At 39.7% G+C, this 128,750-nt stretch overlaps 12 protein-coding genes, 1 long non-coding RNA gene and 2 pseudogenes across 26 annotated transcripts; 6 read left to right on the top strand and 9 right to left on the bottom strand.

The window, feature by feature from the left end:
* Nucleotides 1-15,785: 15,785 nt before the first annotated feature.
* On the bottom strand, nucleotides 15,786-18,704 carry LOC133733311 (putative disease resistance protein RGA4). Its single transcript, XM_062160956.1, has one exon. The coding sequence runs from the start codon at nucleotides 18,702-18,704 to the stop codon at nucleotides 15,786-15,788; it is 2,919 nt and encodes a 972-aa protein (XP_062016940.1).
* Nucleotides 18,705-21,484: 2,780 nt separating this feature from the next.
* LOC133733305 (uncharacterized) lies at nucleotides 21,485-27,297 on the bottom strand (annotated as a pseudogene).
* Nucleotides 27,298-29,734: 2,437 nt separating this feature from the next.
* Nucleotides 29,735-32,173, top strand: LOC133726228 (pentatricopeptide repeat-containing protein At3g29290-like). Of its 2 annotated transcripts, none has more exons than XM_062153735.1 (2): nucleotides 29,735-31,516; nucleotides 31,798-32,173. In XM_062153735.1, the coding sequence occupies exons 1-2, from the start codon at nucleotides 29,978-29,980 to the stop codon at nucleotides 32,023-32,025; spliced, it is 1,767 nt and encodes a 588-aa protein (XP_062009719.1). In that variant the 5' UTR covers nucleotides 29,735-29,977; the 3' UTR covers nucleotides 32,026-32,173. The 2 variants fall into 2 exon arrangements, with proteins under 2 accessions (XP_062009719.1, XP_062009720.1); XM_062153736.1 differs by having other exon boundaries at nucleotides 31,732-31,847.
* Nucleotides 32,174-32,312: 139 nt separating this feature from the next.
* Nucleotides 32,313-32,983, bottom strand: LOC133726229 (biogenesis of lysosome-related organelles complex 1 subunit 2-like). Its single transcript, XM_062153737.1, has 2 exons — nucleotides 32,829-32,983; nucleotides 32,313-32,739 (listed from the first exon to the last, which is right to left on the bottom strand). Exons 1-2 carry the CDS (start codon nucleotides 32,907-32,909, stop codon nucleotides 32,470-32,472), a joined length of 351 nt encoding a protein of 116 aa, XP_062009721.1. The 5' UTR covers nucleotides 32,910-32,983; the 3' UTR covers nucleotides 32,313-32,469.
* Nucleotides 32,984-34,232: 1,249 nt separating this feature from the next.
* On the top strand, nucleotides 34,233-38,919 carry LOC133745194 (uncharacterized). 3 transcript variants are annotated; one of them, XM_062173225.1, is made up of 5 exons: nucleotides 34,233-34,484; nucleotides 35,421-35,512; nucleotides 36,103-36,265; nucleotides 36,800-36,963; nucleotides 37,062-38,919. In XM_062173225.1, the coding sequence occupies exons 4-5, from the start codon at nucleotides 36,954-36,956 to the stop codon at nucleotides 38,393-38,395; spliced, it is 1,344 nt and encodes a 447-aa protein (XP_062029209.1). In that variant the 5' UTR covers nucleotides 34,233-34,484; nucleotides 35,421-35,512; nucleotides 36,103-36,265; nucleotides 36,800-36,953; the 3' UTR covers nucleotides 38,396-38,919. The 3 variants fall into 3 exon arrangements, with proteins under 3 accessions (XP_062029209.1, XP_062029216.1, XP_062029201.1); XM_062173232.1 differs by having other exon boundaries at nucleotides 34,926-35,512; nucleotides 37,065-38,919; XM_062173217.1 differs by having other exon boundaries at nucleotides 34,926-35,512.
* Nucleotides 38,920-41,778: 2,859 nt separating this feature from the next.
* Nucleotides 41,779-44,410, bottom strand: LOC133745181 (amino acid transporter AVT6A-like). Of its 2 annotated transcripts, none has more exons than XM_062173199.1 (6): nucleotides 43,870-44,410; nucleotides 43,592-43,747; nucleotides 43,280-43,483; nucleotides 42,618-43,083; nucleotides 42,377-42,517; nucleotides 41,779-42,195 (listed from the first exon to the last, which is right to left on the bottom strand). In XM_062173199.1, the coding sequence occupies exons 1-5, from the start codon at nucleotides 44,267-44,269 to the stop codon at nucleotides 42,400-42,402; spliced, it is 1,344 nt and encodes a 447-aa protein (XP_062029183.1). In that variant the 5' UTR covers nucleotides 44,270-44,410; the 3' UTR covers nucleotides 41,779-42,195; nucleotides 42,377-42,399. The 2 variants fall into 2 exon arrangements, with proteins under 2 accessions (XP_062029183.1, XP_062029190.1); XM_062173206.1 differs by having other exon boundaries at nucleotides 41,779-42,083.
* Nucleotides 44,411-45,514: 1,104 nt separating this feature from the next.
* LOC133726227 (WPP domain-interacting tail-anchored protein 1) lies at nucleotides 45,515-49,845 on the bottom strand. Of its 2 annotated transcripts, XM_062153734.1 has the most exons (5): nucleotides 49,761-49,845; nucleotides 48,736-49,331; nucleotides 47,357-48,423; nucleotides 46,267-46,455; nucleotides 45,515-45,898 (listed from the first exon to the last, which is right to left on the bottom strand). In XM_062153734.1, exons 2-5 carry the CDS (start codon nucleotides 49,295-49,297, stop codon nucleotides 45,725-45,727), a joined length of 1,992 nt encoding a protein of 663 aa, XP_062009718.1. In that variant the 5' UTR covers nucleotides 49,298-49,331; nucleotides 49,761-49,845; the 3' UTR covers nucleotides 45,515-45,724. The 2 variants fall into 2 exon arrangements, with proteins under 2 accessions (XP_062009718.1, XP_062009717.1); XM_062153733.1 differs by lacking the exon at nucleotides 49,761-49,845 and having other exon boundaries at nucleotides 48,736-49,745.
* A 3,446-nt stretch (nucleotides 49,846-53,291) lies between these two features.
* LOC133726226 (amino acid transporter AVT6A-like) lies at nucleotides 53,292-56,756 on the top strand. Its single transcript, XM_062153732.1, has 5 exons — nucleotides 53,292-54,301; nucleotides 54,456-54,608; nucleotides 54,876-55,079; nucleotides 55,479-55,944; nucleotides 56,309-56,756. Exons 1-5 carry the CDS (start codon nucleotides 53,878-53,880, stop codon nucleotides 56,451-56,453), a joined length of 1,392 nt encoding a protein of 463 aa, XP_062009716.1. The 5' UTR covers nucleotides 53,292-53,877; the 3' UTR covers nucleotides 56,454-56,756.
* A 467-nt stretch (nucleotides 56,757-57,223) lies between these two features.
* LOC133726225 (cell polarity protein mor2) lies at nucleotides 57,224-71,317 on the bottom strand. Its single transcript, XM_062153731.1, has 17 exons — nucleotides 71,027-71,317; nucleotides 70,528-70,646; nucleotides 70,280-70,325; nucleotides 70,062-70,134; nucleotides 69,913-69,970; nucleotides 69,583-69,678; nucleotides 69,124-69,241; nucleotides 68,787-69,053; nucleotides 65,938-66,039; nucleotides 65,437-65,794; nucleotides 65,232-65,345; nucleotides 63,950-64,581; nucleotides 63,632-63,828; nucleotides 62,996-63,218; nucleotides 62,095-62,214; nucleotides 61,134-61,907; nucleotides 57,224-60,617 (listed from the first exon to the last, which is right to left on the bottom strand). The coding sequence occupies exons 1-17, from the start codon at nucleotides 71,120-71,122 to the stop codon at nucleotides 57,549-57,551; spliced, it is 6,462 nt and encodes a 2,153-aa protein (XP_062009715.1). The 5' UTR covers nucleotides 71,123-71,317; the 3' UTR covers nucleotides 57,224-57,548.
* Nucleotides 71,318-89,130: 17,813 nt separating this feature from the next.
* On the top strand, nucleotides 89,131-90,232 carry LOC133733296 (disease resistance protein RGA2-like). Its single transcript, XM_062160944.1, has one exon. It carries the CDS (start codon nucleotides 89,552-89,554, stop codon nucleotides 90,230-90,232), a length of 681 nt encoding a protein of 226 aa, XP_062016928.1. The 5' UTR covers nucleotides 89,131-89,551.
* A 573-nt stretch (nucleotides 90,233-90,805) lies between these two features.
* Nucleotides 90,806-101,565, top strand: LOC133745174 (uncharacterized; annotated as a pseudogene).
* Nucleotides 101,566-101,859: 294 nt separating this feature from the next.
* On the bottom strand, nucleotides 101,860-105,751 carry LOC133726224 (uncharacterized). Of its 9 annotated transcripts, none has more exons than XR_009854716.1 (8): nucleotides 105,403-105,750; nucleotides 104,278-104,724; nucleotides 104,001-104,158; nucleotides 103,789-103,928; nucleotides 103,434-103,584; nucleotides 102,755-103,030; nucleotides 102,225-102,659; nucleotides 101,860-102,138 (listed from the first exon to the last, which is right to left on the bottom strand). It is a non-coding gene; the product is annotated as an uncharacterized LOC133726224 (long non-coding RNA). The 9 variants fall into 9 exon arrangements; XR_009854717.1 differs by having other exon boundaries at nucleotides 104,278-104,650; nucleotides 105,403-105,749; XR_009854720.1 differs by having other exon boundaries at nucleotides 102,225-102,458; nucleotides 102,569-102,659; nucleotides 104,278-105,748.
* A 763-nt stretch (nucleotides 105,752-106,514) lies between these two features.
* Nucleotides 106,515-107,750, bottom strand: LOC133733287 (putative FBD-associated F-box protein At5g22720). Its single transcript, XM_062160934.1, has one exon. The coding sequence runs from the start codon at nucleotides 107,748-107,750 to the stop codon at nucleotides 106,515-106,517; it is 1,236 nt and encodes a 411-aa protein (XP_062016918.1).
* A 416-nt stretch (nucleotides 107,751-108,166) lies between these two features.
* On the bottom strand, nucleotides 108,167-110,984 carry LOC133726223 (pentatricopeptide repeat-containing protein At3g02330, mitochondrial). The gene has a single exon (XM_062153730.1). The coding sequence runs from the start codon at nucleotides 110,919-110,921 to the stop codon at nucleotides 108,264-108,266; it is 2,658 nt and encodes an 885-aa protein (XP_062009714.1). The 5' UTR covers nucleotides 110,922-110,984; the 3' UTR covers nucleotides 108,167-108,263.
* Nucleotides 110,985-125,936: 14,952 nt separating this feature from the next.
* Nucleotides 125,937-127,211, top strand: LOC133733269 (uncharacterized). The gene has a single exon (XM_062160916.1). The coding sequence runs from the start codon at nucleotides 125,937-125,939 to the stop codon at nucleotides 127,209-127,211; it is 1,275 nt and encodes a 424-aa protein (XP_062016900.1).
* The last annotated feature ends 1,539 nt before the right edge of the window (nucleotides 127,212-128,750 follow it).

Genomic DNA, 128,750 nt, shown 5'->3' with positions numbered 1-128,750 from the left:
CTAAACTACTTTGTAGTGATGAAGATTGTGCTCCCCATCACCCCATCACTGATCACAAACGTTGTGATTGTTGTTGCAGGCTTCGGTTTGTACAGTTGGTGTCTTGATAGCCGTAATACTCATTGTATAATATGTGATATTGTTCGTGGGCAAGGTTTCGTGGTTAACGGTATCTAGATACTTGCGGTGAGGTGAAGCTCGGATTGGAGTTGGATGAAGGTGGTGGTTGGGTAGAGGATTGGTGGCCATCGTCAGTTTCGGTGGTTCCTGCAAGGACGCAAACTCGAAATGGGCCTGGACTTGGTGGTACTTGGGCCTGGGCGTTTGCCATGGGCTTGACCGCTTGGGTTTTTTTGTTTTTACTTATTTTGATTTTTTTTTTATGAATGGTTTTGTGATAATTTATTTTAATAAGCTACACTTTGTTATCTCAAATTTGTCCATGACATAAAATTAAAATGACTAAAAAAAAAAGGAAAAATTATGAAATGAAGCTCTCTAAGTGGACATTGAACGATTGTAGAAATAATTTTTTCCAGATTTAGTATATAAGTCAAAGCTAGAGCTTATGCGAGATGGTCATGAACAAGGTCCAGATAGATTGGAAACTTGTGTTTTATTGTTAGTTACATTGAAGTTATTATGGTTGATTGAGTGGATCGATTTTGAAATGAAGCCGAAAGCCATTAATACTTTTACTATGAGTCAACGGTTTGTAAAAGCAAACTACCCTAAGGAGAGAGGCACCATGCGAGGAGCTGAGGACAAACATTCAGGAATATTTACAGCGGTTGGTAGACCCCCTACCCACGAGAGTGTGGGAGCTGAAATATCGAAAAAAGTGAATTACCAAGGATCGATTATGAGCATATTTGTTTTATATTCTTTTTAGGGTATCGAGTTGACCGGGTAGATCGAGACCCAACCAAAGGCGGAAATCGCTGAAATTTTTACCACTACCATATATTCGCATGCGGACACCATCCAACGGTGGAATTTTAAAAATTCCATTTCGTCCCCCATTTTGCTCATGGAGGATGACAACCCTAATAAACAAGTTATACTACATTACTAGGCATATATGGATTCTGTGCGATCCAAAAATTCCGAAATAGAAATAAATCAATCCAAAAATTTCCATATGTTTATACAACAGTGGGAGGTATTGTGTTAAAAAATTAGGCCGATCCGCCTTGAATAAAGCACCCAACGGAACGGTCAACGCTTTGCACAAGCAAACTCCCCTAAGGGGAGCGGCACCATGCGAGGACAAACGTCCCGGAATTTTTACATCCATAAGTATACCCCCTACCCACGAGGGTGGGAGCTGAAAGATTGAAAAAATTGGATTGCCAAGGACCGGTTACGAGCATATTTGTTGTATGTTCTATTTAGGGTATCGAGTTGACCGGGTAGATCGAGACCCGACCGAAGGCGGAAATTGCTGAAATTTCTACCACTACCATATATTTGCATGCGGACACCATCTAACGGTGAATTTTAAAAATTCCATTTCGTCCCCCATTTTGGTCATGGAGGGTGACAACCCTAATAAACAAGTCGTACTACATTACTAGGCATATATGGATTATGTGCGATCCAAAAATTCCAAAATAGAAATAGATCAATCCAAAAATTTCCATATGTTTATACAATAGTGGGAGTTATTGTGTCAAAAAAATAGGCCGATCCACCATAAATAAAGCACCCAACGGAGCGGCCAACGCTTTGCACAAGCAAACTCCCCTAAGGGGAGCGGCACCATGCGAGGACAAACGTCCCGGAATTTTTACATCCATAAGTATACCCCCTACCCACAAGAGGGTGGGAGCTGAAAGATCGAAAAAATTGAATTGCCAAGGACCGGTTACGAGCATATTTGTTTTATGTTCTATTTAGGGTATCGAGTTGACCGGGTAGATCGAGACCCAACCGAAGGCGGAAATTGCTGAAATTTCTCCCACTACCATATATTCGCATGTGGACACCATCCAACGGTGAAATTTTAAGAATTCCATTTCGTCCCCCATTTTGCTCATGGAGGGTAACAACCCTAATAAACAAAGTTATACTACATTACTAGGTATATATGGAATATGTGCGATCCAAAAATTATGAAATAGAAATTGATCAATCCGAAAATACCCACATGTTTATACAACAGTGGTAGGTATTGTGTCAAAAAATTAGGCCGATACGCCGTGAATAAGACACCCAACGGAGCGGTCAACGCTTTGTACAAGCAAACTTTCCTAAGGGGAGCGGCACCATGCAAGGACAAACATCCCGGAATTTTTACATCCGTAAGTAGACCTCCTACCCACGAGAGGGTGGGAGCTGAAAGATCGAAAAAAATTGAATTGCCAAGGACCGGTTACGAGCATATTTGTGTTATGTTCTATTTAAGGTATCGAGTTGACCGGGTAGATAGAGACCCAACCGAAGGCGGAAATTGCTGAAATTTCTACCACTACCATTCATTAGTATGCGGACAACATCCAACGGTGCATTTTTAAAAATTCCATTTTCCCTCCCCCCACCCCCCCCATTTTGCTCATGGAGGGTTTTAGTTTTGAATAACCCTAATAAACAAGTTATACATAAATTGCTGAAAAGGATTTAGATGTACCATGCCTTTATTTTTAGTTTTGTTGATTTATATCGTTAGTAATAAATTGATATGACATGAATAAATTGTCTAATTTCTATTTGACTGTGGACGCAAACCGTGCATTATTTAACAGTAATTAATGAATTAAAAAATGATATTAATTTCTCCAAAAAAAAAAAAACGGCAGCGTTTTTCAATTTTCAATTTTCATTTTTTCCCTCCACCGGACGAATTTTACCTCTATGTCCACTAGTATTTATAGAAACTAACCCTAGAAACTCTTAACACAATCTCTCTTTCGGCCGCGCACCTAATTCTCTCCTCTCTCCTTTCCACTTCTCTCTGCCATCATTAGAGACCGCCATTTCCGCCACCAATTCACAACACCGCCACCGTCACCGCCAATCGATTCTGGACCCAATTCCGATCAAAACCCAAGAAGATCACTGCCATCCATCGCCGGCAGCCTAATCACGCGACCATCAAAGTCGCGACGGCGCTGCTCCCTAGCTCTCATCAAGTTCCATCGCCGGTATCCTAGACCCTGGGTTTCTACAGTCTTCCTTCTCCAAAATCGAATCGAGCTCCAGTACCTCCAAGAATGGAGTTAGTGCCTCTCCTTTTATCAAAACCAAGGGCCCGACTTCTGATTTCAACCAGAGCCGCAGCGGACGCCGCCGGATTATCCTCTTCGTTCTGGTAACCCATTCTCCCAAGCCTCTCATTCGTTAATAGGAGTTTCAATTTCACTCTAAAAGCATTCCAAGCCTTTGAGTTGTGAATGTGTTTCTGTTGGGATATTGAGATTAATTAAATCTGTAATTTTGTGGTGGAGATGAATATATGGAATTGATGTATGAAAGCATTAGATTGATTGAATTTGGGATGTCTATGAATTTTATTAATACGGAATTGAAATGCTTCTGCAATTTGTTTCGGGTTTACGGTAGTTGAACTAAAATTTGCAGTCTTTCTTTATGTTTAAGTATCTGCAAAGGGAACTGACAGAAAAGAAGATGGGTATTCCTAATCCAGAAGCGATCAAGCAGTTTCAATTGCCAAGTGATAGCTGCATTTAGGTACATTTTCTTCATTGCTTATGGTCAGCTTCTGTTTATAAACATTTATTGGAAGCTATTTTTGTGTATCTGTGTGTTCATTTGTGCAGCCAGAAGTTGCTCTATTTGGAATTATGTCTTTGCTTGCTTGCTTTTAGTGATAGCTGATACATTTTCTTCAATTTTTTTAGGGTTATTATCACAAATGGTACCTGAACTTATCCTCTATTTTATCGATGGTACCTGAACTTCAATTTTGATCACAACCAGTACCTGAACTTTTCAATTTCATTTTAAATGGTACCTAAGGCCACCTTCGGTCACTATTCTGGCCAAAAAAGCCAAATCTAAGAAAACAAAAAACAAAAAAACAAGTTCAAGACAAGTCTATTACCAAAAAATCATCACTATATATAATCGCAACGCTCGAAATCATCAAAAATCATCACTATGATCGCCTCCCATGCCGTTTTTAGTCGGAATAGTGACCGGAGGTGGCTCTAGGTACCATTTAAAATGAAATCAAAAAGTTCGGGTACTGGTTGTGATCAAAATTGAAGTTCAGGTACCATCGATAAGATTGAGGTATAGTTTTTTTTGATCAAGAAGAGACTTCATTAATAATGAACTGGTTACAATGAGTTTGGGCAACATCTCTAACACAGAAATGGCCACTGGAATTCACACTAGAAATCCATATTGACTGACTGACTCAACTACAAACTAAAACTTACACAACAACTAAAAGGCAGAGACAACTTGCGCAGGAGCAGTGAATGCCAAACTCACAACTTCGTCAACACTAACTCGCCACCCAGAGTCCTCCTGACCTGCCTTTGATCGACCAAGTCTACACTCGTTGTGACTTCGAACCCGACCAAAGTGAAATGCTGGACCATCAGACCTGAGACTAAACTAAACCCAACTCCATTGCTACCTTAATGTCAACACCAGCAATCCACAAATGCTCCAAATCGCCATCACCTCCGACCCGAAACCAGAAAGGAACGACCCCCTAGAAGGCCAAGGATGATTGTCTATACTCAGACATTTTTTTGAGGTATAGTTCAGGTACCATTTGTGATAATAACCCATTTTTTTTCCTTTATGGTTTATTTGCAGTAAAAGACGGGTAAGAGGCAGAGAAGATGGCTACTGATGTCAATTTATATTATGCAGGAACCAATTGATGCTTGAAACTTGCTTCATCCTCTCTGACTTCTACAAGAAGAATAGAAGCCAATGTCAGAGAGGATGAAGGTTCATGTGTTAGCTAGATTCATAGTGAAGGAACCAATTGATGCTTGAAACTTGCCTCAATATGGGACAGTCGACTGCTTTTTGGTAGCTGAATGTAGAGAAGCACAATCTAGTATCAGAGCAACATTATCTCAGCATTTTTGCTGCAAAAACATGCTGGCAATCCATTTTAATCATATGCTTAGACATTTGTGAAAAGAAAATTTAGCAATTTTCCTGTGGTTAAAAAACAGCTATCATTCTCTTAAAATCTACTACATGAACAAAAAGGTAACTATTCATTAATCATTGGAAGGGCTACAAACTTACAAATATTAGCATCGATATTTATCAATCTCACAAGCCATTCCGACCCAAATTTCAATACAAAATATATCAATACATTCCTTCACTATGAATCTAGCTAACACATGAACCTTCTTCAACAACACTTTCAGATCCCTTTGGGGACCTCTGATACTGTTACCCCACTCTTTGCCAACACATCTCGTTAGAGACTACCAAGCTACCAGTACCATCAATCTCCACTTCAAGACACAGAATTCCAACTTCAAATACCTACTTTCCAAGCCATCAAACTCCATTGTCAAAGGAGAAAAAATCCTTATATCTGGCGTTGCGAAAGCACCCATTAAATTCCCCCATCTCATTTCTAAAACTGCCCCATCTCATTTCTTAAAACTGTCCCATCTGTGGATCTCTTGTGATTATAGAACCAGAACAAACTGATCATAGGCTGCAATAGGTGCATTGACTGAATTTTAAAGTCATTCCCGTCATGGTTTTCACAATGTGCAGACACATCACCTAAAAAAAAAGAAAGGCACATCATTGTTTATATATTTGCAATACTAACAGCTATTTGCATTATGATTATGACCAAAATCGTTGAATTGGGAATGCAAGACCTTGCAATTGAAGTAAAACTATCAGTGCAAATCTCTATTGAATGAGGCAAGTAACGAGAGGTGGTTCATCGCAACGCAGAGTAAATTATTAAACCCCGAGTTTGCCAAGCTACCTTTCTTGCATGCCATCAGTGCAAACATTGAATTAAAGACAAGTTTACATGATAATGTTTCCTACATTGAATTTATCTGCATTTAATTGCCAAGCATTCACTGTAAGTTTCAGCAAACAGATGCTATTTTATGTGTCAGAAAGACATCCATTGAATAAAAGAGAGAGGTATTCCGTGCAATACCATGCACTAGACAAGAAATGACCACCTTATGTGCTGCTCATTAGTGAACAGTCTCTACTCTCAACTCTAACCACATTGGTGCAGTAAATCACTCATGTTTTTATTTTTGAAATTAATGAGAGAAAACAACCCAGAATTTGTCTGTAACTCTTCAATAAAAGGGACAAGCTTTCACTGAGATTTCTTTCATTTCAATTCACTCAACTATGGCAAGAGCCAAAAATTCCTAATTTACTTCACAGAAAAGATGGACTATAAAGAAAATCACCAAATAGCTACAACTAACAAAACACTCTCCCAGCAAAAAAAAACTAGGAGAGCTATTTTAATATGTAAAGAAGAGCAGTTTCTGTAATCAATTCCCTCATTGTTCAATTGCAATTGAAAAGAAGTCAAAAGCCTTGAAAAATTTGAAGATAGATTAATTAACCCATATACCAAAGCTTTCATTCAACCAATATATAAAGACTTTTGCATCATTGATCGTTACCTTCACCAACGAACTGGCCGTTACCAACAAGACGAACCCTTCAATCGGCTTCACTATTATGTCGTAGTCGTCCGGATCCAACATCTAGCCCAATAAACCAAGATCCGACACTGACATCATCATGGACATAGGTACGGAGAATATCTCTGCAGAACAACTCACAGAATTCAAGTTAGTGCTCTGCATAGTGATAAATGAAGGAACCAGTTTATCGAAAAGAATTCAGACCAAAAATAGTTTAGCGGATAGAAGACACAACTATTTATTCAAACAAATTTGGCCAGACCTTGAGAAATGTCATACATCTCACATGAAGCATGGCGAAAATATCTGTTGGATGCAGAAACATAATTTCAGTATACCATCTTTGATGTCAGCTGCATATAGACTTTTATGCGTATGCAAAACCCCATATACAACACTATCGCTTAAATCCCACATAATCAAGCTTGCTGAAATTGCAGTTCTTCAGAAAAATCTAACCATCTTTAATCTTAATCATGAATATACTTAGCAACTACATATCCATGCACATATGCATATACACCATCAACAACATGTACACTGTCACTAAAACCCCGTATCAAACTCACATTATAGATGAACAGTGATATGTTGGTCTTCTGCTCGTTCAAGTTGATCGTCAGGCTCTACTGCCCAAAATATTTTTAGAGACATAATCAACATTCTAAACATGCTTGCTGCCTACTTGTTCCACCCAACAAGTTTCACAGTACCCTATCCTTAAAGACAACAGTCCCACTTCGGATTAGAGGACCCTTATCATAATCTCCAACAAGATGAGCAATGTGCTATATATCCAGTGGTTCAGACATGGAACCCTTAATGTAAAAAGTACCTCAATCTGTTATGATTCCCGCAATGGATTTTTGCTCTCCAGGTTTCACGACCACCAAGGCTCCAACATTGTGCTGGGTCATCTGCAAAGGAAACGATCAATTCAGTATGACCAATGACATAAATACACCATGCCACAGCTCATCAAATCATTGCAATAGTTTGAATTTTCACAAAGACCACACATAAGGTTAATTACAGAAGATTAACAAATTAGTACTACCAAACTACAAGTTTTAACAATACTATGAAATTTCCACCCTACCAAGACCCCAATTCAACAAGCCCAAAGACTCAATTTTTGATTCGGTAGTTTAGTCAAATATGTGGGAAGTGGGAACACAGGAATGACCACACCTGATCCGCAATTTCTTTCCAATTTCCATTCATACAGCAAGCATGATGAGATGAGAGTGTGATTATAATTATTTTTGGTTAAGCCTATACTTCTATTATAGACTCTACCACACCAAATTCTACTCAATCTCAAGCTCTCATCTCTCTCAGACCCGAGTCTCCAGACTCTCTCTCTCTTTCTCAGACGTCTCTTATCTCTCTCTTTCTCATTTTGATAAACCCAGAAAATGTATTTCTCAATTCAACCATCATTCCCTAATCACCTTCACCAATCCATCAACTATTTCTTTATGGTTTAACGAGGACTTTCATCACCATTAATTCACAAACCCAACCATAATCTTCCTCAATCTTTAGTCTTCCACTCTTCCGTCGGTTCTGCAACCGTCAAAGCAGAGAAGAAAAAGAAGAGAGACGGCGCAGATCTCGACCAAATGCATCTGGGTTCGATCATTTTTTTTCTTTTTTCTTTTTACAGCTTCAAATACCGAAACCGATCCCGTCCCATACCGAAACCGACCGGTTCGGGCCCAATCGGTTTCAACTCTGAAAAATGAAAATTGCCTATCCCGACCCGTCCCGTACCGAAAAGAAAATTCTGGATCGGACTCGGTTTCAGCTCAATCCCGGACCGTCCCGGCCCGTGCCCAGCCCTAGTTTTTCTCATAAAACACACAAAAAAGATAGACAAAGATAGTGAAGCAATTTACCCAGAAACCAAGGCCACCTCAGAGGAGGGTCAGGAGCTTCTTAGGTCAAGTACCTAAACCGCTCCGGCATAGTACTCTCCCATCTACTCTGCTCCTTAGCTTTATTAACGCCATCCTCTTTTGCATTCACAAAACCCTTAACTTCCTTTCAACGATCCTTAACTTCCTTTCAAACAAAAACCCAATTGCTTTCCCGGAAAACCCACGAATTGGTTTGTGTTCAAAGAATGGATTTTGGTCAAAGAGCGGAAAAGGAATGGTTTGGTTTTGAAGTCGAGTGGTGAGAGGAGAGAAAGAACAGAAGTGATTTTGGGTCTGAGAAAAGTGGGGGTTTGAACAAAGAGCGGGAAAGGATGGGATAATGTTGTGGTTGCTGATGCGCCACCGAGGAGGCTGTAAAACGTGTTTTACCCTAACGGCACCGTTAACTGCGAAATGACCTTCAGCCCCACTTTCACTTATTCAGTGGCTCTCCTCGCGCCACGTCGCCCCTCACAATGGCTGTCAGTTACATCAAGTCCTATTACAAAAAATATTCCTAATAGTGGATTAGCCCCCAACTTGTTTGGCCAGCCACCAACTTGTCCGCCATCATTGTCGGGCCGCCATTGTTGGCCTCCAGCACTACTCACGTCAACACTCCCTAGTCCAACAGAATCCTGCAGCTCCTATTAAAATAAATACATTTGTCAAGCTTCATAAACTAAACTTTTAGGGAAAATTTCACGAACAGTACACCAAGTAAAGACCACTAATAATTCTTATACATAAAGTTCCAAACCAAACATTTCGGTACATGAAATCTGAAACTCGACCCACTATCAGTGCACGACGTCAATTTTTGACACCAAAATGTCCATTATGCCCTCAGTTTTTTTTTTTCTTTTTTAATAATTTTTTTTCTTTCGTTTTTATCTCTTTCTTCTTCCTTCTTCCGGCTCCACAAAACCCACCTCTGTTTTCATGTGAGAAGAAGCCGGAAGAAGGAAGAAGAAAGAGATAAAAACGAAGGAAAAAAAAAAGAACAGAAAAAAAAATTATTAAAAAAAAAAGAACTGAGGGCATAATGGACATTTTGGTGTCAAAAATTAACATCGTGTACTGATAGTGGGTCGAGTTTCAGATTTCGTGTACCGAAATGTTTGGTTTGGAACTTTATGTATAAGAATTATTAGTGGTCTTTACTTGGTGTACTGTTTGCGAAATTTACCCAAACTTTTAACATGAATTATTTTAACTAAAATATATATGCACCAATATATTTCCAATTCTAGGCAATGTAATTCGATCAAAGAACAAGACTATGTTCGGGTGTAGCTTAACAGAACAAAGTCCTTTGGATCTGGATCATATATTTACCTTCAAGTATCCTTCAACCATTGAGGTGGCAGGATTTGAACGGGCCATTTGCACAAACACCAAATACCAGGCTCTCGGCCTGCTTAAAAGCTTATTGTTAAACCACTGTTAAGATACAGATTGCAGAAAAAGTTTCCAAACCGCAATTACTAGTCAAACCACTGTCAGCATCCACACAAAAGCTTCAGCCTAAGACAGGAAAACCCATGCCATGGAAATTAGACATCAACCTAGTAAAATTAGATTCTTTGACACCTAGAAGCTGCGTAAATGAAGCCATTAAAGTATACATAGGAGTACTTAATATGCTGATAAAATTACCTAGTTTAGGTGAGAGGCACTTCAATCAATCAATGAAATGGATACAAAATTCATGTATGGCGTACAACAGCCTGGTAGTCCATCCTGCATAGAATGTGTTCATCAAATCACCTTCATTTCTCCACCAGGAGTTAAATCTTATGACAACAAATTACTAACAAATGTCTGTAAGCACTGTATTGCAGTAAGAGCAACTCCAACAGCTTCCCCATATTTTAATTTTTCTCTATTTTAGGGAAAACTGAGCCTCTTTTGCTCCAACAGATTCCCTATAACTATCTCTATTTTAGGGATAGTGAGGAAAGAGAAAACCAAATTCCCTAAATTTACAACAATCTCTAAAATTTTAGGGAAGAATTGTGGAGATTTTAGAGATTGCTGTAAAATAGGGAATCTGTTGGAGTTGGAGAAGAAAAAGAGGCTAAAGCTTTGACTTTTGTTTCTCTATAATACAGAAGTTATAGTAAAGCTGTTGGGGTTGCTCTAAGTTGACAAAAATAGTTAAACAATGGTATTGTTATTGTAAATATATCTCAATCATATGAATACAAAAATGTAAATACATCCTTTTAGAGGGTAGAAACTAGATAAAAATAGTAGGAAATAGACATGAATATAAAGAAGAAAACTTTGAGATTTGATAATGGAGAGAAAAGGCAGAGGAGATCAGGAAGTAACAGTTAAAGGAACAAATTGAGGTATCTAGTTAGCTTACGTAGTTACGTACCTACATAGCGAGTGTCATCAGCTTGACTACTCCTATGACTATCTTAGTCCTAGAAGCTTCAATGCTGTCCTTAAGTGTAACTTCATTTCCGATTGCAGGTATGATACAAGGAAGGAAAATTTTGTAAGAAAAAGGTTACCAAAGCCTAAAAATAAGCAGAACAACATCAGATACAACAATTACAAACAACTCACCACTCCAACAGAATCATGCAGCTCCAACACATTCATGGGGACAAAAAATTCTTCAAGGAGATGCTAAGCCTGTAGAATCGTGCAGCTCCAACTTACTAAACCACCGTTACCTTGAACTGATGTTGCATCTTCAAATCCCTTCTCCTAGTAAAATACACTTACCAAGCTTCAACATCAAACTTCAAATGGAATCTGTAAGTTGAATTAATATATAGGCATTGAAAACCACAAACTAAGAAGATACAATGACTAAGTTCTTGTACAATTAGCATTGCAGCTCACAATGTACAAGTTTTGGAAATATGAATCTTCATCATTAGCCATGGCAGGGATAGCTTCTCAAGTTCCAATCAGTTTCAGTTCCAAAAGAGACTTCAGTATATATGACAAGAAATTCCATGTAATGGAAACTAGATGTCAAACCTTGTAAAATTTTTAGAATTGGACAACAGGAAAGGGCAATTGCAAGCACTTGTACAATAGATAATATAGGATTGTTCAAATAAAAAGAAAAATAAACTTCTTATATAGGACTACTTAGGATTTTAATATTAGATTACCTAGCTTAGGTAAGAGTTACTTTAATCAGTTGAAATGCTCCTGCATACAATGTGTTCATCAAAATGTCGAGGAAGAGTTGGTGATTTTTTAGTTATTCAGTAAGCGACGCATTTCAGTAAAACAGAACACTATATATATCATCGTAGTCTTATGATGTACAAAGTATATATGTGAAACCCAAGTATGTTATCCCGAATGTTTATAAATCCTTGTATCCATGAGTAGTAAAATAATGTAAATGACCATTAAGAAAGACATGAATATAACATACAAAAGCTTTAAGATTTGATCTGATGAAGAGAGAAAGCAGGATAAGGATCAGTAACCATAACACCCTAGGTCTCCAGCAATCAGTGGCAGCTTCAAACACATGTTAACATAGAACTTAAAGCAGCAGGACCAATGGGTATATTTGCAATATTAGGGACACAGTTCTAAGAAAAGGGGCCAGACTATATGCAGGTGTAGCTTAACACAATGGTTCTAGACTATTATGGTATTACGGTATTACCTTTGACGATGGTGAGGTGGAACGGTTTGAGATCCACTCAATCTTTCGGTTTGAGTACAGCTACTGAAACACCATTTCTCCGAGCTCCATGTCTATTGTTAGGATACAGATTGTGCATAAAGCTTGCAAATCCCATGTACCTATTATATTCCATTCAGCATCCCCGTCCATTCCACAAAAACCCTCAGCCTAAGACAAGAAAACCCATGCCATGAAAATTAATTATCAAACGTAGTAAAATAATAAGATCATTGACAACTAGAAAGTGCTTAAATTCGAAGTATGCATGATATTGGAATATTTAACTAGTCATAAACTGAAAGTATGATTTGGGGACTATGGTTTTAAACTGAAACTAAGACATAAACTGACACTAAGATCCATCAATCAAAATCAAGTACGCAGCAGCATTAAAATTCTTAACAAGTCTTTCCAGCAGAGCTGTTATTCTTTTCAAGTAAAGATTACGACAAAGGCATGGAGAAGGAGTGGCCTAAACACAAGATCACAAAACATAATTAGGCTATTTTTTTTCTTTTTTCTTTGAAAGACACCAGATCTTATGAATACTCACAAATTACCAGATGATTACAATAATATAATACCTTATCATGTACCTACAAAATAAGATACAATATTTTGTAAACTGGCAACCAGTGCACCAAATAAAGATGATTTTCTTTCTTTCATAGTTAACAGCCATATAGATAGACCTAGCTAGAGGAATAACAACCAATTGCTTTTGAGGTTTTACAAGGAAACAACTCCCTAGTCCAACAGAATCCTGCAGCTCCAACTAAAATATATTTGTCAAGCTTCATACACTAAACTTTTAACATGAATTGTTAACTAAAATATATATGCACCAATATATTTCCAATTTGAGGCAATGTAATTCGATCAAAGAACCAGACTATGTTCGGGTGTAGCTTAACAGAACAGAGTACTTTGGATCTGGACCATATATTTACCTTCAAGTATCCTTCAACCATTGAGGTGGCAGGATTTGAACGGGCCATTTCACAAACACCAAATACCAGGCTCCCGGCCTGTTTAAAAGCTTATTGTTAAACCACTGTTAAGATACAGATTGCAGAAAAAGTTTCCAAACCCCAATTACTAGTCAAACCACGGACTATAAGCATTGGATTGTAGTGAGAAGACATAACGACTAATTAACAGTATTTTTATTGAAGATAATGTAAAGTAATATGAATACCTAGCCTGAATGTAAATATATCCTTTTACTGAGCAGAAAGAGACAACAATGGTAGGAAAGAGACATGATTCGGGGACTACGGTTTTAAACTGAAACTAAGACATAAACAGAAACTAATTAAGAGACATTAATCAAAATCAAGTACACATCGGCATTAAAATTCTTAACAAGTCTTTCCAGAAGTGCTGTTATTCTTTTCAAGTACAGATTACGACAACGACATGGAGAAGGAGTGGCCTAAAAACAAAATTACAAAACATAATTAGGCTTTGTTTTTTTCTTTTTGAAAGACACCAGATCTTATGAATAATCACTAATTACCAGAGGATTACAATAAATATGATATCTTATGAATACCTACAAAATAAGATACAAAATTTTGTAAACTGGCAACCAGTGCACCAAATAAAGATGATTTCCTTTCTTTCATAGTTAATAGGCATACAGATAGGCCTAGCTAGAGGAATGAGAAGCAACCACTACAAGTAGTCTAGTGGTTCTTGCCTAGTTGAGTATGCTCCCCAACCTAGGTTCGAACCCCGAAGCTGTCACAGTGGTCAGACACTATGCTGCAATGCATAGTTGGAGCATTTCACATGCGCCGAAGGGGTTTATCTTAGGTGAATAACAACCAATTGCTTTTGAGGTTTTGCAAGGAAACAAATCCCTAGTCCAACAGAATCCTGTAGCTCCTACTAAAATACATTTGTACGTCAAAGCTTCATACACTACACTTTTAACATGAATTGTAACTAAAATATATACGCCCAAATATATTTCCAATTCTAGGCAATATAATTTGATCAAAGCACTTCCTCAAAAAAAAAAAAAAAAAAAAAAATTGATCAAAGCACCAGACAATGTTCGGGTGTAGCTTAACAGAACAGAGTCCTTTGGATCTGGACCATATATTTACCTTCAAGTATCCTTCAACGATTGAGGTGGCAGGATTTGAACGGTCCATTTGCACAAACACCAATTACCAGGGTCCTGACCTGGGTTTATCTTAGGTGAATAACAACCAATTGCTTTTGAGGTTTTGCAAGGAAACAAATCCCTAGTCCAACAGAATCCTGTAGCTCCTACTAAAATACATTTGTACGTCAAAGCTTCATACACTACACTTTTAACATGAATTGTAACTAAAATATATACGCCCAAATATATTTCCAATTCTAGGCAATATAATTTGATCAAAGCACTTCCTCAAAAAAAAAAAAAAAAAAAAAAAATTGATCAAAGCACCAGACAATGTTCGGGTGTAGCTTAACAGAACAGAGTCCTTTGGATCTGGACCATATATTTACCTTCAAGTATCCTTCAACGATTGAGGTGGCAGGATTTGAACGGTCCATTTGCACAAACACCAATTACCAGGGTCCTGACCTGCTGCTTATTGTAAGATACAGATTGCAGAAAAAGCTTTCAAACCCCAATTACTAGTCAAATCCCTGTCAGCATCCATTCCACAAAAGCTTCAGCCTAAGACAGGAAAACCCATGCCATGGAAATTAGACATCAACCTAGTAAAATTAGATTCTTTGACAACTAGAAGCTGCGTAAATTAAGCATGTAAAGTATACTTGGGATTACATAATATGCTGATAAAGTTACCTAGTTTAGGTGAGAGACACTTGAATCAATCAATGAAATCGATACCAAAATTCCTGTATGGTGTACAACGGCCTGAAAATCCCTCCTGCATAGAATGTGTTCATCAAATCATATTCATCATCTCCACCAGGAGTTAAAATCTTATGACAGTTCAACAATTACCAACCAATGTCTGTAAGCACTGTATTGCAGTAGGTGGACATTAAACAATGGTATTCTTATTGTAAATATATCCCAATAATATGAATACACTAATGTAAATATATCCTTTTAGAGAGTAGAAACTAGAAAGATATAAGAATAGTAGGAAATAAACATGAATATAAAGAAGAAAAGCTTTGAGATTCGATCTAACGGAGAGAAAAAGCAGAGGAGATCAGGAATCAGTAACAGTTAAAGAAACAAAAGCAGAGGGTATCTAGTGAGCATAAGTACCTACATAGAGAGAGAGAGCTTCATCAGCTTGCCAACTCCAATGACTTGTCTTAATCCTAGCTAGAAGCTTCAATGTGGTCCTCAAGGGTAACTTAATTAGTGCGATAAGTAACTTCATTTCCGGTTGAAGGTATGATAGATAGAAGGAAGGAAACTTTTGTAAGAAAAAGGCTACCAAAGTCTAAAAGAAGCAGAACAATATCACAAGGAAGGAAACAACTCACCACACCAACAGAATCATGAAGCTCCAACACATTAACCATGGGGACAAAAAAAAATTCAAGGAGATGCTAAGCCTACAGAATCGTGCAGGCCCCAGTTGTTGCAACGTTGACGTTTGGGATGTGAGAAATGTTGTGCCACTCCTTCCCCACGCCAATTTTGTAGTCTCGTTCGAGAATTGGACAACCCTCGATCTCCAGAGTACGCAGTGTTGTTATCTTGTAGAGGAAATCTGGCAGTGCTTTGAGCTTTGGACACCACTCCCGAATTCGCAAGGAAGAAAGGCGAGGCATTATTGTAATTTCAGAAGAAGAAGAATCCTCCTTTGTTATTCCTTCCCACTCTTCCCACTTGGTCATACCGAAGAAAGAAAGTAGTTTCAATTTAGGGAATAGAATTCCTGAGACTTGTTCTTCTTCTATTCCCAGAAATTCAACTCCCACCTTTTTCACATTCGACATCCTCCTTATCTCCAGAATTTCAAGCGATGGCAATTTTCCAAGAGGAGGCAAAAGCTCACAATATTTCCATTCATAGAGAACAAGTTTTCTCAAACCGTGTAAAGACTTGATCCAATAGAGAGACTCGGTGGTGCCATGGCAATGGCTAATGGATAAAGATTCCAAATTTTGATGTGGTTGCAATGCTTTAACTATTTCTGAATCACCTTTTCTCTGCTCTAAAGCTCCGTATTCACTCTTGAAAGCTACTACCAAATGAGAGAGGTGCTCCTTCTTCCTCAACTGTGCTTTCTCAATCTCACTCGCATCATGTTTCGCATTTTCCCCCAACCTTTCTATCTCAAGGCTCCCCTGAAGCTGGTCCATGATTCCGAGATCTCCTAATTTCAATGCTTCATTATCACCATGACGTTGTACATTAAAATAGTCTAGTGCTTGCAGACATTTCAAACTCCCAATCCCTTTGGGTAAGTACCTCAACTCATCACAACCCCCAACATATAGATGTTTTAAGTTGATCAACTTTCCCATTGCCTTGGGTAGTTTCTCAAGACTCCGGCACTCTATAAGAACCAGAGTCTGTAGATTGTATAAATCACACACCGCATCCGGTAATTCTGTTAAAAAACAATTCTGAGATAAATCCATATATCTCAAATGAATCAATGCACCCACTTCTTTTGGAAGTTCAATGAGGAAATAATTACCACTCAAATTCAATGTCCTAAGGTTTTTCATTTGCAAAATTGAACCGGGACTTATGGTTGTACAGCTTGAATCAAGGAGTGTGAGGCTACGCACATTTACGCATGTGTCACATGAAGTAGGAAATGAAAGTGGACCAAAGGGTTCATTGGGTACATTTGTTAAGGTCAAATGACGAACCTTATTACTCGGTAGCTCCACTATTTGAGCATCACTCTCACCTGCTTCTATAATAATGCATTCTTTTTTGGTAAGAAACTGCACAAAGTCATGCACAATATCATGCATTTTGCATCCAACAATATTTCCCATCTCATCTATGTCAAAATTTTGAAAGAAAGACCGCATTGCTAGACTCTCAAAATAATTTTGACCTTTTCTTCTCTTTTCTTTATTTTCCTTTAAATTAAGATAATCTTGAGACATCCAAAGCTCAATCAAATTATCTTTTTTGAGATTATAATCTTTGGGAAATATAGCACAATACAAAAGACACCTTTTGACTGCTGGAGACAAATCATAATAACTTAGAAATAGTGGTCGGAAAACTTGTTCCTCAACTTTCTCTAATTCCCATATTTTACTATTCAGAACATCTCGCCATTCCTGTGTTGTTTTCTTATACCGCACTTGACTGCCTAAAGTTTTTACAACAAGAGGCAAACCTTTACACTTTTTCACAATTTCCTCACCAATAGCTCCAAACCCATTAGACTCATCTTCTTTCCTATCCAAAAATGCGATGTTGTTGAACAATGCTAGACAATCCCTATCGCTCAACTTGTCTAAATGAATCATGCTACTGGTTGCTCCCATCATTTCAACAACCCCTTGTTTTCGAGTTGTCACTAGTATTCTACTACCTTCAGCACAATTTTGCATTATTACTGGCAGTTTCAAAATTTCCCACTTTTCTTGGTCTTCCGTCCACACATCATCTAAGACAAGAAGAAACTTCTTATCCATAACGTGTGACCTTATACATGGTAATAGAGTTTCCAACTCATTTGAACTCTTTTGGGTTTCATTTTTATCTAGACTCTCAATGATCGCTTTGGCAATCTTAATCTCATCAAAAGCGATCGAGACACAAACCCATACTTTCTTATGAAAATGAGCTGTAACATTTTCATCATTATAGGCTAATTGGGCAAGAGTTGTTTTCCCCATCCCTCCCATCCCTACAATAGGGATGACAAGGAATCGCCCCCCTTCCGGGCTACTCTCTCTCAACAACTTGCTCAACAACATCTCTTTTTCTTCTTCTCGGCCAAATATTGTAGATACATTGACCAAAGATGAAGTCTTCTGTCGTTGAATAAGCTGCTGATCATCAGGGCCACCTCTTGTGGACTGATGAAAGCCATAGATTTCTCTTTCAGCAGCAATCAACGTTAACTTCTCATTCAGTTTCTTTATCCTTCTAGCTATTTTATGACGATGAATGACCTTATTAGCTTGGCCAATACAAAAGCAAACAGAGGGCATGGAGAAACATACCTTCTTTTTTGTAACAAGAGCAATTTTTTCTTCCTTCTCTTGCTTCTCCTCCACTTGTTGTCTGAGAACTTCAGTGTTCCACTCATCTAGCACGTTGTCCATCTCGTACGACACATCTTTCAGCTTCTCCAACCAGTCTTCCACCCTAGCGTCTGTCACTTGTTTCTTCTCTGCATCCTCAAGCACAGCCTGGATAGCTTTGAGCTTGCTGCTGAAACTTTTAACGTCTTCCTCAGCATTTGAAACCAGTTTCACCACTTGATTTGTGTGTTGATATACTACTGAAGCCAATTGCTCCAGAAGCACGGAGATGAGTGCATCAGCCATTTTTGGTGTCAAGACTTTGTTATAATTCAAAGAGAAATAGAACACAGATGAATATGAGCTAAGATAAAATGGATGATAGCGTTATGACCTCTCTTCTACTCGTTTATATATAGTGCAGAAATTTCATGGATTACTCCGATTAATTTCATTTGGCTCTAAATTCTGGTTTGGATAAAGATTGGAAATAAATGAAGTAATGAATATATGCTCCATCATCTCAATTGATAAGGTATAATTTCCAAAGAGATAGAAGGAGATACCTGCCTCGATTATTACTTCAACAACTTCAGCTGAGAGAGCATTCCTCTTTAATTATACTTGAACCACAAGAGTTGAAAAGAAGCACTCTTGGATAGAAAAAGAATAATTATGCGAGAGAGAGACGGAAAGTATATATTGTTCTTTTCTTCACTCTTTCCAACTGCTTCATCACTCTTCATCAACATTGAACAACCATGTAAAACTTCTGCAACTATCCTCCTAGTCCTATTAACCCATATATATTTTTGAAAAACAAGCATATTGTTTAAGTTCGATTGGAATGAATTGAATTAAAACAACTTAACTTTGACAACAATGGTAAATTAACTAAATATATGAAATATTAGCTAGGTAGAATATTGCAACTGAAATAACTAACTAAATACAATGTGAAATTTTTCTGCATGTCTTTATGCAATGCTTCATCTGAGGACGATGTTGTTGACATCTTTTTGTTCTGTACATGGATTTTTGAATTTGTCATGTTAGATTTGCATGCCAACTTCTTCTTACTTTACAATCTTTAGGTAAAAACTTGCTCAATAGTACTGGCCAGCTATCATAGATGTGACAACTTTCTTGCTGATCCTGAAAGCTGATTACTGAAAGACACCCTCAATTTTAAATTGCAGAATTGTATCATAAAATTTAAACTAAGAGTTTGTGTTCACATTCTCCTTGAAAACATGGAACTTGATTTGAGGAAGCCTTTGTTTTTTATTTCTACTGATATATTCTTAAAATTTCAGCTAGTATTGCTTCTTTTATGCCAAAATTGCAGATCTACAGACTTTTGCTTTGGTTTGGGTAGGAAAGAAAGAGAGACGAGAATGAAAGAGCAAGCAGAGAGAGAAATAATAAAAAATTAAATGACAGAAGACTCAAACACTGTCAAATTTGACAGATTGAAACAAAACTGTCATCCACGTGGCAAATGACATTTGGGTTGGACCTGTTTTTGATATGTCATTTATATATAGCTGTTGGGCCTCCACGTGGAAAATAACCACTCCATTGGAGATGGTCTTACTTGTTTAATTGTCCACATGGTCGATCATTGATGAAAATAGTATTAAAGAAAACAGTTAAGAACACAGGCATTGTTTTACGTCTCTGGGCTCAAATCTCAAACTGAACTCTTGTGTGTCACAGATCATGGTCAAGAGGCAGATGACAGATTTCCCACCAAATTTTGTTCATTCCCTCGATGGTTCTCATATATATATATATATATATATATATATATATGTGATGACTGCAGTTGCCACTTCGTTCTTCTTGTACTACTATTCAACGATCTGTATCTTAGAATGGTTCCTGAGTACATGCTGTAATTATACTATATATGAAATATGAGTTTACTATTCACAACTGTTCATGTAACAGTAAAATGACGCTTTACCCCTGGTCTTCTACCACAATTTCGCATCTGCCATATATATATGAAAAGACGTTTTTACCCTTTAATTGTTTCTTAATTACAAGTTGCCATCTTTTGATAGTTTTGTTATTCAGTGTCTGGGCTTCGAATTGATATGGAATTTATTTGATATGCACACAGCCATGATCTCCCGTCCATAACCTCCCTTTATTTGATCCTTCTAATTTCTTTACAAGAATAAAACCCGTGGCAATGCACGGGCCAATTTTCTAGTTTTAATAAATTACAGCTATTCAATGATCTATATCTTAGAATCTTGTGAAGTATGGAAAGCCTTGCAGCTGATTGAGGAATAAGTAGATATAGACTAGGAGATTCATGTAAGAGGTTGCTTCGCCAGAGGGGTTACAACTTTCACTGCAACTTTTATGTTTATAATGCATCTTCTTCCCCTGTAAATTTGAGTGACTAAAGCTGCAATTATTCGATAAACTATTCGTTTACAGTTATCAACATACAAGTTTAGCATATCCGTGAGCAAAGCTACGGAAGTTCTCAGTCACGCCCACTGACCCTATTTGCTGACAGAAAACTCATCGGCAAAAGACTCTTATTTTTAACTCGCAAATAAAATAAACTCATTGGATAGTGCTTTTTGGTGGTTTTAAAAGAAGCACTTCCCAGTATTACAGAGAACACTTGAAATTTTTACGAAGACCTCAATGTACTTCTAACAGAACCACTTTCCATAAAAAAAAGTCGTGAGCAATCCCAGAGAAATTTTCACAACGAAAGTTGGCAAAAAGTTGGAACCAATTATATATACACCTACAGGATCATGTTTACATTGAGTTTACAAAAATAATTCAGAGCCTCTCTCTGTCTTCATCTTTCTACACGAAGTTTTACATCCTAGCCAAAAACAAAAACAATAAAGAATAACATCGGTGCCTAACAAGAAGGTTTCGTTGTGCTGCCCACCATATATCGAACTATACCTCCATATTATCATTTGATAATCGAGTCTAACAATTTAAACCTGGGTAGTAAAAATAAAACTCATTTGATATGAAGCAGCCTAACAGCACTTCCAGCTTGATCAATTACATTATAGGCCCAGGAAAAATTGCATTTAGATTTAGTAGCCATATCGATCGTTCAAGGATGTTCGCTTATCACCAGATTGTCCTGCATGAGCCATAAAGATATGTACCAGTTATTAAAAGAGATCTCTCATTTATTAAAAGAGATCTCTCATCTAAGAGAGGAAGAAAAAGGAAAAAAAAAAAAAAACAAAGTAATAACCCAGAACATGGAATCAAATTAGCCTTACCTTCAGGAGGCACCCATGTTTCAGTAGAATCACTATCAAGAAATGAAGGTCTCTCGGGACCAAGTACTCTTTCTTTGGGCTTTTTACCCTTGCTCGGTTGTTTCCCTTGTGACGTATCTTGGCTTTCAGAGGACTCATCAAGTCATCATCATCTGATGCATAATAGCCTCTGTTATGCTTTAACAACAGTGCTACAGCATCCTCTGCCACGAGTCCAGCTCCTGTGGAGGAAGATGTCGAAAGTTGATGAGAATCATCACTAGCTTCAGATTCATGAACTTGTTTTCGTTTCCTTATAATCAAACCAGGCGCAGCATTTTCAATCCCAGATTCCATGTTAACTTCATTCTCCAAAATCTTCTTTCTGTCTTTATAGTCCACAAATACTTCAGACTCGTGCTCATTCGTAGATGCTGCCTCTTGATGACCCTCCACGATCTTCTTGTCTGCTATAGCTCCAAGCCACTGGGGCTTTGCTACAGTATACACAACACTTTTTCCTTCAGTTGCATCAGTGAGAACCTCACCTGAGTCCAGCTTCTTGCTAGATGCAACAGTCACATCTGTACTCTCCTCTTTCTTTATGGAGCCACTTTCTGGATTTTCAGGCGGACAGGTTTCCTTTGGTTTAAGTGGATGTTGCTTCTTGATGGCAGCAGCAGAAGTTTCAGGATTTTCAGGAAGTACCTTTGAATCCCTTTTCTTGGTTGCTTCACCTGTTGGATCAGCAATCTTCAAAAGGACTACCCTGTCATATTCGGACTGGAGATCTGAGAGTTCCTTTTGCAATTGCTCAGTTTTATCAAGCACTAACAAGAAGAAAAATCAGCACAGCAAGTGTTAGCAGAAAGCACCAAAGCAATTATCAATTCAGATGTAATAAAGATCAAGGTTCATGAGAGCAGAATTCCACACCAAGCTTAGATGAAAGCCCAGACATGTATGCATCCAGTGCGTCTCCAGCATTGGTGTCTTCTGTAGTTTCTGATGCCAGTCTGCTTTTCTCAATTGAAAGCAGCTCTTTCTTGTTCTCCATTTCTTTTGTGATTGTATCTCTCTTATCCAGATGAGTACCAGCGGTTTCAATTGATGGGTTTTCACTAGCCTTCTTGCTAGAAGGCTTCTTTGTCCGATCATAAAATTCATCATCATCACTGAACAACGAATCATTAACAATTAACGTCAATAGGAAGTTATCAATTCTTTTTTAACAAACCATATAGCATTGACAAATTATGTATGGCATTTACATAGCTGAATTAAGAGTTAACCATGATGATTAGGAATTTAATACTACAGTTCAGAGTCTAATATGAATAGCTGATCAATTGTAGAATTTATATAGTCCAATCTTGCAAAAGTGAGTACTTGAGTGTCTCTTCCGAACCTAAAAGTGCAATACTTTTACACAGGTAATTTTCATTAATTAAGTACCTCAAAAGTTCTTCTTCTTCTTCAATTGCTCCTTTCTTCTTACTATGATGCTTCCCAACACGTGCACCTAAACTTTCCCGAATACTCTCATTCAGTGTCTCTTCCAAATTTTCAAGCTCTTCCAGAATATGTAAGAAAATTAAAAATAACGTGTTAACCAGAAGGGTCACTACCATCCTGCCTCCATATATTGGGAGTTAAGATGCAACAGATCTTCCCCATTTCTCAACTGCCAGTAAAGGTTGGCAAATAGGTTCTGGGGAAATTTTTTACCTGTTCTGTTCTTTGTTCATTTCGAGCGATCTGAGTTTGTTGCCCTTGAGTCAATCCAACTTGAGAGATGTCTTTAGCACGAATAGCATCTATCTCTTTCTTCATATGAGCAATCTATAAGCGAAACAGTGAAGACATGAGAACAATTATAATAATAAGTAAAAAACTCATCAGTGTCTGCATAAACTAGTTTTTATCATCAACATTGGAGTTCTTTAAATCTTTGTTTTCCTCATTTAAAACAATAAAAATAAAAAACACAAAAGAACTGGATGCAAGTAGAAGAAGACAAGGTGAATGTAACCAAGTGAGGCTGGGAAACATTAACCACAATATCATGAGAACAAGTAAAGAAGGGAGATAATTTCCAAAATACGAGAAGACTGAAGTGTAATATCAGGATACTGGATTTAATTATGATGCATTGTTGTTAGGTTCGCGTACTTTTTCCTTTGTTGATGCTGGTATGGTCAACCTAATAATGGATGGTAGCAACTAATTAATTAGAATCATTAAGGACCATTTTCAAACATTTAAGAGGTCCCTGTTGGATCATTATATTGCAAGTGCATCAACTGTTGTATTCCTTCATTACACAAAGATATACTCTTTTGCTAGAATTATAAAAGGTACACAACACCAGTGCGTGACTTTTCTAAAAATCAATTCAGGAACTGCTTTCTCAAATACCAAGCAATGGTACACTACACTACACTGGTGCGTGACTTTTTTAAAAATCAATTCAGGAATTGCTTTTCTCAAATACTAAGAAATATAAACATGTTAATATAAATATATGAACTATACCTAAAGAGTTTATCCAATTAGCAAAAAAGGATCCAACGTACAAGAAAGATAATAAAAAACCAGAATTACCTTTTCCATTCTTTTAGTTATTTTATCACGGGTTTTTATCTGCTTTTCCGTAAGCTGTCCTTTGTATGTTTGCCAAGTTACTTCCTCACCATCATCCTTAATCCAAAACCACATCTCAGTAGAATAATCTTCTTTCAATTCAACAAAAGAAAAGAAAGAAAAAGGCCGTACTTAAAGAAAAATATAGCAGAATATAAAAGGCAGTTTGAGAAGAATTCTATTGAGCAATGCTAAATTGACACGTACCTCGGCTTCTTCTATAATGGCATCCTCTCCCATACCCCAAGAGATGCCATCAGCAAGAGAAGCTTCAAGTCTTGCTCGTTGAAGTGATGCCTGCAGATCTAAAATATCTTCACGCATCTTGTACTCTCTTAAAACTTTCAAGTCTTTTTCCTACATAGATATAACCAAACGATAAGCAGTCATCCTTTGACACATCGGTACAGAAAGCAAGTGAGGCCGGCTAAGATTCCATTTGAAGAAATGGAGTGCCGTCATTGATAACCATAATTCAGCTCATTTCTTTAATGTCACTTTCATTACATATTTTAAAATCAAGAACTTAATGTATATGTACATATATTTATGCGTCTATGCTATGCTTTGAACCTTCATGTAGATACTATTATCGTGATGGGTGATTCGAAGACTTTGATAAGTGCAAAATCCAGAATTTACCTCACTAACATATTGTTGAAGGAGTAACCGTAGTGCCATCACTTAGATAAGAAAGCAGTGGAGGTTCTTGGGAAACTCATCTCATAAATGCAAATATGTCCCGTCCTTCAATATTTGAAGTGCTTAGGTTATTTTTATTGAAAAAATATTTGCCTCTCATTATTCTTCACAAATTCAATATAAAAATCAAATGAACAGATGCCTTCTTATTTGAATTTCACTAAGAACACACACAAAGTCGAACAATAAGTAGTAAATTGAAATCTTACTGGTGGCATCAACTCAGACGGTCCTTGGAAAATTTATAGACGAGATGAACTGCACAAGAAAATGCAAGAATAATCAGAAGGGTAATAATCTTATGATGTGCTTTTGACTAAAAAGTCATTAAGAGAAAAACTTCATGAACGTCTGACAATTATCGTTATCTTCCAATTATCATTATCTTCAATCTTCCTGAACTGCTTCTATTTTGGTTGTCACTATCCCAAATACTCATAGTATTCTAGTTGTCCTATCCAGTAAAGTGTCTTTCTCTCACATACATATAAACAATAAATAAATATGTATCCAAGTAACTAGCAGTTTAGGCCCATAAAATATATTTGGCATTTAAATATGAGCACTACGTCTTGTTAATCAAAAAGCGTAAAGGATAAAATAGCTATCTGAATCACAAGAGATCACATATATAAATTAGTCCTCGATGAGTTCCTTAACAGTTCCTATTGAAAATAGCAGTGCATATATCTCATTATATAATGTACTTCACAGGATGGTATTCTGAATTCAAGAGTCATACAACACATGGAAAAGTGAGGATCACTATAAGAAGTAAATAAGTTATAGGTAAAGCCAAGACAATGAAATAATGAGGTACTCACTGCCCAAAACGAATGACATCACCAACATGCAAGTCCACATACACCTTTTTACTGACCTGATAGGCATGATAAAAAGGTTAGTATAATAAAACTGGGGCATAAAACTATATACTCACCAATTTATTGTAACAGGAGTAGTCACAAGGTTTTTAGAAGCAGCATATAAGTGAAACTTACCCACAAACAGAGACATAGACAAACACAAATAAGAATGGAATTATGCAAAAGACACAGAGATAATTCAGTAAACGCTAAATCTTACTGATGAGAGTAACTGTTGACTTGTTAAGTACTCTTTCATGAGTCAGATAAAAGATCTTAAATATCCAAATAGATTCATTGGAAACAGTAACCACATAAAACCTAATTTTCTATGTGGAGCTGGTCATCAAGAACGGAACACCGTAAATTGAAACTTCTAGAGACCAGCAACTTCCAAGTATTTATCATTTACTACTACTAGAACATGAAGGTTGTCTACTGGATCTGAGCTAACACTGCAGAATACTTAACAACTTCAAATAAAGCATGATTGTCTTTTTTATATTCTGACAACAAAAGGGATTTTCCTTGAAAGGCAGAGGTCAATTCCTTTGTAGAGAGGGACTATACAAATACCATTCAAGATAAAATTGATCCCTGGTCCAGATAAATTTGAGACCATATCTACTATTGCATTAGAAAATGTATTGAAAGAAAGTTCATGAACTAAATTTCAAGTTTTAAGGTCTGGTTGCGAAAAGCAATTAGCTCGATAGACATACCTGGTTCTTGTTAACAGAAGTACCATGAGTACTGCCAAGGTCATAGATGTACGCATCTCCACTTCTCTTGAACTGAAGCACTGCCAAAAGAGTGAATAAGAAAATTAACAGGTATCTACTGTCGACTTAGCTCAAAGTCCTAGTACATTTATCTGAACCTTGAACATGTAAGCCCCTTTTTCATACCTGAAATTTATTCCAGTAGCAAAGAAATTCAACAATTTTCGGAGTATATAATGAAATGTAGTACTTAAAATTAGCTACAGAGGAGGAAGATGAGAAAGAAGAAGAAGCTTACACATTGAATTGGTCGACAATGGCGCCGTCCTTGAGGACCTCGAGCTGGAACTGGTGGCATGGAGCTCCGCTCCATTCAGGAATCGAATAAGGAACGGCAAAGCCTTGGGATTGGTGCTTGGATGTCTCCGGCGGCGCGGTTTCGGAGTCGGTGGTGGATGCAGAGGGTGGATTGGGGTTAGGGTTTTGGGGAGGAGGAGGAGGAGGAGGTGGACTAGGGTTTTTGGGAGGTGGAGGCCCCATCGGGGGCTTCATTTGGGTTGAAGAATGGGAGGTGGTCTCCATCGACACATTGTCTAGGGTTTCGGAGTCGGCGGGGTCTGCTGAGAGTGGAGGCGGAGGCGGAGGCGGCGGAGGACCCATGGCGGTCGTCATTGTATCGGAGAGAGCGTGAGAGAGTTGCAGAGTAGCTTATGGCGTTTTGGGTCCGAAAGAGACGCAGAGACTATTTATAGGTGTCCACCGCCAAATTTATTGGGCTGGAACTCTGGGCCGGACTAAGTATATGGCGTTTGTATTGGACTATTGGGCTGGCCGGTAATAGCCTTTGAAATATGAAAAGAAGAGAAAAATAAAAGGTAAAGGAAGGTAAACACCTAAACTCTATGATCCAAAAATAAAAGAGAAAAATTCAGCTACTGTCCCCAAACTATGCTGCCAATGCCAATTTGATACCCGAACTCTCAAAAGTATATGTGATACCCAAACACATATTTTGACACCAACGTGATACTTCCGTCCAAAATTTCTGACGGCGCCATTTCTTTGCTGACGTGGCAAGCATGTGAAGACCAAAAACAAAGAAAAAGACCAATTTGCCCTTTTCTTTTGTTAATTGTTTCTTTATCTTCCTTCTTCTTTATCTTCTTATTCTTCTTCTTCTCAGATGATCTGGGGACTTTCCCAAAAAACTTGGAATCATCATCATCAAGAGAGTCGATGATGCTTAAGCCTCCCCAGCTCCTCTTATGCCCATGAAGAGGTGGTCTTGGTGACCTAAAGGGGCTGCGTAGATTCGAAAACACCTTGAAATCTAGACGTCATCATGGCCACGGCGATCATCGAAATTGAGGGGGGTCTGGAAGGGCAGATCGAGAAGGCGAACGAGACAGGTCTGACGACGGGTGTGGGCTCGGATCTGATCGGCGACCGGCGAAGCAACTGGGGAGTCGAATGAAGTGTTGGTCACAATGGGCTAGGAGTTTTGTGGTGGTTCGGAGTCGGAGTTGGGGTGGGGGTGGGGGTGGTCGTCGTCAGAGTTGGGGTGGGGGTGGTTGTCGTCGGAGTCGGCGTCGGAGAGGCCGATGAATTCCCAGAGAGTCTTGATCAAAGTCTTCGAATTGCAAGAATTGGAGGACGACCCTCGCAACTGGGCCCGCCTCGGTCATCTCCTATCTTGTCTCCGCCGCCTCCTCCGAGCCTCCCGACGGCTGGTCCTCCCTCCACAAGCTCGCCGTCTTCTGCCCCAGCCTCCTCCAATCCGGCGTCCTCTTCGGGATTATGATTTCAGCATCGAACACGAGCTCAGCCTGATGACACTTACCGCCCCGAATCCCAATCGGAGCCCTCCTCCAGCCAAATTTACTAACCACCGCCCCCAATCCCAATCGGCCCGATGATGTTTGATGTTCTGCTTCTCTTCAATGTGAACACACCCAATCACAATCACAATCACAAACCCAATAACCACAACATCAACCATCCTCAATATCACACACCCAAAATTTACCACAATTTTTAACTAATCTTTAGCAGCAAAATGATGCATCTGGCGAGATCTATTGTGAGTTGGAGTGGGAGGAGGTAGTGTTGGGAAGAAGAAGAAGAATTGGAGTTGGGAGAGAGAGCTCTGATCATGGTTTCGTTCCTTTTTTTTTTTAATTAGCTAGTAGTGAAAGACTATTCTGCCTTTGATAAAAAAAAATTTTTGTCTCCACGTGCTTAGCACGTCAGCAAAGAAACTGTGCTGTCAGAAATTTTGGACGGAAGTATCACGTTGGTGTCAAAATATGTGTTTGGGTATCACATTGATACGTTTGAGAGTTCGGGTATCAAATTGGCCTTGGCAGCATAGTTTGGAGACGGTAGCCTAATTTTTCTCAAAATAAAACACACCTCTGTTGTAAATTCGTGAAAATGGTACCTATAGTACTTCGGTCAGTCTATTGGCTTATTTAGTAACTCAGTGATTATTATATTATAGTATAAAAGTTAATCATGATTTTTACTCAAGGATATAGCCAATAACACATTATTTTTTTGTGAAAATTGCATGTTCTTGTTTTCTAAAATAAAATTTTTTCACTGTCAAATGATGATTTCTAAACATTTCTTGAACGATAGAACACAAAAATTACAATTACACGATTTTTCAAAATTGGAACACAATAATATTATATTAAAAAAATTCGTTCAAGGTTTTTCGGTGTTCCGTCAATTGAAATAGGTTTTAAAATCATACACTATTAATGATGAGCTTATGGTAATGTGACCGATGGAGAGATAAATTCATTGGGGTATCAATTAGGCAATTACAAATTTATTGCTTGTAGTATAAGGATTAAGGACTTTTCAGGTGTTTTTGGTTTTGACCCAGTATAAAACGGTGTGTCGAAGTGCTCCCCAACCTAGGTTCGAACCCCGAAGCTGTCAAAGTGGCGAGGCACTGTGCTGCAATGCACAGTTGGAGCATTTCACATGCGCCGAAGGGGTTTATCTTGGAGAAGTCTTTGGATTCCCCTTGACAAAGTCAAAAAAAAAAAAAAAAAAAAAAAAACGGTGTGTCGAAGTTAGGAACGAGGAGACGCCGTCGTTTCGGGATGTTATTTGGCAGGTCAGGTTCAACAGGGCGGTCCCTCTCGTCTCAACAGACGAAGATATTTGCTTCCTGTCTCGTTGTAGAAGAAGAACAAGCATCTATTTTGTTCATAGAAATTTGAGGAAAGGTCTGTACTTCCTTTGCTTCATCTTCTTCAAATTGGGTCATGCTGTTAAAGGTTAGTTCTATCATCATCAGCACACTTTCCATGGTTGAACAGCAAGTACTAATTTCATAGCTTTGTGTGTATCTCTGTGTTCTGGGTTCATTAATGGGTGAGGTTCTGAAACCTTCACTTTCCCTTATGTTAATCTCAACTAGTTCTGGGTTTCGGTATCGCCATTCTAGCCAGCCTTTATATTATGATGTGCCTAAAACATGTTCAAGTACACATAACCTTAGCTTAGTTTCCATGTGGGTACCCAGTGTGATTAGAATGAAGGCAAAATCCATGTCTGTGCCAAACGTGGTGCTTGGTGTGCAATCTGGGTTGGTTTGTGAAAATGAAGAAGATTCTTTGGTTGAGCAGATATTGGCTCCATGGGGAGATATAGCAATTGATAAGGACCCAGTCCAGCCGGAGATTGAACCGGGTGTTGCCGTCCGGCCAGAGGTGACTTTAATTTGGAAGGATGAGTTGAATGTAGATAGGGTAAGTTTTTTAGAGGAGGTGGATGAAGAGACATTGTCAAAGCGGATTTTGGTGCTTAGTAGAACTAATAAAATTAGGAGGGCGTTGGAGCTGTTTACTTCATTGGAGTTATCAGGTCTTGTTCCTAGTTTACATGCGTGTAATTCACTGTTATCTTGTCTGTTGAGAAATGGGTTTTTTGATAATGCCTTGAGAGTGTTTGAGTTTATGAAGAGAAAGAAGTTAACTACGGGGCATAGTTATAGCCTGATACTTAAAGCAGTTTCAGATGCTTGTGGCTGCGACTCTGCCGTTGAAATGTTTAGGGCAATGGAAGGGGAGAGTGGAGTGAGGGATGGTTTTGATACTGTTGTCTATAACACTATGATATCGGTTTGTGGTAAAGTGAACAATTGGCGTGAAACTGAGAGATTGTGGAGAGATATCAAGGAGAATGGTCATACTGGAACACAAGTTACTTATTGCCTCTTAGTTAGCATTTTTGTTCGGTGTGGTGAGCATGAGCTAGCTCTTGATGCTTACAATGAGATGATTGAAAACAAGTTTCAACCAGGGAATGATACAATGCAAGCTATGATTGGTGCATGCTCGAAGGAAGGAAAGTGGGATCTTGCGCTAAACATCTTTCAGAATATGTTGGAAAGTGGGCTCAAGCCAAATACAATTGCTTTCAATGCATTGATAAATTCGCTTGGAAAGGCTGCGGAGGTTGAACTAGCATTTAGGGTATATAATATCATGAAATCTATGGGTCATTCACCAGATCCTTATACATGGAAGGCATTACTTGGTGCACTTTATAAGGCAAATCGACATGATGATGCTATTAAGCTCTTTGAGAGCATCAAGAGAAGTCGGGGCTCTCAATTGAACTCGCACTTGTACAACATGGCTTTGATGTCTTGCTCGAAGCTTGGGCTATGGGATAAATCTCTGCAGCTTTTGTGGCAATTAGAAGCTTCTGATTTGTCAGTTTCGACAGCATCGTATAACCTTGTAATCAGTGCTTGCGAGATGGCAAGGAAGCCTGAAGTGGCATTGCAAGTGTATGAGCACATGGTTCACCAGAAGTGCACCCCAGACACATTTACTCATCTGTCACTAATAAGGAGTTGCATTTGGGGTTCTTTCTGGGAGGAAGTGGAGGAAATCCTGAATGTAAGTTCTATTTTTTGAGAGTATTATCACTTTTGTCACTTTCGCATTCCATTTTATCGCATCATACCGCTTCTTATGGAGTTAGAACTTCTGTATAGAACAAAGAACTATCATACTTAGTCGTCCAGATTTTCAAACCCATCCCTTTTTTTAGTAATTTCAAAGCATTTGATGAATCGTGCTTCTATCTACATTGATTATTGAGTTTGCTGTAGGTTTGGCATTGTATAGACACTGAATGCCCAAAGATGATGACACTGTAATGTTTATCTGCTTTGCAGCACGCTGCACCAGATGCATCTCTTTATAACGCTGCCATTCAAGGAATGAGCTTTCAAGGCAAAACCGAAGTAGCAAAGAAACTTTACACGAATATGCGTAAGAGTGGCCTCCAACCAGATGGGAAAACACGTGCCGTTATGCTGCAAAACTTACGAAGACCTAGGAAGAAGCAGCCTTCTCGTTACAGAACAAGTAGGAGCAAGCTGTCCTCCAATCGCCGTTACTAACATCAGAGAAACAAACCTGACAAAACTAGATAGTGTTGTTTATCTGTACTGTACATGACTTGAACCACCTGGTTGTACACTTGTAATCTATAGCAGAAACATTCCGTGGTTCATTTTACCACTATACATATAGTACTCATTCAAACAATTGCTTCTCACTTCAGAACAGAACTTATGCGCCAGTGAGCAACTGTTAACCATTGATGCATATGAATCTCAAGTCTGAAGTTCATAGCAGTCTGTACTTTCCAGACAGCTCGAAAAACTCTCTGCATCTTCGCAGCATAGAATGCAAAAATCGAGCTATGAAGCTGCTGCATTGTTCAAATTTGATCATATAATTTCACTACATGGGATTGAAGTTGAACATACAGTACTTCGTAAAATTCAAACACACAGAGACAAACAAATTTCACAGACACTGAAAACATTGAACAATTCGAACTAAGAAGACGATGGATTGTGATACACGGATTGGACTTTGGACTCTAACATGGCCACATATCGATCAAGCACCGAAACCACAGCTTCGAATTCGGTGACTTGCTGGTCTATGACATCAATCTGCTTCACATACTCGTCGAAGCTGCCGGCTTTGGACTTGAGCTGCTCCACGAAAACGCTTAGCCCGGAGGCCACGTCGCCGAAGCCTTTGTATTCCTCGGCCACTCTCAGATTCATCTTCTCTAAGAGCTCCATGTGGTTGGTCGTTCCCTGATAAGAGAATTGGAATCATTCTCGGATTGAAGACTAAATTTCAAAAGTTAAATTTGGGAATTTGAGAGGGGGGAGAGAGAGGAAACCTGGAGCTCCGATTTGACCATGGTGGAGACGCTGGTGAAGAGGTCATTGAGAGACTCGGCGAGCTCGTCTTTCGCAGCCATTGGAATTTGGGTTCGGTTCGCACCCGAAAGCAGATTGTAACGAACTCTGCTTGCTTCAATTAAAATCAATATTAGATGCTCTCTCTATTATAACTATAATTAGTTAATTAGTAGTTTTTCGTACTATTTACGAATACAATATGTATTTATGTTTTTTTTTATATTTCTATAATTCGTATTTTTTAAAGGAACTAGTTAAATTTCTCGGTATTTTTGAAGCCAAAAATATTAAGGGCATAACATACACAGTTTTTACCTTTTTTTTCCTTCTTTTCTGTATTTTGCACATTTTATTGAAAAAAATAATATAATTAATATTTTAAAATTAATTAAATAATTATAAATAGGGCTTTGCCAAACTTTTCAATTTTGATGAAATGTTCGAATAAACTATAAACATCTCATATTTTAATAATTACGTTACGATTATAACTATAAGGAAGAAGACAGAAAACGACATGTCATCCAACTTAATGCAGAGCGTAGGTGCAGGGTTGTAACATGTAAGAATATTTTTTTTCCTTATGTTCATTACATACATTATCCTCCAAATAGACTATGCAGGTTTTCTCATCTAAGACCAGAGAATTGAAAGAGGCGATCATGGTCATCAATGGTAACACTAGTAGTTTATCTAGTATCAGCAGTGCTAAGAGTGATGATATTAGTGATGATCACTAAAACGGTAATCTCATCTAATTTGAAGTGACAGGAACATTTTTGGCTTATCAAAAATCTCCAAAGTCAAATTTCCTCCGAGAAATTAAGGATGTAATTGATTATGACAAAACATCTTGGCTTATCCAACAGTGATTGAGCACATTTGTTTGGTCAGCAACTGACTAGGTAAACACTACTGCTATGGCTAAAAATACGGACGAGGTTGTTTTAAAATAGAGAAGTTCTTGCGTGGGGTAGCCGCACGGCCACGTGGTGCGGTTGACCAATCACTGCCCAGCAGGGAGGGTGTTTTGAGTATTTTACTTTAAAAAGCAGGGACAGTTTCGGAAAAGGGAGAAAAAATTCTGGTTTTTTATTGGAGGGCCGCACCGCCACGTGGTGCGGCAGCCCCTATGCAAGAATTTCTCTTTAAAACAAGGCGCGAATCTCCAAAGCGAAAGTCAAATGCTTCCGGAACTTGCTGACACATAAGAACTTATAAATGCTTCCAACTACAGAAATGCGCTGAAATAAAGTGTTGTAGTTTTCCATTCTCCACAACATCCCTTAAGTTATTACATTCTTTTGTACCGGTCAGATTGCCGACCCCGATCTCAACAACATTGTCGGACTCCCAAAACAGACTGCGATACTAAGAAACAGACTGCGACACTCAGAAATGCTCCAACTAGAGAAATGAGCAATGCAATTAGGTCCTGGATAAAATGATCCCGGCAGATCAGTCAGGATAGATTGCCCACCTCAAGTTATATTCCAGTTTTCCGCACCACAGAGTTAAAGATCACGAGTTTACCGAAGCCCAGATCTCCAAATGAAGAACCCTGGTTCTGCATTTGATATTATTTATATCAAATGTTCCGTGGTGTTCTGTTCTGAAGTTTGCTGCTTTGTTAGGTAAAAGCCATCCTCAATACTTATAATTCAGTGTTGCTTTTTATCTCAGAATAGAAGAAAATACCATTATTTGAGAAATAACAGCTAGCTATAGTATGTAATCAAAAGAGTTAAAGTACTAAACTTTTATTTGCTAAATCAAGTTGGGCTGTGTGATTCGATGTGTTTGTGAGTGTCTGCAAAATCTGTGTAAGGCAGTTGCATTAATTTGACTTGTTCTTTCTAACTGATAACTTTCATTAAGATGTTAATTAAGGTGTATGGTGCACTGTGACAGTAAATCATTTTATTAATTTTAGCAGAAGGTATACTTGACAGGCTTGAGTAAGTTCCATAATTTATAAGTTGTATTAGACTTGAAGTTCTTTAGGATTTAGTTTGGCTTTCAGTCAGTTGGTGCTCTGTTTTGGCTTTGCTTATGTGTTTGGAATGCTGGTGCAGTACATCAAACATCCTACATAGGAGCGGCTAGATTGCAAATTTTATTCATGGAAGGCCAGATATCCCAATAAAGCCTCTCACTGCAGTTGGTAATTTATTTGCTTCAGATTACCGGTGCAATTCAATTGACATACAGTGGCTAGATTGTGAATAAGGTCAGGTTTCCCAATAAATGTTAGACTAAAATGGACTTATCACTAGTTATCCTAGAGCAACTAGGAAACCATTAAAACATTAAGTTGAATACAACATGGATCTGGAAAAGAATCAACATAGATATCTAATGTGATAGTGTATTTAGCATTGGATTAGGAATCCATTATTTGTACTACAAGAAAGTCCTAAACTGTGATGCATTAGGATTACAATTATACAGTACTTGATTCTTAAGGAAAACCTCTATGGGAGGATTCCTAGGACTAGTATTTGTATAAATAAGAGGCTAGGGTCCCTGTTATCACCACCGTTTACAAGCATTGTGTTCTGCCCATTCAGAAGCTACAGTTGGTGAATAGCATAAGATTTCAGCCTCGTCTTGTTCCTTGTTCTTGCAGCTGCATCAATGGCTTCAGCTATGGACATCAATGGTATGTTTGTTCTTCCAAGGATAATGTTGAACATGCAATAGTGTGAGCTTGTTTGTATTTTGGTTTTACAATAAAGACTCACCTAGCTACGTGGCATGTATATGATATTACATACGAGTGAAGACAGATTACCTGATCTAGACACAGTTGATTCTGATTGTCAAGTACTATCCACTATAATTGTAAGTTTCATGGTGATCTTTGCACCATCATGTCATGGTTGAGAGTAAAACTGTTCAGCAGTGCACTTAAAAGTTGGATTATATAATTTTGTAAGTTTTGAAGAGATTTTGGGACGGTGATGTTTGGTAAATGCACAGCAGTGCACTTGTATATATTTGCTAGTTACTTTTTACTTGGCAGACGGTTTCCTCAATCTTTTCATATATGGTGATATGTAAGAGTCCTGTGAATTGAAATTATTTTGTGCATGCACCTTTTATTTATTAAGGCATACAGTTTCAATATATACCTTCAGAATTTTGTGCAAGTTCCGCTTCTAATAAATTGGACTGGATTTGCAATACTTTTGGTTTCATTTTTGCTTATAGTAAAGCTCTGTTTTAGATTTGCTTGTTCATCTGTTTCAGGTTGCTGGTGTAGTTGAGATTCAGGACCCATGCTCAGACATATATATCCGCAGCTACGTGGCGTACGTATAAGGCTAGATATCCCAACAAAGATTTTTGCTTCTGTTTTTCATATCATCAATAAGTGGGTCAGATTACCTGATCTATATTGCAGCTTGCTTAGGTAAAATCTTCTCTTGGTGCTAGAGATTTGGAAGTTTGGAACTCAGGGTGACTGGCATTTTAATTTTCATTTTATTTCCAAACAGCAAAAGGTCCACTCGCCCCCCATTATTATGCATGTTCAGCTAGCTAGCCCATGGTGGAGATAAGATGAGCAAAGCTTTAATTAACCATTTCTGATTAATTCGTAAAGAAATTGTTACTTTTGAAGTTTTGAGCCTAATAATTTTTATCATGTAGAATCAACCAAGTGTTCTCCTGGCCTCTTGATCATCTTCTCATTCACAGCATGTTTGATAGTTGCTTTATTCTAACTGGATTACTGCAGTAAATCCTTTTTAGTATGGTACTACAGTTTCAAAAAGTCATTGAACAAATATATAGTTTTGTTCTTTATTCCAATTTTCATTTTATTAAGACTAAAACTTCTGTTTTAATATTGAAATTAATAATGTTATTAATCTGGATCTTTTGCAACATCCTCGATCTGTTTTGAAATAAATCGCAACTAAACCACTCCACTGTTTGTCTGTAGTGAACAAATATCCTCTGTCTCATCGGCATCAGACACAAAGATAATTGGAAATCTATAAAGAGTTTTTTAAGAAGCCTGGGTTCCTTACATAGATTACAGTTGTCAGAGGGGCTCTTCAGTTTAGTTGTAAGTCTGCAGAGACTTGAGCACCGTTATGTATATAGGTAAAAGATGTTCAGCAGTTTTATATCATTGCACATATTATAATATGTTCAGTGGTGCGCTTGTTTATCAGTGACTTGATTATTTTCATCAACAACAGCAGCTATAGGGCCATCATCAAAATTGATGAATACCAACATTGGTGATCTTCCCGAGGCGGTATTGGTTGAAATCCTTGGCCGACTTCCTTGCTATAAATACATTGCTCAATGCAAGCGTGTGTCCAAGCATTGGTGCACCGTCATGTCTGATCCTTCTTTTATTGGCCGATTTCTGTGTCTCCAAAGTGATGGTAAGCAAATATTCATGACCCGTACTTTGATAAACTTCCGAGGGGAGGAATTCCTTACTAGGATGTCATCGTCCTTTAAGCCGTTAACTCCTTTCTTCAAAACACTCATGAATTTCCACCATTTGAAAGAAGAGCCAGTTGTGGTAGGTACTTATAACGACTTAGTTTTGTGCTGTGCGAGCCGGTATCATCAACGTGATTACTACATCTGCAATCCATACACATTGAAATGGGTTCCTCTTCCTCCCCCTCCTCAAGTCTTTAAGTTCACAGGAGTGGGATTCTTGTGTGACCTTCCCTACTATAACTGTAAGAAAAACGATCTGGGAGGAAATGACATCCAGCTTAATGCTGATTATAGGTGCAGAATTGTGAGACTTGTCTATCATCCTGATGAGATGCGTATACCTTCGTGTGAATTCAAAGTGCAGATCTTCTATTCTGAGACAGGTGTTTGGAGAGAGTCAATTGTATCATCTCCATCAATGTTTCATTTGGATCGGGTCAATTCAGGCATTAGTTTTGCTCACAATGGAATGCTGTATTGGATGAGTTATAGTGGCAAATTCCTTATTGGATTGAATCCGTTCATGATGGATAACAGGAACAGTAATAGCATGTCTAGTACTAGCAGCAGTGCGGATGATGGTGATGATAGTGATCACTATGAATGTCGTTTCATTGAAGTTGATGGGTCTGACGATATTATACTTAGATGCGTAGGTGTCTATAAAGGGTGTCTGCAGATGGGCGACTATGACTATGATAGCCATGCTGTTTTTTTCTTGGAGTTGAATGAAGAAGTCCACAGTGGAGCTGGAAAATCATGTTTAGAACTCAGGAAGAGGGTTTATTCACTGGACTGGGAAATGGTCCCAGATGATATTTATGATCTGAATATTCTGTCTTTCGACCCCAATAACGACGGTACTGAAGGTATCTTGTATCTGTATGTAAGTGGATGTGATGATACGCATGGAGACATTTTCATGTGCAACATTTGTACAGGAAAGTCTTTGAAGATATTTGAAAATCATCCGAGGGTTTATGAGTACTTCCCAGTTGCGGTCCCGTGGTGGCCGACACCAGTCTCTAGGCCACCAGAACGTGAAGCAAATGCTCTTATTCCCAGCTCGCCCTAGATTCTTGCAAGGCTGGATTGATATGGTGCGAACTGAAGAGGATTGATTTACGCTGGAGTGCTTGTCTGATTTACATCAGTCTCCGACAACAATAAAAATACACATTAAAAAGGACCCTCCTCTTCAATTTCCACAACATTCTTCCCATCTGCCGATTGGTCCCGATTTAGTAGCATCTCCGAGCAATTGGGGCTTCGCAACATCTGCAAAGCGTCACTTTCTGAGTTTCCAGGTCAACTTTCAGGTTTTTCAGTTAATGGCTCCAGTAATTTTAAATCCTTTTTCTTGGCGGCATCACCCATTGGCTCAACAATCTTCTTCTTATTTTTTTTTTTTTTAAGGAATAGAAATTGTATGAATGGCAGAATACAAAAGTGGCAGTTCGAGAAAAATTCTATCTATTGTTGCTATTGATGCCATATATTGTAGAAAACAATCCATGATCTCCTTTACAGATTGAAGGATTCCCATCACTGATACATGATTCAGCTCTGTTTTTTAATTGTTGCGCTCCAAAAACAGCACATTTTATACCAAACCATGAATGCTGAGTGCACTTTGGATCATATTTGAGTGCCGATATATTTGTGATGGCCAATTTTTAATCCTTACTTGTTGTGAGAATATTTCTTCCTTATGATCAGCACATACATTTTCCTCCAAATAGACTATACCGATCTTCTCATCCGAGAATGATGAATCGATCGAAAGAGGCGATTAAATAGTATCAGCAGTAGTAAGGGTGAGGAACAAGAAGGTATCCACGTGGAAGGCTGAGCCCCACCCAAAATTCTTGCAATCTTTTATATAGTATAAATGTGCTTGGTTCAATATTGGCCAAGTGTCAGGCCTTTTAACTCTTTATCAAGTTCTGACCCGGGTTCGAGTCCCCTATTCCTGTTTTCTTTGTTGTTAACGGTGAACCCATATCCTTCTCCCTCTTTTGCATCATTTTCTTTTCTTTTCTTTTGTTCCTGTCTTTTTTTTTTCTTTTTTTTTTATCTCTTTCCCCATTTTCTCCTCCCTTTTTCTTTTTTTCTCCCATCTTTTGTTACAACTTTTCTATTAGTTTTTCCTATTAGTATGTCTTAAAAATTTCTTCTCTTAAAGGCAAATCTTGTATGTTTTTCTTTGCTCTTTTCACATTTTGTTTTTCCTTTTTTTTTTTCTTTAGTTACAACATTCTCCATTAATAATTAAATTAAATATATTTAGTCTCAAAATCTATTGAATTATTATCGACAAAGGAAAAAAAAATTCTTATAAGCAAGCCTTAAATTAATCCACCCTAAATTTGCATCTTGAATACGTACCTGATGAGGACATTAGTGATGATCACTTTAAAAGGTCATCTCTCTGTATATATAGTCATCTAGACTAAGCACTAAGATCTCCATGCATGTAGCTTAATTTGCTTTACCAGTTACGCACCTTGGTATTCCAAATAGCTGCCCATAATTTCTTATAAGAATCTGGGCGTGCAGGTGGTGCCAATACTAAGCCCAAACATACATCTCTTGCCACATAGTACGCACTATTTGTAGTCAAAAAACTACATTTAGGTGATCAGAGTTAAATTATCATGCCTAGTTTATTTACAACCATGTATTATTGCTCATGGCCAATATTATCAAAGACACAAACTCTATATATAACCCAACAGATATTCATCATGATCATACATAGATACAGGTCTTCAGCTATACATTGACTGATCTGCGGAGGCGTAACTGTGGTGATTTTTGGATGTTGGGTTAGCAATTTTCTGCGGTTTTAAAATAGTGCTTGAACAACAAAAAGGAGCTTTCTTTGTGGCAATGGAGTCTTAAGCATGGTATTTTGCATTCACCTCTAATCTCCTCTGATGGATCTGTTCAAAAGAGGAGACCACCAGTTTCTCCATGCTCGAATTCTCCATTAAATATACATGTTCAACCGTAAGCACCTGAACTAAGAAATTACATAGATTAGAATTAGATCAAGAAACAACTATTTGATCGATGATCATGAACACGTACTAAAAATAACAACTAAGAATCTAATATACAAAATAAACGTAATGAACTCGATCACATTGGAGTTTTTAGTACATGGTATACCTAATACCTTTTCTTTCTTTTTGTCAACGAACTCCCCAACTTGGTAGATTCTACGTGCATTCGCCACCGCTTGATGGTGAGGAAAATTGTTCTTCGATCTTCTGACATATGAACCCGGATTCCACGTCCACCTCATCAGTAATCTTCTCCTCCATTCAACCGTATCTACCTGCAGTAGGGAACAACACAGATTAACAAAGACCAACCTCAACGAGACAATATTGAACTTAGAGGAAAAGAATGTGCACAAGAATAATGAACTGAATGGAAAGCTAGAAAGCAAAAAACGCACCGAGCAAGAAATATATGAGTTCTTCGATCTCTCTCAGCTTATCAGGCTCTCTCACAATCACACTCATAGCGAGCTCAGCTTGTGTTTTGCATCGAAGGGTTTAGCAGCTCCTCACATTTATAGGCTTATAGCACTGTGAGTGCCAATTGTGGGCATAGCTTCGGACCAACCGAAGCTGAACCGGAGCCTGGATCTGCCCGGAAATCCATGCTAAATTGCTATCACATATCTGGAGTTCATTTCACAAAGGCAGTTGGAGAAATGGATGAGCAAATTTTGAGTCCTTTTCTGATACAATATGAACGTTTTATGCAAACAGTGAGCGCGTGCTTTGCTTTTTGCTCTGTTTTTGTTGCTTCCTGGGTTTGTTTATATATTTGACGGTTATAGAAGGTTGGATTGTTTTTAAATTTTATGCTGTCATTATAAAGGTCGCTACATCACATTTGATGAGTCATTTTACAGTTGATTCTAAGTGTGTCCACAGGGTATCTACGAATGTGCGACCACAACTTTGTTATGGATACTCTAAATGTTTTTATGATTTGATTGAAGAAGAATTCCCTGGAGCAGGAAAAATTATGTTTGGAAGACATGATGGAGGGTTTATTTACTGGAGGAGAAGATGGATCCAGATAAAGCAGTTTGTTCTACTTGCCTGGTTTCCTACTTCAACTAGGAAAGCCAGTTCAATCACTTGCCGCAACTGTTCCAACTGCTACTTGCAGCCACTGTTTTCTCCACTCATTTAGCTAGATATTTTGCAATGTAAAGTACAATTAACTCTAGTTAATTAGCTTCTCTTTTGGTTAGGTAGGTGTAATCTTTGCTACTATATAAGCTTAAGTTCATTGTTATTAAAGAGCAGTTATCACTAGGTTGGAAACTCAAGTACACAAGTTGGCTGAGTTTTTGTTCATCTGTTCATGCTTCAAATTGCTACTGCAGTTTATCAATCAAACATCCATGTGCATGTGTTATTGATTGTAGTTTGTTATATACAAATTGAAGCTCAAATTCTAACATATATCTTGAATCTGCGTATATATGTTGATAGGAATAGAAACCTTTACAAACATTGTCATGTTCAACACTCGTAGAAAAAAGTGGTTAAAGACAGTTGAAAAGGCTCCAATTAAGAGTGATCACTTCTCCCCATTTGTGCTCCCATGTAGGCCGACACCAATTCCTAGACTACCAGCACATCCACAGTCTAGTCCCAGCCCACCCCGAGCTCTCAAGCTCCCTGGTTCCAACGTGCACCGCACCCCAGTGTCTTATAAGGCTGGTTCTATCACTGCAGCAGCCAAGACAAAGTGATGACTATGGAGCCCTCCAAGCTGGAACTCATACTCAAAAGAGAAGACATTGCTAACCTACATAGGAAACTCGACAAGTACCAAGGGGAACTTGACAAAAAGGTGGAGAATATGGAAGTTAGATTGAAGGTGAAGCGGAGGAGAACATGATACTGAATTTCAGTTGAAAATTTTTTGATTATATGCATGCAATACTTTTTGTAAGTGAAGAAGTTCTAACAATCCATAACTCAACATTGAATACTACATATGATGAAATATTGAATGTCACCTCTTTTCTCTTTGTTATTTCGTTTATGACAACAAAGAGCTCAGATTGCTATATATAGCCATCAGGTTTGCAAATACAGCAAGAACGATCATGGAAACTGACACTATCTTGTCCTTGGTAGTTGCTATACAATGAGGGTCCCTGAAACACCAAATTAGGAGACGATATCATACTATTATGGAAACAAGACAGATATCACATGGAAGATCAATTCAACAAAATTTAGTGAAAGGGATCTCACTTGAGAGTAATGGAAGCAGGAAACACAAATGCAAGTAAACCTCCCAGGGTTGCTCCAGAGAACTCGAAAGCTACCCAAATGTTGGGTATGAATATTGCACCCACAAGGGAAATAAACACAAGCCCTATACTTTCCAACACAAATCTCTTCTTGTCTAAAGTCAGAGGTCTTGCAGTGGGGAAAAGGAGGCCGTCCAAGTTGAGTCGCAGAGGTAAGAATATGGTGGGAAAAACTAGTATGACATGCGCGGCATAGCTAATGCGAATAATGTCATTGAACAGCCAGCTGTAGGGAATGCCAAGATCAGAGTCAAAGTTGGATAGTAAGTCGGAGATAGTTGATTCACCGAAAAGGAGGAACCCGAAAATTCCTGTCATTACATAGACAACTGCACAGAGAGAAAGTGAACTGTGTACCACAGCTTGCATTTGGGAAGAATCTCCAAGCTCATTCTGTATCGTGTGGACTGAAAATAAACAACTTGATCAATATTCTCGGAATGAAAATAATCCAAACATTCAATGCAAATTCTGGTGTATCCATGAATGTTTTGCAAGAAAACTCCTATAAAATATTAACCAAGTAAAGAAGCAGAACAGGCTAAATAGCATTCAAGGACTTATATGGAAAGAGAAGATCAACATGCATGCTTTAATACGTACCGTTGTAGTGGCAAATGTATGCAAAAACAATCACTGGGACAGCAGTGAAGATCTTAAAGAATGATGTCGAATCTGTTACATTTGGAAACCATTTTGGCCTCTCTATGCTTCCATCCACTAATTTGTAAACTGTGACACCAACCACAACAAAAAGAAAAACAAGAGCCAAGCCAACTGATATAAGAGAGATATATCTCGCCGAATCTGCAACCAAATATAGAAGCAATATATTATATATAGGAGGCTAGCTCTTATGCAGAAACAAAGGTCATTACTAACTAGTAATGAAACATCAAGGAAACATTTACCAACCGATGCGCTCAAAGAACATCAACGGAAAAAATATGATGACAGTTACAGCAACAAGAACGAAGGCGCGGCCAGTCCACCAATGCTCTCCAAACCACCCTTCCAAAATGCCGGTGTGGTGAACTCCATGCAAGCTGGTTGATCCAGAAAGCACATCCTCTAGTTGAGGAAGTTAAACAAATATCATATATATGAGCATTAACACATACAATACAAAACTATGATTTGGAATGCAGAAACAAATTTTAACAAATTAAAGACCAAAAGCATTGGGGTTATACCAATTATGATCATATACACAATGAGAGAACCAGTGCTGTAAATAACAATGGTGATCTGAAGTACAATCTTCCCAATCCTTCCATATGCATGAGCCATGACATCACCATAGGAAACTGCAGACCCTTCCTTGCTGAACCTCAACAACAACTCAACCGATGCCTCGATTATGAATGATACTAGGATGATCAACACGACCCCCGGAATGAGTCCCAACAATTTGAGGGTTGCAGGCAGGCTCATGATTCCGGAACCGACAATGGTGCATGTCAAATTGAACACACAACCATAGAAGGATGCTCCAGAATACTTCTCAGTCCTGGCCTCATCTTCATCTCCATGTTGAGTCTTTCGTAACAAAGGGGCTCTCTCATCGGAGTTTCGTTTGCTTTCAGAAGTCATATTTCAATGAAACAAATGCAATATAGAAGTATCTGCTGGGATTTTACGGCAAAATATGGGGTTTGATACTGGTTTCGAACTTCAACATGGATTCATATACTCCAATTAAATTGCCTTCGTACCAATAATTGAGAAACACATACAAATGCGAGTTAGAAAGGGTAGTAACTAGCACGCACAAAGATGAGTGAGATCTATACTTGTCTAAGATTGGCTCATACTTTTCCTTTCTTTTGTTTGTTTGACCATATTAACGAATCACCGAAACATCAGTTGATGTAAACACGACAAAAGAAAAACAATGTTTGTTATAATAAACGACCACAGCCAAAACTGTTACTTAAAATTTCCAATAACCTAATTTTACCTGATTTTTCTAGGTGAAAAAGTATTTCGGATGATGTTGATCTCTTTTAGTGACTATGTAGATGTATTAGATTCAAATACAAACATGATGAGAGAAAAGGCCACTCTGCAATCTTGTTATGATGCCAGGCCAGATAGAGATGTGGTTACTTGGATTTTGTTGATTTTGTGCGACTTGTATTTCAGAGGTCATCGGTTCGAGCAATGGTTGGATCATTTGTTAGACAACTTTAATTTGAATAGATTTCTAAAGTCATATTCCAATGGAACAAATGCAACAGAGAAGTATTTACTGGGATTTCACCACAAAATGTGGAGTTTGACACTGGTTTTGAACTTCAACATGGATTCATATACTCCAATTATATTGCCTACGTACCAATAATTGAGTAACTAACACATACAAGATGGGTGAGATGGATACTGGTCTAGACTCTAGATTGGATAATAAATTGCCTGGTGAACCGAAGTACACTTCATCCTGTTGATCTGTTTCAGTGACCGTTTAGACATTTTAGACACAAATACAAACATGTATTAAGGATAACTTTCCTTCATCAGCTTCGTACGCCTTGCATAGCAAGCAATCCACAAGCAAAACAATAATGGGATTGGTTCCAAGTTTGAAGTATAATGTTTTTCTTGGTGCTCATTCAAAAACTTGCAAGAATATGAAAAGGAAGATTTTCCCGTGCCAGAAAGTGGCAATAGTCTAGCACTCGAGATCACACTAAAGCTAGCTATATCTATTCAATTTGCGTTCCATAATTTGGTTTAGAAAATAAGAATTCTTTCTATTCCTTTCATTGATTTTTTTTATCTTCTAGTTTTTGGTTTCCTAATTTATTTCTATCGACGTCTAGAGATGAAGGATCCCTCTGAAGATTAGGACATCAACTTTACTATCTTATGCAACTCTTATCTTAAGATACAACTATAGTAATGCTTAAGGGAATTTAGGGACAACGACTAATACTATCTTCCTTTTCTCTTTTCCTTTTCAAGATCTGCATAACTCTACACTGGTTTGTTGACGACGAAGCTACTGTAAAGCTCAATGATAGGAATCCCCTGCAGGCTGCAGCAGCATCAAAATGGGCAGTGTTGTTGAGTAAAGAAATAAACTGCAGCTGAAATCAGTACAATGAGCATTGCCATGAGTACATGCTTAAAATTCAGAACTCCTGCATCAACTCTCCTCACAGTATCAGCGGGTCCCACTTCAGTCTCACCCATAGAAGCATTTTCTTGAGTCCTATCCAGCTGGGAAAATACAAATAACAACGCAAATTTTAGAGACTATTGTAGTTGTCTTAGCTAGCTAGAAACCTCATCAGACCAAAGAACATGCAGAAAATGCGCAGAGAAAATGAAATTAGATGCCATGACATAAAACGGCATATCTGAAGCATGAGGTAATGCTACATCAGAACAAAATAGAGGTATAATGGTATAGAGTCCTCCGATCATTAGCTGCAAACCTGGATGGGCCCTAACATCGAAGGGCACCTAAACCTTATTATACTTCATTGACCAAAAAAATATAGATGACATATAAGATAATAAAACTAATAATCAAAGAGGAAAACATGGCTAACACTACAAGAAGTCAGGCTCGTGATAGAACAGACCTTAGAATTGCAAGCAGACAACTCATGAGCTTCCTCCCTACTTTCTGTTGTACCAGTAGCCAAATCGTGCTTTGAGAGCATGCAGTCTTCACCATTTCCTCTATCATCATTGCGCATAACCACAGATGGACTATTGTTCATTTGCAACTTCAGAATCAGAGTTTTGTTCTCCATTGTCAAAGCAGTCATCTGCGCATTCAATCACCAGAAGATAAATGTTAAGAGTTGGGAAAGACATATTGTATTAAAGCACACTAACTGGCCCTCGCTTAGTTTCAATATGCTACAACTGAAAATCTGCATCTTTTTGTTGAGCTAGATTTATCGATTTTAAAGCAAACCTACATTGGCAGCTATGCAATGACAGTAAAGTACAGTAGGCAATGTAGAACCTTTCCATGTTTAGTAAAATAGACACTTCAGAATTGATTTTGTACTGATATTCCACCTAATCCTCAATTTGTAAAAAAATAATAATAATAAAACAAAAATACTGTCACAGCCTTCATGCATGTCAATTTTGACCCTTCGTACGCATAACCTTCACTGTTGCCACAGAAAGGTTTCAGAAAATTTCAAATCAGTAAAGGAAAAGAAAAATCTGGTGACTGGTTTTCAGATTACCTTTGTAGATAATTTTCTAGCATGGGATGATTTAAACCTAACACCTAACCTACCCGTGACATGCTTCCACCTCACCGCCTGTCACCTCAAGTCCCCAAGGCAGCTACATGGTTGCATATGGACACGAATGTGAACAGATGATATGTAAACATATATGTACATGACTATGGAAACGCATGCACATATCATGATTTGTTATGTAATCCTCTAGCTATAAGAAGGCCCCTCTGCTGCACTGTAACCAGAAGATACCCGGATGTAACGTTTTCATTCCTATTGAGCATTATAAAGTTGAGATTTGCATTTCTAACCTAAAACCTACATACTAAAAGAAAAAAGAATAATAATAAATATAAAAAATAAAATAAAATCAGTCGTTCAGTCATGTGACAACAGCAAAAGAAGATACGTTTCTCACTTGAGAGTACCAAACTTGAATTTTAACAAGATATAAGATGGTAAAGACCTGCTTATGAAGGCGCTCTCTTTCAAAAGCAAGTTGTACAATCAAGTTTGTAATAACTTTTGACCGGAGTGCAATATCAGTTGCAGTAGCTACTTTTGCTTCCTCAGCTTGATGCAAAGCTGCCTCCATGCGTTTCAATCTACCCGTCAGAAAGCTTAGTTCCTCATTTAGTGCTGCATTAGATTCTGATATTAATGCACACTTGTCCTCTACACTGTCAGCCCGACTTTCAGCTTTTGAAACCTTCTGCTTTAGATCCTTTATCACATATTCCATATCCCTGATAGTCGAATTCAACATGTTTTGTTTCTCCTGGCTAGCTTCAGCAGTTGCCACTGCATGCTGCAACCGCATGTCAGATTCTGTTAACTGCGTCTTAAGAAGCCCGAGCTCTTCATTAAGTTCAGTGTTAGTCTCTGTTAATAATTTCAATTGGGCTTCAGCTTTTGATTCTTTCTCTTTCAGATCTGTAATAACATTTCCCATTTCACTGATTTCATCTTCAAGTGAACTCACCTTTTCGCTCAGAGTAAAGGCCTCAGAATTGGCAATAATTAACTTATCTTCAGCTTCCTTCAAGCTGTCTTTTAAGCTCTCTGTCTGTGCTTGAAAGAAGTCATTAAGTTTTGCATTGCTACTTTCAAGCTTCTGCAAAGAACTTTGGTTGGCTTTAAGGAGAGCATCCACCTTCAATTGTAGCTCAGCTTCTCGCTGAACTGAACCATTTAAATTAAACTGGAGAATCTGGAGTTTACCCAGTAGTTCCTTTGAAATACCCGTCATGACCACAGATGCATTATCTGCCTCTAACCACCTCTCCCAAACATCGGCTGCTTCATCCTCCATGCAATATGCCTCTTGTTCTGACGAGAGTAGTCTCAGTTTCAGATCCTCTTCAACTTGTTTTGATTCAGTCAATTTCTTTTCAAGATCCATTTCTCTTGCCAAAGATTTCTCTAGCATCCTCAAAATATGTCTTTGCTGTTCAACAGTTTGCATTTTCATAAGTACATTCTTGCTTGAAAATATATCATCATCTAAATGGCCCACTCCTTTGTCGTTATTCGCTGTCAATATGCATGCATTAGAATGGAATAAAATCAAGAATTATAGTCTCTACTATATCGACTTATGCACTGAAGGTGGTTAGAGAAACCTGCCTGGCCTATCACTATAAGTTTCCTGGCAACCCCATAATATGCATGTATTAGAACGGAATGAAAGTAACAGTAATACTCCCTAACAGTTCAACTTATGCACCAAAGGTGGTTATAAAACCTGCCTGGGCTACCATTATAAAAAAAACCCGGCAACCCCCATCACCATATACACAATAAGAATGAGAAGCTAATGATTTTAAAATAACACTGGTAGCTTACAATATTCTTCTCCATCGGAGCATGAAAAGGTCCTCTGGAACTTCAGAGATTGCATCCGGATTTCAGAGACCTGTTCTTGCAACTGCTCCAAAGACTGTTCAGAATCCTGCAGCTTTTCTTCCATTACTGCAAATGTTTCTCCCAAGTATGTGTATGAAGATAGTAGCTCCTGGGCAGCCGTGATCTCCATTTGAAGTAAAGCGATGAGCTTATCCAATTCACTCACCTCAGAGTCTAAAATTCCAGATAAGAGAGTGAACTCCAGAGCCCTCTCAGCAGAATCAACTGATGTCTGCTCTTCCTTGGATATAAAGGCCTCAAAGTCACTCTCCTTGGTTCCCACATGCATCATAAAACCTTTTAAATTAAGCAACTTCTCGGAAGCGCATGCTAGATCCAATTCAACTCCGATTATAACCTCGCCCACATTTTGTAATTCTCCAATAACCACACCAGATGAGACCCTTTCAAGACCCTCCACTCTCTTCGACTCCACTACCGGGACCTCAACATTAACATCATTGCCAGAAACACTTTCTTCATGAGTACCATCATAATCCATTTTAACGATGCAACTATTCAAATGGTTCCGAAACCTGAACATCAACATATAAAAGAAAGAAAAGAAAACACAGATAACTTACTCCATCGGTATATTAATATATAGAAACCAACCTTAACATTTGCAAATAAATGAATCAAGGTAAACATAAGCTGGCTTCTAATTTATAAATAACATCAAACAGAGCCAGTTTCCTACATAAATATGAAGTTAGAACATGCCCTGTTCAATTCAGTTGAAGCATCTATTGTTTATGAAGGATTAAACATAAGAAACTTTGATTCATAAATTCGCTAGGCAACAAAGATATATCATATGACAGTTATTGTTTTTGGTTTCATGAATCAAACAACTATGATTGATTTAGACAAGGATGAAATCAACATGCAAGATTCATTATTTACAGTGAAAAGATAGAAACCCAGATGAAATATGACATTGGGAAAGAGAAAGAAGACGAAACCTGTGAGAGAAAAAGTTGGTTTGGGATGGAGAGAGCAAATGGATGAAAAAGACGGGACCTTTGAGACAAAAAACCGTCTCCAGCTGAATCCTACTGTGACAAAACGGGTTGAGTTGGGTCGGTGGCATTGGAATATCGGGTTCGGGTCTATGGGTTAGTCAGAATTTGATGGGGTTTTACCCGACCCGATAAAAGCCCAAAATAAACTTCGAGTGAGAAACCGAGGCCCATTTGAAGCTCGAGCTCATGCGGCTTAGATAGAAGCTCTAGATTAGTCTATCATCGCATGAAGCGTTTACCAATCTGTGGAGACTAACATACTGTGAAATGCAGAGGGTGAGTCTATTCTTGCAACCTCCAATCATTCAGGAACAGCTGATATGATGTTTTCACCATTGAGAACCTCGCTCTAAGAGTCGGCTTGCATGCTGCTTGGATTCATGGCTTTTCAAACCTAGAAATTGAAGGTGATTTCAAAATCTTGCTCGACAATATATCCGATCTTATTCTGATTCCTTGGAGAATCAAAACTTTGGGTACAAGACGTACTACAATTGGCAAACATGTTAAATTCAGTTAACTTCATACATGTAAAGTGAGAAACAAACTTCTTAGCTGATGTTATAGCTAGTGTTGGTCATAGATCTCCAGCTCAGCGTTGGTCTCATGCTTTGCCATTTGCTGCAAGTCATGCTCTTTTGTTTGATGATTTAGGAGTTGAATGTACTAGACGTTTTTATTTGTTAAGCTATTTTTGTTATAGAAAAAAGTATACTATATGTCTATATATAAAGAAACTCTTGGACCAATAACTGTTTGATATCTTTCTTTCGATTATTTTTACACTTTCGATCACATCTCTAATCGTCGAGTCACCACGTCCAAGTAAATTGACGGTGTCATAATGAACCTTACGGGGCCATAATGCTTTTTTGGATGGAAAGAGAAACATGCGATCCATAACCATGCATCCCAAAAGGAAAAAATATAAAAACATGTGATGTAGATTCATTTAGAGGTCATTCCAGATTATTAAACTAGCATTAGGAGTTTTAAAATCTTGTACGAATAGATTTGCAGTCTAATGTTGTCCACAATCAGATTAATGATACTTAATTAGGTGCCTAATTAAGATTTCTCGTACTTACTGCATCAGCAAGTTCACAGCTGTTGCAACCACAGCCTTGTGTTTAATTTTTTAAAATCACTGACCAACCCATTAGTCATTTTCTGTCTTTTATAATCACAATGAAACTAATGGCCGGTTTTACTGTTAGCTATGTCATCATTAGCTTACTCTATGAGTAAGAAGGTGGTTTATTGGAAAGTTGGAAACCAAGTGGCCAACATTGAATTGCTAGCATGGAGAATCCGTCCATAATTGAGACTGACCTTCTTGTAAGGGAGCACCGGAGCAGATGATGGAATATGATGTGAGAAAAGGAAGCACCCACTTGAGAATTATGTGTTCTTCTAGTCTTGTCCTTCATGATGTCTGTAATCTTTAACTTCAACAAGGAAATGACTAGCTGTATGAGACCAATGTTTTCTTTTACAGTGAAAGAGTAATCTAATCTTAATGTTGAGAAAGAATTAAATATCAATCTACTCATATCGACTCTAAGTCAAGAATATATAAAAATTTTATTACTATCGTCCAACAAAAAAAAACATCATTACTATAGCACATTTATAAAATATTTTAAGCTTCCAAAATTAGTTGCAAAGTGAGATTTCATAAATTTGTGCATACACGTATTTTTGTTGGAACGTTGGTATATAACTAATGAAATGTTTAGAGTATCCCCATTGCCCGATAAAATTATCTTATTAGTATCCGTATAAATGATCTTTCCCTCATGTTTGGTAAATCTAAAAAATATTTTTCCGTCCCATTCTCTTGAATAAATATTTTTCAACCTGTACAAATCTTCCATCAATTTATTTTGTTTTTATTTTAATCTTTTAAATAAATAGATTACTAACTACAATTTGCTACTCGTAGGAGTGAAAACATTTTTAAGGTTATAGTCCTCATTGCTTAGAAATGATTTCTTTCGTCTACAGTCATACCTTTAATAACAAGAGAAGAAGAAAAAAATTAACATTTTCTTTTCTTGTGTTTGAAGGTAACTAATGTAACAAATTCAAAATCATAGTTTATGCTCCAAAAAAGTCGGAGCGATTCCGAAACCTAAACCTAGGTTTCGTGAGCAGTGCGGCGGCGTCCCTTGGCTCCGATCTACAGCAGGGCGCTCCGACGTCGTTTTCCAAACCAAGGAGGACGAGACTTCGATCTCGGGTTGCGTTGTGGTCGAGCCCGGTTTTGGTTCTTTCGGGCTGCGTTGTGGTCGACAGCCGTGGTAGGCATCAGGCTTCTGGGGGAGGCTCTTCCTGCATCATCGGTTTCCAGTCGGAGTGAATAGGCGTCGGGACTAGAAGAGGAGATCGGTCGTGGTTTCGAGACTAGAGGAGGAGCGAGATCGGAGCTTTCCTGCTAGAGATCGGCGTTCGGATCGGCGGCTAGCACAGGCTTTGGTGGGTGGCGAGATGGCTGCCACGGTCTCCTGCCTGGGGAGGCCGCCGGACTGATTTGGCGGTGGCGGGCGGCTTCTCGGAAGGGCCAGATTCGGCGGCTGGGTGTGAGGCATGTAGGGTGTGGGTAGTGGGCCTTGGGCCTCTGCCTTTCTGGGCTGCAGGGATGCATTCTAGAGACTTGGGTCTATAGCCCAATTCCCCCTATTTTCTCACACTTGGGTCGGGTTTGGGCTTTTTGGGATGGTCTGTCCTGCTCTTTGTCCTGCATCTATCCTAGAATGTTGCTGTGGGTGTGTTGAATGTCGCGACGTACACCAAAAGGGTCTTAGGCGTTAAGATGTTCAGGACATTGGTTTCATTTTTGGGCAGTGTAGGATTAGGGAGTTTTTTTCAATTCTGCATTTTCTTTTTCAGCAGTTCCTTTAGGATTTTAGTTTTCAAGTATGGATTTCTTTTGGATTTAGTACTCTTCGTGAGCTTGCATTGTAATATGAGGGGTGCTTGTACCCTTCATGCTTGACCGAGTGAAGTCGTCATGATTTCGATCAATGGATTAGTCTTCCGTTGCCCTAAAAAAAAAAAATGTAACAAATTCAAAATCTTATATGGACCTTCTAAGATTCTCTTCCAATTTCACATCACCACAAATCAACTACTTCCAAGTAATTACACCCCTAAGTTTTTCATTCACAAATGAGTGAAAATGGGAGCAGTAATTTGGTTGATTAAGTCTTTAAGAACGAATTTACGGTTTTCCAGGATACCTAGTACTATAGTTTTAGATGTAGTTCCTTTTTTGACGTTGACACCAATGGACGTCTCCATTAGTTCATTTACACTTCAAAAAAAAACAAAAAAAAAAACTTCACAGATTTACATTAGTCGATTTCTTTCTGTGGAATTGTGGATTACAATTTTCATATTAAATCCTCAATAATTCCACAGAGAAAGCCATCGACATTTTAAATTGTCGTCTTTGTCTGCACCCCCATTAATCCCCATTATTGATATTTAGTATCAGACTTTTCTTGCGTGTGTTTATCTCTTTCTCTGAAATTTTCTGGCTATAAAAATCAAACCTTTTGGAGAATTCTGTCACGTTTCTTGCTGGGTCTGCTGAATTATTGGTCTCTGAATTCTGGGTTTTGATTGGTTTTGGTTTTGGGCGCTTTGTTTTTTTAAAGGGGGGGGAATTGGGTTTTGAAGGTTTGCTCTTTTAGGATTTTCTCTCCCTATTTATATTGAAGAATCACTTCGATTTTCAATCAAATTGTGATACTTTGGCTTCTGGGTTTCCATTTTCTTTTGTGTTTTTCAAAGTTTCTACCCCAAAAACGCTTTGTATGTATATGTTTTATAGTTAATTGGTAGCTGATTTGCAACTGTGATATATTTATTTCATATTGCAAAAGATTCAACCTTTAATATTCTCAGCTAGAATTGTATAATATTTGCTGTTTTTAGCATTTGCATTTGGAAATTTTGATCTTTTGATCATCAGCTCTGAATTTGACTATTGGAGTCAATTTTTCATAAGCTTTGAAACAATTATTGTGAAAAGTTTTGAAGATTTGTAAAGATGACAATTGAGAATATTGCACCAAAGAAGGAGAGGAAGTCAAGAAAGAATAAAGCAATTGTTGATGAAAATGCTCCTTTGTTGCCCAAAAGAGGGGAAGAGGTTGGGTTTGATGAGTTTAATGGAGCCTCCTTTACTGGGGCAGTTTTCAATTTATCAACCACAATCGTTGGTGCTGGAATCATGGCTTTGCCTGCAACCATGAAAGTGTTGGGTCTTGGTCTTGGGATTACCATGATCATATTTATGGCCTTCTTGACTGATGCTTCAATTGAGCTGATACTCCGGTTCAGCCGAGCCGGAAAGTCTTCTTCTTATGGAAGCCTCATGGGGGATGCCTTTGGAAAATATGGGAAAATTTTGTTGCAGGTAGCTGTGCTAGTCAACAATCTTGGCGTGCTTATTGTGTACATGATTATTATTGGTATGAATTCCACTCTGTTGTGCTGATTGTATTGTATTTACTCTGTTACAAATTTGTCATTTGGTATTTGAATTGTGGATTTTTGTCGGCCTAGCTTATAATGATATGTAAAAGATCTGAAGTTGTGTAACACTCTTGTACTGCTTATGTGAAGGTGACGTGCTTTCCGGAACATCTTCAAGTGAAGGGCACCACGCAGGTGTACTTGAAGGATGGTTTGGAGAACATTGGTGGACCGGGCGTACTATTGTTCTTCTTGTAACAACACTTGGAATATTTGCTCCATTGGCAAGCTTTAAGCGAATTGGTGAGTCTTTAAGTTAGTATGCTATGTAATTTGACAGTACAATATAGGCAGTGAGTATTTGTGATTTGGTTACAGTTTGAAAATTCTTCGCCCTTCCCATTCATGTTCCTTATTGCAGCTTTTGATTTGTGTTGGAGCAGTGACGTACTATGTAAATTTTCAGATTTATTGAATTTAGGCCTGTTTTCTGGTGAAACTTAATTGTTTTCCTTTTCTTATTTGGAATTTGAATGTGTTGGTTATCTTACTAGCCCTATTATTTTGCAGATTCATTGAGCTTCACGTCTGCCTTATCTGTTGCCCTAGCAGTTGTGTTTCTTGTTATTACTGTTGGAATTACAGTTATCAAGTTGATTGATGGAAGTATTGGAATGCCCAGATTGCTACCTGATGTTAGTGATGTTTCATCATTCTTCAAATGCTTCACTGTAGTCCCTGTTCTCGTCACTGCTTACATCTGTCACTACAATGGTATGGAACCTGTTTACTTGAACAGCAGTATCTATTTGGTGTTTGGATTGAATTGAATGCTATTTAAGCACCAGTGTAGGCACCACTTCGTGTGCCAGGTTCCTGTATTCTAGTGACTGAACAATCTTGACTAGCATTTCAGAATGTTAAACTGATTCCGCATCTTGATCATTTTATGATGCTGGCATGTATTTCCCATAGCAGCACCTGTTGATACTTAGAAGTGCTAGTCAGAATTAAAACATCTTGGGATAATATGCACATAATGATTTACCTACAATGTACATGACTTGGAGAAACTATGAGAATTGGGTCTAGGAGGTGTCATATTCTATATGTTTTTCACCTTTTAAGTGTCTATGCGTTGAGTAATGATCTTCTTGAGTACTTTTTCTGCAGTTCATAGCATCGACAATGAACTTGAAGACTCTACACAAATAAGAGGGGTTGTGCAAACCTCACTTGCTCTGTGCTCATCTGTATACATAATGACAAGCCTTTTTGGATTCCTTCTATTTGGGGATGGAACTCTTGACGATGTGCTTGCCAATTTTGATGCCAACCTTGGCATTCCTTATGGTTCCTTCCTTAATGATGCCGTTCGTGTCAGCTATGCTGCTCACCTTATGCTTGTGTTTCCTGTTGTCTTCTTCCCCTTGCGGCTCAACTTGGATGGCCTTTTCTTTCCCTCTTCAAGGCCTTTGGTTCTCGACAACATGAGATTTGCACTTGTCACAGTTGGGCTGATTGGTATTATCTTCTTGGGTGCAAACTTTATACCCAGCATCTGGGACGCTTTCCAATTCACCGGAGCAACTGCCGCAGTGTGCATCGGGTTCATCTTCCCTGCTGCAATTACTCTCAAGTAAGTTTTTGACTTGATCACAAAAACTATCTTTTAGTTCAGGTTTCAACTTGCTTCGGAACAATATGTTTATTGTTGATTTATCTTTCCCAATAATTGATGCCTTATATTTGGAGAATCATAGCTTGTAGAAAAAAGTAACCATTTAGCCTTTTTAGCATGAGAGAATATGGAAATTGATGACACTGTTAGCAGCTATTATCCTTTTTAGCATGAGAGAATATGGAAATTGTTTACTGGATTCCCCCGACTCTGCCTTTCTTATTAGTTTTACAGTGGCTACTTTTTTTGAGTGAATAAAAATGAAATTAATATCATTTTTATTTCAAATTAACATTGAGTTTTCTTTCCCTTGGTGCTTCAGGGATCGACACAACATAGCAACTAAGAAGGACAAGATCTTGAGTATTGTTATGATTGTCCTTGCTGTATTCTCAAACGTGGTGGCAATATATAGCGATGCCTATGCCTTGTTCAAGAATGCCAACACTCCATCACCGCGTGAATGATCTCCAATGCAATTCTCTTATACGAGAATTTGCCAGGTTGTGCTCATGTTTTCAGTGAAGCCATCGACTGGCTGGATCATATAAACTTTGTTAGAAAGGAAAACCAGGGCTTTCCAAGGGGATTGAATAAAAAATAAAGGAACACTGCTCAATGTAAAAAGGTGTGTTTGCAACTTTGCTTAGTGTAAGAACTGGGCATCGCAATTCTTTGCCCTCTGCATGTGTGTTGTATGAAGTTGTTTCCGACATTGAACTCTGCTATTTTTGGTACTAGAATGAATGAAGCGAGCTGTGAAAAATGAATATATGTATCTTTATATTTGGCATGCATATATTTTTGGTACTAGAATGAATGAAGCGAGCTGTGAAAAATGAATATATGTATCTTTATATTTGGCATGCATATTTCGAAATCTTGTTTTCTTTGGATATTATTATATACTTTTTGTGATGACTCTGATGAATCATGAAGGAATAAAAAGAATAACAAATTACATATAAAGTGTTACTATATGTGCTATGTAATTTTCTATTTCAATTGACATAACACTAAAATCTCAAATATATATTTTTATAACTTTTTTTAATTTTGAAAAATTGCAAAAAAAATTGTGTCGTAATTTTTTAGTTTCATCAGTATAAAGTGTTTAAAAATTATTATTTGCACAATGAGCCTTCCTCGAAGATGTGGGAACTATAACGCATGAACTTTGGTTAAAATTACATGTTCTTATCCAAAAAGTTTCTATAGAGTTGAGGTATGACTCGTATTTAGTATATAGTTTTTGACTTCTTTTATTAACAAGAATAATTGGCAAAAATCAAGAAGGGTCTATACTGTACAGCATATCACAATATTACACTAATTGCTTCACAACCTATATACAACTTGACAACTTCAAAAATGTTACATGCCCCCCTCAATCCCTCATCATCTACTGATGTACATCAAATAATAAACCACCAACTCTTGAAGTTCGATTACATTTCTCCTCATGGTCCTGCCAAGAGTCCTATAAAATGTTGAGTGGAGTGGTGGATTACCTTCTACTGTATAACCCAGCCATATATAAAAAAGATACGGATCTATGGCAGTTATGGGTTTCCAATACTGGTTACGAAAGGAACCAGCCTTCTGTAATCCCTTCTCCTCCCTAGGGCACAGCTGTCAAGAACCCGCCCAAGAATAAGCCGGGTGTTATGCAAAGCCATTTCTCTAGATGAAACCCCAGTTTCAGTTGAGCTCCCTTGTGCTGGTGTTGAACCTGTTCCAAACGGTGATGTCAGACCAAACTGTAGTGGCCCACTACGAGCCTTAAATGAGGTCTGAGGAGCTAGCATCTTATCATCACTGCCGCCAATCCCATTCTCAAACGACCCAGATTCATGAGGGTGCGAACCTGGCAATGAACTACAGCTTTGCAGAAGCGCTTCCAACACACTCAGTGCCTCCCAGCACAATGTGCTCTCCACCAACTGGGACACAATAGCATACATGTGTGGACTTTGGGCAGCATCCATTGGTGTGTGCTGGAGCAATGCCTTGAGCATGAGCAATATCACACGCTGATACTCAACAGGCCCTTTCTCCAGTAGCCGTAATAAGTGCCCAAAAGCCAAAGCTGAGTGCTTTGGGAACCACTCATTGCATAATAGTGGCGAGACACAAGCAAGGAGGTTGGTGATACTTTTGATCTCACCACGAGAGTAGATCATAAATACAGTAGCTAATTCGTCTAATGATTTTGCTCTACACCAAACAGAGATGTTGGCAGCAACAGAGCAAGCTTTCTGGTACTGCTGCTGGAGTGGTGAAGCAGGCCCCATCACTGGATCCTTGCTAAGCTGCAAGCAGAGCCAGGGAAGTAAACATGTGATGTGCATCAAGAGTCGTGTCTCTGCATTTCCAAATATAGAGTCACATGAGTGCACTGTGATCCGTGAGAGAACTTCAATGGAAACACCGTGACTAACTGTTGACATAAGTCCTTTAAGAACAAGAGGTTGCACCCCTTCAAATGTTGGCAGATTTCCCCCAGATGCAGACTGCTCATAGCTCATCCTGGATTCCAACCGTTGGAAGTCCCCTATGTCATTACTGGTATCAAGCTCATCCCTAGGCATGCTCGAAAGGAGCACATTTTCTGTTGTTCTGTCTCGGAATGATAGTCGGTCAATCACACGAGAAAAGAGCTCAAGGACTTGGCAGTAGACATGAACAAAATCCGTGTGCATCATAGCTACACAGCCCCAAAACAGTTGAGGGTAAAGTATCACTTTTTCTGGTTCCATGTTCTCCACCATCACTTGCAATGTCAACAGAATTTCCATTATGAAACCCAAAACTGGAGGTACTGGATTTCCTAGGCATCTATGAAGGCACCGGAGGAGCAATACACATGTGTCACTTGTTACACTAGGCCGCAATGCACGGTAAATCTGATGCGAGCGGCAGGCAAGGTGTCTCGACGTGCACTCCATGGCCCATTTCAGTGCCTCTGCACCCCAAGTCTCTCGAAGATCTCCTTGAAAGAAGATAGCATCTACCATGCTCTGAACTAGTGCAGATAATAGTGCTGCACTTGGAAGTTCAGATCTCACAACCGTGGGGTCCTCATTTTCCCACATCATGCTTCCTCGCTTTGACTGGACATATTTGATCAGGCTCACAACCTGCTGCTTGTTCTCTCCATCACAATTTTCAACCTCATATAGTTCCAAGTGCCTTCCTGCAAGAGAGTATAGAAGATTAACAAGGAGATGTTGACAGTGTTCCAGCACAATGTCTTCTGAACTATCCATCGAAACAAATGTGACATGAAAGAGCAGAGGCAAGTGCTCCCGAAAATCTTCATCATTTTCATATGCAATTTCTGCAAGTAAAATCAATGCTATATCTGCATGAGTCAGTGAATGTTGCTGATGCCCCTGCAAGGCTGACTGCAGTTCTTTAGCACTGATGCCATGCATGGCAACCCCAGAGTGCAACCCATCTTCACCAGAATTTGGAGTATCAATAAGGTAGTCTCCACTGTCCCGGGACACATGGCGACTCCGCAGACTTCCAGTTGAACTTCTCACCCCCATTAAAGGCCCCGACATATTTACTAATGCTGGAAGGAGCTGGCCTGATCTGCCTGCATTTGCAGGAACAATGTTCAGCTCAGGAGGCATTGGACCTATAGGGCCTGAGATACTTCGGCCTGTCACACCTGCAGTCCGCCAGCTGAGGCTCCCACTAGTATTCCTTAACGGACCATCAAGAGAACCCCGAACAAGTAATGGTGACATGTGTGGCTGGATGTCCACAAGAGATGCAATTTGGGGAACAGCTGGCCCTTGAGAGAATTCCAAGACAAAATTTCCACCAGCATCACCCTTATTTGCAGTCGGACCAATTGGATCTATGCTATCCTCCAGCATCCGCTGAGCCAACTGATAGACCAGGTGATCAATTGTACGCTGAGGACATACCCGTGCTAAATATAAACTTACTCGCTTTGCAACAGAGAAATATGTAGCAAACGCACCACTAATTTCTGCAGATGCATTTGAATCACAGTCCTCTATCCCTTTCGTGATTAAGAAATCCAAAACAGGGCTAATGTTCCTTGGTTTGCTAGCAATAGTGCTCCAAAGTTTCTCAATTTCATCAGGGAAGTGATCACCATGCCGCCATGTTACATAGTAAAGGCTTTTCAGTAATCTTTCGCTCCATCCCGAGTCCTTAAGTTTCCAGAAATTTAGATTCTCAATCCAAGGAGCCATGCATGTTAAGACCTGATGTTGTGCAATTATATCAACAGCATCAAGTTGCCTTTGCATAATCTCCTCGCAAAGGAGCTGACTCAACTCAGGATGATCTTTGGCAAGTTTGCATGAGAGCTTGTATTGGAATTGTTGGTAGGAATCAGGAAGGTTACCCACAACAGCAGCCCGATAATTACCTGAGCCCTCAATGCCATCCTCAGCCCACTCACGAACAGAAAGTGTCTCAAGCATCTGAAGTGCATCATCACGGATTTGTCTTGATGGATCCACCACCTTGTAGAGAATCAGGCTCAAAAGTCTCTGGATTTCACATTTTGGTATCTCTTGGCGCATGTAGACTTCAGCTAGCACACTGAAGTAACCATCAGCTATGGCAGCATCAGAGTAATAGCACTGAAACAAAAGTATCAATTGTTTATAAGAGTGAAAAAGGTATAAAAATAATTAACTAGACCCACACATTATGAGAACCTTACTTATGAGATATAGAATAAGTTCACAACAGAAATCGGAATATGAACTTCTTTAGAACAAAAGGTGCATGCAAGATAATTAACTTTGACAATTTCATTGAAAGCAAAACTGCTTGCATAGTATTCTAAGGTCAGATTACGTTTTAAGAAGTCAAAACATACATTTGGGGTTGTCAATCCTTCATCAGAGAATATAATGGATATACTAATGAAGTAACAACCCATCAATTTATTATGTAGTCCAGGAGGATGAAGACTGTTATAAAAAGAAACTGATCCAATTGACGATGTATAGCATATATAAAATCATAGACTAATTAGCCTTCATGGGTGCAGGAACTGCTCTACATGTATTAGGTGCAGTTACTAAATTCTATGGTAAGATATCTAAAAGATAACAAAGTATTAACATGATGATCAGAGAGGGCATGAATACCTGATCAATACAAGCAGGAAACAGGTCCAAATTTGTCTGTAATAGATTCTTCAGAGCTAGTTTTGCTAAAGAAATGCGATGATGGCCACCCCTATGCCTATCACGACCAGCAGTTCCACGGCCACCTTCTCCTGTGTACTTTGAATAAGATGGAGTTCTAGGATCAGCTGGCGAGTATCCAAATGGAGCCCTAGGCGCAGGCTCATTGAACAAACTGTTGATCCAAGATATAACCCGCCCACTCATCTTTCTCGCATTATCATCAAAGCAAGGCCCATATAGGAGTGAAGCCATAGCATTCATGGAGGCCCACTGGATTGCCTCAACTTGTTCACTCAGTTCTTTATCAAATGATATTTTGTCCACAGAATCTTTTGACCGAGCATTCTGAGAGGACTTGTAACGTTCTACTTCACGCCGGTAATCACTAACACCGTCTTGACCATAATTGGTGCCTGTTTCATCACACCAGGAAAGAAGAAGATCAAACAATTTCTTTCTAGTCCTAACATCAAATTTCTCTGATTTTGACTCAACAAATTCAGGAGCTAGTGATCTTAAAACAGAAGCAAGTGCATAGCGGAGTGGCTGCATATCTTGGAAGTTTTCAGTAGGAGCTGTTAGGATCTGTCTGGTTGTCTCATCAATGAACTTCAGATAGTGGAGACGGAAAACTGGTTTACGGGCCAGCATGCCAGGCCATACATTCTCAGCAACAGCACGAAATATATTTGCAATATGGATTCGAAGCTCTTCACGGCGAGACTTCTGAATCTGAATCAAAGGGATTTGCATATGGTCAGCCATATTCACCGCAAACAATATTTTACTAATGAAGCACTGTAAGCAATATTTTACTAACATATTCTTAGATGACCAAACAATTTACTTAATTCTACAATATTGCCAAAATGACATAATTATCTTTGGATGAGACTTTAGGAGTTCAAAAATACAGTACCTTCCACTTTGGTTTTCCCTCCGTCTCTGAAGAAACCTCATCAATGAAATTCGCAAGCTCCGTAAACATGATTTCGCATGCTTCAAGATGTGAATGGCCAAGAGTCATTGTGGCCGCATGCTAAACATATAAGGGCCAAATTTAGTCTCGCCAGTCAAAAGGATACAACAGTATGGATTAATCTAAAAGAAAGTGATATAACTATTCTAATTAGATCAAATCCCCTTATATATATTAAAGCATTGTTGAGAAAGTAATATGATAGCATCTTTCATGACCCCCATGCTGACCAAAGCACATATATATTATCTCTCCCTATGAATACTACAATCATCTTCCTTCTTCATTCTTTAAAAAAAAAAAAAAAAAGAGTCTTCCTTCTTACTGTGTCTTCAGTCCATACCAACATTATACAGGAATGTAATAATCCACTGGAAAGAACACATCCTTAGTTCCTTACACTATCTTCCCACAACAAGGAGTGAAACACTAATTCCCACAATCATGAAAAACTTAAATGAAAACAAAAGAACAAGAAAAAAAAATGATGGAATAGGTTTTAAGTGAAGTTTCTCTAATTATCTATTACCATTGCAATGAAATAAAGGTTGTTTAACTGGATTCATTGGCAGGGCTTTGACTAGGAAAAAAACGAAAAATGATAGAGAACATATCATGACTAACCAATCCAGTAGATCAGGAGATGTACCACATTTTATCATTCAGAAGGGTATAACTAAAAATCTAACAAAGGAGTGATTCCTAGAACACAACCCATCTACCCTGCCCTTGTTGCAAATCCAATACTTGTTTTCTCAGTTTGAAACATAACAGTGGTGTGACTTAACACAATACACTATCAGAAAACTCAGAAAATTAAATTCCTTCAACTAGTACTCACTATATGCGCCTCAGATCCTGATTTCAGAGATGGGAAAATTAGATGGTAAAGATCCTTGGTGGCAGCTATACTACCAGCTTCTCTACCAATTGGTGGACATGAACATACAAACATTGCATACATGAGCCACTGATCCAATTTGCTGTCTGTATCTTGTGACTGATGAGCCTTCCCACCCAACTCAACAGGTGTTATATGAGCCAGACGTTGCATAACCTCTGCCCTGCAAATAAGGATTGTGTTATGGCAAGATCCAGGACTTTCAATCTTGAATTTGATCAACCTGGAAATCCATATCTCTAAAGAGATGTAAAAGATAAGAGCAAGTGAACAGTTTAAGCATGATCATGTTTTCAGCACATATGGTCTTGCTTTACTAGATAAAATCTTCTCCACAAGAAATCAGATTACATGTTCATAGATTGTTCATCATTATTCCCATGTCATGGAAAAGATAAAGAGTTAACATGTAGCCATGTGGGTGCAAGCTACGATTTTGTTTTTCACCACAGGGAAAAAAAAAATTCTATATTGAGTCGCTCTTAAAATATTAGTTCAAACTAGTAATTACTTGACTAAGCAAGTGTTGGAAGAGACATGTCTAAAGATAAATACATGTAAGATAAATATGCTTACTTCGCTTCATGGACAGATCTTGGGCAAAGTTCAGCAGCGTATTTGACAAGCTCGCTAAGACACCGAGCCCACCTGTTTTTATCAGGGCTCTCAAATATTATAGATTGAAGTGTCACATCAGGAGGAATTGAATCAGATTCTCGTCTCAAATCAAATGGGCGCCCAGAATCCCAATAGCAGCTCTGGACGATGTCATCCTGAATCATTAAAAAAATTCACAGATGAAATATGATAATATACACTATTACAAAACTGCACCTCAAGTAAAAAGGGTGCAGGAGCTTTGATATAGGAAACAGTTAGAGGAAGATCTCATACCCCATGCTCCTCCAAGACATCGATTATAAAAATTGGTTCAGCTTCATATTTAAGACGGTGATCGGGTTGTGCACATAAAGTAAGGTATCTTATATCATTCCTTAGAGCACGAACACACCGCAATAATTCAAGTGCAGTATGTCTAATTTGGCTATCCACAGAACTAAGGAAGATAAGTCCAACTGCATCTATCTCTGACGCACGGAATTCATTTAAGTCTCCGGATAGACGGAAAGTAGGTTTCCTAATTCCTAAATTTTCCCGCATCACCTGTTCTGCATCTTCAGCATCACATTCCAGCCTATCATCAATTAGACACGCTCTCCAGAAACGCATGAGTTCCAATAGACGACCGAGTGATGTTTGAATGAGAAGAGGGAATTCATCAGGAAGTCGTAGGATGAAGTTCGCCATCCCTCTTGCCACTGCAAAGCGACGGTGGGGAAGGTATCTGACAATCCGGTTCAATACCTGCACTGCTTCCTCACGAACACCAGGATCGATGCTTATCCCATGTTGAGGTATTATCTCAGTAATTTTGTCACTGCGTCCAACTTCTTCTATTAGATATGGTATACATTTTAGCACAGACCGGAAGAGATATCCTTGAGACTTTTCCTTGGTTATAGAATCTGGAAATCAGAAAATTCATTCATTATTGTTATCAAAAAATGTTAGAAACTGGAAACTAAAAAATTCATTCATTAACTCAAGCAACAAAAGTTGCAACGGAAAATTGAAATTTGAGGATCTTATATTGGCTGGTGGAATAGTTGATAACAGTTGCACAATGATAAAAGTTGGTCCGCTTTGTAAAGCAACAAAGAAAAAATTGGATAGGCTGACGCATATTGATAGAAATAGGAGAGGGGAAGAGAGAGTTATATAGTAGATCAAGACAGACTGATTCACCAATGACTTGACTCTATACTCAACCTCCTGCATCTTTATATAAAAAAATAAAAAAAGCCTTCCCCATCATATAGACTATAACAACAAACTTGAATTGATGTTTTTGGATAATTAACTAGGATATCAATTAAGATGAGGAAAAGAAAAGACAAAGAAAGGGAGTTGCGATTAACATTCCATAATGCTAGTCTACCTCCTTTTGCACATTTTATGTGTGTAGTAATATAAAAAATATCAATTTGGAGTGTTGATTGACACAATGGAAGTGTTAATATAAACTCCCAACAGAAATCATATGAGCAAAACTTTATCCCTACATTATTGTCTTCACTTGGTTCTATAATTGACATATATTTAGCAAGGAAAATACCTATGGTAGTCTTTGGAGATGTGAGAAGAGCCTGACTATAGATTCGATTACAAGACCTCAAGATGGACTCAATTGCGTTCTTCACTTTGGGAATATAGTGGCCAATATCATGACCTGGTGATGCACGTGGAATCAGTGAAGATCAATTGGAAAATGAAATATTAAAATATATTTGTAATCAAATATTTCTAGGATATGAAAGAACCTTTGAATATTTCCAGACCAACATGCGGGCTTGAAGGTGACATGACAATGGCAAGCAAAGCACGAAGACCAATAACCTTCGCTTCACTAGGACTGTCTTGCTTCAGCAATTCCAGTATCATATGATTCATTGCAAAATCAAGGTTATGATCCGCTATAGTCACACAAAACTCCACAAGTTTATCATGTTGGACATCCTGAGTAAGCATTCCTTTCCTCAAAACCGTTAAGAGCTGTGAAGTTATACTGTCTAAGCAGTCCCATATACGATTAGGAGCCTGATTTGCTGCATGAACACTGAGGTAAAACCTCAAAACTCGGTGAAGACAGTCCAATGCCATGTAACGATGGGTCTTGTCCTGAATGATCAAATCACAGGATGTCATAAAACTTGCATCGAAATGGAAGGCCATAAGGATATGACTCTGACCCTCAACAAACCAACATGATAAGACCATATCGATACACAGCTTTATCCCCCAAATTTAGTTCTAGAACTTACCCTAAGAAGCTTGTAGAGTTGTTCCATGTGAGAGCTTAAATTGTTGTGAAAAATTTGCGGGTCACCAAGACATAGTAGAAGAGTCACAAGAGGATATCCAACCTGAAACCAAAAGAACTTGTTCACATGGAAAACAAAATATACAAATATGCAAGGGCAGAGAGGAGTAGACATTCTCCGGTTTATTAAAAACTTCATATCTAACAACATTGAGAGAGGGAGGATAACAGTTGATCTGAACTTGTTAAAGGAAATAAATTTATCAAACCCCAAATCCCCAATAAACCATCACAAAGAGAAAACATTTAAAAGCCATCTTCAGGAGAAAATATAAGTTACAATAAATAAGAACCCTTGTATAAAAAACATAAAAATAAAAATAAAAAACTTTTCATCTAGCATATAATAAGAGTGGAAATCAAAATAGCGATGGTGCCACTGTAACTGTGGTTCATAAATTTATCATGACAAACTGCACCATTTAGAAATAAACAAAAAATGGCTGCATTTTAGAGTCAAGTACATGAAAGTTCAAAATGTGAAAATTCAAAACATAACATGAAAGATTCAGGATGACCATGATATAGTGTACGGGTAAAAACCAAACTAGTAATAGAGGAATCACATTTCTTCCCATAAAATTTTCTACCAAAATAAATTGGGAAAAATTCACCAACGGTGTCTGGACACTTAGGGGACTTTCAGAATGATACCTGAACTTACAAAGTTATCAATGTGATACCTGGACTCATTTTTTCGTATCAATGTGATACCTACGGCCAATTTCCGTCACGGAGCCGTTACGGAAATTGGCCGTAGGTATCACATTGATACGAAAAAATGAGTCCAGGTATCACATTGATAACTTTGTAAGTTCAGGTATCATTCTGAAAGTCCCTAAGTGTCTAGACACCGTTGGTGAATTTTTCCCTATTTTGCACGTGCGATGCACGTGAGTCACTTAATGAAGACAAAAGGACCGATTTACCCTCAAATTCTTTCTTTCTTTTCTTTTCTTTTTTTCTTTATTCTTCTTTCTTTCTTTCTTTCTTCTTCTTCTTTTCTAGTTTCTTCTTCCCCTGATTTGAATCATCAAGATTCAAATCATCTTGCTCGTCCGATTCCCACCGCCGATCGCCGATCAAACACCGCCGCTGCGTCTCAACCCACCTTCATGCACCACAGATGTTTCTGGTTCCCCCAACTTCAAATCCTATAGCAAATTGAAATTGTGCATTGAGGCTTCACCGCTCACTCCGAGTTCATCCCCGCCGCTGCCGCCAATGACTTAACCACCACCACTCTCGTTCTCTCCTCCGACCCCCTTTTATACACCATTGATCAGAAACTCAGACTCCGCTAGCCCTCCACTCTCAAATCACAGCTCCAATCCCACCCCTCCATCCTCTCCTTCGTTCCCGACATGCAACACCACCTCCACACCATCCTCACCTGCAACTTCATCGGTTTAGCCCAACTTCGATCAGAGGCAATTTTAGGCAGACAAAGATTAACAACTTCGGCCTCCACACCATCCTCACCTGCAGAAAATTCGAGCTGTTCTTATTCACCAGCTTCGTCACTCCACTGCTACCCACCATTGTGCCTCGCCGATTAGTAGACAAAGAACTCGGAGCCTCCACCATCGAGAAATTGAGGCTCACGTTCTGCGTGTCCTGCGCAGCGGATATCGGCATCGTCGGAGAAAATGTTGTATGAACATAAATTTAGTTTGGGTTCCACGGTGGCAGCTAGTCAAGCTCGTTGATTGCGGCCTTGGCTTTCTTGATTAGCCAATCGACGACCTTGCTAGGCTGGTCGTATCCAAGCCGGTCCTGCATGTCGTAGAATTGAATGGCGGTGTGGGCGACGAGCCGGATGCTGCGGTCCCTGGGGCCTTTGGTGGTGCAAACCTTGCTGTGGCGGTCCTTCCGGTCGGTGGCCCTTAGAATGTGGCATTGAGCCTCCACGATTTCGCTAGCGGTGGAGGAAGAAGCAGTCCTTATCCCCAAACCCAATCGAGAAGCAGCGGAGGACGACGTTGTTGTGCGGTGATGGAGGTTGTTGTGGTCAAGTCATTGGCGACGACGGCGAGGATGAACTCGGAGTGAGCGGTGAAGCCTTAATGCACAATTTCAATTTGCTATAGGATTTGAAGTTGGGGGAACCAGAAACATCTATGGTGCATGAAGATGGATTGAGACGCAGCGGTGGTGTTTGATCGACGATCGGCGGTAGGAATCGGACGAGCAAGATGATTTGAATCTTAATGATTCATATCAAGGGAAGAAGAAACCAGAAAAGAAGGAGAAGAAAGAAAGAAAGAAAGAAGAATAAAGAAAAAAAGAAAAGAAAAGAAAGAAAGAATTTGAGGGTAAATCGGTCCTTTTGTCTTTATTAAGTTACTCACGTGCATCGCACGTGCAAAATAGGAAAAAATTCACCAACGGTGTCTGGACACTTAGGGACTTTCAGAATGATACCTGAACTTACAAAGTTATCAATGTGATACCTGGACTCATTTTTTCGTATCAATGTGATACCTACGGCTAATTTCCGTAACGGCTCCGTGACGGAAATTGGCCATAGGTATCACATTGATACAAAAAAATGAGTCCAGGTATCACATTGATAACTTTGTAAGTTCAGGTATCATTCTGAAAGTCCCCTAAGTGTCCAGACACCGTTGGTGAATTTTTCCCAAATAAATTTGAGGCAACAGAAAAAGTATAAAGGGAAATATTTTCTTCATAATAAGTGAAAGTAGTGTGAATATTATTTTCCACTTTTAGATATCAGAAAACCCCAATCACATATAATATGAAGGTAAAAGATTTTTGGTAACTTACAGAAATATGTTTGCTCTGTTTATCCATCCAATGCATGAGTTGTCCTCTTATGCGCCCAACAGCTTCAAACCAGAGTGTAAGTGCAGGCTCTACACCTGAAGGTGGCCACTGGTTTTTTCCACCTTCTGCCAAAGGTGCTAGGATATTTGAAAGCATATTACACAGAGCATGATGAAGCTCACTTTTGCGTTTATGGGGTGCACGATTAAGGGGATTTGCTTTTGCCACAAAGGAGGCAGATGCATTCAGTCCACCCTCAGTTTTGACCTGAAAATTACTAAATTGTTATATAAATGTCCAGTCCATTGATCCTTTATGAAGGTTGTTTTCCACATACCCCTAACTTTAAGTAGCGCATTCCATTGATGATACTAAGTGTTTCACTCCGGGCAACACTAGTGTCAATACGACGAATACTGAGTTCCATGAAAAAGCGCTCAGTGACAGAACTAAACCTGTAAACCATAATCAGCAGAAAAATAAATTAACTCCACTCAGACAGCTTGATTGTATTGGAAGGTAAACCTAAGATGTGAGGTAGACTAGACTTGCCAAATAATTCTTAAGGTAGACCCAAATTCATCAAGGACAGGTGATAAAAGCATTATTGTAGCAATTATAACGAGGGAAGGATATTAAAAGAGACAGAATCAGCACATAACTGATGCAAATCCACTTCCCTAATGACCTCAACTGAACGTTGTTTTTTTTTGTTGTTTTTTTGGGGTTTGGAGGTATTGATAATATTCCAATTTCCATCAAATTAAAAGGTATGATAACTTGATAATCCAGTCACCTGATGCGAGATAAGGCACCTAATAGCTGAGCAACTAAGTCCAGAAGAAGTCCTCGCAGATCAACCAATGAAGGATATTCAACCTGGCTAACAACCCTGCAATGAGAGTAGTGAAAGAAAATATACTTATGTTTGCTAATCAATAAAAGTATATATGCAAATGAAAAAAAAAAAAAAAAAAACTACTGTATATCAAATTTTGTGGCATTTCTGTGGTCTGTTTTTATTTTGAACAAAAGCTTATCAATATCATAAGTCGGCACAAAAAGATTACCACAAACATTAAGTCACAACAGATATCAGAATTCTTACTACCAACAACCACATTACCTGTCAGCATTAATCAGCCAATCAAACACAAAATTTTCAAGCCCAGACCAAAGTTTCTCTGCAACAAGAACAGATCCCATTTTACTTCAATAAATACTACAACTTCTCAAGCCTCTGCATGAAGTATCACAATATGGAATCAAACTAACCAGTAAGTCCCTCCTGTGGACAGCACTCAACAAAGCGAATACATGCTGAGCAAAAAATGCACTCCACCGCAAGCTGAGCTTCATATAAACATTGCACAGAAGTCATAACAATATGCATAGTGAAATATATATAAATGTATATAGCCACACACACACACACACACAAAAAGAGAGAGGCATAGACGTATGATGATATTAATAAGAGAACTCATACAAACCTTCCTTTGGAATGTAGATGCATCATTTGCGCCTTTTGGGGATTCACTGCAACAATAAAAAAGATCCTTATGTAGCAAAACAATATGTTCAGAGCAAAAATAAATAAAATGATTAACTCAGATCAACAATAGCACTTCACTATATTCAGCTACACCAATGCCACTATCCAATAAACCCAATACGCATCAAGCACGGAATGACTGTGGAGGTAAAAGAATAACATATCTGGGGAAAAGAGAAGCCTTACCTTTCTCTCCATCTTAAAAGAGCTTCTAGAAGAGGTATGGGTGTATGCCGCGCTACCATAGCTAAAGAGTCCAGCACTTGCTCATATGCAGGGTCAGAAGGTCTGAGGTATTGCCCATCCTGTACAATGCCAATCAAAACCTTATAAGATATCAACAAACAACGAGCAGTACTAATTTCGGTTCTACAGATTCCGAGCAGCCTTAGAAGTAACAAAGGTTTCCACTGTGATTGTTACTCTATCCGAAACAAATGTTTGGCAACTATATCATAATAGTATGAACGAATCAATGAACATGCTACTCCTCTAAGCAACTGCACTCAGTTTTTTTCAAGCTATACATAAACCACACTAATCGGATAATGAGTAAGCGAACTGAAAATGTCTGAAGCAATGAAACTAAGCACAGAAGTGCGAAAACAAGTAGCACAAAGATCTCTCTGTCAAAATTGGAGCAATTGAAATGGGATTTAAGCCAAAAAGAAAAAAGAAAAAAGACCTGAGCTTGGGCGGTCTCAATACGACGCCGTGCGAGTGGAAGGAAGCGCTGGAGCAGGGCGTCCACGATGAGCTTCGCGGCGCCTCCCGCCTTCATTTTGCTATCTGTCTCTCTCTCTGCTCAGCCCCGCTCGCATCCGAAACCCTAGAAAAGCACAAGAATTTGGGAAATTCGGAGCGCCAATTTTGGATTGGGTAGCTTGATTTTGGAGCTGAATGTGAAATTGGATCGCTGGGGAATCAGTGCTAGCAAAGCTGGAACAAGTTTGGGTTTTGGAACTTTTACAATAACAGACTGTTCTTTCCTGTTTCATTATTTCACTGGCTCATTAACACACGTGTGAGGCACATGTCAATGAGCTTTTCTTTTTTTTACTTTTTTCTTATTTGAGAAAATGAAAAAAAAAAAATTAAAGAGAATGATGGAACAATTTTCTGTCGTATTTTTAAGGAGACTTGTCCTTAGTGAAAAACTAGAAAATGTCTAACCACCCAATGGGTGTGAAAGTAGTGAAGAGTTATAATTCTGAGAGTTGAGAGTTTGAAAAAGTTATTTTCTTTTATTTTATATTTTTTTATTGTTTTATCTTGCTTTTTACATTTTTCTCTCTGATGTCAAAATGCAATCCATGATATTTTAATATTTGGAGGTTATAAAGGTAAAAAAAATCAGTTTTAACTAACAACACCACTCCTCTTAATAATAGTATAGATAATGCATTTATTTATTTAATTTCATTATTCTTTAATCAAATATATTATTGAGTTACTATTTTATCCTCACATATAAATAGTTCAATATATTGAATTTTGACTAAGTGAGAGTATGTGTGAAAGTTCAAAAATTTAACCATTCTTTCGAAGAGTTTGCTTAATTAATACCACCAACTTGCCTGCGTTTCTCGCGGGTGATATTGTGAGGTTAATTGAAATTTGGTCAATTAAAGAGGAGTGGGTGTTTTAGACCTAGCGCTCTGCTAGGGTTTAGATGAATATGTTGTGTTTAGAGCGAGTTTGCATAGGATGAGATGGTGGACCAGGTGGTTGTCTGAGCCTTTGACGTGGGGGTGGGGGTGGGGGTGGTGGTGGTGGTGGTGGTGGGGGTGGGGGAGGCGGTGTTGGGGAAGGAGGTGGAGGAGTATGGGGATGGGAAGTAGGATACGATGGTGTGATTAGTGGAGGTAAAGGTTGTTGTGCAGTAGGTTGGGAAGGTGGTAATGGTAGATAAGTGAGAGAGGATGGAGTTGGTAGAGTTGGCGGAGAAGTTGGAGTAGGTCTCTTAAATGGAAACGTGGTTTCATCAAAAGTGACATGACGAGATATGTACACCTTCCCCGTTTTAGGGTCAAGGCAACGATAGCCTTTGTGGTTGGTTCCATACCCAATGAAAATGCAATGGCAGCTCCGAAAATCAAGTTTGTGAGTGGAATAAGGTTTTAACCATGGGTAGCAAGCACACCCATAGGATTTGAGGAAGTTGTAATCAGGAGGACGGTTTAGAAGTTTTTGAAAAGGGGAGATTGATTGAGTGGAGGAAGAGGGCAGTCTATTAATTAGATAGACGGAGGTGAGAGCAACCTCAGGCCAATATTCAAGGGGAAGACCAGATTGAGCGAACAATGTACGAGTGAGCTCAATGATGTGCCGATGTTTGCGTTCGGCCATCCCGTTTTGCTCCGGTGTATGCGGGCAAGAGAACTGTTGAGAGATCCCATTGAGGGAGAGAAAGTTCTGAAAGGCTAAGCTTTTATATTCTCCTCCATTATCAGATCGGAAGGTCTTAATGGTTGTATTGAATTGATTTTCAACCAAGAGTTTGAATTTTTGAAAAGTACTAAATATGCCAGATTTGCAGTGCAATGGAAAAAGCCATGTAAAACGTGACCAGTCATCAATAAACACAACATAGTATTTGTAGCCACTAACTGATGGAATAGGAGAGGGACCCCAAACGTATGAATGTATTAATTACAATGGAAAAGTTGTAGTACAACTTGATGGAGCAAAAGGTAACTTTGTATTTCGACCTAATTGACAAGATGAACAAAAGCTAGAGCTACGAGAGCCTAGGACTTTGAGTTGATGACAAGAGTGGAGGCGTTGTAGTGTTTGAGCAGATGGATGTCCTAAGCGCTGGTGCCACAAGGAAGAGGGAGCTGAACTGAGCAATGCGACTGGTGAGGGCTGAATTGCAATTGGTTGAGACTTGGGTTTCTTGAGACGAATGGGGTAGAGACGTCCATCAGTAGGGGCTTGAAACAGTAGGTTCCCCGACAGGTCCTTAACAAAACAACGAGTAGGAGTTATTGTAACTTGACAATTATTATCAGTCACAAATTGATTAGCAGAAAGAAGATTATGGGAGATATGAGGGACATGAAGAATATTGCTCAATAGGAATTGAGAGTTGGTGTTAGGGATAGAGACAGTAGAAGATCCAGTGTTTTGTATTTGCAAACCTTGGCCATTGGCAGTTGTTTGGCTCCAGTTTTGCTGCAGCTGGTCAACAGTCTCTTTTCTTGCGCGGGCGTGCCAGCACCGTTCGGGTGCGGTCGTCGGGGATGTCCCTTGACCTGACTTCTTTTCAAGCGATTGTAGACGAGGAGAGCACCAACCTCGTCGTGGGATTCTTTGTGCCTCGTGGTGAGGACTTTGCTGAAGTTTCTTGAAAATCACAATCGATACTCGATGTTGTAGATCGAGCAGAGCGAGAACCACTGGGAAGTATTGAGATATTGCTAAAGCGTGACTTTAGCTTGGCTGGGTTGCTAGGGCGTTACCCTTGCTTGGCTGGTTTTGTAACCGTTGTGGTCGCGGCACTACCGTCGGCTCCCGAGGAGACTAGGACCGAAGTACGTTGACAGAGGGTTTGGTGGCACTGAAAGTCGGCTTCTGAGAAGACTAGGACTAGGAGTATGATCACCGGTAAGAGAAAGAGAAGGAGAGGAGTTGCTCTTAGAGAGGTTTGCTCTAGAGAGAACTTAGATCATCTTAGAGATGTTGTTGTTGAATGTGAATGTGTGTGTTAGAATGAGAGGAGAAGGTGTTTATATAGGGAAGAAAAAGAAGAGTGAAATGATGAGTGGAAGAAAAATAATGAAAGTAGATCTAAGTTCACTTGTAAAATATGGAAAAGATGGAGAAAATATGAAATGAAAGCAAAGCATGAAGGTGCAGCAACATGGAAGTGGTGATGATCTATTAAAGAGATTGTAGAAGAAAAATATATCCAAGGAAAAAGAGAAAAGCATCTAGCTTTCTTCATGTGGGTAGGAAACATGAACATGTGAATATTGAGCTGGTTTTAGGTCAGTTTCTGCCCCTTTATTCCTTCAATTATTTCTCCAACAAGACTTCATTATATGCCTTCGACTTTTTCATATGAAATGTTCCACTATGAATGTAGATCATCCTGACAAATTTTCAGATTTTTATTCCATGTGGTTGGGCCGAAAATGCTGCTGGACCTCTTACAGGTCCAGTTTTCCAGTTTTGCTTCTGTAGAAAATTGGGCTGATTGTTTGAAGGCCTTCCACTCAAAAAAAAAGCTCTTGCACTCTTCATAAGAAATGATCCTTGGGCTGTCTAGAATGGATCTGGAAAGTTTCAGCACATTTCGATTTCATTTGGTTAGTCTGCCACCCCTCCTTCCTTGTCTAGCTCGGTTTTTCCTAGCCGAAGTAAGAAAATATGCTAAAGTTGACTTGTCATACTTCCATAGTAGGCTTTATTTAGCCTCTAAATATATATTTTGAGCTTGTCGACAATATATAGCTTGAGCCACTGACATTGGCTCAATTTCTCCAACACATGCCTTGTCAGGCCAAAATGTTCATTTTGGGTCCAAACAGCAGTGGTCACAGAGGAGGAACCGTTGTAGCGGTTGTGCACGCTAAGATTGTTCAAGTCAGCAGTGATGTGGTTAGTGGCACCACTGTCAAGATACCACAAACAGGTGGACTCATCATTGGGATCTGTGAGAGAACCATCAGTGAAAAGGGCTGAGTGGTTGTTGCGGGTAGAGCCACCGGAAGATGGGCGCTGAGAAGAGAAACGGGCTGGAGGAGCTCGACCCTGATAGGAATGGTTCCATCGATGAAAACATTCTGGAGCACGATGGTTGTTTAGTCCACAGATTTGACAGCGAGGCCTTAGTCGCTGCTGAAGGTTAGGGTTGGGTGGAAAAGGTGGGGTGGGAAGTAGGGGAAGAATGGGGTTTTCAGGTCATAACGGGGTGGAGCAGAAGATGGTGGGGGTCGTGGGCGTGGGTTGTGGCGGAAGTGAGAGTAGGATCCACGAGTCTTAGGGAGTGGTCTGGTAGAGGTGGTAGCTGCAAAGGCTTGGGCAGGGGGAATGGGCTGAAAATTTGGAGTTTGGGCGTTGTGCTGCTCCATATCGATTTCATGGCTGAGAAGAAGTCCATGAAGTTCATCAGCAGAGACTGGTTCTGCGCGCACACGGATAGAGGTGCTGAAAGACTCGTACTCAGGAGGAAGGCCTTGAAGGATGTGAGCAACAAGGTCAGTGTCATCCAATGGTGCACCTGCAGCTGCTAAATGTTGTGAAAATTTTAATTAAAACTCGCAAGCGCACGAATCATCGTTAGTATAGTGTGCAAGTACGAGGTCGTTCCAACTGAGGATTGATAATCAATTTAAATCCTAACCTAATTAATCCAAACACAAAAACACATAAACAATCAAACTAAAGAAGATATGGTTTTAAGGTTTTCGACTAAACAAATAATGTCAGAATTAAAGAAAGAAAGAAACAAACAAACAAATAATGATAAAACCTAGGGTTTCGGAATCAACCGCTAACAATCCTATTTATGTTTCAATGCAATTAACAGATTCTTTTGTTTCTCTAGATGATAATTCCCGTATCTAAGTCCTTCTCAGGTACTCTAGACCATAGTTTTCCTTAAGTGTATGATGCTCTCCCTCTCGGGTAAAGATCTTATATCCTAACTATGCAGTTTATCCTTCTCAGGTATAAATTTAACATGCAAGACTCATTACGCTTTAGAAAACAAGGGAATCAAGCAAACCATTAGTCTTTCTCAAGTAATAATGTAATTTACCACACTTAATCACAAGAAGCTAATCAAATTATATTGCATCTCTGCTTCAAATTTGTCTTCCAATTACTATATGCAAAGCCCTAAGGTGATCAATCAAAGAACTTAAACATAAAGCACCAATTTAAATAGTGATTAAGCATTCATCATAAAGAAATTATAAATCCATCAATATAATATCAAAGTACATAAACAATCATGATAGGGCATCATCTTAAACCTAGAAAAAGTTTAACAAAATATAACTAAATAAAACATAGAAAAAACATAAAAAGAATGGAAGGGGAAAAGATGGGGAAGATGGATGAGTCGTCTATGCTCCTTAGGCGTCTACATTGTGCTCCCGAGACTCTCCTTCTCATGTAAATTCGTGCTCCCTTATATAGGGAAGATTTATGCTCATCTTTAGCTTCAAGTTTCCTTGTAAGACTTGGATTTGGATTTCTTTCTTCATTTGGAATGGGAAAACCTTGAAATATCTCTTGTAGAAGTAGGAATACATGTATTCTTGAATCCTCATCTGAATTAACTTGCTTGAAACATTAGGATTGATGATCTTGTGCTGCAAAACTTGAGTTCTCCACGAATGGTTGTAAATTCCCGAGCAGATTTCCTGTCCGACCTATCTTCACTCAAATAATCATAACTTGCTCTAGAAGAATCGAAATCGAGATCCGTAAAATTCTACAGAAAGTTGACATCCGTAGCTTTCCAATGATATAGGGCTCATTATCTGATTCGATCTGAGTAACTCCCAGTAATTCGAGGAAGTTGGGTGTTCTGCACAGACAGATTCTGGGACCTGGGCGTCTTTTAATCCTAGTTAGCTCATTTTAGCTTCTTTTCTTCTCTTTATGAGACAAACCTACAAAAACACTATAACAACATAAATGACTCGAAATAAGGAGGACTAAGCATAAATAATAAGATTAAGAGGCAAAGAAATATAGGAAAATATGAGCACATCACTAAAGCATCGCTCACAGCTTTGATTTGTTGCAGGTAATCAGTAATGGAACGTGAGCCTTTCTGGAGAGTTTGGATGCGCCTTTTGAGCTGAAGCACATGAGACCTTGTGATGGATGTGAATCTCCTTTCAAGGGTAACCCAAACTGCTCTCGCAGTGGTAGAGCCAACAGTCAAAGGGAGGACCTGCTCAAATAAAGAGGAGATGAGCCAAATGCGACAAGTCCTGTCCTTCTTGAGCCATTGAGAGTGAGCTGGATTGACTTGGTTGTTGAGCTGAGGGGGTGGACATGGCTCTGAGCCATCAACAAAGCTGAACATGTCATAGTGTTGTAGAACTAGTGTGAGCACATCTTTCCAGAGTAAATAGTTATCTTTGGTGAGTTTGAGTGGGAAAAGTTGGAGACATGGGTTGGGGAAAACGAGGAAGGATCTGATGGTAAGGGAGAAGGGTTGGAGGCATTGGAAACTAGGTTACCCATGGTTGAGGGAGGGAGGGTTTTTGGATCAGTGCCGTTAGGCTAGGGGCTCTGATACCATAATGAAACTTTACTGCAGAGATGTGATTTGATAGAGAAAAGTAGTTGTGCATTATATTGAATTGCCTCAATTTACATTGAACAGTGATACATATATTTATACAAGCCTATAGAGGATTCTAGACTAGTGTAGACCCTATGAGACATTTTAAATTATTGTACTAGTACATGTACAGAGTTGGTGTTTGTCTTTGTATGTGAAGGATGTGCAGGCTGCAGACTGTGCAGTGCATGCCTTATCTTTGTTGCACGCCATTCTTGGCTGTAAGGTTGGGATTGCTCTCCCTGTGTGCATCTTCATCACTAGTTATATGGTCTTGCTGATGTGGCTTGATCATGGTTCCATTAGTCTACCGGGGTTCTCCTCCCGATGCAGTTGGTGGCGTTGAGCATGGATTCAACTTCTTGATCTGGGCTCGAGATCAGGATGTTTGGGATGGGGCCGACATTTTTCGTGGTGGTGGTGACTCACACTGCGGCAGTAGCTGGATACCGGTGCTCGAAGTGGAGCGAGGGAGCCTTGGTTGGGGTGTTTTTAGCCCCATATGGTGCCAGATTTCGTCGGTGGCGGCGAGAGTCGGGGATTCAGCCGAGTTGCAGACTTCGGGTTGTTGTGGGGTGCCCTTAGTATGTGTTGGGGTGCCCCTCGTGATTGCGATATGGACTGGAGTTTGGTGGTGTTAATGCTTGGATCCGTTGGAGATCTAATTAACGATAAGTAAAGAGAGAGAGAGAGAGAGAGAGAGTGACACAAGATGTATAGTGGTTCACCTCCCGCCTTAGCGGGAGAATACGTCCACTTGAAAGCTTAACTAGTGTGTGTCGAGCCTTGCGGCCTAACAAGATTACAAAGTGTGTTGTAATGGAGTGTTGTTTAAGTGAGAGGAGGCATTCCTTTATAGGTGAAGGAAGCCATCTCCTTTACATGGTTTTCGATGTGGGACAAGCAATCACCATTTCTAGTCTAAAAAGCTTAGTTGTGAGGGCAACTTGGCAAGGCCGGAAAGGTGGCTTCCCGGCAACGGATTTGCGACTTCCGGATACCGTAGCGTAGCTTGAACATAGGGCTACAAGATGCAAGTAGCGGTTGGTCCTCACCATGGCTTGTGGGTGTCCCAAAGAGGGTGTTAATTATGCTTGGTGATGTAGCAAAGTAGCTTGCTAGTAGAGGTATCTACAAGTCCCCGAAGTCCCCAAGTAAGAGGAGCTTCTTGGTTGGAGAGTTATAAACATGATGTCACCAAGCATAAGTAACCGGGCGGTACGGAGCCCCTACAAGTCCCCGAACTCCGTAAGCAAGAAGGGACTATTTAACCTGCACAACAAAGACAAAAAAAACAGGCATACGTAGAATGCTCGTTGCATTGGGCAACAAATGTGAGTTGTGATTACACGCATTTATATGCATGTAATTGTATCTAAAACACTAGAATAAGCTAATCCTTGAGTAAATTATAATGTAATTAATCCAATTTTATTTATTGTGTAGGAAATAAGCGGAATTATGGAAATCGAGAGAAAATGGTGGAAAATTGAGCAAAATGGAGTTTCCGACAAAATGACGAAATTGTTAATGCGGATCAACCATGGTCAATCCAATTGCATCTTATAGTGTGTGCGGAATTACATGAAGAAGAGAAAGAAAAGGAAAAAGAAATAAATAAATGATGCAGCTTAATTAATTAAGTTAATTAATCACTTGATTAATTATCTTAATTAATCAAGCTTTTGTAGAAGCCATGCACGGCATGCATGCAGGAGCTTAATTATGGGTGATGGTTTAATTAAACATGAGATGCAAACCACTCCATCACTGACACGTGCAGCCCATGTTTAATTAATCATGATTCTCATTTCAGAAGCCCAGATCGAGCCACGTGCCCATTTTGGTCATTTTCCCACATGGAGCTAGCTTATCCTCTGACGTCGACGTCTCTCTTCAGACTATATATAAACAGACCACCCACAATTATACGGGACTCTCTCACCCTAGCAGCGCCGCACAGCAACTTTGGGGAGGGCTGCTGCCCTCTCCCTCCTTTCCTTCTATTTTTCTTATTTTGTTTAGTTTTCTTTTGGGTATTTAGAGGATTTCTCACTCAAGCCTCAAGGAATCATCATCAAGAGTACCACACCTTAATTTGGGTAGTTGGGTGAAGAAATTGCTTGATTCATACTAGCTCATAGCTAGAAGTGGCCAAGCTAATTCTCCCCTCTCTTCCTTATTATCTATTTCATAATTTTTATATACTTTTGTTGATGGATTCTTGTATGGGTTGTGAGTAGTTCAATTTTGGGAGTTAGGGTTGTGAAGCCCTAACTCATCTTGTATAAATATTGATATTTTAATTTTATTAAATGCAATTTTCATTGTGTATGCTTTAAATCCGAATTTATTGGCCCTTAGAAGCATGTTTCTAGGCTTTGTCACCCTTTGAAATTATGTTGTGGGCAATTGTGATGAATAGATTGATAAATTGACAACTTATTAGTCTTGTTGCATCTAGGATTTAAGTGTGGTAACCATTAGCTAGCTTAATTGTAGCTAAGCTTGCTTGGGTCTCTATTATCTTGCACTCTAGGCCTCTAATTTTGGATATTGCGGCCTTAACCGGCGTAATGCCCAAATTAGAGAGTTGATTGTGGCCCTAACCGGCATAATCGATACACCGAAAGGATAATTGGTTTAGTAGCCTTAACCGGTACTAGATACGGGACTTGACACATATAGGAAATGCATGCATTTGTAAAATTGGCATCGATATTTGCAAGAGAGTTAGTGTGAATCACCCGACACTCCCATGTTCCCATTAATTTGAAAACCCAAATTTAATTTTCTAGTTCGTTAATTAGTTGTTTAGTTTACTTTTAGTTTGCAATTAATTTAGTTAATTCACAATTCAAAACTCTCTACAATTTTCGACTCATTTGTGCATATCCACCACTAGACTCTTAGTTTTGATTAGGCTTTGGTGAAAACTAAAGCCGAGCATTGCTAAGGCTTGGTACCTTAGATTAGCATTTTTATTTATTTTCTCTTTTTCTTTTCTTTGCTTGCTAAGTGTCTTTATTTCCGATTACCCAAGGATTGTGGGTTAGCCACTAATCCCCGTGGTACGATAAACTTGGGCATAATATTTCCCTATCTTGACAATGATACGTACGCTTGCGTAAATGTGTATCCAAGTCAAGTTGTATGGGTATGCGTTGGCATATATAAACGTATGGGGTGCGTGATACATGTTGATGCAAATGGATTGCATATGATAAATGTGTTATGCGTGCAAGGAGACGAACGAGGTCGAGTTTGACGGGGTTACGCTCGTGAGATGCAAGTTGCATGAGTGCCGCGAAGGTATGCATTTGTAACTCATGAACGATGACCGCGCGTACGGTTGTGTTTGTTTGGTTTTCGGTAGTATTAATGGAACGCGAAAAGAATTTGATTTGTCGCGGTCGGTAAACGACAAATGGTAGAAAAATTCAATGTTCCATTAACGTGTGGTGTGTCGAGTAGACATGAGCATAAAGCTCGAGGATTGCCGGGAAGGCATGAGCGGAAAGCTCGTGAGCGGGAAACTCGGGGTTGCCGGGAAGGCATGAGCGGGAAGCTCGTGGGTTGCCGGGAAGGCATGAGCGGGAAGCTCGGGGTGCCGGGAAGGCATGAGCGGGAAGCTCGTGGGTTGCCGGGAAGGCATGAGCGGGAAGCTCGTGGGTTGCCGGGAAGGCATGAGCGGGAAGCTCGGGGATTGCCGGGAATGCATGAGCGGAAAGCTCGTGAGCGGGAAACTTGGGGTTGCCGGGAAGGCATGAGCGGGAAGCTCGGGATTGCGGAGAAGGCATGAGCGGGAAGCTCGTGGGTTGCCGGGAAGGCATGAGCGGGAAGCTCGGGGTGCCGGGAAGGCATGAGCGGGAAGCTCGGGGTGCCGGGAAGGCATGAGCGGGAAGCTCGGGGTGCCGGGAAGGCATGAGCGGGAACTCGGGGTGCCGGGAAGGCATGAGCGGAAGCTCGGGGTGCCGGGAAGGCATGAGCGGGAAGCTCGTGAGCGGAAGCTCCAAGGTTGTCGAGAAGGCATGAGCGGGAAGCTCGTGAGCGGAAGCTCAAGGGTGCCGCGAAGGCATGAGCGGTAAGCTCGGCGGTGCCGGGAATGCACGAGGACAAAAGTAGGCGGTGCCGCTGAGGAACGAGCGCGAAAGTTCGGCGGTGCCGCTTGAGGCACGAGCGCGAAAAGGTCGACGGTTGCCGCTGAGGCGAGAGCGTGAAAGCTCGGTGGTGCGAAAGCTCGTCGGTTGCCGCTGAGGCGAGAGCGTGAAAGCTCGGCAGTGCCGCTGAGGCACGAGCGCCAAAAGCTCGGCGGTGCTGCTGAGGCACGAGCGCGAAAAGCTCGGCGGCGCATTAACGGGTAGCTCGAGGTGATGCCCTGAGGCATGAGCGTGACCGTTGCTAGTTATGCTGGGCTGTATGTACAAGTCCCCGAAGTCCCCAGTCAAGGAGGGTGTTCTTGCGGGTTGATATCAAAGCGTAGCTTTGTGCCGTATATCAAGCATAATTAGTGCGAGTGCGTCGTCCATCTAGAATTGGTTGGAGCGAACGCTTTTGCCCTTTCGGGTGGGCCCCTGCCAGGCCCTGCGAGGAGCCCCCCACTCCTGGCTATAGACCTCCGGATGGTCGGAAAATTTTTTGATGAGGGGAGCTGCGCGGAGCAGAGGGTGTTGGGTAGCGAGCCCAATCTTTGGTACCCAAACGTCGGGGTTAACTGCCGGATCAATGGCTGCCGTAGGCTGTGTTAACTAGTCCCTTTACTATTTCTCGGAGGAGAAACTTGACTGCAATGCCGCGTAGCGGTCATTGTCATTATGAGGCGTTGCCTTACCGCTTGGCGGTTGGTCTATGAAAAATGATAAACACATAGAGAAAGTAATAATATTTTGTTCGAGTGTCCCATGTTTATTTAATTGAGTTGCAATTAAAATAGAAGCATGGCATATGTGTATAGCATGTACTTGTGATGTGGATGCTAATAACGTTATGTATTATTGTAAACTTGCTTAGAGATCGTTTGAGATCGGTATACGAAGCATGGCATATCTAGCATGTGAGACCTAGAAAGTGTTGCCAAATCTACGAAATGTTGTAGGCATGCTTAAAAGTTTATGGAAGCATGTAAAAGCATATCAAGTGTGATATATTGTTGGCATGCATAGAAGTAGTAAAAGCATGGCATTGGCATGACATTAGCTCAATTTGAAAGAGCGTAAAAGATAAGATATAGTTACTTATCTTATGCCGATTTGGAGGCTAGCGGAGTTGGTCGAGCATGACGGTCTATTGCAACGGCGAAGCACCATAGTGGAAGGATGATGATTTCGCTAATTGGAAAGGTGATTGATGATTATATCTCCTTAACATAAAATAAAGTAAATGATTAGCATGCAATCTATATACTTTAAGGAATCCCTGCTCGAATGATTTGTTTGTATATGTACTCACAAATTTACTCCAAATGATGTGATGGCACATTATCATGGTTTACAAGGATGATAACACTTAATTTAGGTGGTTACATCTATTTTGCCTAAAGTAGTGCGTGAATCACTACCGCCAACCGCTCATAGAGTTATGCACTGAGTTCAGACAAATATAAACCGAGATGATAGTGGGAGATATATGCATAATTGTGTGCGAAGAAGCATATCATGGGCCACTAGTGATGAGAATAACATGCTCGCATAACTGTGTGATATGTGAAGGCACATGATGCCCACTATCATAAGCCACTAAATATGGGAAGGCATCATAATCTGTATGAGTTGTCATTTAATGAATTTATTAATGACAAGTAGGAAGCCCAGATCAAGTGTGTAAGGGTATGCACTGATGCTTAATTGTAGCTATAATATAATAGTTGGAGCAAGTAAATGAGTTAAGTGCCAGCTAGCTTTGTGTGAGAGGTGATTGATGAATACGTTCAATTAATCAATATGGCAGAAAGATCATGTAAGTAGCAGAGCATATTCAAACCAGGTACGTGTTTGCTGTAGGTGTGCAGAAGCAAACAAATATACGATCTCGTGTCATTAAGTTGGAGCATAGCAGATTACATGCATGATTTAACCCATGACAAGTGTATTTCATGTTTGCAGCAGCTATACTACTTGTCAACGTGCTTGTGAGGGATCGATATATGTATATTTGGACGTGCAGCAGTGAGGAAAAGTTGAAAACTTATCTCGTTCTTTTGGCCAAAAGCCCGGACGTGCAGCTGCATCAGAAGAGTTGGAAACTCATGTATATTTGGAGCAGAGTATGAGAATAACCCAGGTGCATCTCGGGCGGAGAAGCAAGGAAAACGAGCAAGTTCTGTAGCTGCCTGGCGGAAGCTTGGCTAGAGGGTCAGCAGAGCTGTGGCCAGCAGTTCAGCGGATCTGTTGCTCAGCGGAGGTGGTGCTCAGCGGAGGCAGCTCGGCGGTGGTGCCCAGCGGAGGCAGCTTGGAGGCCCGTAGCCCCTGTTGCTGGTGCGCTGGCGCTGCTCTTGCTGCTGACTGAAGATGACTAGCGACCTTAATGCAACGATTGCATATTGATGATGCTGACGCTGAACGACAAAAGAGAGTTCGCTGGTGCCGCTGATGGATATCAGCGGAGGATTTTGCCGCTGAATGTTAGGGAGGTTGGTGCAAGATGTGTAGCGGAGTTTTTTCGTCCAGCGGAGCGGAGCTTGGTGCTCGGCGGAGCTGGCTAGCGGAGATGCTTTGGCTAGCTGAGGTGGCCAGCGGAAGCAGGATTGGCTAGCGGAACGGGGTGCCAGCGGTAGCTCGTCGGCGGTTGGCGGAGCACTGGACGGAGCTTTGCCGCCGGTGGTGGTCAGCGGAGGCGCCTTTGATGGTGATTTGTTGAAGAAACTTGGCGGTGTTGGATTACCGCTGATGAATCTTAGCGGAGGAAGTCGCCGCTGATGGAGCTTGGCGGAGGAGGTCGCCTCTGATGGAGCTTGGCGGAGGAGGCTGGCGGTTGGCAGAGCCTTGGCGGACTGTTGTGGCTAGCGGAGGATGCCGGTGAAACTCGGCGGAGCTTTAGCTAGCAGTGGCTCGTTAGCGGAGCTCGTTTGACGACAACATCTAGCGGAGGCTTGGGTCAGCGGAAGGAGCTATCCGGCGGAGCTGCAGAAGGGTGAAGGCTGCAGAGGTTTGCAGGTTGCAGGTTGGCTGCAGGTAGCGGAGCGGAGCGCTGCAGTTTGGGCGCAAATGCAGATTTGAAAATGGAGACGGGTGCCCAGAGAATTTTTCTGGGTGTCCAGTGCAAATTTGGCACTGAATTTTTTTTTTTTTTTTTTGAAGGTTCAGCGTTGACCAGACGTTGACCGGACCCTGATGGGCGTTGACCGACTCCGCTGGGCGTTGACCAATCCCGCCGGGCGTTGACCAGCCCTAATTTGATGTTGAACGAGTGTTGACTCGACACTTTCGGGTCAAAGTTCGTGGTAGGTGACGAAGCCTTTGTGTTGGCTTCCCACAGACGGCGCCAATGTTAATGCTTGGATCCGTTGGGGATCTAATTAACGATAAGTAAAGAGAGAGAGAGAGAGAGAATGACACAAGATGTATAGTGGTTCACCTCCCGCCTTAGCGGGAGACTACGTCCACTTGAAAGCTTAACTAGTGTGTGTCGAGCCTTGCGGCCTAACAAGATTACAAAGTGTGTTGTAATGGAATGTTGTTTAAGTGAGAGGAGGCATTCCTTTATAGGTGAAGGAAGCCATCTCCTTTACATGGTTTTATTTGTGGGACAAGCAATCACCATTTCTAGTCTAAAAAGCTTAGTTGTGAGGGCAACTTGGCAAGGCCGGAAAAGTGGCTTCCCGGCAACGGATTTGCGACTTCCGGATACCGTAGCGTAGCTTGAACATAGGGCTACAAGATGCAAGTAGCGGTTGGTCCTCACCATGGCTTGTGGGTGTCCCAAAGAGGGTGTTAATTATGCATGGTGATGTAGCAAAGTAGCTTGCTAGTAGAGGTATCTACAGGTGGACTGGTGTGGCTACCATTTACACTATGGTTCCTAAGGTGGATGCTTTGGGGAAGGATGTGGTCATGGAAGGGGAATCTACACCCCTTCCTTCATTTGCTATTTAGTTTATTTATTAGGTCACAAAGATCACTTTCTCTGAGAATTCATTTTACTATTTGCTTCGGAGAATGATGATCTTTGTTTGAAATAAAGGTGCGTAATTTTCCTTAAAAGGTGGGTGTACTCGGAGTGGCCTGGGGCTTGTTCTTGTCATAGAATAGGTGTTTAGGGTTCCCTAAGGAACGATTCTTTTTGTCGACCCCATAGGGGTGTTTCGTTTTTGTACTGCTTGCTGAATCTATATAATTGGCTGACCTCTTTTCATCAAAAAAAAAAAAAAAAAGTGGTTTTTTTCTTTTGTGAACATAGAATAGTGGTGGTTTGGTTTTTTTTTTTTTTAAATTTTTTTAAATTTTTTTTTTTTTACACTTTTGTCTATTTTTATTTTATTGGCTTAATTTGATAATAATGTTATGTAAGGATATTATGAGCACTTCGAAATTTGGTGAAGTCCTTTGATACCAAAAAATCACCTCCATTTATAGCAGTAGAGATAGATTCTTTTTAGTAATAATTACATAAATAGTCACTGAATTATATCACATTCGACACTTTATTCATTAACTTTTTAAATATATCACTTCAGCCACTCTGATTTAACTTTGCAATTCATTTTAGTTATTGTTGTTAAATTTGTAGTTAAACACCGTTAAACAAAATCTAGAACATTTTAAAGAATAAACAACTGTAAAACATTATATAAAATGAGAATTGAGAAGTTGAAAATGGTTTCTTCATATCACCGTAAAAATTTTATAATTTTAAAATTAAAAATCATAAAATTAATTTGCATCGTGATTTTTAAATTCTGTTAGTTGAAGAATGGTTTGAAAATAGTTATTTGGCGGTGAAAAAAATTTGGTCAAGAACAAAATACATGCTACTTTGACCAAAACTCGTGTGCTTTTATAACCCAAAATTTTAAGTGAAATCATGATTTTGAAGAATTTTTTTTTTTTTTAAATAAGTGTCTTTGGGATGATTTTGGATGGATACTTATTTTTCTTTTTTTTCTTTTTTTCTTTTTTCATTTTTCAATCACCAATAATCTTGAGAGGCCAGCCCAATAGTCCAATACAAACGCCATAAACTTAGTTTGGCCCAGTAAACTTGGCGGTGAACACCTATAAATAAGCTCTCCGTCTCATTTGGACCCAAAATGCGAAAGCTTCCTTGCAGCTCTTTCTGACCGAACGAAAAGCTTAATTATGGAGGTACATGCAGTTCGATAATACTTGGTGGGCAACACAACGAAACCTTCTTGTTAGGCGCTGATGTTTTTCCTTATTGTTTTTGTTTTTGGTTAGGATATACAACCTTCTTGTTCAGTAGGTTACAACAATAATTCAGAGCATCCTAACCATTTAGTAGGTTCCAACTTTTTACCTACTGACGTTGTGAAAATGTTTCTTGTTCAGTGGCCCGGTAGCTCAGACATCTCAAGATCAAATTTATAGTGCTCCATTTGGAATTGTTTCTCTAGGAATACTCATGACTTGTTTTTAACTTTTTATCGAAAGTGGTTTTGTTAGAAGTACATCGAGGTTTTTGTAAAAATTTCGAAGTGTTCTCTGTGATTCTAGAAGTGCTTTATTTTAGTACCACCAAAAAGCACTTGCTGATGAAATTATAAAAGGCTTTGCCGATGAGTTTTCTGTCAGCAAATGTGGTCAGTGGGCATGACTGAAATCTTCCGAAGCTTTGCAAGGATACTCAGATGAACGTTGTAGTACCAATTGAACCAGTCGCATGCCCGTATAAGCACCTGAAACCTTCATTTTATTTCGTATTCTCTCAAACCAAAACAATTTTCAATGCTAAACTTGTATAGTGATAACTGTAAACGAATAGTTGAACGAATAATTACAGCTTTAGTCAACCAAATTTACAGGGGAAGAAAATACATTATAAACATAAACGCGACATGGTTACAGTGAAAAGCTGTAACCCCACTTTGGCTAAGCAACCTCTAACATGAATCTACTAGTCTATATCTACTTATTCCTCAATTAGCCTCAAGGCTTAAAATACTTAACAAGAATCTAAGATATAGATCGTTGAATAGCTCTAATTAAGTATAGTAGCATCTTTTCTCTGCATGTATCAAGCTTTGCTCACTTCTATTGCACATATGCATACATGTATTCAGGAACCATTTAAATGCTGGCTGTACAAGAAGAACGAAGTGGCAGCTGCAGTCATCATCATATATATGAGAACCATCGAGGGAATGAACAAAACTTGTTGGGAAATCTGTCCTCTGCCTCTTGACCATGATATGTAACATAAAAGAGTTCAGCTTGAGATTTGAGCCCAGAAACGTCAAGCAATGCCTCTGTTCTTAACTGTTTTCTTTCATACAATTTTTCAATGACCATGTGGACAATTAAACATGTAAAACCAATAAGGCAAGCAAAATATCGCATGCTCTTTTTCCTAGCCGAAAACAAAGACTTCCTCAAATCATGTTCCATGCTTTTAAGGACAATGTGAACATAAACTCTTGGTCTACATTTTATGATACAATTCTGCAATTTAAAATTGATGGTTTCTTTCAGTAATCAGCTTTCAGGATCAGCAAGAAAGTTGTCACATATATGATAGCCAGTATTGAGCAAGTTTTTACCTAAAGAATGTAAAGTAAGTAAGAAGAAGTTGGCATGCAAATCTACCATGACAAATTCAAAATCCAGGTACAGAACAAAAAATGTCAACAGGAATGTCCTCAGATGAAGCATTGCATAAAGACATGCAGAAAAATTTCACATTGTATTTAGTTAGTTATTTCAGTTGCAATATTCTACCTAATATTTCATATATTTAGTTAATATACTACTGTTGTCAAAGTTAAGTTGCATGTTTTAAATCAATTCATTCGAATCGAACTTAAACAGTATGCTTGTTTTTCAAAAATATATATGGGTTAATAGGACTTGGACGATAGTTGCAGAAGTTTCACATGGTTGTTCAATGTTGATGAAGCAGTTGTAAAGAGTGCAGAAAGGAACAATATATGCTTTCACATGGTTGTTCAATGTTGATGAAGCAGTTGTAAAGAGTGCAGAAAGGAACAATATATGCTTTCCGTCGCTCCCTCGCATTATTATTCTTTTTCTATGCAAGAGTGCTGCTTTTCAACCCTGTGGTTCACGTACATGCAATTAAAGAGGAATGCTCTCTTTAGCTAAAGTTGTTGAAGTAATAATCGAGGCAGGTATATGCTTCTATCTCTTTGGAAGTTATACCTTATCAATTGATATGATGGTGCATATATCCGTACTTCAATTATTTCCAATCTTTATCCAAACTAGAATTTAGCCAATATGAAGTTAATTGAGTAATCCATGAAATTTCAGAACTATATATAAACCGAGTAGAAGAGAGGTGACAACACACTCATCCATTTTATCTTAGCTCATATTCATCTCTGTTCTATTTCTCTTTGAATTATAACCAAGTTCTGACGCCAAAAATGGCTGATGCACTCATCTCTGTGCTTCTGGAGCAATTGGCTTCAGTAGTATATAAACACACTAATCAATCGGTGAAACTGGTTTTGAATGCTGAGAAAGACGTTAAAAGTTTCAGCAGCAAGCTCAAAGCAATCCAGGCTGTGCTTGAGGATGCAGAGAAGAAACAAGTGACAGACGCTAGGGTGGAAGACTGGTTGGAGAAGCTGAAAGATGTGACGTACGAGATGGACGACGTGCTAGATGAGTGGAACACTGAAATTCTCAGACGGCAAGTGGAGGAGAAACAAGAGAAGGAAGGAGAAAATGCTCTTGTTACAAAGAAGAAGGTATATGTTTCCCCATGTCCTCTGTTTGCTTTTGTTTTGGCCAAGCCAATAAGGTCATTCATCGTCATAACATAGCTAGAAGGATAGGGGAACTGAATGAGAAGTTAACTTTGGTTGATGCTGAAAGAGAAATGTATGGCTTTCATCAGTCCACAAAAGGTGGCCCTGATGATCAGCAGCTTATTCAACGACAGAAGACTTCATCTTTGGTCGATATATCTACGATATTTGGCCGAGAAGAAGAAAAAGATATGTTGTTGAGCAAGTTGTTGAGAGAGAGTAGCCGAGAAGGGGGGCGGTTCCTTCTCATTCCTATTGTAGGGATGGGAGGGATGGGGAAAACAACTTTTGCCCAATTAGCCTATAATGATGAAAAGGTTATAGCCCATTTTGATAAGAAAGTATGGGTTTGTGTCTCGAGCCCTTTTGACGAGATTAAGATTGCCAAAGCGATCATTGAGAGTCTAGATAAAAATGAAACCCAAAAGAGTTCAAATGAGTTGGAAACTCTATTACTCTGTATAAGGTCACACGTTAAGGATAAGAAGTTCCTTCTTGTCCTAGATGATGTGTGGACGGAAGACTCAAAAGAGTGGGATAATTTGAAACTACCAGTAATGGACTGGTTGCCAGTTTGGTGCACTGGTTGCCAGTTTAAAAAATTTTGTAGCACTGGTTGCCAGTTTAAAAAATGATCTTTATTTGGTGCACTGGTTGCCAGTTTAAAAAATTTTGTATCTTATTTTGTAGGTATTCATATGATATCATATTTATTGTAATCCTCTGGTAATTTGTGAGTATTCATAAAATCTGGTGTTTTTCAAAAAGAGAAATTAAAGAAGAAAACATAGCCTACTTATGTTTTGTAATCTTGTTTTTAGGCCACTCCTTCCCCATGACTTTGTAGTAATCTTTACTTGAAAAGAATAACAGCATTTCTGGAAAGGATTGTTAAGAATTTTAATGTCGCTGCATACTTGGTTTGGATTGATGTCTCTTACTTTCAGTGTATACCGCAGTCCCCAAATCATGTCTATTTCCTATCATTCTAATCTCTTTCTGCTCAATAGAAGGATGTATTTACAACATTCAGGCTAGGTATTCATATTACTTTGCATTATCTGCAACAAGAATACTGTTATTTAGTCGTTATGTCTTCTCACTGCAATCCAATGCTTATAGCCCCTGGTTGTCAATTTGCTGAACTATTAAATGATCTATTTACCTCCAGCTGGAGAAATGAATCTGATTTTGATGAACATGTTCTATGCAGGATTGTGTATCACATGGTCTTTCACCATAAAGGAAATTTGGAATGCATTTAACTGAATGAAGTGTCCCTTTTAGCTAAACTAGGTACATGTTATCGCTCAGCATCTTAAATATTCCAGTGCCACACTTTAAAGGATTTGTTGAAGGATATTGACACTTAGTGTGCCTAGTCAAACTAGGATAAGTTCTATAGCTGTAATAGGAGAGGTTTCCTACTCCAAGTTAGATAAGGAATCCTTGTACTCTTAGATTATGCACTCTGTAATCCCTATATATAGGGCTCCTATTCTCTATAATGATATACACTTCTCTCATCAATCTCTCTCAATACCAATATACTTAAACAAGTTATCAGCACGAGCCCTAAACCACAAAAGCCAAAAAGCCAAAAAGCCAAAACCCGAAAAGAATTTCATATCGCCAAAACTGCCGCAGCCCCTAGCCCGTGCTAGTATCGCTGCAGCCTGCCCCGCGTGCGCCCCTGCGCCTACTGCTGCCCCGCGTGCGCCCCTGCGCACACTGCTGCTCCGAGCGCCCGTGCGCCTGCAACCTTGCACAGCAGCCCCCGCTGTCCTGCGAGCTGCTCCTGCAGCCACACGCCCTTGCGTCTAGCAGCTGCCACCCCTGCAGCCTTACTGCACCTCTCGGCCCAGCTTCATCCTGCAGCCCCTGCTGCACATATAACTTGCTGCTGCACGCTGCTACTCGGATTGCTTCGCTCCATCACGCCTGCATCGACACGCGCGTGATCCAAAACCAACAAGTAAGTATCCAAAAGAGTAAGTTTTGAAGTTCCTAAAAATTTGAAATTTATATTTCTTCTTCTTTTCTCGGGGACTTGAAAACCTCCCTTCTTCTACATCCCACCTTTCTTATAACGTGGGTTCGATCATTGAAAAGCGGAATCGTGGGGATTCACGCAATTAACGAACTAAGAGCGTTCGTAAGACTTCGGACTAAGAGCGTCCGTAAGCATCGATTTAACGAACTAAGAGCGTTCGTACGCTACGGACTAAGAGCGTTCGTGAGCATCTATTTTGACCATTCAAACATCATTGTTTCGGTCTAATCCAATTATTCTTGGAAATCGATTTCTTGGTAGCATAGCTCGGAAATCTTATTTATATTAGTTTTCGTGGAAGCATTGACTCCGAAACTAACTTGTTCTTGTTTCATCTTTCAGGATGTCAAACATGAAAAAACTCGATTTTGTTCCATTGGATTATGCAGGCAAAAGGTACTTAATTTGGGTCACTGATGTCGAGATCCACCTTATTGCCCGTGATTTATTGCATACAATCCAAGAGCTTTGTCCTATAGAAACAGCTCCAGACCCTCAAACTGAGAAAGATAATTCCAAGGCACTTGCCTTCATGAAACGTCACATGGATAGTGACCTACAGTTTGAGTTCATAAATGAGGATAGCGCCATAAAGCTTTGGCATGCGCTTCGCGAACGATATGGCAATGTTCGTGACTCCATACTTCCGAATACAGAAGCAGAATGGAAAGATCTTCGCTTCTCTAAATTTGACACTATCATGCAATTTTATTCGGAAGCTCTCAGCATCAGAGTAATGATGCGTCTCTGTGGAAAGATGATCACAGAAGACCAGTTGATTGAGAAAACCCTCAATACCTTCCCCGTCTGTGCTATGAGGTCCTCTGACTTATTCCGGACTCATGTAAATGCAAGACGGATCACAAGTTTCCAACAGCTTATTGAAGCTATGGCCACTGCTGAAAGACATGGCAATGAACTTGTGCAAAGAAGATTTGATAGGCTTCAAGATAGCTATCAAGAGCATCGTTCTATGGCTAGAGAAAGTCGCCATCGACGTCATGATCCATACGATCGAAATGCTCAAGAAGGTAATCGCTCAAGGCGACAATCTCACGACCGTAGGAGGCGTGATTTTGAGGGAAATAGGGTTGGAAACCATGGAGCCAACGTTGGCCATGGGCACCACTTTCCAACGCCACCAGTCCTAAGGACTATGCATATTGCGCCAATGCGCCTCAATCAAGGGAGAATCCTCTTTATGGTGTCTATTTCTGATATGGAACGTCTGATCAATGGACCTGAATTTGCAATGTACCTACGAAGGTAGTCACATCATGGTGATCAAGACATCGAGTTCACAAAGACTTTAAATCTGGCGATGAAGATAAAATGCCGCAGATTTTTATTTATAGTCTTTTATTTTTCCAAGAATTATGTAAATGGCAATTATGCCTTAAATCAATAAAATGACTTATTGTATTCACTTTTTCCCTCTAGGCGTACTCAAGAGTACTTGTGATGTCTAGGCAAGGTTTGATCTGAGAGAACGGTTTTAAAAGTGAGCAACGCTCCACCAAAATCTCGCCTTACCTTACCTGGTCACAACTAAATTGAAATTACCGAACGGATTGAGTGACTACGATTTGTCTATGGTTTGATTTTTATGTTGGATTAGATTTTGGTCAAGAAACTTTGATGTAATCATTGGCTATTATTAATAAAGTGTCGATTTCTTTTATCTCATGTCTTGGATATCTTTTTCGACTTTATTAGCTTCAAAGATGTAAGAGCCAATGGTTTTCATATGGAAACACATTGTGAGAATGGACAAGAGTTCCTTTACATCACCTCTAATGACTACGGACATAAACGAGTCTTAGAGAAACTTATGTGTCGCTCTAGTGGGTTGTATGCAACCACTATTCGAGTCATTAACTCCAACCATGTCATGAGAGATGATTTATGGGATTCCGACACATATAGGCTTTGGCACGACCGTTTGGGACACCCAGGTCGTGACATGATGATCCGTATATTAAAGACTTCACACGGACATCCCTTTTTCAGAACGAAAGGAAGTAAAACTCGAAATTTGGATCAAGGATGCGCACCTGCGCCTCACGGTGCCTTCCCCTTTCAAGACCGGCCACCACTAGCCGGCGCCGCCATCCCCCTGCGGCTCAAGGGTGGCTTTGACGCCACCTCTGCTCCCCTGACTCCAATTTCTACTTCTAAAGTCAATTGTGACTTCATGGCTCAACCAAAATCCTCATTGGTTATTCCTAAAGCCCATTATTCGTTCTGCAAAGCCTGCTCTTTAGCAAAGTTAGGATCGAGACCATCCTATGCAAAGGACACTAAAGAAAATATACCATTCTTGCAAAGAATCCAAGGTGATATTTGTGGACCTATTCAACCATCATGCGGACCATTTCGATATTTTATGGTATTGGTTGATGCATCGACACGCTGGTCACATGTCATGCTATTGTCCACAAGGAACGCTGCATTCGCTAAACTCCTAGCACAAATCATTAAGTTAAGGGCTCACCACCCTGATCATCCTATTAAGTCTATAAGATTAGACAATGCTGGAGAGTTTACATCAAAGACTTTTGATGATTATTGCATACCCATTGGGTTTGATGTTGAACATCCTGTTCCTCATGTTCACACCCAAAATGGTCTCGCAGAAGCCGCCATTAAACGACTACAAATGGTCGCTAGGGCATTGGTAATGCGCACCAATCTCCCTATTTCTGCTTGGGGCTATGCAATATTGCATGCAGCTGTGCTTATTCGTCTGAGGCCCACTGCCACTCCACCATTTTCTGCGTCCCAGATGGTAACTGGGTATGAGCCTAATGTCTCACACTTACGCATATTTGGGTGTGCAGTATATGTGCCTATTGCGCCGCCACAGCGCACCAAAATGGGTCCTCAACGACGATTAGGCATTTATGTTGAATATGATTCTCCAACGATTATCCGCTATATAGAACCCTTGACAGGCGATCTCTTTACCGCTAGATTTGCGGATTGTCACTTCGATGAGACAGTCTTCCCGTCGTTAGGGGGAGATAAGAACATAAATGTTCAACAGGAACGACAGGAATTGTCGTGGTCTGTCCCCACTCTGTCTCATCTTGATCCCCGAACCGCACAGTCCGAAACTGAAGTGCGGAGAATTCTCGATCTTCAGAACGTAGCAGAATCGATGCCTGATACGTTTTCTGATATCGCTAAAGTGACGAGATCACACATACCTGCTGCAAACGTGCCTGCAAGGATTGATGTCCCTAAAAGTAGAGGACATGACGCCAACTCAAGAATGCATGAGCATGGCGCCAACGTCCCATCTCTCAATGATGGTGACGTTATGGCTAGGCCCACGGCTCCTGCCAGGAAGCGCGGGAGGCCCATAGGTTCGATGGATTCTCGCCCAAGAAAGAAAGCGAGTTTGGCACAGAATAATCCATTAATCATCGATATAAATAATCCATCTCATGAGAATATTCCGGATTATGGTTATGTCCAAGAGACATCATTGGGGGACGCTCCAATGTCAGAACCAACTCCAGAGAATAGAGAGATCTCCATAAATTACACTAGTGTACATGAGATGATGGATAGAAATTCTATGGCGATTGATGATGCATTTGCATATCATATTGCGAAAGGGATTATAGAATATGATGATATCGAACCTCGCTCTGTTGAAGAATGTCAACGAAGAGCAGATTGGCCTAAATGGAAAGATGCGATCCAGGTTGAATTGGATTCACTAACAAAGAGACAGGTATTTGGGCCTGTAACGCAGACACCCCCAAGTGTAAAGCCTGTTGGCCATAAATGGGTCTTTGTTAGAAAGCGTAATGAGAAAAATGAGGTGGTAAGATATAAAGCCCGCCTTGTGGCGCAAGGTTTCTCACAACGCCCTGGAATCGACTACGAGGAGACATATTCTCCCGTAATGGACGTTATAACGTTCCGCTACCTTGTCAGTTTGGTAGTTTCCGAAAAACTTGACATGCAGCTTATGGATGTGGTTACAGCATATCTCTATGGGGATCTAGATTCAGAGATATATATGAAGGTTCCAGACGGACTTCAATTACCCAAATCAAGTGGCTCTAAACCACGGAGCGCGTTTTCAATAAGATTAAAACGCTCACTATATGGATTAAAACAATCTGGACGGATGTGGTATAACCGTCTAAGTGACTACTTGATTGGGAAGGGATATATTAACAATGAAATATGCCCATGCGTGTTCATTAAAAGAACAAGTTCCGGATTTGCAATCATAGCAGTTTATGTCGATGACATGAACCTAATTGGAACTCTAGATGAGTTGAAGGAAACTGCTAAATACTTGAAATCTGAATTTGAGATGAAAGATCTTGGGAAGACACGGTTTTGTCTCGGTTTAGAACTCGAGCACCGTAGTGATGGGATTTTGATCCATCAGTCTGCATATACTCAGAAAATTCTAAGGCGCTTTAATGAAGATAAAGCAAAGCCTGTGAGTACTCCCATGATCGGTCGTAGTCTTGAGCCCGGAAAAGATCCGTTTCGTCCAAAGGATGAGGACGAAGAAGCATTAGAGGCCGAAGTGCCCTATTTAAGTGCAATAGGCGCATTATTGTACTTAGCTCAATGCACAAGACCGGATATCTCATTCGCAGTGAACTTGTTAGCTCGACATAGCTCTGCGCCAACACGCCGCCATTGGATTGGTGAAAAGACAATCTTTCGATACCCAGGAGGTACGATTGATATGGGCCTATTTTATCCCTACAGAGAGAAAAGGAATGACGGAAGAATGGGATCGGACCCCATTAGGCATGAAGCCGCCGTCCACCACAACATAGTGGCCGGCCATGTTGCTGCCAACGCCCCCACCACCATCAAGGGTGGCCGGCCTCACCCTATCCCCCCTCCATCCAAACGACAATGATGTCTTGATGGGTTTTGCTGATGCAGGGTACCTCTCTGACCCTCACAAAGGTCGCTCCCAAACGGGTTATGTCTTTACCATGGGAAGCATCGCGATATCTTGGAGGTCTACAAAACAGACCCTTGTTGCTACTTCCTCGAATCATGCAGAGATTATTGCTCTACATGAAGCCGTACGTGAATGTATATGGCTAAGGTCTATAATTAGACACATTCAAGGAAGTTGTGGTTTGAAGTCTACCACAGATGAACCTACATGCATTTATGAGGATAATGCAGCTTGTATTGAACAAATGAAGTTAGGTTTCATCAAGGGCGACAACACCAAGCATATATCGCCTAAGTTCTTTTATAATCAGCAACAACAATCACTTCTAAAGATTGAAGTGAATCAAATCCGATCAGAGGATAATGTAGCGGACTTATTCACTAAGTCGTTACCTAAATCCACCTTCGAGAAACATGTGAAGAGTATCGGATTAAGAAGGTTATCCGAACTCCCATAATTGTAGCAATCAGGGGGAGATTTCGACATCAGGGGGAGTTACTCAGTCTCGAAGGATCAAGGACGTGTTGCACTCTTTTCTCCTCCTCGAGTTCATTTTTATCCCACAGGGTTTTTCACTTGAGCAAGGTTTTTAACGAGGCAACGGATGAAGCGTCACCACCAAGTTTGAGCGGCACAAGGGGGAGTGTTGAAGGATATTGACACTTAGTGTGCCTAGTCAAACTAGGATAAGTTCTATAGCTGTAATAGGAGAGGTTTCCTACTCCAAGTTAGATAAGGAATCCTTGTACTCTTAGATTATGCACTTTGTAATCCCTATATATAGGGCTCCTATTCTCTATAATGATATACACTTCTCTCATCAATCTCTCTCAATACCAATATACTTAAACAGGATTGAATTTAAGCACTTTCTAGTTGTCAAATTGTCTTATTTTACTACGTTTGATAACTAATTTTTGTGGCATGGGTTTTCTTGTCTTAGGCTGAGGGTTTGTGTGGAATGGATGCGAATACTGAATGGAATATAATAGGTACATGGGATTTGCAAGCTTTATGTACAACCTGTATCCTAACAATAGAAATGGAGTCGGAGAAATGGTGTTTCTGTAGCTGTACTCAGACTGAAAGATTGAGTGGGCATCCTCTCTACCAAACCATTCCACTTCACCACCATCGAAAGTAATGATAGTCTAGATCCACTTGCATATAGTCTGGCTCCTTTTTTGAGAATTGTGTCCCTAATATTGCAAATATACCCATTGGTCCTGCTGCTTTAAGTTCTATGTTAACATGTGTTTGAAGCTGTCACTGATTGCTGGGGACCTAGGGTGTCCTTATCCTGCTTTCTTTCTTCATCAGATCAAATCATAAATGTTATATATATATATATTGTCTTTGTTACTGGTCATTTACAAAATTTTACTACTCATGGATACAAGGATTAATAAGCATTCGGGATATCATGGTTGGGTTTCACATATATACTTTGTGCATCACAAGACTACCATTATGTAGTCTTTGTTCTGTTTTACTGGAATGTGTCGCTTACTGAATAACTAAATGATCAGTATCTCTTCCTGGACATTTTGGTGAACACATTGTATGCAGGAGCCATTTTGACTGATTAAAGAGGCTGTTACCTAAGCTAGGTAATCTGATATTAACAGCCTAAGTAGTCCTATTTAATAAGTTTATTTTTCTTTTTATTTGGATAACCCTGTATTATCTATTTTACAAGTGCTTGCAATTGCACTTTCCTGTTGTCAATTCTAAAAATATTACAAGGTTTGACATCTTGTTTCCGTTACATGGATTTTCTTGTCATATAGGCTGAAGTCGATTTCTTGTGGAACTGAAACTGATTGGAACTTGAGAAGCTATCCCTGCCATGGCTAATGATGAAGATATATATTTCCAAAACTTGTACACTGTGAGCTGCAATGCTAATTGTACAAGAACTTGAAGCAGCTTGATTTATTGTCATGAGGTCGGAACAGCAATTATCCATATCCAGTGTCCAAGTGCATCGATCAGACTTTCCGTGATTAAAGGTTCGATCTTTCTCGATATGGTCTTCTTTTATAACATTGGTGTATCCGTCTGCTGCATGGACTCGATTCCTTCGTTCATATATGATCAACTTTCCATAACTTCGGTATCTAAAAGCTATACAATCTTATAATCACTATGAACATAATCAACAGTATATCTTTGTGTAATGGAACTTATGGAAGAATACAACTGTTGATGTACTTGCAATAATTAAATAGGGACCTCTTAAAGTGGTTGAAACTGGTCCTTATGATTCTAATCAATAAGTTTTTTCTATCCACTATTAGGTTGAGCATACCAGCATCAACAAAGAAAAAAGTACGCGAACCCAACACATTCATCATAATTAAATCCACTATCCTGATATTACAATTCTGTCTTCTCATCTGGAAATTCTCTCCCTTCTTTTACCTGTTCTCAGGATATTGTAGTTCATGTTTCTCAGCCTCATTTGTTTACAGTCACTTTTTTTTTTTCGTTAAATGAGGAAAGCAAAGATTGAAAGAATTCCAATGTTGACTATAGAAACCTGTTTATACGCTCTCATGAGGTTTTTTTTCCTTCCCTTTTTTCCCTCATGTCTTCACTGTTTGGCTTGTAGATTGCTCATATGAAGAAAGAAATAGATGCTAGTCGTGTTCTCAAGGTGGATTGACTCAAGGGCAACAAACTCAGATCTCTCGAAATGAAAAAAGAACAGAACAGGTAAAAAATTTCACCAGAACCTATATGCCAGCCCTTTTGCTTCTTTATACTGGTATTTGACAAATGACGATGATCTGTTGCATCCTTAAGTTCCAATATAAGGAGGCAGAACAATAGTGATCTTCTGGTTAACACGTTTTTTTGAAATTTCTTACAGATTCTGGAAGAGCTTGAAATTTGGAAGAGACACTGAATGAGAGTATTCAAGAAAGTTTAGGTGCACGTGTAGGGAAGGAATCTCATGGTAAGAAGAAAGGAGCAATTGAAGAAGAAGAAGAACTTTTGAGGTATTTAATTAATGAAAATTACCTATGTGAAAGTTTTGCACTTTTAGGTTCGGAAGAGACACTCATGTACTCATTTTTCCAAGGATTGAACTATATAAACTATACGGATCAAAATGTTTAACTATGGAACTGTAGTATTGAATTCCTAATTCTCATGGTTAACTGTTAATTTAGCTAAGTAAACGCCATACATCATTTGTCAATGCCATATGGGTTATGAAATTCATTGTTAATGATTCTAGTTATTTGTTTTTCAGTAATGAACTAATGATGATGAATTTTATGATCGAACAAAGAAGCCTTCTAGCAAAATGGCTAGTGAAAACCAATCAATTTGAAACCGCTGATACTCTTCTTGATAAGAGAGATGCAATCACAAAAGAAATTGAGAACAAGAAAGAGCTGCTTTCAATTTAGAAAAACAGATCGGCATCAGAAACTACAGAAGACACTGATGCTGGAGACGCACTGGATGAATACATGTCTGGGGTTTCATCTAAGCTAGGTGTGGAGTTCTGCTCTGATGTACCTTGATCTTTAATGCATCTGAGTTGATATTTTGCTTTAGTGCTTTCTGCTAACACTTGCTGTGCTGATTTTCTTCTTGTTAGTGCTTGATAAAACTGAGCAATTGCAAAAGGAACTCTCAGATCTCCAGTCCGAATATGACAGGGCAGTCTTCCTTTTGAAGATTGCTGATTCAACAGGTGAAGCAGCCAAGAAAAGGGATTCAAAGGTGCTTCCTGAAAATCCTGAAACTTCTGCTGCTGCCATCAACAAGCAACATCCACTTAAACCAAAGGAAACCTGTCCGCCTGAAAATCCAGAAAGTGGCTCTATAAAGAAAGAGGGGAGTACAGATGTGACTGTTGCATCTAGCAAGAAGCTGGAGTCAGGTGAGGTTCTCACTGATGCAACTGAAGGAAAAAGTGTTGTGTATACTGTTGCAAAGTCCCAATGGCTTGGAGCTATAGCGTACAAGAGGATTGAGGAGGGTCATCAAGAGGCAGCATCTATGAATGAGCACGAGTCTGAAGTATTTGTGGACTATAAAGACAGGAAGAAGATTTTGGAGAATGAAAGTTAACATGGAATCTGGCTGCGCCTGGTTTGATTATAAGGAAAGGAAAACAAGTTCATGAATCTGAAGCTAGTGGTGATTCTCATCAACTGTCGACATCTTCCTCCACAGGAGCTGGACTCCTGGCAGAGGATGCTGTAGCATTGTTGCTAAAGCATAACAGAGGCTATTATGCATCAGAAGATGATAAATCCTCTGAGAGCCAAGGTACCTCACAAGGGAAACAACAGAGCAAGGGTAAGAAGCCCAAAAAAGAATACTTGGTCCGGAGAGACCTTCATTTCTTGATAGTGCATGATTCTACTGAAACATGGGTGCCTCCAGAAGGTAAAGCTTATTTGATTCCATATTCTGGGTTATTACTTTGTTTTTTCCTTTTATTTCTCTCTTAGATGAGAGATCTCTTAATAACTGGTATATATCTTCATGGCTCATTCAGGACAATCTGGTGATGGACGAACATCCTTGAAAGATCGATATGGCTACTAATTATAAATGCAATTTTCCTGGGTCTATAATGTAATTGATCAAGTTGGAAGTGCTGTTAGGCAGCTTGCATATCAAATGAGTTTTAAATTTTACTACCCAGGTTTAAATTGTCAGACCCGATTATCAAATGATAATATGAAGGTACAGTTTGATACTGCCTGGTGGGCATCACAACGTAACCTTGTTAGGCACTGATATTTTCCTTTATTGTTTTTGGGTAGGATATACAACTAGGTGTAGACAGATTAAGACACAGAGAAGCTCTGAATTATTGTTGTAAACTTGGTCCAGTAATGTGTATATATTGGTTCCAACTTTTTGCCAACTTACGTCGTGAAAATGTTTCATGTTAAAGTGGCTTGGTAGACATACCTCAAGATCAAATTTATAGTGGCTCCATTTGGAATTACTTCTCTAGTAATGCTCATGAGTTGTTTTTATTGGAAGTGGTTTTGTTGGAAGTAGAGAGGTTTTTGTAAAAATTTCTAGTGTTCTCCGTAAAACTGGAAGTGCTTCTTTTAAACCATCAAAAAGCACTTGCCGATGAGTTTATAAGAGGCTTGCGCCGATGAGTTTTTGTCAGGAAATATGGTCAGTTGGCAAGGACTGAAATCTTCCGTAGCTTTGCTCATGGATAGTGAGATAAACGTTGTAGTACTGATTGAACCAATCAGATAACCGTATAAGCACCAGAAACCTTCATTTTATTTTGTATTCTCACAAGCAAAACAATTTTCAATGCTAAAATAACTGTAAACGAGTTGTTGAACGAACAATTACAGCTTTAAGCTTGAGTTCCAATTTCAATTATTTCACATCTTAGGTTTCACGTTCAACTACTTAGTCAAGTTCAAATTTCAATTACTTAATCCTCTGTCGCAGCAGTTGAGGTAAATGCGATATCCATTCTCCCATCTTTTATGGATGCCTTCGCTTGGATATGGGAAATCAATCTCAACAACCTAGCAATACAGCACATGAAACATTTATTTTCTGCAGTGTTCAAATAAAACAGAATATAACAACAGGGGGTTCTAGACCGGTATACCTGATTAGAATAACCTGCATTTCAGGACATGACAATGCCCCATCTGCTACCTGCAGTAGTCATGGAGGTAACAGAGAAAAATTCTTTCCATTTCTTATTATTCCATTTGAAAGGGAATACATCACTGACTTTGTACAACTGCTGAGTATATGGTAGGCCTTCAATGGGTGACAAATAGAAGAATAGCAATAAAAAAGAGTAGCTCAAACAAGAGAAAATGTACTACACGGATCCCTATGGAAGAAAAAAAAATAAGACCAAGTCATTATCATCAAGGACCGACCAGATTCCTATAGCCAAACTTCCACGGACAACATGAAGCTCTGTTAATTTGTTTGACATACATTTGGACATTACCACCAGGGCACTGCCATTGCCTGCGCCAGCAAGTGAAGTGATATGGTAGTTCTTGTCCCACTGTTCCATTATCCACTCCTGGAATACAATCAGAAACAATTAACTTGCTGGAACACTGAATAATTAGATGGCAAAGTGGAAGTTTATGGGCGAGTATTTTGCAGAATAGCTACCTCCTGCAAGTAAACAGGTGAATAGTTCATAAAGTTGGGATGTGAAACCTGTCCCTGCATCCATGACTATAGCCCACATATTCGCAGATGAGGCGACACAGCTAATATACAAACCATCTTCCTTTCCTTTGTCAATGTGCCGGTCCACTCTCACATCCAAAACATTGTAGTGATACCTGCAGAACCTCCCTAGATTAACATACACTGCCCTTTATCTACACAGTAACCTATGAGGTTCACTAGATTTCAATGATGCAGTCTTCCTAACAGAGATACCTGCAGCATGACCATCCAAATTAAGCGAAACTCAACCAGCTTCTTAGGACATAAACATTAAGAGAGATGCACACAGTTCACATGATTGCTTTTATGGTGGTGATAATTGGTCATGTTGGCAATGTAGATTCCAGAACACGGCATTGCTCCATTGCACGATGTTGGAATTATGTCCAACCACATAACCTTTTTGATTATTTTTCCAAACTATTACACAAGATTTTGAAGATTATAAATACACTTTTTTATATTCTTTGGATCGAAAGGGAAAATTAATTTCTTTATGCAAATAGTGAATGTTAAGATATATGCTAGATTACTTTTATATTATGTCCATGGGTACGAAGGAATTTTTTTTTTCCTTGACAGGACCTATTCGAAATGTAGCTGATGTAGTCTTTACCTCTGTCTGGAACTCTCTCTCCCTGCTTGGAATTTGAAGCAAGCACCTTCAGCCTACTACCTTTCCAGCAGGCATTGTTGCTTTATAGACTGGACCAAAAACCCCTTGTCCCCAAATGGTTGTGAAGTTCTGTGTAGCTTTCTGTACATCCCTGACCACAGTAACATGCATTAGATACACTCATACAACACATATCATAGTATAAACTCCATGCTTTGCAGTGCCAAGTGTAAAATTGATTGTGAAATGGGATCCAGAACAATAAAGAAATAAGAATTACAATAGCATTATGTATGCTTGCTATAGTTAAATGTTACAGCATTTAATGCATACTTGTAAGAGTATCTAAGTACACCTGATGCAGAAGGAAATCCATCTTTGTTGTGATTATTCCACTAGGAGAGTTCCAAACTTTTTTGAACCTTCTCAGATCCTTGAATAGGTATGCTAGTTGAAAGAGATACACTAAAGTCGATGCTTGTGCCTAAGCCAATTCTGCATATAGGAAGAGTTGTTAAACAACGCTCATTAGCACATCGTCGAAGATTAGCACGCTTTTGGTACCACCTTTATTCCGAAAAATATGAGTGCAGCTATCAAAATTCCATGGGCTACACCAACAAAGATTCCAATGACAACCAGATCAGCTTTATAAACCACTCCTTGGCGTCTTCTGATATTAAAGCAATGAGAACATCTTGCAGGCCAAAAACGCCAAAGATTATCTGTCATAAGAAGGCAAAATGCATTATGGTAAACCTGTCAATCTTTCTCCTGAACTAATGAACTAACATGACAAGATTTTTTTTTCTGAGAATGAGAAACTTTTTATTCAAGAACTAACCAATATTACAAAACATGGGAATGAGCGGCGGTGGACATGAACTTCCCACTCTCCTTCCTAGAAATTGAACCAGTTATGGGTCCGTCATTAACAATGACATCCATGAGCCAAAGAGGCCCAACCCCTAACCAACTACTCCTCCCATTACCCTGGGCTACAACTCCTGCAACAGTATGAGCCGCCTTGTTAGCCGCCCTTGGAGCATGATGAATATGGTGAATATCCAAAGCGGCCAAAATCTCCCTGATTCGCTCCTCCGGGACACCCTCACATGCAAGACATTCATCACTTCCATTTACCACCCTCACAGCCTCCAAACAATCTGTTTCTACTACCATACCATTCCAGGAACTACCATGACAAGCTGAACTATCTGCTTCATGCTAATTGATAATGGAGTGGGGAAATTGCAGCATTCAATTAACAATCTAAAAACCACAATAGTTCCTATCAACGTGGATTGAAAGGTTAGCTTTAGGCCTTTAGCTTTCGTTATAGAAAATGACGTTAGAATGTAAGTTCTATCAATACTAAAGCAATGTGAATGACAATGTACTCAGTTCTATCAATACTAAAGCAATGTGAATGACAATGTAATCTTGTTATTTACTGGTTAGTAAAGCACTTAGTTCATTTGCTGAACTTTAATCATACAACTCTAGGAGGATTAGCATGTCCACCATTTCATACCATAACAAATATTACTTGGGATATGAGATACACGCACTCATCAACTTCATCACTCCTTGTGAAAAAAAAAGAAGAAAAGAAAACTCAAAATGCTCTGATTCTTCTTATGTACACAGCCAAACACAAGTCAGAGACATAATCTTATTTGCATCAAAAACGAAAATTCAGCACATATCTTCAAATCATCATCAACATTTTGAACAATAATCCAAAATCCTATACTAAGCTCCATCATCAAAACGAGAACAGTGAGTCAGTAATTAGGACAACAACTAAAAACCCACATGGGTTTCCCCAAAAGCTCATAAAAACAAGACCTTTAAAGCCATATCAACGCCAAAGCCATCAAAACCCAGAACCAACCAAAAAGACACAAACTTTAGCAGAATTCCACAAAGCCAAGCAAGAACCAAGAATTTATCAAGTGCATCATACCTTACAACCCAACAAGAAAAGCTGATCGATCAGTTTGTTTGAACTCTGATTATCAGTTTGTTTGGCTTTGCTCATGAAATGATGAAATAGAACTTAATTAAAAGCAAATATAGCAACACCAAAAGACTATCTTGTCCTTTGTCTCTACTACAGATCAGGTACGTAGCTGATGATATTTTTACGAAAGGATTATCCTCTTCAATTCCCGGTTTCATTTTCTTGTCTCCAAGCTTTCTGTTCTTCCTAGACCACTCAGCTTGCAGGGGAGTGATAAACCATTAATCAAGGTATATATGCTTATCTCTTGTTAAGAGATATAGCTTACCTTCAGATCATCCATCCAGATGGGACTCCTTAACTTAATTATCTCTTGTAACTATCTCTAGATAAGTCTTATGTTGTTTACTCTTTTATCTTCTTTCACACTTGTACAAGTCACTCCTTTTGTAATACTATGATCAAATATAAACTGAACGTCAGCGACAGTTGAAGTGTGCTTATTGACAACACAAATACTCTTCCTTCCCTAATCTCTTTAGCTACCAATATGTCTATCTACCTCAATCGAATCAGTACTAGTATAGTCAAAGAAACGGAAATTTCCCCATTGATCATAAATGTGAAATAAAAAAGAAAGAAACAAAAAAAAGTGCGGGGATTGCCGTTAGGATTGAAATTCTACTAACTTTCACAAAACTAGAGAGCGGCATTGATATATGCTTCCGCCTTGACAACAAAAATTACATTCAAAAAGGGGTGCTATTGAGGAAGATTGTACTCATAATGGGTTAAGGACAATCTTTCTGTTTAAATTCAAAGAGAAGCCCTGAATTTTGTTTTACTGATAGAAACTTGATAGATGAGGGCGCCATCCAAAGCAAGGAGTGTATCAATTTAGTATGTGTTACTGCTGTTGTATCAGTGCTTAACTCTACCTTGAGATGCTTGATATTTGGTAATGGTGAAGGTGTCTTCCTTATATCTTCTTCAAAGATAAGAGTCTATCATCATCAAGAAAACAAAAACAGAATTAGTCTAATGTAAGATGCGCGCGCGCGCGATATGTTAATTACAACAGATTATAGCCTAGAAAGACGGGGGTGTTTCGATGTTTATACCTCAGCGTCGGAAACATGTAGACTTACTTTTCTTGAGCAATCAAACTGTCCAAGAAAATCTCTTAGTTGAAGCATCCTTCTGATGGGATCCATGCTGATGTGACGGGGCACGTTAGACCCAAGTATGATTACAGCCTCCGATAAATTTGGAAAATTTGTAGACATGCACAATAAGCCCGACATCAAAGAATCACTAAAAAGTAGAAAATATTTTAGATGCTCACTAGAGATCTTGATACGTTCCCCAAGGGGTTCCTGGCATCGGCGTAAAATCAATCTTTCAAGGTGGGGAAATCTTAAATCCAAGTCTTCAAACCAAGAGCTTCTCATTTCTGTACTATAACCAAACTCTAGATGTCTAATTTTCTGGCAAGATCTAGAGGATATATTCTTAATAAAAGGGAGGATATCATGAAAGCAATGAATTATAAAAGATTCGAGATTCACAGCTTTAACTTTAGAAATTATCTGGGAGCTGTCCGGTGCTAGTTGTAAGGATTTGAGACTCGAACTCGAAAGTTTAAGCTGTGATGAGGGCCAAGTGCACCCATTCAACAACAAATACTCAAGGAGAGGGCACCGGGAGAGTAAGCGCAAGAATGGCAAGCGAGTCCTAAATTCCACGAATTTAAGGGTCATAGTTTTTAAAGACGGCAGGTCAATTCCGTCAGTCGACTCTAGGTCTACGATCACATTCTCCAACTTTAGGACGGTTAATGATTTTGTGCTCTTGAGAAGTAGAGTTTTTGACAAGTACAAGGGTTTGTATCTCTGACCAGATTTTGTTCTTACTAAGCAGATGTCTAGCTCTTTAACGTTTCTCTCCACAGCAAAAGTCAACCACTTAGTAATGGTAACAGTACCTCCAAGATTTCTCATTCGAAGCCTGAGTTTGTCTATGCACGTATCTTTGTCACGGAGCTTCAAGTACCTTCTCATGAAGTTCATGAACTTTGAGCGTTGATCTTCGCGTGGCGTCGCCCCATCCTCATCCAGATCAATCACCGGAACTGAAAGCCATAATCTTGCCCATTGCTTGGAAAGAATGCTAGCCCGGGCAGCGAGTCTGGTGGAAATTAGAGAGAGGATTCGTTCGACAACAAGGTCAGGTAATTGGGATCTGTATGTGTCCACGACCATGCCGCTGGTGTTCTCGTTTTCGTCATCTTCCTTCTTTTTGCTCTTTTTCTTTCTCCGTGCAGTGTTGATTCCTGTACCTTTTCTTTTCATAGGTACAATTTGATGAAGCACGAATCTGTTAACAGAAAGAAAGAAGCAGAAGAAACTCACTAGGCTTGATCGTTGATCAGGATTGGACTTCTGTAACCCTAACCCTATCTTATATATCTTTTTATACCTTAATTTTCCTAATGAAAGATGATTAGAAAAAAAAAGGTTAGACGGTTAATGGGTTGGATCGTATTAAGCCTGTCACGAACTCACGATAGATGATTGTCAATGAGTCGACTGTTTTTATTAACATATAATATTTAAAGTTAGCTAAATTTGCATACTTATTGGTAATTTCGCATATATATATTATATTATATTTTTATGTTGCATATATTTTTCATGATTGATGAAGCAATCGTAGAACACATTTCACAAAAAGGAATTGAGTGGATGATTCTTGTGAAATTGCACTTGTTTTCCTTGAGTTCTAAAACTCAAATGTCTATAAAATCACATATTCATTATAAACAGGTAAACGTACACATGTATAAAGTTCCAATCAATACATGCCTACTCTAGGTGCTCCTGCTCTTCCATCTCCTCATCAAGCACAAATTCAATTTCTGGCCTATACCCAATCCTCATCATCTCAACAACTAACAAATCAAGTCTCTCATATACCTCCTTACTTCTTGGATGAGCCTTGTCCCCAACAAAAAATGCATGTACTTCATCTTTTACCTCAATCCAGCTGCAACCCGGCTCCTTCTTCATCCTATTATACCTCATTGTTTTCCTCATCTCCAAGACCTCACCCCACATTCCAGCTTCAGCATATATATTTGACAACAGAACATAGGTGGACGAGTCTTGCGGATCCAATTGCCAAATAGAGTTGGCTGCTATTTCAGCCACTTGTACATTCCCATGAAGCTTGCAAATGCTGAGCAGAGTTCTCCATATTACATCATCAGGTTCAAAAGGCATATCTTGAATAAGCATCAGTGCTTGATCTACTTGGCCTGACCTCCCTATAATATCCACCATACACGAGTAATGCTCCAATTGAGGTTTCAACCCATAGTCAGAAAGCATTGTGTGGAAGTAGTATAAACCTTTTTCAGCATTTCCAATATGTCCACAGGCTCGGAGGACAGAAACAAAAGTTACATGGTTTGGCTCCACATTCTCAAGCTGCATATTGTCAAAAATTCTAAGGGCATCTTCTCCGAGACCATAGTTCGCATAGCCAGAAATCATGGCATTCCATGTAACAGCATCCCGCTTAGGTGCTCTCTTGAACATTAGATGAGAGTCTTGCATGTTACCACACTTGGCGTACATATCAACAAGAGTGCTGGTCACATATACATCCGATTGCAATTCATGCTTGATAATTTGAGCATGGATCTGCTTCCCAAGTCCAACAGTAGCCAAATTAGCACAGGTATCAAGCACCGTTGCATATGTGAAATTATCAGGCTTTGCTCCCATCTCCAACATCTGAGAAAAAATTGTCTGTGCATCCTCATTTTGCTTCAGCAGTGAGAAACCAGATATGATTGCATTCCATGAGACCATCGTGTGTTCTGTTCTGAGATGTATTTTTTCAGCCTCTTCCATCATTCCACACTTGGAGTACATATCAACAAGGGCACCTCCAATAAACAAGTTCATGGACATTCCAGATTTAATTATTCTGCTATGGATTTCCATACCATGGTTTAAAGAATGCTGACCTGCACAAGCTCTCAAAACACTACCATAGGTGAACTCGTCAGGTTCCATCCTTGAGCGGAGCATGGAAACAAAACAAGAAAGTGTTTCCTCTTTATTTTCGTTCTGTCCATGAGCTGCAATGATTGCATTCCAAGACACAGCATCTCTTCTTACCATCTCATCAAACACATAAGAAGCTCCCAACACATCTCCACATTTACCGTACATGTCGAGAATGGCATTTGTTACACATACATTGGATCTGAAGCTACTCTTAACAACTAATCCTTGTAGTTGAAGGCCCTCCAAGTGTCCTTTGATCATTGCACAAGCACTAAGTGCGCCAGACAACGTTATTTCATCAAAACAAATGCCAGACTTCCGCAGAAGCATAAATAGCTGCAGAGCTTCAAAACCTTGCCCATTTCGAGCATAGCCAACTATCATTGCATTATATGACTGCAAACTTCGGTTTGGCATCGAGTTAAATATCTTTCTCGCATCAGCTACATTGTCACATTTTGCATACATGTCCAATGTGGCAGTACCAACTACGACATCAGAATGAAATTGTGTTTTTATAGCATGTCCATGTAACTGAGTGCCTAAGGTGTACGCGGATAATCCTGCACAAGACCTGAAAACGCTAGCATAGGTAGATTGGCTCACCCCAATGCCTGCTTTCTGCATCTCATTAAATAGTTCTATACCCATAGCAAACCTATCATTCTGAACCGAACCTGCAATTACAGCGCTCCACGAGACTGAATTCTTTTCAGGCAATTCATGAAAAACCTGTAGCGAACAATCCAATCTTTTACACTTGCCATACATGTCGGCCAAAGCACTACCCGTGAACACATCAATGTGGAAAGCCATTTTGACCGCAACACAGTGAATTTGAGTCCCCAATTCAATCTCTTCCATCACCGCACACGCTTTCAGAACAACAGCAGATGTAGTACGGTCACATCCCACCCCTGCACTCCCCATCTTCAGATAAACATCAATGGACTTGAAACACTCCCCATTCTGCAAGTACCCCGAAATCAACGAATTCCAAGAAACCACATCTCTCTCCGGCATGGTATCAAAACAAGCCTGCGCAGACCCCATTTGGCCACTCTCGGCATGCCCGAAAATCATGGTGTTCCACGACACCGTGTCCCGTTGAGGCATTTCATCGAACACCTTGGCTGCATAACCCAAGACCCAGCATTTCACATACATTTGGATGAGACAGTTCGTGACGAAGACGGTGGGCTCGAACCCGGAAACGAGCATGCGGGCGTGGGCCTGTTTTCCCGGGTTCAGAGCTCTGGCATGGGAGCATTGCTGGAAAATTTGGGAGAAAGTTTTGAAATTTGTGGTGGGTGTTGTTTGGTTGGGGCGAGTGAGAGTAGAGAATGTGAAAAGTAGGGGTTGGGGTTTTGGGTAGAGAGGTTTTAGAGGGAAGGAGAAGAGTCTGGTTAAGCAAGTGTGAAGGAGATGATGGTGAGGAGTAGCCATTCACTGTGCCTCTCATTCTTTGGCGGGTAAATTCATACACATCCACCCTCCTTTTTCTTTTTTCTTTTTGTTTCTTTAATTTTTTATCATAATAAGAGATTAAGAGCTGTTCAAGTTGCAACTATCTTAGATTTTTTTTTTTTTTTTTTTTTCAAGAAAAATGAGAATAATATATCGAGTGATGCCTAACTTTGAACCCATTCTGTTTAGGGTTTTAGTAGAATGCATAAACTTCATTATCAATGTTACAAGAATTGATGGATCGAGTACTTCAATTTTGGATGTTACAAATGTGAGATCAGAAAACGGTGGAGCATAGTTTTTGAATGACAAGGTCTATTGTTCAAATTTGATTTCATTGAACTGTTTTTCGTTGTCTAATGTTTTACTATTCTGCATACAGAGCAAGATGTTGGAAACAAATTGAGTAATTATTAATGTTACAATGTATCAAACTATCAAGAATGTAGAGGAAAATAGAGCAAGATAAAAAGACGAGAGCTAAGTGGAATTTTTAAGTAGTCGATCAGATTCTAGCAAGGAAATGTAAGGGATCGAACTTCATCGAATCACATCTGTACAATTGTCCTGGAGACGGCACAAAATACAATCTTTGCCTCCAAATTTTGGATAAGTTTGGGGCGGTAACTCTTAACCTGTTGAAGGAATATCGATTTAGTGTGCCTTATCAAACTAGGAGTAGCAATAGGAGAGAAGGTTCTAGATTTCCCAATCCTACACGGATTGGTATTCCTTGTAACATTAGAACTAGCACTTTGTAATCCCTATATATAGGGCTCCTATTCTCAATAATAATACACATTTCTCTCTACAATTCTCTCTCGAATCTATTTTACTTAAACACGTTATCAGCACGAGCCCTAAACCACAAAAGCTAAAAACCCAAAAACCTGAAAAGAAATTCTTCTCCTCAAAACTGCCGCAGCACCTAGCCCCTTGCTAGCCCGCCTGCTCCTGCAGCCCTCTAGGCCGAGCTTTTCCCCGCACCGCTGCTGCCCATCGCTGCCAGCCTACGCGCCCGCGCGCCTGCAGCCCTGCACCACTACTGCTGCCACTGCAGCCCCTGCTGCCCCGCACCGCTGCAAACCTCTACTCGAATTGCTTCGCTCCATCACGCCTGCATCGACACGCGCGTGATCCAAATACAAGTAAGTATTTAAGAGTAAGTTTTAAAGTTCCTATAATTCAAATATTTCTTCTTTTCTCGGGGACTTGAAAACCTCCCTTCTTCTACATCCCACCTTTCTTATAACGTGGGTTCGATTCTTAAAAAGCGGAATCGTGGGGATTCACGCAATTAACGAACTAAGAGCGTTCGTAAGACTTCGGACTAAAAGCGTCCGTAAGCATCGATTTAACGAACTAAGAGCGTTCGTATGCTACGGACTAAGAGCGTTGGTGAGCATCTATTTTGACCATTCAAACATCATTGTTTCGGTCTAATCCAATTATTCTTGGAAATCGATTTCTTGGTAGCATAGCTCGGAAATCTTATTTATATTAGTTTTCGTGGAAGCATTGACTCTGAAACTAACTTGTTCTTGTTTCATCTTTTAGGATGTCAAACATGAACAAACTCGATTTTGTTCCATTGGATTATGCAGGCAAAAGGTACTTATTTTGGGTCACTGATGTCGAGATCCACCTTATTGCCCGTGATTTATTGCATACTATCCAAGAGCTTTGTCCTATAGAAACAGCTCCAGACCCTCAAACTGAGAAAGATAATTCCAAGGCACTTGCCTTCATGAAACGTCACATGGATAGTGACCTACAGTTTGAGTTCATAAATGAGGATAGCGCCATAAAGCTTTGGCATGCGCTTCGCGAATGATATGGCAATGTTCGTGTTTGGCTCCAATTTTGCTGCAGCTGGTCAACAGTCTCTTTTCTGCGCGGGCATGCCAGCACCGTTCGGGTGCGGTCGTCGGGGGTGTCCCTTGACCTGACTTCTATAAGCGATTGTAGACGAGGAGAGCACCAACCTCGTCGTGGGATTCTTTGTGCCTCGTGGTGAGGACTTTGCTGAAGTTTCTTCTTGTTCACAAGTCGATACTCAATATTGCAGATTGAGCAGAGCGAAATCACCGGGAAGTATTGAGATCTTGCTAAAGCGTGACTTTAGCTTGGCTGGGTTGCTAGGGCGTTACCCTTGCTTGGCTGGTTCTGTAACCGTTGTGGTCGCGGCACTACCGTCGGCTCCCGAGGAGACTAGGACCGAAGCACGTTGACAGAGGGTTTGGTGGCACTGAAAGTCGGCTTCTGAGAAGACTAGGACTAGGAGTGTGATCACCGGTAAGAGAAAGAGAAGGAGAGGAGTTGCTCTTAGAGAGGTTTGCTCTAGAGAGAACTTAGATCATCTTAGAGATGTTGTTGTTGAATGTGAATGGGTGTTTGTGTTTGAATGAGAAGAGAATGTGTTTATATAGGGAAGAAAAAGATGAGTGAAATGATGAGTGGAAGAAAAATAATGAAAGTAGATCTAAGTTCACTTGTAAAATATGGAAAAGATAGAGAAAAGATGAAATGAAAGCAAAGCATGAAGGTGCAGCAACATGGAAGTGGTGATGATCTATTAAAGAGATTGTAGAAGAAAAATATATCCAAGGAAAAAGAGAAAAGCATCTAGCTTTCTTCATGTGGGTAGGAAACATGAACATGTGAATATTAAGCTGGTTTTAGGTCAGTTTCTGCCCCTTTATTCCTTCAATTATTTCTCCAACAAGACTTCATTATATGCCTTCGACTTCTTCATATGAAATGTTCCACTATGAGTGTAGATCATCCTGACAAATTTTCAGATTTTTATTCCATGTGGTTGGGCCGAAAATGCTGCTGGACCTCTTACAGGTCCAGTTTTCCAGTTTTGCTTCTGTAGAAAATTGGGCTGATTGTTTGAAGGCCTTCCACTCAAAAAAAGCTCTTGCACTCTTCATAAGAAATGATCCTTGGGCTGTCTAGAATGGATCTGGAAAGTTTCAGCACATTTCGATTTCATTTGGTTAGTCTGCCGCCCCTCCTTCCTTGTTTAGCTCGGTTTCTCCTAGCCGAAGTAGGAAAATGTGCTAAAGTTGACTTTTCATGTTTCCATGCTTCCATGCTTTCATAGTAGGCTTTATTTAGCCTCTAAATATATATTTCGAACTTGTCGACAATATATAGCTTGAGCCACTGACATTGGCTCAATTTCTCCAAGACACGCCTTGTCAGGCCAAAATGTTCATTTTGGGTCCAAACAGTTCGTGACTCCATACTTCCGAATACAGAAGCAGAATGGAAAGATCTTCGCTTCTCTGAATTTGACACGGTCATGCTATTTTATTCGGAAGCCCTCCGCATCAAAGTAATGATGCGTCTCTGTGGAAAAACAATCACAGAAGACTAATTGATTGAGAAAACCCTCGATACCTTCCCCGTCTATGCTATGAGGTCCTCTGACTTATTCCGGACTCATGTAAATGCAAGACGGATCACAAGTTTTCAACAGCTTATTGAAGCTATGGCCACTACTGAAAGACATGGCAATGAACTTGTGCAAAGAAGATTTGATAGGCTTCAAGATAGCTATCAAGAGCATCGTCCTATGGCTAGAGAAAGTCGCCATCGACGTCATGATCCATACGATCGAAATGCTCAAGAAGGTAATCGCTCAAGGTGACAATCACACGACCGTAGGAGGCGTGATTTTGAGGGACATAGGGTTGGAAACCATGGAGCCAACGTTGGCCATGGATATCACTTTCCAACGCCACCAGTCCTAGGGACTATGCACATTGCGCCAATGCGCCTCAATCAAGGGAGAATCCTCTTTATGGTGTCTATTTCTGATATGGAACGTCTGATCAATGGACCTGAATTTGCAATGTACCTACGGAGGTAGTCGCATCATGGTGATCAAGACTTCGAGTTCACAAAGACTTTAAATCTGGCGATGAAGACAAAATGCCGCAGATTTTTATTTATAGTCTTTTATTTTTTCAAGAATTATGTAATGGCAATTATGCCTTAAATCAATAACATGACTTATTGTATTAACTCTTTCCCTCTAGGCGTACTCAAGAGTAATTGTGATGTCTAGGCAAGGTTTGATCTGAGAGAACGGTTTTAAAAGTGAGCAACGCTCCACCAAAATCTCGCCTTACCTTACCTGGTCACAACTAAATTGAAATTACCGAACGGATTGAGTGACTACGATTTGTCTACGGTTTGATTTTTATATTGGATTAGATTTTGATCAAGAAACTTTGATGTAATCATTGGATATTATTAATAAAGTATCGATTTATTTTATCTCATGTCATGGACATATTTTTCGAACTTTATTATTTAAAGGATGTAAGTACCAATGGTTTTCATGTGAGAATGGACAATAGTTCATTTGCATCACCTCTAATGACTACGGACATAAACGAGTCTTAGAGAAACTTATGTGTCGCTCTAGTGGGTTGTACGCAACCACTATTCGAGTCATTGAATCCAACCATGTCATGAGAGATGATTTATGGGATTCCGACACATATAGGCTTTGGCACGACCGTTTGGGACACCCAGGTCGTGACATGATCCCAGGTCGTGACATGATGATCCGTATATTAAAGACTTCACACGGACATCCCTTTTTCAGAACGAAAAGAAGTAAAACTCGGTTTTTGGACACCGAATGAGCCCCTGCGCCTCACGGCGCCGTTCACCCCCAAATCCGGCCATCCTTGGCCGGCGCCGCCTTCCCCCTGCGGCCTCAGGGTGGCATTGACGCCACCAAGGCTCCTTTGTCTCCAACTTTTACTTCTAAAGTCACTTGTGATTTTGTGGCTCAACCAAAATCCTCATTGGTTGTTTCTAAAGCCCATCATTCGTTCTGCAAAGCCTGCTCTTTAGCAAAGTTAGGATCGAGACCATCCTATGCAAAGGACACCAAAGAAAATATACCATTCTTGCAAAGAATCCAAGGTGATATTTGTGGACCCATCCAACCACTATGCGGACCATTTTCGATATTTTATGGTGTTGGTTGATGCATCGACACGCTGGTCACATGTCATGCTATTGTCCACAAGGAACGCTGCATTTGCTAAACTCCTAGCACAAATAATTAAGTTAAGGGCTCACCACCCTGGTCATCCTATTAAGTCTATAAGATTAGACAATGCTGGAGAGTTTACATCAAAGACTTTTGATGATTATTGCATGTCCATTGGGATTGATGTTGAACATCTTGTTCCTCATGTTCACACCCAAAATGGTCTCGCAGAAGCCGTCATTAAACGACTACAAATGGTCGCTAGGGCATTGGTAATGCGCACCAATCTCCCTATTTCTGCTTGGGGCTATGCAATATTGCATGCAGCTGTGCTTATTCGTCTGAGGCCCACTGCCACTCAACCATTTTCTGCGTCCCAGATGGTCACTGGGTATGAGCCTAATGTCTCACACTTACGCATATTTGGGTGTGCAGTTTATGTGCCAATTGCGCCACCACAGCGCACCAAAATGGGTCCTCAAAGACGATTAGGCATTTATGTTGGATATGATTCTCCAACGATTATCCGCTACATAGAACCCTTGACAGACGATCTCTTTACCGCTAGATTTGCGGATTGTCACTTCGATGAGACAGTCTTCCCGTCGTTAGGGGGAGATAAGAACATCAATGTTCAACAGGAACGACAGGAATTGTCATGGTCTGTCCCCACTCTGTCTCATCTTGATCCCCGAACCGCACAGTCCGAAACTGAAGTGCGGAGAATTCTCGATCTTCAGAACATGGCGCCAACTCAAGAGGATATGAGCATGGCGCCAACGTCCCTAGTGATGGTGACATTGTGGCTAGGCCCACGGCTCCTGCCAGGAAGCGCGGGAGGCCCATAGGTTCGATGGATTCTCGCCCAAGAAAGAAAGCGAGTTTGACACCAAATAATCCATTAATCATCGATGTGAATAATCCATCTCATGAGAATATTCCGGATTATGGTTATGTCCAAGAGACATCATTGGGGGACACTCCAATGTCAGAACCAACTCCAGAGAATAGAGAGATCTCCATAAATTACACTAGTGTACATGAGATGATGGATAGAAATTCTATGGCGATTGATGATGCATTTGCATATCATATTGCAAAAGGAATTATAAAATATGATGATATCGAACCTCGCTCTATTGAAGAATGTCAACGAAGAGCAGATTGGCCTAAATGGAAAGATGCGATCCAGGTTGAATTGGATTCACTAACAAAGAGACAGGTATTTGGGCCTGTAACGCAGACACCCCCAAGTGTAAAGCCTGTTGGCCATAAATGGGTCTTTGTTAGAAAGCGTAATGAGAAAAATGAGGTGGTAAGATATAAAGCCCGCCTTGTGGCGCATGGTTTCTCACAACGCCCTGGAATCGACTACGAGGAGACATATTCTCCCGTAATGGACGTTATAACGTTCCGCTACCTTGTCAGTTTGGTAGTTTCCGAAAAACTTGACATGCAGCTTATGGATGTGGTTACAGCATATCTCTATGGGGATCTAGATTCAGAGATATATATGAAGGTTCCAGATGGACTTCAATTACCCAAATCAAGTGGCTCTAAACCACGGAGCGCGTTTTCAATAAGATTAAAACGCTCACTATATGGATTAAAACAATCCGGACGGATGTGGTATAACCGTCTAAGTGACTACTTGATTGGGAAGAGATATATTAATAATGAAATATGCCCATGCGTGTTCATTAAGAGAACAAGTTCCGGATTTGCAATCGTAGCAGTTTATGTCGATGACATGAATCTAATTGGAACTCTAGATGAGTTGAAGGAAACTGCTAAATACTTGAAATCCGAATTTGAGATGAAAAATCTTGGGAAAACACGGTTTTGTCTCGGTTTAGAACTCGAGCACCGTAGTGATGGGATTTTGATCCATCAGTCTGCATATACTCAAAAGATCCTAAGGCGCTTTAATAAAGATAAAGCAAAGCCTGTGAGTACTCCCATGATTGGTCGTAGTCTTGAGCCCGGAAAAGATCCGCTTCGTCCAAAGGATGAGGACGAAGAACCATTGGAGGCCGAAGTGCCCTATTTAAGTGCAATAGGCGCATTATTGTACTTAGCTCAATGCACAAGACCGGATATCTCATTCGCAGTGAACTTGTTAGCTCGACATAGCTCTGCGCCAACACGCCGCCATTGGATTAGTGTAAAGACAATCTTTCGATACCTAAGAGGTACGATTGATATGGGCCTATTTTATCCCTACAGAGAGAAGAGGAATGACGAAAGAATGGGATCGGACCCCATTAGGCATGGAGCCGCCGTCCATAACATGACCGTTGGCCATGTTGTCACCGCCAGCGCCGCCGCCGCCCATGGTGGCCGGCCTCACCCTATTCCCCTCTATCAAAACGACAACAATGTTTTGATGGGTTTTGCTGATGCAGGGTACCTCTCTGACCCTTACAAAGGTCGCTCCCAAATGAGTTATGTCTTTACCATGGGAAGCACTGCGATATCTTGGAGGTCTACAAAGCAGACCCTTGTTGCTACTTCCTCAAATCATGCAGAGATTATTGCTCTACATTAAGCCGTACTAGAATGTATATGGCTAAGGTCTGTGATTCGACATATTCAAGGAAGTTGTGGTTTGAAGTCTACCACAGATGAACCTACATGCATTTATGAGGATAATGCAGCTTGTATTGAACAAATGAAGTTAGGTTTCATCAAGGGCGACAACACCAAGCATATATCGCCTAAGTTCTTTTATAATCAGCAACAACAATCACTTCTAAAGATTGAAGTGAATCAAATCTGATCAGAGGATAATGTAGCGGACTTATTCACTAAGTCGTTACCTAAATCCACCTTCGAGAAACATGTGAAGAGCATCGGATTGAGAAAGTTATCCGAACTCCCACGATTGTAGCAATCAGAGGGAGATATCGACATCAGAGGGAGTTATGATGTCTACATGTTCGATCTCGAAGAGTGAAGGACGTGTTGTGCTCTTTTTGTCCTTCGACCAGGGTTATTTTTATCCCACAGGGTTTTTGTTACCTGGCAAGGTTTTTAACGAGGCAACGGATGAAGCGTCACCACCAAGTTTGAAGCGGCACAAGGGGGAGTGTTGAAGGAATATCGATTTAGTGTGCCTTATCAAACTAGGAGTAGCAATAGGAGAGAAGGTTCTAGATTTCCCAATCCTACACGGATTGGTATTCCTTGTAACATTAGAACTAGCACTTTGTAATCCCTATATATAGGGCTCCTATTCTCAATAATAATACACATCTCTCTCTACAATTCTCTCTCGAATCTATTTTACTTAAACATAACCTAATTTGTTTGACCTTTTAAACAAAGTTTAGAGAAACCGTGAATTGGGTTATTAAAATGACTGATTTTATATCAGTGTTCTGTCCAGGAGCAAGCATGCAATGTTCTGTGTGGGAGCAAGCATGCAGTGTTCTGTGTGGAGGTTGAGTCTTTAATTCACACTTTTAGACAATGTTCCTTTGCCACGAATATATGGAGTTGCATGGCTGAGAAGTTTGACCTTGCTGCTGTCCCATCTTCTTTATTGGATATACTTCAAATGGGGTTGTCTAATGGTCGCAGCCCTCAATTGAAGGAATTATGGGTGGCTGCTTTTACTTCAACTATATGGTTCATTTGGCATGCTAGAAACAAGACCAAATATGATAACAAAACTTTCACGGTGGTAGGGATTTGCAGATTAATCTTTGGGCATATCCAAGCTGCTAGCAGCATTGCTACGGGCTGCATGAATAATTCGATTCAAGATCTCAGAATTCTGAAATGTTTTGGGGTGACATGTCGGTTGCGTCGTGTCCCACGAATTATAGAAGTTAATTGGCATCCTCCTTCTATGGGGTGGATCAAGATTAATTCGGATGGAGCTTGGAAGCATGAATCGGGTCGTGGTGGTTATGGTGCTATTTTCCGGGATTATAAAGGTGTTGTTCTCGGTGCTTTTGCCTCTAATTTGGACATTCCTAGCTCAGTTGCAGCAGAGGTAATGGCGGTGATCAAAGCTATTGAACTAGCTTGGGTTAGAGATTGGAAGCATGTTTGGCTAGAAGTTGACTCTTCTATTATTCTTGATTTTCTTCAATCTCCTTCTTTAGTGCCTTGGCAACTGCGGGTAGAATGGAAAAACTGTTTGTTCCGTATTTCTCAAATGCATTTTCGCTCATCTCATATATTTCGTGAAGGGAATCATGTTGCTGATGCATTGGCTAACTATGGTACATCGAATACTGGTTTTGTGTGGTGGAATATAGCTCCACCTTTCATTGCTTCGCTTTGTAATGAGGACCGTTTAGGTCTTCCCAAATTTCGTTTTCGATAGTTGGTATTTTTTTTAGGGAGTTCTTGGCTTTATATGTCCCCTCCCTTGTACTCTTTTTCTATTCTTTAATAAATTCTGGGGTGCTAGGGTTCTTCCCCTCATCCCGTTTCATCAAAAAAAAAAAAAAAAAGCATGCAGTATATGAAACACTTCAGATAGAATTGGGTAATGAACGACCCTCTGAGCGCTGTTTAAATGGACCTCATTTGATTGAAATATCAATAAGATCGAGCCTATCAATGGTTATGACTCACTGGTTGTTTTGGCCACAAACAAATAGAGTCTATCAAAAACTGCTCCTTTAATTAAAGCTTTCAGCAAACGAGACTCTACATATCCTTGTACAAATTGCAATTTATGTAAGATTCAAAATTTCCCTCAAGACTGCTACTAAGGCACAGCTACTGAATCACTATGACTACTGCTAAAAAACTTCACGTCCATTTTGATGGAGAAAAGCTAATCGCGCTTTAGCTTGAAAAAGTATGAAAGTTACTAAACCAGACATGTATAAAGTTGAGAAGGGTCAGTTGACCCTTCTAGCGATACCCCCATCTTCTTGAGACTCGATCACTGTCGAGAGCATTTCTTTCAATGAGAATCTCTGAAGAATTTTGTTTTACGGATAGAAACTCGAGAGATGACGGTGCCACCCAACGCAGGAGTCCATCAAGGCTGAATGTGTCACTGCCGTTGTGGTAGTACTTATCTCTACCTTAAGATGCTTGAGACTTGGTAATGGTGGAGAGCATTCGTTTCTTATCTTTTCAAAGAAAAGAGTCTATCACTATCAAGGAAAAACAAAAGACTTAGTGGTCAAGGTTTAATGTAAGATGTGTATGTGCGCGCCTAATATCAGATTACAGGCTAGAAGGGGGTTGGGGTTTTTAGTGTTTATAGCTCTACATGGGAAACCTGTAGACTTGGCATTTTCTGGAGCAATAAAAAATCTTCAAGAAAAATCTCTTTGTTGAAGAAGCCTCGCTCTATCCTGGAATACCTGAAGCCCAAGTATGATTACAGCCCCCAATAAATTTAGAAAGTTTGTAGACAAGCTGCAGTCGGACTTCAAATAATCACTAAAAAACTTCGATGCTCACTAGAGATGTTGATACGTCCACCTGGGGGTTGCTGCCATCGGTGGTAAATCAATCTTTCGAGGTGGGAAATCTCGAATCCAAGTCTTCAAACCAAGAGCTTCTCAATCCTGTATAACCTAACTCTAGATGTCTAATAGATCTTAAGGAGATTCTTCATAAAAGGGATAGAAGGAGTAGGCTAGGGCAATGAATATTAAAGATATTCGAGATTCACACCTTTAACTTTGGAGTTTGGACATGATCTGGCTGCCGCGGCAGTCCACTACTACGGATTAATTTGAGGCTCGAACTCGAAAAGTTTAATCCACGATGAGGGCCAAGTGCACCAAAACAACAACTACAAATACTCAACGGAAGGGCAACCAGAGAGTAAGGGCAAGAATGACAAGCGAGTCCTAAATTCCACATATTTAAAGGACATAGATCTTAAATCGACCTTTCGATTCCGTCAGTCTCTAGGATCACATGCTCCAACTTTCGGATAGTTAGGGTTTTTGACAAGTACTAGGATTTTGGGCAGTTTTGTTATGTCTAGCTCTTTAACGTTTCTCTCCACAGAAAAATCCAACCACTTAGTAATGTTAACAGTACCTCCAGGAATCCCCACTCGAAGCCTGAATTTGTCTATGGACTTATCTTTCTCACGGTGCTTCAAGTACCCTTTCAAGATCGAAGCTTGTGAACTTTAAGCGATGATGTAAGAATTTCCTTCTCCTGATTCCTGATGATCCTTATCCTCGTCGAGATCTATCACCGGAACCGACGAGGATAAGGATCATCAGGAGACGGAATTAGGATGTGTATGTATCCACGACCGTGCCGCTGGCGTTCTGGTTTTCGTCATCTTTCTTCTTTTTGGTCTTTTTCTTTCGTGCAGAGTTGATTCCTCTACCTTTTCTTTTCATAAATACAATTTGATGAAGCACGAATCTCCTGCGCGCGACTTCAATGACAGATCGAGATCAGTACTTGATGAAGAAGAAGAAAGTGAAGGACAAGAAAGACGGAGAAGAAAAAAAATAACAAAACGAAAAGAAAGAAGGAGAAGAAACTCAGTAGGCTTGACTGTTGATCAGGATATTGCACCATTCTAAACGGCAGTAAATATGTACCAAAAACATAACGCCATACTCACTTGTTCGTGCCTCTGAACAACCAAACTACTCAGATAGAGCTGGCGATATCAGCTCATTCTTGTGGATTTACTTTAGAAAGCCCCCTATCTTAGATTTTATAACCAGATTATTGTGACATGTAATTAGGAGTAATTATTCTGAGGAAAACTTCCAAAAGTACCTTTCCGGTCCACTAAATCCTAAATGCATCTCTGACGGAGAACTCTGGACCTCCGATCTCCTGCGGCGGAAATGACTATCGTCCACGAATCCATTGTCGTTCCTCCCTCCTCTGCTCTGCCTTCAGCTAATCTCTCTCCCATAGCTAAATGGAGATGATGAGGGGTCTGTGAGAGAGGCTCCTCATGCCCGTCTATCTCGTCGCAATATTGGCAGGTTCTCCATTTCGCTCCTCTTTAATTTGCTGAAGTTTTCTACTGGATTGGTTTAAGTTCTTTTGCATGTTTATCCAGGTCAATTAGAACTCAGTGATTTTGCAGTGTGTATAATGTTAGGTTCCTTGTCATGCTTGTTCATTCATTATGTGGGGTTTTCTCTGAGAAAAAAAAAAATTCTGGACTAATTATGAATTTGATAGATATATTGTTCCTTTAGCCATAACTTTGTGAAGAAGGTACAGCAAAATGAAACAGGTTTGGCTAGACTTATCCTGGGGAGCAATGCTGCAACCAAGTTTGGATTGTCCGGCATTGCTACTCCAGAAATGAAATTTCAAGCTTTGTTTCTGTTTTTTTTTTTTTTTTTTTTTTTTGAAGGGGTTTGGAACCCAGCCTGACTGGGAGACTCAGCCCCACGCCTGAATATTATTAATAAGAGAAGGATGATTGTACGTCGAGGGGACATATAACCTTCACCTCGAGTACTAGTACAAGAATCCTCATAGAGTACATCCTGGATAATCACAGGAGTCTCATCTAGCCAATAATCATCTAAATAAGATAAACTAGCAAGATGTGCTAATCTATGGGCAACACCATTTGCTTCATGATAAATAGATTGTACCTGAATGGAAGAAATAGCTCTCAAATAAGATTTACAATCTTCCACTATACAACCTACCTCTGAATAGTCTTCCATCCCACTCAAGAGAGCGTGCCGTAACCAGCGTTGCACAATCAGTCTCAATATCAACATTATTCAAACCTTGGTGGATAATCAAAAGTAGCCCAGCTCTCATAGCTTCAAGTTCCATTTGCAGCGCTGATCCGGCATGGTGAAAGGGACGTGCAATAGCTGCTAGACACATACAATTCTCATCTCTAATGATAGCCCCTATACCACCCTGACCAGTATGTAAGTGGAAAGCTCCATCCGTATTGAGTTTGAGTCTGCCACTAGGTGGGTGTTTCCACTTAGTCTGAGGCCTTTTCTTCTTCCCGTTGGGCTTAGAAGTATGCACCTTCTTGTAATCATCCAATAGCTTTGATGCCCAGCATGCATGCAGTATTAATTGGATGGAAAGAAGTACTCCTCCAAAATATTCTCTCAGTCCAAATAGCCCAAAGAAACATGAAAAATAGCTCCTGTTTGGCACTAGGTAGAGCATTGCAGACACTAATAAACCAATCAAGAAAATTTGTAGATGGTTGATTCTTTGGCTTCAAGTTCAGTGGCCCAAAGAACCAAAATTCGTTGACCAACTTACAATTTTTCAACAAGTGCATGTCGTCCTCCACTTCAAGTCTTCAAGGTTACATAGAGGACAATTAATAATAGGCAGGGAGCATTTTTGTACTAACCTCGCACGAGTGGGCAGAATACCTCTAAGAAGTTTCTAAAGAAAAGATCTAACCTTGGGGGGGACCTGTGCTTTCCAGAGGCGCTGCCAAAGAGATCGACCCGCACTAGTCGAGCTAGATGTTGAAGCCCTGCTAGTCACGTTTTCCGTCAACCGAAGAGTGGGATAACCACTTTTCACAGTATACCTCCCTAAACGATCAAAATACCACACCCACTTGTCCTCCGCACCCCGTAAACTAAGAGGAATACCCAAAATAATATCTGCCTCAGAAGTCAGAAGTAGTAAAAAGCTCATCCACAAGAGGTTGAACCCACTCCCCCTGTTCAGCATCGATCAAGTCAGCCACAAGTAAGTCTTCATACCCTTCCATTGGAGGGGAAAACGGCTTGAAACTATATGGTAATGGCATCCAAGGGTCTTCCCAGATTTTAATAGAGCTGCCTCTGCCAACCTTGAACCTCAAACCTCTACGTAAAACATCCTGGCCCTTCATAATGCTGCGCCATGCAAGCGAAACATCACCCCGGATAGAAGCATGCATAAAATCCGAATCCGGGTAATATTTAGCTTTGAAGAGCCTCGCCACCAAAGACTGTGGGTTTTGTATTAACCTCCAACCTTGCTTGGCAAGAAAGGCAAGGTTGAACTGATGCATGTTAATTTCTGAAACCCAGGCCCCCCTCTGCTTTCGGCAAGCACAATTTCTCCCACGCAAGCCAGTGAATCTTCTTGTCTTCTTCTGTTGAACCCCACCAGAACTTAGCCATAAGACTGTGCATCTCATTACATAGGTGAATAGGGACTTCAAAGCAGCTCATTACATAAGTTGGAATGGACTGAGCTACCGCCTTGATAAGAATCTCTTTACCAGCAGCGCTCAAAGTCTTCTCTCTCCAACCTCTAGTTCTCTTCTTAATACGTTCATTCAAAAAGTTGAATGCCTCTGTTTTAGAATAACTGATCGATCTCGATTGGAAGTCCCAAATATTTATCGTGCTTTGTTTCTGTTTCTTATTATTAAAGTTTCATCCCTTTTTTTAAGAAACAGAGAGGAAAATTTGAAATGTTTATAAGCTGCAGCTGCTCCAATTGCATTGAGAAGAAGCAATATACTCATATAGAAAATTAGAGAAAATGAAAATCGAAACTCAAAAGTGATTAATGAAAAACAAACGAGAAATTGGGTTGTCTAGAAATTTTGTTTTGTTGCCTTTGTGTGGCTTTGGGGCTTTTGCTGGCAGAGCTGTGCATGTGAAGTACCATGCATGGAAAGGGAATAAGGTTATTTGTTATATTGTTAGTTCTTTTCTTATTTCACAACCTTATTTCTTGATATATTCCTAACCTTGCAAGTAATCCATGGAGCAATAGGATAGTCTTTATTCTGTATTTCATTAATATATTTTTTTTTTAAATAGGAGTTACAAAAGATAGTCCTACAAATACTTTTTACCGATCGATTCAGGAAGATCCACTTGACGACCTTTCCCAAACTCACCTCTATCCAAGTCCTATATAAAGGTCAAACGATACACACATGCAAAAACCCAAGAAAAATAAAGCTCTCTATTGTTCTAATTTCATGTATATGCATACTATTGCAGACGCAATCAAACTTTTCTGCTGACCTTACATACTACAGTGTTAATTTTGTTGTCATCATGGCTAACTCCATTGGCCGCAAGCTCAGAATGGTTTTCATTAGAAAGATGTTTCGAAATTTGTTCAAGAAGAATAAAAATTACTCGAAGGATCTCCCAGAAGAAATCATGCAATTGATTCTACAGCGGCTGTGCATAATAGATTACCTCAGGTGTCGTGAGGTATCTCGTTCTTGGCGAGCTGCTGTTGATAGGGCAATCGTGGTAAAGCTTTGCCCTCCGGTTCCTCAGCCATGGCTTTTGCTCAACTCTCTTCGTCCCTTCTACATTAGAGATGGCTGCTCTCTAGCTAGTCTCAGTAAACAAGAAACTCATAAATCAAAGTCATCTAGGTTATATGACGGGCGCGTTCATTGTGTTGGGTCAATTGATGGGTGGTTGATCATGGCAAAGGTACCTGAAGATAGTCTAAGTAGCGATTGCAATTGTGTCAATTTCTTCTTGAATCCATTATCAGGTGCTAGAGTCATGCTCCCTTCACAGTCCACAATTTCACACTACGAGAACAATCTTCCTAATTTCTTCAGGAAAGTGGTGGCATCCTCAATACCAACAATGCAGCACTGTATTGTGGTTAGCCTTTGTTTAGATAAGAAATTGTATTTGTGTAGGCACATTGACAAGTCTTGGACCCTCATTGAGACCAGCTATTGCGATGATATAGAGATAGTCGATGACAAATTATATGCTGCAACAAAGACAGGATCCGAGTTAATTCTAATGGTGTTTAGCTTTAGCATCCAAGAAGTTCATGATGGCGGCCCTCTCACCTATAAAGCTGAAAGGTTTTGTTTTAGGCCAAGTAATTTGGTGGATAATGTTCGGATAGTGGGAGGAGTTACTTATTGGACTCTCTACACTGACCTGTACCTAGCAAAAGGTTCTGCTTCAGAGGAAGTGTTTGTGATTCTTACTGAGGTGGTCAGTGTTTACAATGCACTCCGACCAATACCTTACAGTACTGGAACTGAAGGATTTAGAGTGCTTAAGCTGGATTGTAATACTAATGGTTATCCGTGGGTAGAGGTTTTCGACCTTGGTGACCAGATATTGTTCTTGAGCAGGTGCAGCAGCAAATTTATCGCTTCCAGTGGTGGCTTTAGACGTTCTTTACACAATGAGACACTAGAAAGAGATAGTATATACTTTGCTTTCCGAAATGAATTTGGGGTGTTTTCCTTGCCCAATAGGAACATCAAATGTTTGACTTTTCGTAGGAATCATTCAGTTGACTTTGTAAGAGAAAGTGTTTGGTTCACACCAAATCCATGGTAACTTGATTAAAATAGTTGTTAGTATCACCAATATATGGAACTTTAGTTTGGGTGATTATTATATAGCTGATAAGTTTTTTTTTTTTTTTTTGAAGAAATTATATAGCTGATAAGTTAGCTTTATTTAGTTTGTCGCAGATTATTTTGTCAATTCTTCTTGAATTAATCCATTATCATGTAACAAAGTCCTGTCCAGTTGAAACATTTTATCGAACATTTTAGCTATAACCTAAAACCCAACATTTTACATACATTTGAATGATGCAATATAACAAAGATGGTGGGCTCAAACCCAGAAAGGGTCATGCGGGTGCGGGCTTCTTTTCCCGGATTCTGAGCTCTACCATGGGAGTGTTGCTGGAAAATTTAGGAGAATGTTTTGAAATTTTTGGTGGGTGTTGTTTCGTTGTGGCGAGAGAGAGTATAGAATGTGAAAATTAGGGGTTTTGTTTTTTGGTCAAGAGGTTTTAAAGGGAAAGAGAAGAGTCTGATTAACCAATTGTGAGGTAGATGTATGTAATTGTCATGTTTGATTGTTACTTGAGCTGAGTTTAGCTTGAACCGAATATATATGTTCTATCTACATGCCTTGGTTTTGGCTATTATGAGATGAGTATTGTGTCTTGATTTTATATTAGTTGATATTCTCTCATACCTTCATTCTCCTCACTTGGTACCTTGGCAGCTAAGAATTGAGTGGCATAATTGTTTGCATCGTATCTCTCAGATGCAATTTCGCTGTTCACACATCTATCGTGAGGGAAACCAAGCTGCAGATGCTCTTGCTAACATGGGTCTTTCTTCTACGGGTTTAACCTGGTGGGACATACCCCCAGATCTTATTCGTTCTCATTGTCGGAAAGACTCCTTGGGGTTGCCTAATTTTCGTGTTCGTTAGTTACGCTTTTTCTTGTACTTAGCATTTGTTTTCTCTTCCTTTGGTTTTCTTTGGAGGAGTTTTTGGCTTTAGGCTGTTTTCTTTGGAGGAGGTTTGGTTTTATGTCCCCTCCTCCCTTTGTTCCTTTCTTTTCTTTTAATCGTAATAATCTTCATTGAAAAAAAAAAAATATTCTCTTTACCCTTTACGGTGTTGAATTTCTCAAGAAATCAATAGGTTATAACTCACTGACGTTGTCTTATTAAAACAGTAAATTTCAGTTTTCAAATTATAAAAGGAAACCCCCGATACTATTGCAAATCTCTCCATTCAAATAGGATACATCCCTAATTATGATTCCTTACCATAAACCCGACAGACTTGATTCAATGTCAATATTATATACACCTAGGCATGCTACACATAAAAGAGTTTAAGATCATGAAGATCGTCATTTTATTGGTTGCTTGGTGTATTTACACCAAGTAATTAACTCCCAAGTGATATTTGTGGAGAATAAAGAGACAATATTTCGAACCTATATTACTTCTTCAACAAAATAAAGGCTTATACTATAATATAAACAAGATCTTCATTCCACTAAGATTTCCAAATTCGAAAAGGACTCGAGCCAACGCTTATAAAAAGAGGTCAGGACTACGG

The sequence above is a fragment of the Rosa rugosa genome, chromosome 1, assembly GCF_958449725.1.
Source record: "Rosa rugosa chromosome 1, drRosRugo1.1, whole genome shotgun sequence".
NCBI lineage: Eukaryota > Viridiplantae > Streptophyta > Magnoliopsida > Rosales > Rosaceae > Rosa > Rosa rugosa.
Note: the sequence above shows the minus strand (reverse complement) of the source record. Positions and strands in the feature narration are given on the sequence as shown.

Bases quoted from the DNA above. Each gene is read 5' to 3' on its own strand.
- LOC133733311 (XM_062160956.1), bottom strand. From the start codon at position 18,704: ATGGCTGATGCACTCATCTCCGTGCTTCTGGAGCAATTGGCTTCAGTA.
- LOC133726228 (XM_062153735.1), top strand. From the start codon at position 29,978: ATGGGTGAGGTTCTGAAACCTTCACTTTCCCTTATGTTAATCTCAACT. The intron at 31,517-31,797 runs GTAAGTTCTATT...TCTGCTTTGCAG, and splicing joins AAGTGGAGGAAATCCTGAAT to CACGCTGCACCAGATGCATC.
- LOC133726229 (XM_062153737.1), bottom strand. From the start codon at position 32,909: ATGGCTGCGAAAGACGAGCTCGCCGAGTCTCTCAATGACCTCTTCACC. The intron at 32,740-32,828 runs GTTTCCTCTCTC...TTCTCTTATCAG, and splicing joins TGGTCAAATCGGAGCTCCAG to GGAACGACCAACCACATGGA.
- LOC133745181 (XM_062173199.1), bottom strand. From the start codon at position 44,269: ATGACTTCTGAAAGCAAACGAAACTCCGATGAGAGAGCCCCTTTGTTA. The intron at 43,748-43,869 runs GTATAACCCCAA...TTCCTCAACTAG, and splicing joins TGTGTATATGATCATAATTG to AGGATGTGCTTTCTGGATCA. The intron at 43,484-43,591 runs GTTGGTAAATGT...ATTTGGTTGCAG, and splicing joins GATGTTCTTTGAGCGCATCG to ATTCGGCGAGATATATCTCT.
- LOC133726227 (XM_062153733.1), bottom strand. From the start codon at position 49,345: ATGTTGATGTTCAGGTTTCGGAACCATTTGAATAGTTGCATCGTTAAA. The intron at 46,456-47,356 runs GTCTTTACCATC...TTGAATGCGCAG, and splicing joins GAGAGCGCCTTCATAAGCAG to ATGACTGCTTTGACAATGGA. The intron at 45,899-46,266 runs GTCTGTTCTATC...GTATTTTCCCAG, and splicing joins TGTCTGCTTGCAATTCTAAG to CTGGATAGGACTCAAGAAAA.
- LOC133726226 (XM_062153732.1), top strand. From the start codon at position 53,878: ATGACAATTGAGAATATTGCACCAAAGAAGGAGAGGAAGTCAAGAAAG. The intron at 55,080-55,478 runs GTATGGAACCTG...CTTTTTCTGCAG, and splicing joins TTACATCTGTCACTACAATG to TTCATAGCATCGACAATGAA. The intron at 55,945-56,308 runs GTAAGTTTTTGA...TTGGTGCTTCAG, and splicing joins CCTGCTGCAATTACTCTCAA to GGATCGACACAACATAGCAA.
- LOC133726225 (XM_062153731.1), bottom strand. From the start codon at position 71,122: ATGAAGGCGGGAGGCGCCGCGAAGCTCATCGTGGACGCCCTGCTCCAG. The intron at 65,795-65,937 runs GTAAGTTCTAGA...TTGATCATTCAG, and splicing joins AACTCTACAAGCTTCTTAGG to GACAAGACCCATCGTTACAT. The intron at 63,219-63,631 runs GTAAGCATATTT...CCTTATTTGCAG, and splicing joins AGATCTGTCCATGAAGCGAA to GGCAGAGGTTATGCAACGTC.
- LOC133733296 (XM_062160944.1), top strand. From the start codon at position 89,552: ATGTCCTCTGTTTGCTTTTGTTTTGGCCAAGCCAATAAGGTCATTCAT.
- LOC133733287 (XM_062160934.1), bottom strand. From the start codon at position 107,750: ATGAAAAGAAAAGGTACAGGAATCAACACTGCACGGAGAAAGAAAAAG.
- LOC133726223 (XM_062153730.1), bottom strand. From the start codon at position 110,921: ATGGCTACTCCTCACCATCATCTCCTTCACACTTGCTTAACCAGACTC.
- LOC133733269 (XM_062160916.1), top strand. From the start codon at position 125,937: ATGGCTAACTCCATTGGCCGCAAGCTCAGAATGGTTTTCATTAGAAAG.